The following is a 143763-nucleotide window of genomic DNA, read 5'->3' on the forward strand; positions in this document are numbered from 1 at the left end:
GATCGATTAGGCAATATGATGGTAGGGGTAATAGCACAGACTCTGGAGCCCAGTTTCCTGGGCTTAAATTTTGGCTTTGCTTCTTACTGGCTTTGTGACTCTGTTTCCCTGAGCCTTAATTTCATCATCTGTAAAATGAGGATAATAATAGTACCTACCGCATAAGGTTGTCCTGATGCTTGTACGAATTTTTACATGTGAAGATCTCAGAACAATGCCTGGCACATAGTAGGCCCTCAATAAGTATCACCATTTAAGGCATCCATGTCCATGTCTGTTTTCTCTGAATGTGACTCAGCAGACAGACTGGTCATTTGGAACAGCAGATCTTATTAGGATTACATATGTGTGTCTATGTAGAAATACATACATATATGTATGTATACATATAAAGACAGGGTATCCAGGCTAATGTCCTTCACATTCTGTTTAATTAATGCTTAATTAATGTTCTGTTCTGTATAAATAATGTTTCAAATATGCTATAGTTTTAGATTCATTTGTCATGCTCTTGGGAATATGTTCAGAGCTTAGACCATGTCTTTTTAAGGTAAGTGCCTTTGATACAGGAGACATTTGTAAGCAGGGCTACTTGCTTTTAGAATGAAGCCATTGCTAGTCCTAGGCATCTGTTATTAGCAACTTGAGAGAGGTGTTTTGTCCTTTTCTCTTTTCTTCTTGCTTGTTAGAGCCTGTGTCCCTAACACCTACAGGAGGGCCTGACACAGATGATATACTCAGAAATTGTGTTATTGAAAGAATGATTGAGTAAATTATTGATTAATAAATAAATGACTGGCCCTCACTCAGCCAAAGAGGTCCATTTGTACAATTTTATAATGTCACCAATATCACCAGCCCATTGCTACAAAATAAGGTCACTTACTTTATCGATCAAATTATGGTTGCTTAAGCCTTACCCACTTCATTCTAGAAACTAAGACTTTCTATTTTTAAAAAAAATTATTTATTTTATTTTTGGCTGAGTTGGGTTTTAGTTGTGGCACGCCGGCTCAGTAGTTGTGGCTCACGGGCTTAGTTGCCCCGAGGCATGTGTCATCTTAGTTCCCCGACAAGGGATCGAACCCACATCGCCTGCATTGGAAGGCAGATTCTAAACCACTGGACCACCAGGGAAGTCCCATAAACTAAGACCTTCTGAGCACTGCCCCCTCACCCAGTTATTTCTGTGAATCTCCTAAGGGGTCCTCCCTGTGTCCACATGCCAGTCAGCAGCCTTAGTCCTCACATGGCATCCTCCCCATTCTTCCTGCCCATCCTCCCATGCTCGGGGCCCTTGAAGACTGTCAGGGAAGTATTCCTGCTTGCCAACAGATGCCAACATCCATGCTGGGTGAGCTGACCCAGGATCTTCTCAAAGCTTCCAGTCCTCATGGTGGGGAGGGATAAACTGGGAGATTGGGATTGACATGTACACACTACTATATATAAAATAGATAACTAATAAGAACCTACTGTATAGCACAGGGAACTCTACTCAATACTGTGTACTGACCTATGGGAAAAGAATCTAAAAAAGAGTGGATATATGTATACGTATAACTGATTCACTTTGCTGAACAGCAGAAACTAACATGACTTTGTAAATCAACTATACTTCAATATAAATTAATTTAAAAAAAAGCGTCCGGTTGTCAGAGAACCAGGAGACTCTGGCTCCTGCCCAGCTCTTGCCAAACTTCGCCAGCTGGACTCTGGGGGACAGCTGTTCAGTACAGAGTCCCATGGGTCCTCTGAGGGGCAGTCTCATTGGTTCCTAACTCCCTTGGAGCATAGATGCTCAAACGCAATCTGTAGGGCTGCAAAGGTCACAGATGTTGTGGTGTCTGCCCCACCCTCCCCCACTTGCCTCCTGGTCCACTCTCCTCTCTTCTCCTATCAGAGGGTGGAAACATGCTGGAGGTAAGGATGAGCAGAAGAAATCCTTTCCTCAGGGTATGATGGTCTAGCGTGGGGACCGTCAGCCATCCTCAAATGCCCTCGTGTACAACTAAGAGTAGCGCCTGTCTCCTGAGCTTGTATCAGCAGAAACAAAGCTGGTGGCAGGTGCTTTGCATAGATTAGCTCTTGTCATCCTCATAGCAGTGATTTTTTGCATCCTGTACTGATGAGGAAAGTGAGCCCCAGGGATGCTTGGTGTCTTGTCCCAAGTCACACTTAGGTGGCAGAACCAGGATTCAGACCCAGGGCTGTAAGACTGTAAAAAGCAATGTTTGTTTGTTTGTTGTTTTGTTTTTGTTTTCTCGGCCACACCACGCAGCCTGTGGGATCTTAGTTCCCCAACCAGGGATCGAACCCGTGCCCCCTGCAGTGGGAGCACGGAGTCCCAACTACTGGACTGCCCGGGAATTCCCGAGCACGATGTTATTTCATATAATTAGAAAGTCTGAGCTCAACCACAGGAAAAAAGCACACACTGTTCTACAGACTTCTTGGAGTCACATCGGTTGGTTGTCCATCTATCCTTAGGGCCCAGGAGCGGTAGAGCCCACCCAATCTGTTACCCCTGCCTCCCAGCTCCTTACCTTGAGGTCTAACATTGTGCCTGTCCTAGTGTGACTGGGCAGGCAGTCCCTTGGCCCACACTGTTCCCTAATGCAGTGGCACTTGGCCTGGCCTCACTCCCACTGTCCAGAGGGTCTCCTCCAGTGCCACCACATTTGCTGGTCCCTTGGTGTTAGCCATATCTTCCTCCTCTTTCTCAATATGGCTTGTGCTGGCAACTAGGCACTTTTCCCATGCTTCCCAGTACAAGAGTTGCTCACATGCCCAGTTTCCAAGATTGCCTCTGCTTTGGTTCAAGTTCCTAGGCTTGTCCTGGAGCCCCCATTCCCCACCCCTGGGCCTTGATACTGGCCTGAGCTTCCAACCCAGGGGCCTTCATGTCCCAGAGACAGCATTGGTTCCTGGGCTTTCATGCCTATACCAGGCCTCCCAATTCCTGCCCTCGCTGGGCTGGGCTGGGAGATAATTAATTTTAGCTCCAGATCCCATCCCTCCCCAAGCAGCCCTGCTGAGGCTTGTCCTGCTCATCCAGGCTCTGATAAGCCACACTCGGGGAGACAAGCCCCACAAACGTGTTGCTGTTACAGATGTATGCGTGGCAATTTGGACAAAATTTTGCAGCCTCCCACAGTCGGATCTGGGGGTCGGGGGATTGATCCACCAAAGGAGCCAGGCGGCAGGCTGAGCTTGGCTGTCAGGACAATCGGTCTCTACAAGTCAGCTAGCACTGATGTTAAGCAGGCAGCCAGAGGTCAGCTTGGCTTTTGGTTAACAGATTTTATTTACCATTTACAAAAGGCGTTGACTGCATGCAAGTTGTAAGGATGCTGCATTGCCTATGGAGGGCAAACATGATCCAGCACAGCCCTGTCCTGAAACCTGTACCTGTTTGTTCAGTCTGGGCTCCGGGCTTGTTAGAGCCCAACCCTTAATACAGCTTGGGTTGTGGACTGCAGAAACCCTGGCAAGGAGCCTGCACACCGGCACATCTGAGTAACACCTTCAAACACCAACTCAAAAATCAAGAAAACCACATGTGCATGTAATCTGTTTAAATAAAATCACGGACATATTCTAGAGAGGTTATTAGTGAGCGGAGTGAAACGCAAAGAATTGTTCCATTTCTCTCTCTGGGCACACATTTAGATTTCCTCTTGGCAGATTTCCTTAAAGTCAGACGGAACTTCTTTGCATTAATAGAGGCCTGCATGTCGTCTCTGCTGGGGGCTGGGAGCCCTCAAACCAGGTCCCTGCTGCCAAACTGCTATGTGGCCTCTGGCAATCACTCCTCTAGGGAACTCATTTTCATCATCTTGGCAAAATGGAGCCTTGGCTGGATGTGCTGCCCAGCTCTGGTCCTCTCTGACAATGGCTGTCCTGGGCTGCACAGGGGATGTAGTTGGGGGTGGGGGGTGGGGGGTGGGGAAGGAGGAGACATGGAAGGGAAGCTATGCCATCACCCAGCTCGGGCTGCGGTGGATCAGTGGCAGCGCCCTCACCCAGCACAGTGCCCCCTGGGGGTGCTTGGAAGAATAGCTGAGGGGCTCTCAATACTTTGTGGAAGAGCTGCACCCCAGAGAACTGGGCTGCAGAAAAATACTTTACACTTGTGCTGCTTTGCACTTGGTTAAAGCCCCTGTCGCTACTATTTGTTTTGATCCTCGCCCCAGATCCATGAAGGAGGCAGACTCACTTTCTTCATTTTCCAGATGAGAAAGAGGATGAGCAGGAAGTGCAAGCAGCTTTCCCAAGGTTATAACACGTGAGCAGAAGAGCCGGATAAAAATGGAAGTCTCCCCAGATCTCAGCCCTGCACTGTCTCTTCAAGGACTTCTGGTGGGACAGCTCCTACGGGGACTTGATGCTTTTCCAGATATCTCTAGGGCTACCAGCGTAGCTCCAGCTATTTCTGGGATCAGGGCAGGCCCATGTGGGCAGAGCAGGGGCCCACAGTCCTCCAGGGGCCCGCACCATCCTCCACCTTGCAATGGTTTTTAGGCACAGGCCCACAGTCAGTGCGAGTGTTCAGTGCACCTTTGCCCTCCCCTGCTGCATTTGGTCTCCTACAGCCTGCAAGGTTTGCTGACCCTCAACCTTAGTCAGCATTGAACCTCCTTTTTCTGCTCCTGCATTTAGCTGAAGACTTCAGGATCCAGGTTCTAGTCGACCTTGTCACATGTGGCCAGGGCCCTGCTCCTGGACTGAGAAAGCTGGGGCCCCAGCGGGACCCAAGAGACACTGTGAGGTCTGGGGTTGGTGAATAGAAGACATAGATCTGGCTCCTCGTCAACTCCCAGCCTCTGCAGAACAGGGAGCATTGAAGCTGTGCCGAGGACCTGGGTGATGGGAAAGTATTTGCCAGTTGCATCCATAACCAGAGAAATAAATTCCTTGCCCAAGGCACTGTCCAGAGCCCTGGATATGGGGGTTACACCATTGTACAAAACAGGGGTGACCCTAAGGAGCAGAGCTGGGGAGTATGGCCCAAGCAGCTGGGCAATTGGGTTGGGAGACAGGGACCACAGGACACGATCTAGAAGTAAGCCTTGTTATGCACATTCTTCTTCTCAAACTTTTGCCTGAGCTCAGAGACCAGAGCTGACTGGACGGGTCTTCCCGCAGCCTTGGGTTTTGCCAAGGCCTTGGGTTTTGGTGATGGATGGGGTTGCTGAGGGGCGAGTGAGCCAGAGACTGTAGGCACCATCCAGTGGGCTGGTCCCATGCTGGGTGCCATGCTGGGTGGTGGAGGGGGAGCGGGGGCTTTGGGGGGCGGTGCGCTCCCCAGGCTGTTGTTGTTGCAGTTCTCATTGGGAGGATCCTCTCTGAGCACAAACTTGTCAACGGCCTTGGTCCTTCTGAACTTGAGCCACTCGATGCGGCCGGTGCTGGGTGCGGGGCTGGGCCGCTTGCGGAGCACACGCCGCACCGGCAGGACCTTGTTGGACTTCTTGTTGCGCCAGAAGGTGGCGGTGGAGATGAGGACGGTTATGGCCACAATAATGGCCATGATGCCGGCCAGCACACCCACGGCCTTCATGGGGTTGTCTTTGGTCTGCATCAGGAAGGCAGCCATGGGGTTTCGGGACAGCATCTGGAAGAAAGATGAATTCGGCTGCTCCTGCCTCGTCCCCGGAGGACAGAGCAGGGGCCGTAAGCTCCCTTAGGCCTGATGGTTTTTAAGCTTTCTGGGGTCAGGCATCCCTTGGAGAATCTGATGAGCACTATGGGCTTCATTGCAGAAAAATGCACACAGAGAAAACACAATGCATGCACTCTGCAGAAAAATGCACACAGAGAGAGCTCGATGCATGCACCTCTGCAGAAAAAATGCACACAGAGAAAACACAATGCATGCACCTCTGCAGAAAAATGCACACAGAGAGAGCTCGATGCAAGCACCTCTTCTGGATGAAGAACTCCTGCATTAGCTGCTACTGCTTTCCTTTGATTGGGGGGATTGTGTGTCACGTTTGCCCAAGTGCCTCAGGAACCTCTTAAGTGATGACTTCCTGCCAGACCCTGAGCTAAGAACTACACATAATGATTTTACTTCTGCCTTTCAACACCCATGTGAAGGAGGCATCATTAGTCCCATTTTACAGAAAGGGAGTGGAGGCTTAGCAAAGTCCAAAGTCACACCATTACAAAGTGTTGAGACTAGGATTTCGACCTGATTTCAAAGCCTGTGTATTTGATGGCACAGGTGGTCTTCGAGAGCATTGGGCGGGCGTCTTTGGAGGAAGGTGGTCTCTCTCCCTCTGGCCATGTTGCAGCAAGGCCTGAGCTGGCCCTCTGACCCTCCCCCCCCACCCTCCAGATCAGGGCTCCGTACCCACCTCAGTGTCTACGATGTCTATCTTGAGTAAGGCCGTGGTGCTGAAGGATGGGGAGCCGCGGTCCTTGGCCTGCACCTCTAGGGACCATGTGTGGTCCCCGCTGGCTGTGACGTCGTGCAGGGCATCCAGGGAGCGGATGGAGTTCTTGAGCCGGATCTCCCCCGTGTGCGCATCGATGTCGAACACGTTGGCTGGCTCCGCGTGGGTGATGGAATAGTCCACCAGGTTGTTGGGCTCCTCTGCGTCCTGGTCTGTGGCCTGTGCACAGAGAGGGACAGACAGAGCTGGGCTTCGAGGGCGATACTTGCATACCCTGGCTAAACCAACACGTCATATAGAGCTGGCTGGGCTGAAGGGAGATGGTCCTAATCCTATTTGAGTGAATGGAGCTGGGAGGGGAATTGAATGAGCCAGGGTGGGTCTGTGCTTGGCTCTCTATGTGTGTTGTAGCAATTCATTCTCAGAACAAGTCTAGGCAGTCCGTTTTGTCAAAAAACAAAAGCCTGGAGGCTGAGTGACTTGTCTAAGGATGGAGAGGTAGAAGGAGGGGAGCTGGGATCCAGAGTCAAGTCTGTTGGGTTCCAGGGTTCATGCTTTTTCTGTATCAGGAAGGCAGTGCAGCGGGGAAAGCAGTGCTGTGAAAGCAGGCAGACCAGCTGTGTGAACTCAGGCAAACCAAACGTGCAACCTGCCTGAGCCTTAATTTTTTTTATGTGTAAAGTGGCAAAAATATCTTCTTTCTCAGAGGTTACTTCTGGGTTGAGGTGGGGATGAGGGTATATAAAGTACCTTAAAAACCCTTGCTTAGGGCTTCCCTGGTGGCGCAGTGGTTGAGAATCTGCCTGCCAATGCAGGGAACACGGGTTCGAGCCCTGGTCTGGGAAGATCCCACATGCCGCGGAGCAACTAGGCCCGTGAGCCACAACTACTGAGCCTGTGCGTCTGGAGCCTGTGCTCCGCAACAAGAGAGGCTGCGATAGTGAGAGGCCCGTGCACCGTGATGAAGAGTGGCCCCCGCTTGCCGCAACTAGAGAAAGCCCTCGCACAGAAACGAAGACCCAACACAGCCAAAAATAAATAAATAAACAAATAGATTGTGCATTTAAAAAAAAAAGCAAGAAAACCCTTGCTTATGTCAGGAATCCAATATATTTTAAAAGAAATTCTTATGCTACAGTGCCGCTTGCAGTTGCAGGAACAAGATTTTTAGGGCAGCTCAGCTACCTTCGAAGCCCACCTCAATTTTCACTGGGGTCCCCAGCACCATTGTCTTCTCCTGGACGCTCTTTCCAAACTGGGGGTAGTGGTCATTGACATCCAGCAGCGTGACGAACACCTCGGCTAGGCTGTACCTGCCCTCCATGTCCTCCGCCTTCACATAGAAGTTGTACCTGGCAGTGTCCTCGGCGTCCAGGTTGGCCCAGGGCTGGGTGTAGATGATCCCAGAGGATGGGTGGATCAGGAAGCTGTCGGGCACAGAGAGCGCAGGCGAGGGTGTGCACAAGCACACTCACGTACACGCGTGTACACTCACAGAGGTGCACACGTGCCTGCAGTAAGGAGCCGCCTACAGGCAGGGGCGGTAATGCATCAGGCAGCCTCCCCAAGGCATCCCTCCTGCTCCTCTCCGCATCCTCGAAGTCTGACGCAGGGAAGCAGGACCACCCACCTACTTAGCGGTCTATCAATGTAGAACTTAACCCGAGTCATAGCCCTTCCCTCTCCTCCCACGATCTGCCCCTTCCTAGCCCAGCACTGCTTGCCTGGCCCCCAAGGCCACGAGCCCCAGCTCCAGGCCATAATGCTGTCCCTTCTTCTTGCAGACTCACCTCACCTGGTGGGTCCCCACATCTCTACCTCAGGCTCTCTACAGCTCCCCTCCATTCCTTGCCCCCAGGCTCGCCTCCCCGACCCAGGTCCTGTTCTTCCCGCCTTTAGCACAGATCCTCCTCCACCCTCAGCCTCCCAAATCCCTTGCATGAGGTCCTGTCCGGGATTCTGGATCTACTCACAGGTCTGCCCCGGATCCACAGATGGAGTATTTGACTTCACCCCAGGGACCTGTGTCTGGATCGACGGCCTGGAAGAGAGAAAGCTCCCAGTGGCCCCTGCCCCTTTGTCAGGGCATGTTGGCAGCTCTTGCTTTCAATGGCAAAGCAAGGATTTGGGGGGCTTGCCCAGCTGGGGAGAAACTGATCTGGAGGCATGCTCTGGAGCCCTGCTCTGGAGCCCTAATTTCGCCCCAGGAGATCTCAAGTATTGGAGGAACCAGATCTGGAAGGCCTTATATTTCTCATTATATGTCCTCATTATAGTCCTGTGAGGTGCTGTTATTCCCACTGTATAGAAGAAACTGAGGCTCAGAGAGGGCAGGTAGCTTGTCTAAGAACACAGCCAGTAAGTGTGGGCTTCGCGATTCAAACTGGAGCCCCAGTTTGTCTGACTTCACAAGGCCCCCTTCACCCCCAGTCCCTGGGTCAGCCCCAACCCACTGTGACAGCCAACACGTTGGAGCCCCCTGGGGCATTCTCGGGGATCCTGGCAATGTAGTAGTGGGAGGTGAACTTGGGGACATTGTCATTGGTGTCCAGGAGCTGGATCACGATGTCCGCTGTGGAGCTGAACTTCTCTGGGGTGTTCACTTCGATGGCCAGGAGCTGGGGAAGGAAGGAAAAGGAGGACTTGTCTGGGTGGCAGTTGCTCTGCAGAGAGCCTGCCACTTCCCGTCTCAGTATCATCCCTGCCTTCTCTGCCGTTTTCTCGGCTGCCAGCCAGCTATGCCTGCCCCCACCTGCAGGGGGCACCCCTAAGGCACACATCATTTCCCTCCCCACTACTGCAATGCCCGTGTCCTTACGGTTGCCATTTGCATTGGGACCAATTTCTTTTGCTCCATTGATTTGCATATTCCTTTTTCTTAAACTTCCATTTAAAAAACTATTTTGCTTCATAATATACTTTAATATCTGTTAGAGCAAGTTCCTGCCTCATATTCTTTTTTCCTGAATATCCTGACTATTCAGGTTTATTTCTCCAGATTAAAAACCAGTATAATTGTGTCAAGCCCCCTCCCTCCTCCCCTAAGGAAATTCTGGGTAAGACTTAATTGAGGTGGTGTGATTCTTTATTAACTGATGAGAATTTGCATTTTTAAACAGGGTGTGTCTTTATATTTCTTGCATTCTTTATGTCCTTTTGTTAAATTTGTGCATTTTTTTGTCATTTAGATGCTGCATATTTCCTGTTATGGTAATTCCTAGAAATTTTATCTATTAGTTGTAATTGTAAAAGTGATCTCTTATTCCATTATTCTCATTGCTAGATTTTGTACATAGGAAAACTATTAGATTTTGTGTATTACCTTTATAATCAATCATGTTAGCAACTTTGCTGTGTCTAACAGTTTTTCGATCATTTCTTTTAGATTTTTCTAAGCAAACAATCACATCATCTAAAATAATGATGATAATAATAATGATAATTTTTATCTCTTCCTTTCTAATGTTTGTACCTTTTGTTTCCTTTATCCAGGAATAATGTTATTCTAGGAATAGTGTTAAAGAATAGTGGTGAGAGCCGTTATCCACGTTTTGTTCCTGACTTCATAGAATGCTTTTAGAATTTCACTTTTATCGATTGACTGATTGATTGAAGTATAGTTGATTTACAATGTTGTGTAGAATTTCACTTTTAAGCATGATGCTAGCTATCGGTGTCTATGCATTTGTAATCATAAATAATTAAAACAATTTAAATAATATCAACAAAGTATTTTTCCTTTTTATTAATATAAATTATATATTTATGTATAATATGCATTATTTATATATGTTTATCATTTTAAATAATTACAAGTACAAAGGAGTATATTTTTCATCTGCTGCTAAAGTTTTTAACAGAATAGATGACATATGTCAAATGTGTATGAGAAAGCATCTATCCTGAGGATCAGATAGTTTTCTTCTCTCAATCTATTCACATGGCACATTGTATTGGTAGTTTTTCTTTGGACCCCCCTCCTTGCATTCCTGGGGATAGTCGCAATTTGGAAGCGGGAGCTCAGTGAGGCTGTGGGAGCAGTAGGAGAAGGTTCTTGTATCGTGATTCTTCTTCTCCCTTTCCACCTGCTCCTCAAATCAGCAGGAGGGGCAGAGAAACTGAGAGGAAAGGAGTAGGGCCAGGAGGGGCAGGGTGTGACAAGGGACCCCTTAGGAATGAATCTAGGTGCTGCTGCGACCCCCCCATTCAGGGTAGTGCAAAGCATCACCTACCTTGAAGGTTAACACTTTGAACTTTTCAAAGTCAATGGCGGCTGAGTTCTCTACAATGATCGTGACTTGGGCTTCATTCAGGACCGTCTGGGGGACCACTCGGAAGATGCCCCCGGGTCCCACCAGCCGCAGGTTGAATTTGGCATTGGCTCCCTGGGCAACAGTTTGGAGAAAGGAAACAGGGAAGATGAATGAGAATAGAAACTCATTAGTCGCGCTATGCAAGGAGCCTTCACGTGCCCTTGACCCCAGGAGGTGAGTATTATTACTTCTTTCTATAGGGGAGGTGATCAAGAATCAGAAAGGTTGAGCAGACTATGAAGACTAAGCAAGGAAACAAGCACAGAAAGCCTAGCCCTGAGCCGGGCACAGGAGGCAAAAGGCCACATTTGCGATGTCTGGAGGGTCAGATGCAGAGGTGCTTTTATTTGACTGGCTTTTTCTTTTTAATTGATTGTGAATATCTTTAGGCCAAGCAGCTAGTCTTTGATTATCTACCCTCCCTCCTCTCTCTCTTGGTTACCCACTCTTGCTTCATTCATTTTGTGACTCTCCAGGCCTCTGTGACATCAGCAGGAAAGGCTCATGCAGGTTCAGCTTTGGGACTTGGTCCCATGTGGTTTGCAGGAAGACAGGGTAGAGGGCAGGACCGCATACCTGGTCTGAGTCATTGACAGTGATCTTGAGGCCCCGCAGGATCTCCCCCTGGGGCGGGTGCTCATACATGGACAGCTCAAATCTGTTCTGGGGTCCACTCTCTCCATAGAATGTCGGTGGATGGTTGTTGAGGTTCACGATCCGGATGGTGACAGGGGCCATGGCCTGGGCAGCTGGGGTTCCTGCAGAGCTGACCTCAGTCACCTGGGGTGGGGACAGGTGGCTATGGCTGTGTGGCAGGCTGATTCCAAGATGGCCCCAATGATCCCTGCCTCCTGGTATTCATGCCTTTATGTAATCTCCTCTTTTTCAGTGTGGCCTGGCCTAGTGACCTGCTTCAAACTGAAAGAATATGGCAGAGGTGATGAGATATCACTTAGTGATTAGATTAGGTCATGACTTCTATCTTCTAGCAGACTCTTTTGCTGGCTTGGATGAAGGAAACAGCTGTGCTGAAGAAGCCTGTGTTCCTAGGAACTAATGGTGATGTCTAGCCAACAGCCAGCAAGGAACAGAGGTTCTTAGTCTGACAGCCCACAAGGTACTAAATCCTGCCAATAACCATGTGAACTTGGAAGCTAATCCTTCTCCAGTTGGGCCTTCAGGTGAGAACCCAGTCCTGGCTGAAAATTTGTTGGCAGCTACGTGAGAGACCTTGAAACTGAGGACCCAGCTAAGCTGACCCTGTACTCCTGACTCACAAAAGCTGCAAGATATAAATGTGTGTTGTCTTAAGACACTAAGTTTGTGGTGATATGTTACAACAGTCATAGGAAACTAGTATAGTGCTATTACTAGTCCTGTTTTACAGATGAGGCAAGAGGAGTGAGGCAGTCACCTGGGGTCACACAGCTGGAATAGGAAGAAGGTAGATGTATCTGATTCCTTAGGCAGTGCTCTCTCCACCTCACCGCACTGCCCTCTCCTTGCAGCCAGACGTGGGTTCAAACCCTAGCTTTACCATGTTCTGCACTTGTGTCCACTTGTCCAGGGGGAGGCTGCAGGGAGGGGAGGTGTGGCGATGCAGCAGTGGATGACTAATACAGGCTGCAAAGCCAGGGCCAAGAGTCCACAAGCACCTCAGGGACGGGTGGCAAATACCATATGAGGCCCTGCAAGGGCTTCCTTCCACTTTCCTGTAAGCATGTCTGGTCTTACCTATCCTAAAATTGCCCTCCCTGGCCCCTACTCCACCACACACTAGCTGCTTCCTAACTCTTCTTTGGTAGAAGCTTATGCCCTCTGCCCCCTTTCCTCCCATTCAATGCTCAGCCCGTCCCCAACTCAGATGCTTCACACTGACTTCCATTCTGCAGGTGGCACTGCCCGCTCCCCCTCCCCCTCCTGAGTGTGCTGTCCCCTTGGCTAAAGTGGCTCCACTTTGCAGGTTGGACTTGACCCCTGGTCTCTCCTTCCCTGGCTCCTCTGTCTTCCTCACTCTTATCCTGGTGTGCTCCCGCAGTGGCGTTCTTAGCCGGTGGCTCCTCTCTCCCCCCAGCCCCCCTCTGGGTGGCCTCATGCCCGCCCCTCCTTTCACAGCTACCTGTATGTGGATGCTGTCTGCCCTGAAGTACAAACCTGTACCCTCAAGTTTGGATGTTTCAACTTGAATGTCCCCGAGGCACCAAAATGCCTCATGCCCATCCTACTCAACTTGCCTCCTCACCTGTGTTCCTGATGGCATGGTACCACCCTGGATTCATCCCTTCCTCTCCTTTCCCCCACCCCTCACGGCCCCGTTCTGTGGAGCCTGTCTCCTTCACAGTTTGCCGTTTGTCCATTTTTACCATTCCGCCTCCGCTCATCCCCACGGCCCCTCGGCATCTGTCACCTGGGCTGATGGCTTTGCTTCCCTACCTCTCATCCACTTCCCTCCAAACCCAAGTTGGGACCAGTGCTCTCAAATGCCAGGCTGAGACTGGTGCCAGAATCACCTGGGAGCTCAAAACATGCAGAATCCTGGGTTTCCCCCAGACATACTAAATACCCATCCTCAGGAGTGTGTCCTGGAAATCTTTTTTTCCCAAGCTCTCTGATTTTGGGAATCCCACTGGTCTAGTGAGCAGTCAGAGTGAGCTTTTAACAAGACTCTAATTCTGCTTAAACCTTTCCGTGGCTCTTCCCTGCTCTTGGGCAGGACTAGCTACGTAGTTTGCAGGCCTAGTGAAAAATGAAAATAGGGGGCCCCTTGTTAAAAAATGGTTAAGAATTTCAAGACAGCAAGAGCAGAGCGTTAAGCCCAGCATGGGACCCTTCTAATTGTGGTTCCTGTGTAATCTCACAGGTTGCATGGCCGCAAAGCTGGCCCCGTTGCAGGGAAAATCCATGCCTCGTATTCAAGGCCTTTGCTCCTCCGGCACCACCTGGGGTCCAACTGTCTCTCCTTTACGTGCTGCCTGTGGACTCCTGGCTCCAGTTCCACTTGACTCCTCATTGTCCCCCTGCTGCATCATGTGTTCTCACCTCCAGCCTCAGCTCATTAGGCTTTCCTGGCTTTGCAATGCCTCCGCCTGCCCCACCCTAACCAGTGCTCCCCAACACCAGTCTCCACTTGCTGGGTCCTACCCATGTTCATGGCATCGCTTCTTCCATCCTTCCTTCTCCTGCCTCATCGCAGCTCCCCTCGCCAGGTACTACCTCTTGTAGGTGCTCCTTGAAGCAACATCTAGATCCTTCCTCCCTAGATCCTGCGGGCCTGGGGGATAAGGGGGCAGCCCAGGTCTCATCACCTTTGGAACCTTCCAGGGCCGAAGGGTGGGGAAGGCCAAGCTCGTGGGAGGGTACCTGTACATGCAGCTCATACACCTCTCTCCGGAGCCGGGCAGGGCTCTGGGTGATGGAGATAGCTCCAGACGTCTCATTAATTTCAAAGGCTCCATCAGTGCCTGTCACAGAGGAGAGATGTGCCCTGCAGTTCTGAACAAGGCCACACGGTGGCGCAGGGCGCCATACGTTCCTCACACGTTATCTCATTCAAGTCTCCCCTATTATCATCTGTGTCTTTCCAATGAGGAAACTGAGTCTCAGAGGGGCTAAGTAACTGATCTAAGGTTACACAGTGAGTGCAGAACTGGGACTCAAACTCACTACTTTCTGGTTCCCAGGTGCTCTGGTATTTTGCTTCTTGTGTGTGTGTGTGTGTGTGTGTGTGTGTGTGATGGAAAGAGAAAAGAGAAATAAAGAGGTATAGAGGGAGGGAGATGGGCGGTGGAGAGAAGGAGAGAAAATAATGGAGGGAAGAAAGAAGAAGACTGGAGGAGGAGGAGTAGAGGGAGATGCAAGAAGACAGGAGAGGAGATGGTGTGGTGTGGGCCCTTGGTAGGTGTTTGAAGGATTGCAGCGGTGGAGGGGAGGGAAGGCAGCCAGAGGTCTGCATGCCTGGGGAGAGACGCCTGTGTGTGACAGTGGGCACTTTTGCACGTGTGTGAGCTGCTGGAAGTGTGTACCAGGCATGTCCCAGGGACAGGGTCAGAGGAGGTGATGGTGTCTGAGTGAGAGCACAGAGATGTGTGCATGTCTGGGACCAGGTACGAGGTGTGGTGGTCCCCTGGAGGGGACCAGCTACTGAGGGCTGAAGAGCCCTCCCCAGGGCTGGCTCCTCCTGCCCAGTTGCTGCCCAGTTGTGGAAAGAGCCAGCAGACTTAGGTTCAAACCCAATGGGAACTTGGGATAATTTAGCTTCTTTGAGCCTCAGTTTTCTCACCCATGTACAGGGCTAGTACTAGGGACATGCAAAATCATCACTGCATTTAATTCACTGAATTCAACTGTATGCTCTAGGCCAAAACATTTAAAAGAATGAGAAAAACACATGGCAATTTAAAGAGTATAAGAAATCTTGCCACCCCTTCCCATTAACGAGGTATGCCCAGGAGCGTGTGGGAACATGAATTGGCACCACCTGTGCCGATCTCAGTATCCACCCTCCCCCGCCCCAGCCCCTCCCTGCCCAATGCGTCTCTCCCTGTTGCTGGACATAATGAGAAGCAGGGACCAGAGCAGATGCCCAAGGAGACGTGCTGCCTCCTGCAGGGACCCAGCCACTCTTCTCCATGCATCTTGTGCTTCTGGCCTATAGATGAGGAAACTGGGACCCAGAGAGGTTGAGGATCTCACTCTGGTAACCCAGCGAGTTGTGGCTGCAGCCCAGCAGTGAGCCCCAGACTCACCGTTCACGAGGCTGTAGAGAACATGGTTGGGTTTGCCGCGATCTCCATCCATGGCGATGACCGTCAGGACCTCTGAGCCCTTGGGGGGAACAGGAGCAGCTGCCTGAGGCCGATGGGGGATGCTGGGGCTCTCCCTTCCCCAGATGCTGCCCCACAGCGGGGAGGTGAGGGGAGGTGCCGCCCACACTCAAGAGCCAGGTCTCTGCGTGACCCTATCCTCGCTCTACCGGGAGCTCGTGGCCCCCTGGCCTTCCAGGGCTGGAGGGAGCGCCTGAGCCCCGCTGCTTGCCCCCCACGTGGCTTGGCACATGGGCTGCCCCCCTGGGTACACAGGCCTCCTGCATGGGCCTCGTCTTCACACCTCTTACACTGCCTCTTTCCCCGTACACCACTCTCAGGCCTTGCCTCTACTGCCCACCCTCCAGCCTCACCCCTGTTGCCTCATCCATCTTCGGCCTTCAGAGGTGCCTGAAAGGAGAGGTGGGAGAGGGCCCAGGCAGAGGGGGTCCAATGCAAAGTCCAGGAACTAGGATTTTATCCTGTGGCGCTGGGGGGTCGTTCGAAGGCTTTGGGAAGTTGCCCGACCTGACAAGCACTGCTCGATCCTGGCCTGCCACCCGCTCCTGGTCTCCCTACTCAGGCCCGTCTCCCTGGAGGCCTATCCATCCTCATGGCAGCTTCCTGACTGTCCTCTCCCCCCCCGCCCCGGCACCTCCTTCCCCCTTAGCTCCTCAGCAGGACCGTCTGGGCCTCGCCCTGCTCTGACCTGTGGCCCCCGTGGGAGCAGCCCGGCCTTTCTCTCTCCCCCACTCTGTGCCCTTCTGCACCACTCGGCTGCCAGCATCTGAAAAGGTGACGTCTTAGCTTGGGCCCAGCACATGAGTGGTGCTCAGTAAGTGTTTTCATTGTTTTTTGAAGTTGGGAATAATCAGAATCCGGGGAAGTGAAAATCGATAATGCAATTCCATTCCACGGAGAGTTCTTGAGCCGTGGCCACGGGAGGTCTAGCTGGGGGGCATATAAACACATGGGTTCACCCCAAGGAGGGGCGTGCTCGTGGAGGGGCGTGCCTGGCATAGGAGCAGACATCAACCAAAGATGTCGGCGAAAGCAGTGCCTGGGCTGAGCTGAGAAGGGCAGGAGGCATTAGGCCCATGGGCGCGTGTCCGGCAGAAGGAAAAGGGTGCAGTGGCGAGAGGGCTGGGCTAAGTAGAGGATGGTGCGGGCTCCCGGGTGGAGGGGAGGCCGGCCCCTGGATGCCAGGCCCAGGACTGGAACCTGAGAGGCCAAAACACAAAACACGGGGCTGGCGGGGCTGGGGTGGGGGTGGGGATGAGGGACGGAGACGGCACTGAAGGGGGAGGAAGCTGAGGCAAGCCTTCCAGCTGGGCCCGCGTGTGATGTCCGACAAGGGTTGTGGTGATTCAGCAGCAGACTGTGGGAGAACTACCAGTCTGAGGGGCCCCAGGCTACAGGCTTGGAGGGAGGGAAGCGAAAGGCACCTCACCTCCTGTACGAGGTGGAGGAAAGGGCCACCTAAACCAAATCATCAGCTCTCTTCCCAGCCTCTCTTCTCAGCCCTTTTGAAGGGCTGACATGTGCAGCTGGGCTGGCATAAGCTTGACTGAGTGAAGAAATGCCTGGAAGAGCCTGGGCAACAGGTAGGTGCTCCACACATGAGCAGCTGCTTCTTCCTGGGCCTACTTCCCCATGCAAAACGACCTGTTTGTGGCCTGAGTCTGAGCGGGTCGAGAGCCGGCCTCCACGTGAGCCGAGGAGTGTGACCCCGGGTCGAGCCCAGCCATCCAGCAGGGGGATCCTCAGGCAGGGCAAAGGACAGGGCAGGAGGTGTCCGGAGGTGACACTGGGCTGAGGGGCGCAGACACCCACCGGAAGGGTGTCCTCGTACACATAGCCGTAGTAGGGCATGCCCACGAAGACAGGGGCCATGTCCTGCACGTCCTCCACATTGACTGTGACCGTGGTGGTGGCCGAGAGCGCCACATTGGCCCCTCGCAGCCTCCCTCCGCCATCCTGGGAAAGGGTCGGAGAGGGAAGAGAGGTTGGGCTCTGGAGTTGAGCAGACTCCCATGGAATCTGGCTCCTGTCACTTACTGGCTGCCCTCCTTGATTTCTGTTTGCTTCTGTGTCACCTGGAGATAATTTTGCCCTCAATACAGGTGTTAGGAAAATTAAATGAGATGATGCATGAAGGTCTTCAATCAGTGCCTGGTATGCAGTAGGCGCTCATAAGCGTTCCTTTGGAAAGAGGGTTAGGTTTCTCTCCAGGGAAATCATATCTGATCAGTAGCAGAGGAGGAGGGGGTCAGAGCCAAATTCCCTCTCCCAGCCAGGAGCCAAGCCTCAAACACTCCTGAGGGCCTGCTAAGAGCATGATGTGGACCCGCGCCTGAGCGTCTATAACGGAGCTGTGCGCCCACCAAGCCAGCCCTCATGGAGTGACTGGCAGGCAGGGACCGGCACGAGCCTCCTGGTGCAGACTGAGGGGGATGGCCTGTGGCCAATATGTGACCAGCAGGGACCTCTCTGGAAAAGAAAATGGGGGGCTGAGAGGGACGGCTGGGGTTTCCTGCCCTTGGGAAAGAGCAGCCGCTTTGGCTGAGTACCTGCTGAGCTGCAGATCCCATGTCACACACTTTAGAAGTATGAGGAATTTAGTTAAGTCTTGGCGGGGGGGGCAGATGGGAAAACTGAGGCTCAGAGAGGGTAACTGGTCACACAGAGAGGAAGAGGAGGATGAGCAAGCCCGGGCAGAGAAACAGAGGTGCCCAGAGGCCAGGCTGTGCGGATGTGAGGGCCAGGAGTCTCCAGGCACGGCCACCTGGGCCTACAGAGGAGAGCCAGGCCTGTCAGTCCTGAGGGGGCATACGCCCTCTCCCAGGAGGGAATATGCCCTCTCCGGCTCACAAACACCAGCCTCCCTGGAGAATATGTCCATGTCTGGGCAGGCTCCACTCAATAGAGATTCCGAGCAGCTGCACCCCCCTATCCCCTCCCCCATCGTACCTTCTGCCCCGAGCTGCCCCCCAACTGTAGAACCTAGCTGCTCCAATCCAAGGGCCGCTTCCCCTGACGGAGGCTGAGGAGAGCCCAGATGCTGCCACTCCTCCCTCTCTGTTACCTTGGCAACCACAGCAATGAAGTGGGCCCGGGCCTTCTCGTAGTCCAGGGTGGCCCCAGCCTGGAGGCGCAGGACACCACTGTGGCGGTCCACAGAAAACTTGGTGGAGTGTGGAGTCTGTAAGAGCAAGGGGCAGGCTGGGCCTTGGGGAGGGACCCGGGTGGCCCCAGGATCGCCTGCTCTGCTTCCTGAATGGGGGTCTTCACCGTCCTTCCTTCATCACACGAACTCTGGTCTCAGGGCTGAGGCGCAAAGGGGCCCCCGCTTCCTAGGGCTCTGGGTTTCCCCTCCCTCTCCCTCCCTCTCCCTCAGTCCAACAAAGACGTTCCCTTCCAGCAGGGCCTCAGCTCTTTTCTCGCTCACGGGGCCCAGCTCAGGGCTAAGCTCTGGCCTGGAGTTTCCAGCAGGCAGAAATGTCAGCAGAGTGCTCTAACCTAGAGGAGGTGAGGGCTGAAAGCCATAGTGACAGAGAGAACCTTCAGGATCTTCCAACCCCTCCATTAAGTGACTGTGGGTCAGTCAGCAGCATCTGGGTAGGGGGTTGGGGAGGTCAAGTGGGGACAGGAGACAGTCCTCAATCTGAAGAGGGGTCACTGTGTGTCAGGAGCTGTTGTTAGAGCTTGACACGTATTTAATCCTCACAACTATCCCATGAGGATGTGCTTTCAACTTGCCCATTTTACGCATGAGGAAACTGAGCTGGGAAAGTCATACAATGATTGAAGCCCCATGCGTGGGAAGTGGTGGAATCTTTCCAGAACCCATGGAGCCCAGGGGCTTTCTCCAGAACCTGTGTCTCTAGCCACTGAGCTATACTGCCTTGAAAATGGTGAGAGCAAGTGATTAACCGTGGAGAGCGGAGAAGATGCTGCGGAAATAGCAGCCGTGGGAAGGAGGGCAGTGGGTTCCGGAGGAGCCCAGGGTGAGGCAGGAGGTACGGGGAGGGGTCTCCGCCTTCGACAGGGTGGGATGGATGGACAAGGGTCGGGTGGATGGACAAGGCTCGGGTGAATGGACAAGGGTGGGATGGATGGACAAGGGTCGGGTGGATGGACAAGGGTCGGGTGGATGGACAAGGGTCGGGTGGAGGTGTCACATTCTGAGAGTTGCCCCTTCTGCCTTTGTTCCTATTGACAATTATAGGCCCAGGCAGGTTTCTTCTACTTTGTGTGGGTGCAAAGTGCCCAGGCCATCTTCTGGGGGAGGGGTTGGTGCGGGGAGAGCTGAGGGTCCTGAGACCTGGGGAGAGGGAGGCAGGTCAACTCAGAGGGAGCCAGGATGGGCCAGTCAGGGGAAGATGGCTTCCTCTCAGGCCAGTCTTAGGTCCCCACCTATTCATCCCACGCCTGCATTTACTGAGACCTCTTTGGGTGGGATGCACCACCTGTGACAATCTTTGGGAATAGGTGAGGCACTGACCTAAGGGCTTTAGTGATGGAGATGGGGGCTGTCCACGTGTCCCTGCTAGCCCAGGCCTCTGGTTATTTCCTGTGTGCCCCACCTTACCTTCAGGAAGTAGGTGACACTCCCTCCAGAACCTGTGTCCCTGTCCACTGCATGGACCTTGGCGATACTGCTCCCGGCAGGTGTGTCCTGAGGGGTCACAGCCACAGAAGGTCAGTCCCAGGGGCAGTGACAGATGCTCAGGGAACTGGGGTCTGGGGGCACGGGAAGGTGGAGTCAGGGGAGTGAGGGGTGAAAAAGAGGTGAAAGGTGGTGACTGACCCAGGGAGCATCCAGTAGGAGGAGGGGCCTTGAAGGAGGAGACACACTGGAGTCAGAGCGGGGTCAGGAAAGGGCAGAGGAAAGGAGGAACAAACAGATATCCTCCCCCGAGAACAGCTCCAAATAGACAAAGGCTTTAAATATGAAATGACTGTAAACAGTTAACAAACACAGACATATTCAGTATCACCAGGGATCACACACGTGCAGTTTAGAGCCAGCGCAAATATCTTTCTCCTACTGAATTAGCAGACATTTAAAGCTCCCAGAATCGCCAGTGTCGGCCAGGAACCAGGAGAGAAACCCTTTCGCACATCCTAGGGGAAAGGCAAACAGGTGCCATTCTGGAAAATCAATTCGGCAACACCTCACAGGCATCCATGCTTTGACCCAGCAATTTCAAATCATTCCAATTAGAGAAAGGAACTCTTATGCTCAGAGTTTGTTGTTTGATGTTTCTTATGACGGCAAAAATTTAAAGTATCTTTAATATCCAAACATAAAGGAACAGTTCAGTACATGCTGGAATATGCACTCAAGGAAAGCTATTAAAATCTTAGTTACCGCAACTTTACAATTACTGAGGAAAATTCTTATGTTATAAATTCAGTGAAAAATAGAATACAGAAAACATATGTTTAGTATAGTCACAACTATGTAAAACAAAGAGGAAGCAAGAACCTACGATCATGAAAATGATGAGGAGGAAATACCCCCAAATTTAACATCGTTGCCTCAAGCTGGAGGGATTAAGGGTGGTTTCTGAAACTCTTTTTTTCCCTACTTTTCTGTATAATTCACATTTTCACAATAAGAGTACATTATAGGGAATTCCCTGATGGTCCAGTGGTTAGGACTCCGCATTTTCACTGCAGGGGGCGAGGGTGCAAAAAAAAAAAAAAGTGCATTATAATTCTAATGGAAAATGGTCAATGAACATTCCTTTGGAATAAAAATGTGAGGGGCTGGCAACAGAGGTGGCAGGAGGACACAGAGGGGAGGGGTCTCCAGAGGGTAGTGAGTGACGGAGAGGGCTCTTCACTCCAATGCCTGGTCCCCTTGGCCAGGTCACAGGGCCGCCCAGAGGCCTGGGGCAGGAGTGCATCGACCCTGCCTGGTGGCCCCTTGCTCACCTCGGGAACCTGGACAACGTAGGGCTCCTGGATGAACCTGGGTGCCTCGTCATTGGCATCAGTCACCAGGATAGTGACTTTTTCCGCCACCTGAGAAGAGGCAAAGGGGACAGGTGTTGGAGCATTGAGACCTTCTGGGTGATAAAGGGACAATGGCCTCTAACACCCTAGGTGTATGTCTCTGCCCCCTCTTTCCCCCTCCCTTCCCCTTCCTCCCTCCTTCCTTCCCTCTTTTATTCATTCATGCAGCACATACTGTTAAGGAACTACTTGGTGCCAAGCACTGTGTTCCATGCTGGAGACAGAAGACACAGTCTGATGGTGTGAATTTTGCAGGGTGGAGTGGTGGGCAAAGAGCAACATATAAAAGAACAGTGGTGATATCATTCAGGGCGACAACCACAGCAGGCTGGGCGCTGAGGGCTGGGGCCTGCACCACATGACTCTGGGGGCACCGTGAGCCCCAGCCTAGGCAAAGGCACCAGTTTAGGTGGCTACATCCAGAGCCCCAGAGAAGAGGCATCTGACCCAGCCTGCGGTGGATGACAGCAGGGAGGCCTCACAGAGGTGTGAGAAGTAAGGTCTGCAGCACTTTGTCAGGTAAGAGGGAAAGAGGAGGAAGGTGTGTCAGGAAGAAGCAGCAACACGGGCAAAGGCAGAGTGAAGCACATACGTGGGTTCAGAGAGCATAAGCAGATTTAGGGCTACACGGCTGGTAGCGTGAATGTGGGAGAGAAGGCGGGTGAGGCTGATGGTGCTCTGAATGGCAGTCTGAAGCTTGGATTCCACCCTGAGGGCAGTGGGGGCCAGCCGCTAGTGCTTTCTGAGCTGGGATCTGTGGCCAGGTCTGTGCTGCACAGTGATGGCTCCAGATGTGGACTGAGGTCAGGGAGCCTTGGAGGGAGGGGAGCCCCCAGGATTATCCGGGAAGCAGTGAGGAGGGCTGGGCGAAAGCGGCAGCTGTGGGGAAGGAGGAGAGGGAGGAGGGGTCGGGTGCCCAGGTGTTCAGCTTGGGTGATGGGGCAGAGCCAAGAGCCAGGTGGGAGGAGATGGATGGGCAAGCAGGTTTGAGGAGATACTGCTTGAGGAATGTGGGTGTGCTCTGTCTGAAGTGCAGCTGACAGGTCTTGCTTTCTTCCCTCCCTCTCCCTTCCTTCCCCTCTCTCCTATGAGCATATTGGGGCAGATCTTGCTGGACCTCAGCTTGGGTTTGCTGGGAGCCCTGGCCTGTGTGCTGCCAGGGGCTGGCTGGAGTGTGTACTCACCAGATTCAGGCCGTCGGAAATGCTGATAATGGCTTCAATCTCATCCTCTCTCTGTGAAGCACAAGGACAAAGTGTCCAGGAGTCTGAGGCACCATAGGGACCCCTGGAGGCTGGGTGCATCAGAGGAGGCCTGGGCATTTCAAGGGAGCCCTGGAGCAGGGCGGAGTGGCTGAAAGCTGCCTCTGGCCATGCTTGAGACCTTATTTTGGGGCTTGGCCCATCAGAGGTTCTCATAAACCCAGAGGGTTGAGGTGCCAACTGAAAATGCACCCCTGTTAGAATGAGGAGAGATGCTAACTAGTGTGCTGGAGGACCCAGAAAGAGGTTTTTAATCCATTTAAAAATTTTCCTCTTTTTGCCCCTTCTCTCTCCCTCGACTCTCCATACTCTACAGTTCCTCAGAGGTCCAGGTCTGTGGTGTCTCAAGCCCTCCCCTTGACATGGTGGGTGTCGAGGTTCCCCAGGTCCCGTAGGGTGACAGGGAGGGGAGAACAGTTGCACCTCTTCTGCTGTGTCCCCACAGCTGTTTCTGGGACCCACCCTTTCCTTTCTCTGCGCTGGTGGAGTCTGCCATTGGATCAGAGCTGGCAGCACCCCACGGCTGAGGTCCAGGTACCTGGTCCACCAGCCTGGTGTGGGATCTCACAAGGGAAACATAGCCCATGCCCTGTCACCCGCAGGTTCAGAGGGCACAGAGGGGAGGAGATTTACCAAACTCAGACCCGCTTTCTAAAGCAGTCTTTCCAGCCCTGATCTGCTGGCTGAGTTTTCTGTGATTTATGGGACCTCTCCAAGGATCCTCTCTAGGGCACCTTCCCACCCACAGAGGTCTGTCTTCATGCCTGGCAGGCAATGTTCCTCGCAGGTCCCCATACCTCTCTGTCCAGCTCTTCAATCAGGGTTATGTTTCCAAAATTGGGGTCAACCGAAAAGACGCTTCTAGTGCTGGGGTCAAAGCTGATGTGGTAGGAGATGGGGTCTCCCTCAGGGTCTGTTCCATTCAGGGTGTACACATGAGAGCCTGGAAAGAGACATTTGAGCACTCACAGCTGGACCCGTCCCAGCTGGCTGCTTCCTACTCTTTTTCTTTATTCTTCACGACTATCAGCTGTTAGTATCTGCCACTTTACAGATTGTAATCTAGAATACAGGTTACAGAGGGCTTCAGGGCTGCTGGGTCTAACTCTAGGGTCTCTGCCTGGAAATGACTCTTGTCCCAGGAACCAAGACTGGGGATGGGGGATGAGGGAAAAGGGAGGAGCCTTAAGGTGGAGGGGTGACCCACGTGCAGCACTGTTCCCCATGCTTGGATTATTCAGGGAATTCTGAGCAGGTGCTTCTTTTACACTGCAGTGGTCCTTTTGCCCAGGGTTCCCAGACCAGGTGATGGAGAGGAAGTGTGAATCTCCCTCCTTCTCCTGCTCCAACTCTCCCTGCAGATCCCACTGAGTTCATTGTTCTAGGGCCATTTTAAAGCCTAGAGCCCTGGGGCTCTGGGACGTTAGTACTTTGCTCAAGGTCAAGCAGTGGGTAAAGGCCCCAGTGCTGAGGACTGCCGCCTGCCCCTGGGGCCGGCCCTGTCTCTGGGCTCAGCGGCTGGGTCTCCAGGACTGGCCCAGCTTAGGTCTCCACGGCCGCCGTGCCCTCCTTTCCTGCAACTGCCCCGGGGAATTCAGAGCGCAAACAGGGTGTCCTGGGAGTCACGGGTTCGGTCTCTATGTCCAGGGGAACGTGGGCCGCCCCTCCGGGAGACCTATGTGGGGCGGATGCCAGGGGGTACTCACCCACAGGAGTGTCCTCCGGGAGGCTGAAGAGGGCCATGTTTCCGTTGGTGCTGCCCACCCCGTTGTCGAAAAAGTAGGGGGCGAAGTTGGCCTGGGCTAGGAAGAGAACACGGAACAGAGGACACCCGGACACGCGCAGGGACTGCTCCGCACCGGGTGGTCGCGCGTCTGGCCCACCCGCGGGCAGGCGGGTGCTCCCCTCCCGGAGCCCAGCGCGCCCACCGGGGCCCTCGGCCACCACCTCCCGTGGGCTCCGGCTGGGCTCGGGTTGTCAGGGACACGCACCATCTGGCCGTTTGGAACTCAGGCAGCGGCCAGTCTCAGCCCCATCAATGGGCAGACTAGGAAACCTCGCCCAGAGAGGGGCAGTGCCCTGGCCAAGGTCACACGGGGAGGGGCAACACCCTCCCACAGCCCTCGGGGCAGCTGCCAAACCTCCGACCGTGCTTCTGAAGAAGCGGAGAGCAGCGAGAACCCCCTCTCCCCAGTCCCTGTCCCCGTCCCCCATCCCGAGCCCCACTCTGGAAGTGAACGGTCCAGAACTGTCCCTGGGTCCGCCCCGGGGGCGCCGGCACCCATCCCTCGTCCCTACCGGGGCCCGCGGGGCCTGCGGCCACTCACCCAGGCGGAGGAGCAGCAGCCCCAGGGCCAGGACGGCCCGCAGGCCGCGCCCCATGTCTCCGCGGGCGGGTCTTGTTGCTCCCCGCAGCCGAGGCCGGGCGCCGGAGCACGGAGCGTGCCCTGGGCCCGCGACAAGTGCAGAGCCGGGCGGGGGCGGGGGCGGGGGCGGTGGGGGGCGGCGGCGGGAGGCGGGCGTGGGGCGGGAGCGCTGAATGGTGCGCAGGGCGCTAAGCGGATGACACGGCTCGGATCGGCGCCGCTGGAGCGCTCCCGCCCGCAGCGCAACGAGACCAATTAGTGGGTGCAGAGCTGAGGGGACCCGCTCCCAGCAGCGGGCGGGGGTGGGGGGCGGGAGGGCATTCCTCTGTGCTACCGCGACCTCTGCCCCCAGGTCAGGAGCGCAGGAGCCAAGGGGACCCCAGGGCCGCAGGGCACTGGAAAACTGGGACTTTTTCCAGGTCTGCAAATCCTGGTAGGGCTGGGCTCCACTGGAGTTTTCCCTTCTTATGAACTTCCTCTGTGACTGTCAGGGAGTTTGCCACTCTCTTTGAGCCTGACTGTAAAACAGCGGCAGGGAAAGGGCCCAACCTCAGCGCAGAAGGATTCCTCCCACTAGTCTCTAGGAGAAATGAGGGCGGGGCAGAAAGGGGGTGGGTGGGCTTTGGGAAGGGCATGGCCTTAAAAATCCAAATAGATTCCAGGGATGTGTCCCTGAAGGCTTTGGGGGTGAGATTTGCGGTTGGGAAAGGGGCAGATGGTGAGGGATTATCAGGACCACCTCTCTGAGATCTCAACCCATTCCTGTCCTGCCCCCCAGGCCAGGCTAGCTTTCCCAGAGGGTCCGATGACTAGTCTGGTCACTAGTGGGGGTCCACGTGTGTGCTGGGCAGCAGAGAGGGCCTTCGAGTCCCTAGTAAGGTGGAAGGCAGAGCTTGCCAGGCAGCAGGCTAGTCTCCCTCCCCATCCGCAGTGCCCAGTTGTGACCATGGAGAAGCAGCAGACCCACGCAAGCCTTGCAAGGAAGGGCGAACTGTTTGAAAGCAGATTCAAGCCCCATCATGGGACAGACTTGCTAACAGAGCTGGCCAACACAGGTATGGACTGTCCCAGGAGGGGTGAGCTTCCCATCCCTGGAAGACGTTTAGGCAAGCAAGGCGCTGCTATGGGGGCCCTGGGTGCTGACAGCTGGGAGAAACACTTAAGCTCAGGAGCCTTCCTGGTTGCTGATAAGTTTCCCTGGGCTGGACCTTCACTTTCTTGCTCAGACACCAGCATCTGGTTGAAGAAGCAGCCTGTTCTCCTTATATTCACAGGATGTACAGGGCGGACACTTCAGGCCCGAGCTTGGTCACTCTCAAGGATACCCTTGGGAGGGTGTGGCCACAGACAGAGAAGACCCCTTTGTGTGCTCCCCAGAGAGGCTGGGGTCCCAACATTTCCTCCCCAACGGCGTTCACAGGAGTAGAGCATCCCCCATCCCCCGGGCCAGTCCCCCTCCATCTACTGTTAACAAGAGTTAGGGATTCAGGGCTTCCCTGGTGGCGCAGTGGTTGGGAGTCTGCCTGCCGATGCAGGGGACACGGGTTCGAGCCCTGGTCTGGGAAGATCCCACATGCCACGGAGCAACTGGGCCCGTGAGCCACAATTACTGAGCCTGCGCGTCTGGAGCCTGTGCTCTGCAACAAGAGAGGCCGCGATGGTGAGAGGCCTGCGCACCGCGATGAAGAGTGGTCCCCGCTTGCCGCAACTAGAGAAAGCCCTCGCACAGAAACGAAGACCCAACACAACCATAAATAAAATAAATAAATAAAAGAATGTGAATTTCTTAAAAAAAAAAAAAAAAAGAGTTAGGGATTCAGGCCAAGGAGAAGATGAATGAGTAGTCCTAGAGTGTTTGGCAATTTTCAGGCCCAATTAACCAAAACCCTTCATGTTGAATCCCCTTGGGCTTGGCCCTTTCACTGAAAAGGTGCACTTTATTTATTTTTTGAAAAGGTATAACAGTTATTTTTATTTTATTTTATTTATTGAAATATAGTTGATGTACAATATTACATAAGTTACAGGCGTACAATACAGTGATTCAAAATGTTTAGAGGTTATAGTCCATTTATAGTTATTATAAAATATTAGCTACTTTCCCTGTCTTGTATAATATATCCTTGTAGCTTATTTCATACCTAATAGTTCGTACCTCTTTTTAAAAATTTTTTTTTAATTTTTTGCCAGTTAGCCCTTTATTTTTTTTTACTGTTTTTTTTTAAAAAATTAATTAGTTAATTAATTTATTTTTGGCTGTGTTGGGTCTTCATTTCTGTGCGAGGGCTTTCTCTAGTTGCGGCGAGCGGGGGCCACTCTTCATCGTGGTGCGCGGGCCTCTCACTATCGCGGCCTCTCTTGTTGCGGAGCACAGGCTCCAGACGTGCAGGCTCAGTAGCTGTGCCTCACGGGCCTAGTTGCTCCGCGGCATGTGGGATCTTCCCAGACCAGGGCTCGAACCCGTGTTCCCTGCATTGGCAGGCAGATTCTCAACCACTGCGCCACCAATGAAGCCCCCAGTTTGTACCTCTTAATTCCCTACCCCTACATTGCCCTTCTCCCCTCCCCTCTCCCCACTGGTAACCACTAGTTTGTTCTCCGTATCTGTGAGTCTGCTGGAAAGATGCAGTTTAACTTGCACAGACATTCCTGCATCTTTCGTGTTACAAAATGCTGGGAAAAAGCCAGGGCAAGCATTCCCTATGTTCTACACAGAGGTGAGGAGACTGCGGCTCTCTGTAGAGCACCCAGTGAGCTGGAGGCACAGACAGGGCTTCCTGGGGCAAGTGTCAATGTGCTGAGAAAAGCCAGCTCTCCCTGTGTCCCATCTGCCCATCTCCTCACCAGTGGTTGTGATGCTTTTGACTTCTTTCTCCTCAGTTCACTCAGTCAACAGACTTGTACTGGAGAGGGATAGAGAAGGAGTACCCCACATGCCGTGTGTGTGTGTGTGTGTGTGTGTGTGTGTGTGTGTGTGTGTGTGTGTGGTGTGATTGTCCCTGCTTTCGAAAGGAAGAAGTTAAAGCACAGAAAGGGTAAGTCACTTGCCCAGGCTCACACAGCCCGTGAGGGAAAGAGTCTGGATTCACACCCAGTTTGGCCTGGCTGTAAAAATAGTTGAAACTCTTTCCATGGCAGAGGAAGATGACCGTGAAGCTCCTGAAGCTTCAGCTCCTGAGCCCCTTGCTCACACGTCCTTCCAGAGCCCTAATTTTGTATTTGTAGTTTATATTCTTCTGTCCCTCTTCAATTGTACAGGTTCAGATCTGCTATAGTGACTAGCGGCCTGGTTTGCCTGGGACTGAGGGGATTTCCAGGGATACAGGACTCTTAGCGCTAAAGCCATTAAAGTTTGACTTAAATGGGAATGAGTTAGTCACTCTAGACCGGCCCCTGTCCTCAAACAAAGCACCTGAGAACGTAGGAAAACAGCAGCTCTTTATGGAGGTTCTCACCATGGACCCTGATCTTGACCTTGTGGTGCTGAGGGTCTGGAAACTGCCTCGAGGGCTCAGTTTCTCATAGCTGGGAAGGAAAGTCCCACCTGCCATGAGACATGGGGCTTGGCCCTCACTCAAAGACCCTGGGCAGTCTCAGGCACACCTGTCACCTTATCCTCCACATGCCCATCATCCCTGCATGGTGACAAGCTCCCTCTCCCCTGGGCCTCCTCACCATGGCACCTGCTGTGAAATACCAAATCAGGTCATCTCTAGGTCAGGTTCCGACAGCTCTTCCTCAGGTCGATGTAAAACAGCTGGTCCCGCTGTTAGTAAGTGGGAATTCAAGGGCCAGCTGCCAGACTGGACATGCATGTGTGTTCTAGCCGCATCTGCCAGCATGTCACCCCAGGCTCTTGTGGCCTCTTTGATCATATCTGATCTGAGTGTGCTAACTCGCAGTGCCTTGCCCACATACATGCACGCACATTCACACAACTGCCCGAAAACACACGAGTTCTAGTCCCATTTGCAGACCCATTTGTGCACACCCAGCAGATCGCTCACATCTCCTCATTTAAACACGCATGCCCAGGTCACGTGTGTGCACCTGCACTAGGAGAGGTTGGGCAAGGCGCTCTCTCAGCTCCTTCTGTTGCTGAGCAGCCGATGCCTGCTTTCGGGCTCATGTTCCTAATGACCTTGATCTAGGAGGGGGAAAGGGTTGGTCTCCAGCACCCTGCTACTGCCCCAGCTGTCTGGATTGAGACCGTCTGGCAGACGAAAGTCTGCCCTGGAACTTGGCATCCTGAACTGTTCTGTTCAGTTGCCAAGTTCCAACAAAATGACTGCTCATGACAGGGAAGCCGTGGTCCAGGATGGGATTTGGTACGGAGCATGAAGGCATAGGGTCAGGGGATGTACCTTCTCTGGACACGACTGTGAGGTCCCACCTATCCCAGCCCAGGTGAGGTCCTGAGGACTGTCCTCTACAGGTCTGGGTCAGGTATACCCACCTGGCTGGAATTTGGGAGTCCCTCCCTACAGCAGTGGGCTCTGCGGGGCTGAGGAGTCCTGGACATTATCTACTCTGAAATGTGGCCACCCTCTGTCCCCTTGCTGTGTCCAGGCCAGGTGTAAGGTGGCTGCCTCAGTGTCCTTTGACATGGGGATGGCATTCCTCCTCTTATCTGTCTAAGACCTGACTTGTTCCCCTAACTGAGAGACTCTGCAGGAATCTGGGGCTGCCACCTATTCCCCCAGTCTCCATCTAGCTGGAACTAGTACCCACTTGCTGGGATTCCTGTGTCTTAAGCTGGCTCTTGGTCACTGTGGCATTCACACAGGTGGGCAGAAGCTCCAGACCTGGCGTTGCCTATTTTCACCCTATAGCAGTCTCCTTTGCTATCTCAGCCTGCCAGATGGCTGAGCCTGGGTAGGGGACATTCCCAAGAATGTCTTCTCCTCCAGAAACTAGTATGCTTCTGTCCCCAGACAGAACTGGTCCTTACTTGGGACCTTGACAGGGCCCTTAAAAGAATTTAGTGCTGTAATCTGTCTGCTTTGGTGTCTCCCCCAGAGTGCTTTGAATCATTTAGGGGAGAGACCATATTTCATGCATAGGTTGCTTCAGTATCCACATAGGTCCTGTCCCACAATAGATGCTTGATGAGCAGCTGTTGACTGGCTGAATGATGACTGAATAAATGAATGAATGAAGAGACACCTGACAGTGTCATAAGTCTTGGTTCCTGGTCCTAGTCAACAACTGACCCTCTTCAGGCCTTTGACATGCCCCCTCCCCCTCCATGCATCCATAAATGGATAGGCTGAAGTAGCCAAAGCGTATACACTGAAATGCCTGCTGAGCCAGGCAGGATGTGGAAAAGTGTGAAGTGGCTGAGGGAAAGGCAATAGGGAGTGGTGGGAACTACTGCACACGTATAAGCGTCCATATCTATAGCATATTTAAACATTGAGTTGAACAAGCGAAATGGTGGCATTTTGATGTGGAAAAGGACGTTTTCAGGTCTGACATCTTGTAATTTGATAAATTCCACCCTCTGGTTCATACTTTGCAAATTCTGAGGGGCAGGGCAGTTTGACAGATTAAACAGCAGATGAACCAAAGACCTCTTCCAGTGATGGAGCTGTTGATAACAAGCCTGCCACCTGCCTCTGGACCTGGCCACATGTTACCAGACTGCTTATGAACAGGCAAGGTCCAACCACCACTTGGGAAACCAGACTAGATACCTAGACACACCCATATCCTAGAAGTTTTATGATGCTTCCACTGCAGGGCAAGTGGCTGTGGAGTCAGTTGGAGGGAGTCACACGTGGGGTCCTGCGTGAACATTAACCAGCTGGAACTCTAGACAGTGGTTTACCCTGGACAGTTGGCCCAGAGATAAGCTCAGTGATGAGTCAGCAGGGTGGGTGGGCACACAGGGCTGTAAAATGCATGTGGTTTCCAACAGGAGGTTCTGTGATAGCTGGGGATGGAACTGGTCCCGGAGGACCTAGTCTTTTTTTTTTTTTTTTAATTTTACTTTAATACATACATAATTTTATTGCAAAGATGTGATCAATAAAATGTTTTTCAAACACAAAAAGTATTACATTTGGATAACATTTTATGGGGAAGTGGAACATAAATATAAGTTATAAAAGACAGTGTAGAATTACCGAATGTTAAAGAGCTCATTCATGTAATTTTTTTTTGAATTTTTGAATGTTATTTTATTTATTTTTTATACAGCAGGTTCTTATTAGTTATCTATTTTATACATATTAGTGTATATATGTCAATCCCAATCTCCCAATTCATCACACCACCACCATCCCCACCTGCCACTTTACCCCCTTGGTGTCCGTACGTTTGTTCTCTACATCTGTGTCTCTATTTCTGCCATGCAAACCGGTTCATCTGTACCATTTTTCTAGGTTCCACATATATGCATTAATATACGATATTTGTTTTTCTCTTTCTGACTTACTTCACTCTGTACCTGAGGACCTAGTCTTGAACGGGGGTGGAGAGGGGGAGAGTTCTGGATCCGTTTAGTTTGGTGGAAACAGATCTGGGATGACAGTTCGGCTTCTATTTCAGAGCCAGACATTTCTCATTTCCTCTCCCTAACAGCCCTCTGTGACAGGCAGTCTTGGCCTCATTTTCCAGATGGGGAACCTGAGACTCTGAGAGGTCATCTGACCTCCCTGATGTCATACAGTCAGCCATCACCTGAACCCAAGTCTGTCTGGGAAGGCTGTGCTCTGTCAACTGCACTAGGGGTCCCACCAAGTCAGGGAGTGTGGGCCCCTTCAGTTACCATGGAGACTGCACACCTTCTCTAGTGACACTACTGTAACCTGCCAGTGTGTTTAGATTCTTCAAGGAGTCAATTAAGGCAACAGAAGAATTCCAGTTTTATAACATAAAGTCACTTCCAGATGTCTGGGTTTTCTTTGTATACTCTTAGGGTCCCTGTGAGCCTTGAATAGCCTTATTCGTAAGACTTTCCCTGTCAACACAATACCCTTTGAGGGTTAAGTTCTTCCATCAAGTTTAAAAGCCCGTGTCACAAGTTCTGGAGAGGGCATCCCACAGGTGAGCGTGGGAAGGAGAGTGTTTGGCATTTGGACAGCGTCCGGCTCTGCATGGGCACCTCTGTTTGCTTGGGAATTGGTCTCAGTCTTTCCCTCGCTCCTCAGAGGAAGGACAGATGGGGCAGGGTGGGCGGGCAGGTGCAGGGTCCTCAGCTCCTTTCTGTGCCTCCCACCTTTGGCCTGGGCTGCTCTGAGGGCTGGTGTCCCTGGAAGCCCCTTTGGGTCACTGTCCCTCTGGCCCAAGGCTGGTCTCTCTCTGGCCCTCACCTCCCCCAGGCCAGTGGCTCAGAGCGTCGGGGACTGCATTCCGGCCCCTCAGAGACAGCGTCCTCCCAAGGGCCAGGTTGTGTCTTCCTTTTATTTGTGTACCTTTAATGACTACCCTAGTGCGCCCTCAAAGATGCCGAGGCTTCTGCGGTTGTGCTTTCCTGAGGACAAGGAGGGTTCGGTGGCCGGACACATGGCCTTCGAATTGCTCCTCCTGTTGACTCTTGAGCGCACGTGTTTCGTTTCGTGTGAGTGTTTTCTTTACCTTCTCTTGGGTAGGGTGGGGTGGGGGGGTGGAGCGGAGAGGAGATGGGTGAGGGATGAGGATCTGGAATGGCCAGCTCCCCCACTGCTGGGCGGCGAGGGGTTCACCTTGCAAGAGAGTTCCTGCTGAGAGTCCCACACAGCGCAGGAATGTTCACCGTGGACTTGGCCCCCAGTGCATACAGTTACCGAGCCTCAAGGCTGCTCCCCTGCTGTTCAGAAGCCCCTGGAATCCCTCCCCTCTGTCCCTTCCCTGCTGTTCTGCCTTTGTTCCAGCTCCTTCCATCTCCTCCTGATGGTCCTTCCTACCTGCATTCTCTCCTGCTCACACACAGCTCTGGCTATCCATTGTCCTCAGGATAAGCTCTAAAATCTGAGAACGTTTGGGCGCTCTCATGGCCCCAGACTGAAAACTCCACTTCCCTTTTGTCCCGCGATTTTGCTGTCCAGTTGCTAGATTCTTCTCAAACGCTCAAGTCTTCACCCCTGCTTCCCCCTAACACACACGCACACCCCCATTCTCCCGCTGGAACTCTCCCATAACTCAGTGCAAGCGTCAGCTCTCCTCTTTTCACATCCACTCCTATGCCTGGTCCTCTGTTCTTGCCTCACAAGTGTGTGGAGAAGTGATGATTTCTCAGCCCTCAAGGACCGTATTTGCTCACCTCTGAGCCTCAGAACTAGCACAGTCTGACCATTACCTACCCCAGGAATGGGTGACTGAGTGAGTGAATGAGCTCGCAAATGAAGTTTCTGGAAGGAAGGCAAAGGTCTGTCCTAGAACAAGGTAGGGACTTTGAGCTTGCCCTAGGACCGTTGTCCCCATTGCCCAGGGCCAGGGAAGCTCTGCCTATCAGCCTCGCACCTGGTGGGCCTGGACTTCTCAGACGTGCCTGTGGGGTGACGTGGGGAGGGCCTTCTCACCTTGCCGGGAGAATCAGATTAGAAGGAATTTACTGAGGGATAAGCCTCTTAGACCTGGGCCATCTGTTCCCCCTGAGCCTCCTCTCCGCAGTTCTGTGTTCACTTGGGCATAAACACTCCCCTAGGGTCGGGGGCAGGGAAGGCAGGGGCTTCCCGGAACCAAGCTCCTCTGTGTGCCAGGCCCCTTGTGGGCATTTTACAGCTGTCTACTTGCCGGAGCCTCACGTTAGCCCTCTGAATAGGTCCTGGACTCTCCATCTTACAGACAAGGGAACTGACTTGCCCAGGTCACACGAAAATCCTGGGGAGGACCGGGATTTGAGTCCTGGTGTGTTGCACCAAGACCCTTGCTCTTGTCACTATTCCTCACTCCCCCCTTTTCCTGGTTAGGGCGTGCTGTGAGGAAGGTGTGGCCTGCAGGAGAGACCTCAGGGTGTGGGCTTCCTCTAGTAGAAAGCTGTGGCTCAGGCCCTACCACCAATTTTCTCAAGCAACCCTGTGCCATGCATTTTGTTTATTTATTTACAATTTGTTTCTTTGAACGTTCTTTCCAGCAGATTCACATCGGGAAGTCAGGAAGGGGTTCCTTCAGGAGCCATGGGACGTGGGGCTTAGGTGTATCTCAGGACAGATGAACCTCTGCGTGGCTGGTTGGCTGCTCTTGGGCTCCTGTTACCCTGCACCCTGGCAGGCTGGGAAGTCTCCAGATTTGTAGCTGCCACAGGTCACGGTGGAGTCTTGACTATCAGCGTTCAAGGGGCCAGGTGAAGACTGAGGCCAGGTGGGCTGAACCTGGAACACCATAACTCTGAAGGTTGGTGGCATGATTGAGACCAGGATCTGGAGTTCTGAAACTTTCCCAGGGCCTTTGCTGCCCGACATGAAGCCCTGCAACGTCCCAGCTTGCTGCCATGAAGGTTGAAAGGGGTTAGTGAAGCCCGTTGATGCCTTCCTTGTATGTTTTGTCTCGCTGGATTTTATATCTCTGAAGCCAGCATGAGCCCAGAGGGTTTAAGTTACTTGTCCAGGGCCACACAACAAAACAGGCATTCCAGAACTTTGACCTTTGAATCCATGTTGTGGTTTTCAGAAGATTCTGGTTCTGGCTTTTCTAAAAGGCAGCATGAGCACAGTGCAACATGGCAGGCAAGAAATGTTGTGTCTTTAAGAGAGAAGGCTCAGGTTCATGGGCAGAGGCTTTGTCGTCAGCCCCAACTTTGAGGGGAGCATCCTGGGGGAACCTAAGTCTTCTGGGTGCCTAAGGCACTGAGCATGAGGGTCTCGGCTATATGGAGCCTGTTTTGGGGAGCACTACACCTGTGGGAGTGCCCCAGGCACCACCCAAGAGCGGGGCTTTGGCTTGAACTTGCATGGTCTGCAGCTTCTCACATGGTGTCCTGGGAAGGAGCAGTGGGCAGACGAGACCAGACAAGAGGCAGAGAGGCAGACAGAGTCAAGGCGGGGGAGAGGGGAAAATACAGTTAAGATTAATTTTTAGATACAAAGATTTTTTAAAAAAAATTAAAGCAAGAGTCAGATCTTACCCTCCTTCCTGGAGGCCCAGAGGGGGCTTTTCATTGCAAACATGACCAGCCCAGGCTATTTCTATCCCAGCAGGGAGTAATCTGATTTACAGGCAGAAGATGGAGAGAAGGTAGTTTATCTGTTCAACTGTCTCTGTCAAGAGCAGAGTCCACTAAAGTTGAGGGGTCTGGAAGGCCTGTTTCTGATGGTGATGGTGGGAGGGTTCACCCACACCTACTTGCAGGACCTTGGACCCTCAGGCTGTCTCCTCCCTGTCTCAGGCAATATGTGTCTCATCTTCTGACAAACCAGTCCCATTTATGGGAGGCATAATCCATAAGGAAAAAAAAACCCGCATGCATTAAGCTAGTCTTCCTAGGTCTTTTTTTTTTTTTAAGATTTTTTTGATGTGGACCATTTTTAAAGTCTTTTATTGAATTTGTTACAATATGGCTTCTGTTTTATGTTTTGGTTTTTGGCCACGAGGCATGTGGCTTCTTAGCTCCCTGACCGGGGATCCAACCGGCACCCCCTGCATTGGAAGGCCAAATCTTAACCCCTGGACTGCCAGGGAAGTTCCCATAGTTTTTATTAAAGTAATTTATTTATTTATTTATTTATTTTTGGCTGCCTTGGGTCTTCGTTGCTGCACGCAGGCTTTCTTTAGTTGCTGTGAGCGAGGGCTACTCTTCGTTGCGGTGCACGGGCTTCTTGTTACGGTGGCTTCTCTTGTTGCAGAGCACGGGCTCTAGGCGCACAGTCTTCAGTAATTGTGGCTCGCAGGCTCGGTAGTTGTGGCACACGGGCTTAGTTGCTCTGCGGCATGTGGGATCTTCCTGGACCAGGGCTTGAACCCGTGTCCCCTGCATTGGCAGGCGGATTCTTAACCACTGCGCCACCAGGGAAGCTCTGTAGTTTTATTTATTTATTTATTTATTTATTTATTTATTTAGGCTGCGCTGGGTCTTTACTGTGCACAGGCTTTCTCTAGTTGCAGTGAGTGGGGGCTACTCTTCGTTGCGGTGCGCGGGCTTCTCACTGCGGTGGCTTCTCTTGTTGTGGAGCACGAGCTCTAGGTGTGTAGGCTTCAGTAGTTGTGGCACGAGGGCTCAGTAGTTGTGGCTCGTGGGCTCTAGAGCGCAGGCTCAGTAGTTGTGGCTCACGGACTTAGCTGCTCCACAGCATGTGGGATCTTCCCAGACCAGGGCTCGAACCCGTGTCCCCTGCATTGGCAAGCGGATTCTTAACCACTGAGCCACCAGGGAAGTCCCCATAGTTTTGTTTTTAATAGCACAAAAAAATTCTGGAAACAATCTGAATATCCTATTGTAGAGAAATGGTTAATTAGTAAATGGTACCTCGTGATGATGGAAATGTTTAACAATGATAAAACCCTGTGATTATGAAGACTATATAGCATCACGAAGAAAAATGCTTACAATGCAATGTTAATTTTAAAAATTAAAAAATGAGGTACAATAAAAATAAAAATAAGTAAGCATGTTTGTATTAAAAAAAAGGAAACACAAATGAATGAGGAGGGTTATTAAATTATGGTAATGAAATTCTTCTTTTTCCTGTTCTCGTTTCTGGATTATTACTATATGCAAGGTGGTATGATAGTTAAGAACATAGAATCTGGAGCCAGATTATTTGGATTCAAAGCCCAGCTCTGCCACCTACTTACCCACCCTAGCTGGGTGACCTTCAACAAGTTACTAAACCTCTCTGTGCTTTGGCACCTCATCCGTAAAAATGAGGATAGCAAAAGTATCTAACTCTTAGGATTATTGTGAGGGTTAAATGAGTTAGCACATGTAAGTGCTGCACAGTAATTGCTATATAATCACTAACTATATGAAAAATAAATTTAATTATCATAATTCATCCATAGCTTCATCTCTTAATCATAAATAAGTGCTAATATTGGTGTAATTTTCTCTTTTTCTTCCTATTTGAAAGTGCTTTTGCCTTTCCATAGTGATAACCATAGTAATATACACTGTAAACTACTCCTTTCTATTAATATCATATTGTGAGAGTTTTCCACCGGCATTTTTGATGGAGAACCATGATTTCCTGATCACTGTTTCCCCTCCACCCCCTGTCCCCACCCCAGGCCCCAAGATTCTCTCCTGTGGCTCCTACAATAAATACTGCGGTTAACTGATTGCAAATATGGGTGCAATTCTCCACCCTCCCTTTGCAACGTGACTTTGCAGCTTCTCTCATCATGACAAGGGGTCTATTTCCCTGCTCCTTGAATCTGGCCTGGTGACTTGCTTTGACCAAGAGAATGCAGTGGAGATGAAGGTGGACTAGTTCTGAGGCCTGAAGAGGCCTTAGGTACTTCTACTCACATAGGTGGAACCCTGCAGCCCCAGGTAGACAAGTCTGAGTTTGCCTGTTGGAGGATGAGACACCATGTGGAAGAGAGTCCAGTTGCCCAACTGAGACCATCCTAGCTTCAGACCACCAACCCCCAAACATGTGAGAGAGCCCAGCCAAGCTCAGCAGAAGTGCCTATCCAACCCTTGGAAGAATGAATGAGCCCAGCCAAGACGAGAAGAACCATTCAACTGACCTGTAGACACATGGAAAATGATAACTACTTATTGTTTTGGGCCACTGAAGTTGGAGGTGTTTTGTTATGCAGCCGTGGCTGACAGGTATAATCACAAGGAACAAGACTGCTGATCTGAGCCCCTCTGATTGGTCCACTGGGCAGTATGGGCCGGGCACCCTCTCCACCTCCTCCTTTCCTGCATCCATTGTACTGAGCCCTCGTGTCCACCCTGCTACCACCCAAAGTTGCCAAAATCCTCAAGTCATCACACTCGTGGTCCTCAGTGGGTAACCTTTGTCTCTGCAGTCTGGGCTCCTTTCTGAAGACAGTGGCAACCCCATGGTGGGGAAGAAATCTCTCTGTGTCCCTTTCAGCCCCTGTCTCCCACTATGGGTCAAGTCATTTTGCTGGGCTTCAAAGCAGGGAGGGTGGCACGGAGCTCTCAGGCCTCGGGAAGTCTGTGGGATAGGCAGGCACACTCTCAGACTCGAGGGACCCTCCCACAAGGCCGCCCCAGCCTTCCCCAGGAGCTCCCTCTCACTCACAGCCTCAGAACACATGGATGGAGGGCAGCTTGACAGAGTCCCCAGGGTCACAGAACTTCCCAGCTGGTGGGGTCTAGACAGCTGTCATTCTGACCCCAGCCTAAACCTGAGGCTCCTCAAGTGCTAACAGAATCAACAAATTGAACATTCCTTTTAAAAGTGCTGCCACATAGATTGCTACAAACTTTTCAAATGCTTTATAGAAAGCCCTTTTTTAGTAAATTGGTAAATGTGGTAAATTCAGCAAATTGGCCACTCAGCACATTGATTTTTGACAATGGTTTTGTCAAATTGACCCAGAGTCCTGTGCCTGCCGCTTCCTGTCACCGCCACAGTCCTAGAAGAGCACATAGGTAAAAGCCATGCTCAGGAAAGATGCCTTAGATTGGAGGGTAGGTGATATTGTCCTGCGTGTGTCACAGCTGGTGATGTCAGCTCAGGGACATCCTCCAGGCTGCCCCAGGTTACCTTCTCTTTCGACAGACATGCACAGACACTCCTATGTCAGTGAACTGGGATAGAGAGGCTGAATTCCCAGAGCCTGGCACACCCAGTGTCCCTGCTGTTGATTCCACAGCGTTGAGTGAGCCCCAGGGTCAGCCCTGGAAGACGGCGGTTGGAACCTCCAAGCCTGGGCGAGCTCAGACTTCCTCCACAGCCACGGGAGGGCAAGTTTACGGAGTAGCTGGTGCCAGGCCAATGCCTGGCTTTATAGTCACGACCCCACGGACAATGAGGTAATAGACTCTATGAAAATATAGAGTCCATTATTATACCCTTTCACAGGTGAGGAGACTGAGGCTTAGCAGAGCTGGGGTACCTGCTCAAGGGCACACAGCTAGCCGGTGGTGGAGCTGAGATTCCAACCCAGATGGAGCTTTCCTTCCAGAAAGTATGCAGTCTCCCTTGGGCACGTGCATGTCTTCATAAGCGTGTTGCTGGAAACTTCTCTCTCTGGAGAAGACTGTTGCAGTGGAAGGAGGAAGACAGATCCAAGTTCCTGGCTCTGCCTCGTACTCTTTCTGAGCCTCAGTTTCCCAATCTGTAAAATGGTGACCATGCTTCCCCAGGGCAGTTCCAAGGATTTAAATGAGACCACATGATAGGGACCTAGTAAAAATGTTTTTTGCTCTTCTTGTTCTAAGTTGTTTGCAAATTCCTGCAATGGAATTTAGAAGACATATACACTAAAAGAAATCCAGACTCAGCACAGGAGCCATGCACTCAGGTTATTCTAAAGTCTTGTGTGACTGAAAAAAGAGCTGCCCTTGTGCTGTGCACAAGGAGTTAACCCAGCTGTTTCCTATGAACCGTGTGGGCTTGTCTGTGTGTGTGTGCGCACGCACCATGCATCCTTAACTTCTCTTATGTTTATTGTGATGAAAGAAATTTTCACAGGGAGTTCCCTGGTGGCCTAGTGGTTAGGATTCTGGGCTTTCACTGTCGTGGTCTGGGTTCAATCCCTGACCGGGGGACTGGGATCCCACAAGCTGTGCAGCGTGGCCAACAAAAAATTTTTTTTCACATATTGAGAAATAGCGAAGTCATTCTGGCTTATACATGAGTTAACTTGAATTTTTTTAAAAAATATATTTATTTATTTATTTATGGCTGTGTTGGGTCTTCATTTCTGTGCGAGGGCTTTCTCCAGTTGCGGCGAGCGGGGGCCACTCTTCATCGCGGTGCGCGGGCCTCTCTCTGTCGCGGCCTCTCCTGTTGCGGAGCACAGGCTCCAGACGCGCAGGCTCAGTAGTTGTGGCTCACGGGCCTAGCCGCTGCGCGGCATGTGGGATCTTCCCGGCTCGGGGCACAAACCCGTGTCCTCTGCATTGGCAGGCGGATTCCTAACCACTGCGCCACCAGGGAAGCCCCTTAACTTGAATTTTATGCTAACTAAAATAGCCTGTGTGTGGCCTATCAAACATACATTGTACATCTGCTTTGAATATTAAAAGGGCACATTGATCAGAAGTAAAGAATGCCCATGTTTAAAATATAGATTAAACGCCCCTCTTCCTGGGATGCCAGTGCTGGTACTCCTTTGATTAGAATTCCTTCCCAGGTGCCAAGGTCATACTGAGTCGCTGTGTACATGCTGGTCTGTTCTTTTTTTTTTTTGAAACCTTGAAGAAATGCAACCCTGACTTGTTTAATGTTCTTTGTTCTGACAAGATAAAAAACTGTGCTGAAAACCCTGCTTCTCCACAACGTTTTCTCAGAGTAATCTGGGAGGCGGGCTTCTGCGCCAGTCCTCAGTTTGGCTCAAATCAAACTATTTTCTATTCTTATTATTGATTGTTTATTGATTACCTTCATCGACAAGGGCCTCTGAGCAAGCCCATCCTGGGGAGGGGCTGCAGGGTCTGAGCATACCCTGCCCCTCCCCATGGGGAAAGACTCACACACCTCCTCCTCCAGGCTGGAGCCTCCGGGGAGAGCAGAGCTGCAGTCAGCCAGCCCGGGCCGGGCCTCACACTCGGGTTCAGTGTGTGAGAAGTGGTTATTTTTACCCGGCCCCAGCGGGATGTGAGGCCAGCCTCAAAGGAGGGGCTGTCAGCTTCTCCAGAGAAGTAGCCCGAGGCTGAGCCGTGCAGCCTGCCTCCCTCCCTCTGCTTCACACCCAGGCCCTCGCCCGCCCCCAGCTTGGTGCACAGGACTCTTGGTAGCTGGGAGGGGTATGGGAGCTCGGCTCTGATCACAGGTTCCCTGGGCCACGGCCCCAGAGGAGCCAGCAGGGCTGGGGCCTTCTCAGACTTCTGAGAGGGGGCCTTAGGCTGCAGGGGCGGGGGGTGGGGTGGCAGGCAGGAACCCTGGGTTTGTGTCAGGCCTGGCTGGCTTTTGCCATGGGGACTCTGCCTGGCCCAGGCTCTAGGACCCTCCTACCAAAGGCCAGCAGAGGTCCAGCCGTCCTAACCTTGCACCCCGGGTCAGGCAACTCCCATGTGTCAGCCTGCCCCTGGCCTCGTGCCCCAGTCCGGGAAGCTGGGTGCCTGCAGCCCTCCGCTGGCCCGTCTCCCTCACTCCCCAGTCCCCTCCAGGCCTTGGAGGAGAGGGCAGCCTTGTTCTTCGAGACCTCGCCCTGGCAGGGAGCCTGGATCTGCACCTCTAGCCTGGCGCCTTGGACTGGTGCTGCTTGCCCACAGCTCTGGGACTCCCTGGACCTGTGGGCCCCATCCCCTCTGGTCACCCCGCCTCACGTGCCAGCTCACTCCCGAGGCCAGCCCTGCCTTAGTTCGTAGCTTCCATGACTGCCTCCAGACTCCCCCCGCCTCTGTCTTCAGGCCTCCCTCTTGCCCATCTCCTGCCTGCTCGCCTGCTGCTTCCCCTGCCTGCCCTGTCCCCTCCACACTCCTGGTGCCAGTTCCTTGTCTTTCTTCAGGTGGCACAAATGTCACCTGCTTTGATGCCTCCCACCCAGGGTAAGGGTCTTCCCCATCCCATTTTCTAATTGCATCCTGTTCTTTCCCTTGTGGGAATGTATTCAGTTCAAGGTGATTAATTGTTGACTTTTGGGGGGGGTCAGTTTCCCCCACTAGACGGGAAGCTCAGTGAGGGTGAGATCACGTCTGCTTGTGGCCCTTCCACAAAAGCGCCTGATGTCCCCCAGGCACGGGGGGCAGGGGGTGCATACACGGCCTGTCCCATGGCCTCCCCAGGGCTTCTCCTTACACCTGAGCAGGTGCGTGGTGCTTACCTTTCCGGGTCATCAGGTCAGGACCAGGAACTCGGGGACAGCAGGGCTTGCCTTTCCCGGGCTTGGCAGGATGCCTCGGATGCCTTCTTCCTGAGGGTGGACACAGGGACAGAGACCCTCTCTTAGCGTGCTTGGGGACACCAGGGACTGGGTCTGTGCAGGAGTGACAGGAGGGAACTTCAACTCCCAAGGCGGAGGGCTCAGGAATGTTTATTCAAGGAAACTCAGGATGGGCCAGGCTACAGGAGGGCCCGTGGGAAGAGTGGGCCTTGAGGTGATCTATTTTCCATAGATAAAAAAGTCAGCTTGGGGAGGTACTCTGCCTCCAGAATATGTCTTCCTCATGTCCCTGTCCGAGTAACAGTTCAGCACTGTCACTCAGAAGTGTCTATGCCCTTTGACACAGGAATTCTCTCCCTTTGGTAATCTAAGAAAATAATCCTAAACTTAGGAAATGTTTTAGGTATACACATGCTTTTTACCATATACTTAAAATAGTGCTAAGTTGTGACTCATTTGAATGTCTAAACATTCATAAAATAATTCATCACAGCACATTCACTTGATGGCAAGTTATACCTAAAAATATTAGTTAAATAACACCACTTTGGGGAATCTGCTAGAGATACTCCTAAATGGATAGGAAACTTAATGAGGAAAGGTATTCATCTTCATTGAATTGTCATTAAGGTAACATTGGCAACCTCTAACTTTTCCAACAGAAGAGGTCTGATAAATTGCATTGCTATGGACCGTGTTTATGAGGAGCTCTAATCACTGTTTTCCATGTTGTATATGTGGCAATGTTCACTGCAGAAACTTTAGAAAACAAATACTTTCTATAATCCTACCGTGCAGACAGATAATGGCTGCTGTTGACATTCTGGTATAAATGCTTCCAGATTTCAATCATAAGTATTTTTGGTGACTATAATAATATAGTGATAAATAAAAGAGATACAAGTTTGAACATGCAGAGAGTTTTCAGTTACAAAGATGCTTGTATGCATACCGAAAAGAAATAAACAAAATGTTGAACATGGCCACTCTTGAGTCATGAAACTATGGGTGTTTTCCCCTCCATATTTATTTCTATATCCCCAAACTCCAATAAATGTTAAAATAACCATAATTGCTAAAACAAACAAACAAAAAAAAGTAGGCAGTTTTTAGAGGGTTAGGCAAGAGCAAAAGCTCAAAATATTCAGCTCTCTGAATTGATAAAGACAGAAGAGCTAAATACTCATATCCACGGAGGTGCAAGGGCCGTCTCCCCCAGTTCCAAATGCACACGAACATGCCCCCCACCACGTACTCTCATCGCATCTGTCTGCCACAGGTGTTTCTTGTGCGTGAGATTTGGGGGTGTTCAGACTCAGATGGTCTACTAATTAATTTATTCATTCACTCAACACAGATTGACTGTGGTCCAAGCTTCATGCACGTGTAATAGAGAGGCTCCAGAACTTCCAGCAAGGTAGGACTTTGGTGCACGAAGCAATCTAGCTGGCAGGTTGTGTGTCCGAGTGGTAAGCACACTGCTTTTACTTAGTTTTTGTGTGTGTGTGTCTGGGGAGCTGGGGCTGTGGATGGAGATTGCAGGGGTTTAAAACTCCCGAGCCACCCCCGGTGCTGCCACTGTGGATAGAGGTGCTGTACAGGTTCAGGGGTGACAGCCCGTCTTTCAGGGCCCAGGACTGCCTGTGAGGGCCTGCCCTCCAACATTTCCTGATTCCAATCTTCCCAGACATGGGAATCCCTGTTCAGGGACCAGCACCCTGGGCGGGGGACGGGGAGAGTCCTACCTTCTGCGGAGAAGACGGACAAGCAGAGAAGCAAGATGCAGAGTAGTCTGGCGAGGGCTAGAAACCTCATGGTGGCCGGGTGGGAACCGCACGTCCCGGGGAGGCCGCTGTGCCGCAGAAGTCCTCCCTTGGGGCCACCGGGGACCTTTATAGAGTGGCAGAGAGAGAGGTGTTTCCTGGTGGGCAGGGCACCAGCAGCCTTGGAATTCTCATAAAGGGTAGAGTCAGCCCCTCCCAGGAGGAAAATAAACTCAGCTTTTCGAGAAGTTGACAGCATTTCATGAACTGTAAAACAGAAAGCTATAAATGCCCAGCCCCAGGAAGGAGCTCCCGACAATGGCCTCAGAAAGCTCCTGGCAGGGAAGAGCCACTTCCCAGGGTTGAATATTAACTTTTAGTGTCAGTATTCATTCCATCAAATACATATTTTCCTGTTCATTCCTTAGATGTGGCAGGGAGGCCCATAAAACCCCTTGCAAAGCCTCAGGGAAGAGTCTTGAGCAGTGAATGAAAAATAGGGAACACAGTGCTAGGAATCAGAGGACCTGGGTTTGAGTCCTTGCTCGGCCACATAACCGCAGTGTGTCCTTGAATTTGCCGTTGAATAGCTTTGAATCTGCCTCCCGTCTGTGAAATGGGCACAGCGCTCTCTTTCCCACAAACCTGAACGAGGACATGTTCAGGAGGAGCCACCGGCAACATGGGAGATGCTTGTACGGCTGGAAAAGAGGTAGACCAGCAGCTGCACCTTGATGGGTATTTAAGACGGTGATGAAACAAAAGGACATGTCAGGTACAGAATCAACCTGAGCCAAGATGTGGAGAAAGAGAACATCCTACAACGGCAAGCCTGGGGGAAAGTCGGCTGATGGTGCAGGAGGCTCAGGAGTCACCTTATTCATTGGACACACACCATGGGCTAGGCTGTGTGCCTGGCCCCAGGGACACAGAAGACACTGCCTGGGTGGTCTCAGGGAGCTTCTCTTGGTGGAGGCAGTCATGCAGACACACAGAATTTGCATCTTCCCTTGTGATATTATGTCCATCTTGTCCTTTCCCTTCATAAGTGTGCCCTTCTAACCAAAGAGCTGGTTGCCAGCCTCGAAGGGTAAGTGGGAAGAGGATAGTATCAGGTTCAACACTTTAGAATCAACCTGGTTCCTGGCAGTCAATTCAGAGAGTCCCCACTGCCCGGAATTGGCTCTCTTCTCTTGCTAGAGATTAGAGATTCAGTATAGATCACATGCTCAGACAGCTTGGTGAGCAAATTGTTTGCCAGGGGATATTTTGACAGTCAGCCTGTATGCTTTCATGTGTTCCCAAAAGCCTTAAAACCAATCCACACAAAGAAACTGGTTGGGGCAACTGTGCTTAAGGACCAAATGTCATACTATGTTAGTCACCTGCCCAGCCCCGGCCTGATTCCGTTTCCGGACTGCATTCTGAATCCTGTTCGCTGTGGTGAGCGGGCAGTGGCCATGGCAGAGGGTGTGGTCAGGAAGACCCAAGGGGTCTACCAAGGACAGCTCCAGAGCTGGGGCCCCGGAAACGCTTGCGGGGTGGCCATTGTAGGAAGGAGGGTCGGGAAGAGGATGGGGCTTGTCTTGAAGCTCCATCTGTCAGCCCTCACGCTGTTTTTTCTTAGATTGCTTGTTACAGGTTCCTAAACCCAGCAAACTTTCCCAAAGATGCTTCCTGAGATCACAACCATGACTCACATCAAGGATTATTACCACTATTTTCTGGGGTCATTTAGGGTGTCACCACTGAGTTCTCTGGGCAACAGCATACCTTTGGCTGCCACTTACTCGTTACCTGCTGTAACAGGTCCTCTTTGTATTGGCATGGTTCCTTTTTCCTTTTGGTAAGCCATCATCAGAGGGGAAAAGAACGAGGTACTTGGCAGAGGGGGCAGGGATTGGGCCAGATATTCAAGCTGAACTCTACCTGCTTAGCAGTGGTGCAGAAATTAGGAGCGATTCCCAGGCTAGTGAAGAGAGAGATTCGTTTGGATCCACAGTCAAACAAAGCCAGGACTTGGGTAATTTTCCCAGAACCCTCAGCCACTCAGCCACAGAGTCAGAAATAGATGTTAGGTTCTCAGTACAACTTTTTTTGGGGGCACTGAACAGCTAAGAACAGGAAGAACTTGTGATCTCAAGGGTCTGTTCCTTACACACTCACACATACAACTCACGGATTTGCAGGTGTTCCCAGGACCATGTGTTTAATGGGAAGAGCAGATTCAGATGTCAGAATTCCACCTGCTTTTTAAATGCTTCTAAAAAATTACTGAAGCAATCTATGATGCATTAATTTGAATAACACAGGGTATTAAGTATAAGTTCCATCCAAAACTCCACTCCCCAGAGACAATCCCTGTTCACAGATTTTCACCTGCTTTTTTAACATTTCAAAGGTAACTGTCAACTTCTTACTTTAAAAAAGGAAGAAACACCTCTGGCTCTTTAGAATATTTGAAATCTCATGTTGAGCTGAGAGAGGTGAAAATGAGAAGCATTTTAACAGGAACACCTGTTAGTTTTAAGCACATGCAGTTTGGGTACAAAAATAATCAAAGTTTGAGGCTTTGAGTCATCTCCAAAGATGATTTTAGAACACTTGGCAATCTTCCTGAGAAAAAAGTCTCCAGAGACACACCTAACACACAGGGGAATTTACAAGGAAGAAAAAAATTTTCAAGTCAAATCTGTGATTTCTAAGGTCAATTAGGAAAATGCCTGGAGCCCTTTATGGTTAGAGCATTTTGACCCATGTCCCTCCTTCACTCTTGGCCACCATGCTCTTCTTCAAGGCTGTTTTATGGACCCTGTGATTGATCAGAAATGACTCTCCATCCTTTATTTGCTCAGGAAATTGCAGATCAGTTTATAATAGAGGAGGGGCCAGCATCTGGTGTGATCCTTCAGTTGTCTTCTCATTTAATTCTCCTCCCACCCCAGGGATGCAGGCATTTCATTTCCATCTTACAACAAGGGAAAGGGAAGTTTCCCTTCACCTAAGTATGTTATGGCAACTTCTCACCTGGAATCAGGTGTGTTTGCCTCCAAATCAGAGGTTCTTTCCTGACAGTGGTACCATTAGAGCTCATGAGTAGTTGCAAAGAATCCACAACACTGAAGTTTAGCTTACACACTACCCTCAAATTGTACCAAAACCTGACAGCTTCTTCTATTTTTTACAATTAATCTGAACTTCCTCATAAGCCTCCAACCCACTGGATCTCACCTGCCCCTGGGTGTCCCACTGCTGGGGTCAAGGCTGGTAAATCCAGGGTCTGTTGCCTCCTATTTCACCCTTGCTGGTCCCCTAGGTTCTCAATGATGCTGTGAATCCACCCACTGTTACTCTTGCCTGCCTCCCCACTGGTGTGGGCTACCCTGCCTCACCATGGTGGCTGCCAGCAGGCCTGCAGGCTCCTCCGTGGGCATGTGCCACAATGTGACCTTCTCTTCCACACCACAAAGCCACCTGGGGAGACTAGAAGGCACTGTGTTCTATCCTGCGGCCACTCCATGCTGGTGCTGGAACACCTATGAAGCCACCATCTCTGAGTTCCTGAAGGGAATAGTCCCTTGGCTTTCTGCTCTCTCTCTGGAGTTCCTGGCCTTTTGCCTCCACCCCTTCACATCCACCCCACAGTTTTAGCCTGGAGTAGGGGACTCAGGATGCTTGCTTTCTATTTCTGTCTCCCTTGCTCCCCTACACTCATGAAAAGCACAGGCTCTATAGCCACATGATGCAGGTTCTCAGTAGAACACGTGGCAATCTTTAGCTGTGTGACCCTGGACAAGTTGCTCAACTTCTCTGTTCCTCAGTTTCTCTGCTCCTCAGTAAAACAGTAGCTGAAGTTGGAGAGGAAGAGATCTCTTTGATGAAAGTGAATGCTAAAGCATCGTGCCCTATGAAAAGAAGTTTTTGTTATATTAGGCAGTCAGTTGCCAGCAGTAGGGTGCATAGCTTTCCCTCCCTTTTTCAATAACCTGTCTCCAAGAAATACCAATTTCCCACTTGTGCTCAAGGATGTATGACGCTTCTTTAACGTGGAACGATGATTGTCTTTTCTTGCCACGATTTGGGGCAAAGAAAACATAAACACTGAAATTCAGGTCTAAAGGACTGACAGCAGACCCACCCACTCGTGTGGATTTTGATGGAGAAGGGTGAGAGGACCAGCAAAGCAAGTGCCACTGACTTGGGCAATGGGGAGGAAGGAGGATGCCAAGGTCTCCGGCTTTTGCCAGCGTTCGGAGCTGGAGAACGGCAGGTGGGGTTGGGATGGATCCTGTTTGTCAGTGTCTGTTGCGTGCTTTGCAGGTTTGGCAGCAGGCTTCCCAGAGGAGAGGTGTCCCCTTCCCTTACTCTTGCCCCACGCCTAGAAGCACCAGCACCAAGCGGATGCGCAAGGTGCGGACAGAGTCCTGCCATCCTGGGCTAAACTTCAACCCTGATGTCACTGCAGACACAGCACATCAGGGCTAAAAGGGCCTTGAGGGCTCTGGGTTCAATTCCACTCCGAGGTGAGATGGTGCCAAAGGCCACAGGGTGGAGAGAGTTTCCGCTTTCCCACTAAATTCCTAAAATCTGAAAAGCTTCTTTTAAGGTGTTCAATGTATTTTCTCTCCATATGGACTTAACCTTTCTAACAAACTACTTAGGGGCAGATATAATATACTGAAAAAGATACTGAACTCCCCATTTCCCTTCCAAATGCCCATTTTTTTCTGCCACTCAGAAATAACAAGAGTGAAAATCTTGTCATAATTTCTCCAACTTTTTTTTTCTTTCTTTCTGTTTTTGGCCGTGCCAAACAGCATGAGGGATCTTAGTACCCTGACCAGGGTTCGAACCCGTGCCCCCTGCAGCGGAAATGTGGAGTCCTAACCATGGGACCGCTAAGGAACTCCCCAACTTCTTTTTAAATGCGTCTTCTACTTAAATGAGGTAGGTGACCATGCTTCTTTTGTGAGGCACCCAGTATAAGGGTGACATAATTTGTGAGCACACAAGTAGAGTCCCAAACACATTTGGTTTGCGGGCGGAGAAGGCTGGGTTCTCTGCAAAGTAGGTCCGGATGCTTTCCATGATGCTTTGCGGGGAGGCTGCCCCAGACATGCCCCTTCCCACCAAAGCTGGGAGCCCCCTCCGGCCCCCAGCCTTTCTGTGCTGGTGTGTGTAGGACACCTATGTTCCTGTGGGCACTCAGCATAGTGAAACTGCCCCCTTTCTCTGAACTCCTGTAGTGAGTAGTCTGGATAATGCTTTTGTAGTTTCTCAATAATCACTTCACAATTACCTTGGGTCATTTGTTGCTGTTTCTCACATTTTAGCCACATGGTACCAAATAGAGTGCCTATCTCTTGACCTGATCTCTTAAAAAAAGTGACTTGTAAAGATAAATGCTGTTATGGGGGGAGGAAAAGGGATGGACTGGAAATTTGGGGTTGGTAGATGCAAACTATTACATTTAGAATGGATAAACAACAAGGTCCTAATGTAGAGCACAGGGAATTATATTCAATACCCTGTGATAAACCATAATGGAAAAGCATATAAAAAAAGTGCTGTACACTTTGCTGTACAAAGTGACACATTATAAATCAACTATACAGCAAAAAAAAAAATAATAATAATAATGCTGTTGTGTTCAGGCGCAAAATTCCCCACCAACAGTAAGGGTTTCTGTCTCCAGCATTCCCTGCTCAAAGGTCAGCAGGGCCAACGGCCCTCCCTCACTATGAGATCTCTCCTGGCCACCACCCACTGCCTCTGCCCATCTGATGCTGTCTTCTAGCTGACAAGCTCCCAGCCAGGCTGTGACAGCCGGGCAAAAAGGGTCTCATTCACCCTGGTTTCTCCCCACAGTTGGTGCTAAGAGTTCATTCCCTCAAGGAGTACTGAACTGAACCAACTCGTTAATCCCTTTTATGAACAGCCAGATCATGCCAAACCACGAAATCTTTCTCTCTCAACTTCCACTGGCATTCCTGTTTGGGAGTCATTCTGCATTGCTGGGAAATCAGTCCATTCAACCTGTATGAAGTACGTAACTGGGTGGGGCTAGGTTGTAGAAGATTCTCTCTGAATCGTCAGGTACCAGTTCTTACAGGACAATGAACTATTAGAAATGGAAAACAAATCATTGAAAAATACCATTATTTCTTCAATTCTAAGATGCCACTGATTTAAAGATACGCTGTTTAGTTTTGTGGAAAAAAATCATTAAATGGAACACACATTTCAGAAATGAAGTCTGAAAAATACTGCATCTTAGAACAGGTAGCATGACTAATGAACTAATAAAGACACGACACCCTTCCTAGGAGATCGTCATTTGAACCTCATTTCACCAAGCTCTGCGATGCTAAGTAAAACTACTCTGGGGCACATAGGTGAGCAGTCCACCTGTTCCAAGAACATGGAAGGCTAGCCTGGAAGAATGATGGCCACCTGACACCACACGTACAGGTGATCAGGCAGCTTTTAGAAAGTGCTTAGTGGAAAGCATTTGTTTTAAATATTTAAAACTTTTCTGAATTTGCCCAGTTGTGAGAATGAATGTCAAGTTGGTCCTGCCATAAAATATCAATCCTGTATTTCTGGGTGTAGCCACAGGGACCCCCAAGGCTTCTAACTGTATCCAATGAGGCTGCAACACATCCTCTCAGCTGAAGGTGGAAGGTTGGAGGCCCGTTAGGAGGGCTGATATTCCATTAGGTGAGGAAGCAATACAAGCTATGAGCAAAGCAGAATGGAATGCTGAGGCTGAAGGGAACAGATTGTGCTGGACCTGCCCTCATGCTAACTGGTGGTGGCCCTGTGAGATACCGCTAGAACAGTCCATATAACCCTCTCTCCCCCATCAGACTTTTCACTGATTTCATCTTTGCTACTGGCACAAAATGCTCCTTTTGCTATTTTCAAGTGTTAATACTGAGGGAACTTTCTTCACCTTCCTGAACTGTTTCACAAAAGACAAAGTCCTCAAGATCAGAGCTTTCATATCTTCTCCTGAAAAATGGCTTCCATTTTGACTGCTAGCTAAGTTGAGTACATTTGAGGAGAATTTCATCTTACTGATTACATCGACCTTAAAAAATGGTTTAATCTGTAGCTTCAAGTGGACTGGCCAATACAGAAAAGGAGTTTCTGGTACTCTATACAATACGATCTGGGGAAGTAAAATATAAATGATTACCATCCATTTATCCTTCAACGAGATCAATCCCTTTTGATAAACACTAAAATTCTAATGTTCTAAGTATTTTCAGCTAAACCTCAACCTGCCTATTTAATTTGTCTAGTGCTTTTGATTCTCAAACAGGATTTCAGCCCTATGGCATTCATCACAAACTTCCCAGTATATCTGGTTAGGAGGTTCAACTCTACCACTTTACTCTTCCCAGCCATATGACCTTGTGCAAAGATTGAACCTGTGGGCTTCAGTTTACTCCTCTGCAAAATGGGGACAGCAGTGCTTAGCTCAAAGGAATGTTATAATTATGCAAAGGGCTTAGCACACAACATGCAAACATTTCCGTTCAACATTAGCTATTATCAGCGTATCTGGACCCTCCTACCCTATTCAAATGATCTAGATCTTGGGTATATTCAATTTCAGGGACTTTAATGTGGACACATCCTACACAGATGAACAATTTTAAGGAAAACATGCCTGCTTTTCTTCCCAGATCCTAACATTTTAAAGTGCACAGAAAATACTCAAGGGTCAGGGCTCTAGGCACAGCACACACACCAGTTGTGTGCAGGGAATCAGGCTTCAGGGGAACCTGTTCTTGTCATCTTCCCCCATATCCCTACTCTCTCTCCATATTTCTGCTGTGTAAAATGCCCTACCTTTCTTATGTGCTGTAACTATGTCTACTCTTGAAGATTTCCTCCTCGAACATCTTGTAAACATAACATTGTTCTCTTCTGACACTCATCACAACAGGCTACGGCTGTCTTTACATGAGGTTGCTATGCTTTAGAAGGCAATTTCTATTATTGTCTCCCCTGGGTCCAGTTAGCGTGGTCCAGACGCTATACTCACGTCCTCTGAATGTTCATTAGATACCATTCTAAGCAAACCAAATGGGCCTTTATTATTTTGTGTGATTGTTTTTAACCACATACCTCAGTTATCCTTTAACACTTCAGATGATGTTTCAGAAAATGAGAAATGGATTTTTTTTTTTTTTTTTTTTTTGCCTAAAGCCTATCAATTTGCAGGTCTCCACTCTTCCCTGTGAGTGATGTGAGGGAAAAAACCCCCAGAGGTATGTTAACAGTAGCCAGAGAAATAGTGATTTTTCTTCTGTTATCATTTAAGACCTATTATAACATTTTAATTTATAAATATTCACATTTTATATTGAAAAGTTTTCACTGTCTTAGCAAAATCAGAAGAAGTGCTATAATAAAATGCTGTCATTAAAAAAACAAAAAAAACCAAAAAAAAAACCCCCTTGATTTTCTAGATAAGCCTTTGCCTGATACCACTGTTGAAATTATATCATTTTGTGTTGTGTGTGTATCATCCCAAAATAAGGATATAAACTTTGTGTGCTAAAACGTGACTGACAACAACAGGACCGGTAAGATTTCACTCTAAGATCACACTGTACAGGGGCTAAGGTAGAGAAGGGAAAATACAGAAGTTTCATAGATCTTTCTTAGGAAAAAACCCTTCAAAACCGGCAACAGCAGCTAAAACTTATATAGCGTTTACTAAGTGCCTGCACATTTCACCTTAACCCTATGAGGTAGGTTCTGCTATCATCCTCATTTTACAGATGAGGAAATGGGCACAGAGAGGTTAAGTAATTTGCCAAAGGTCACGTAAGGAATAAGTGGAAGAGCTGGGGTTCAGATAAATGCAGTCTAGCTGTAAGGACCATAGTTATAATCATACCATACTCTATATACTACATCAGTAAGGGAATAAGTTGCTTTCTTGAACAAATCTCCTATTCAATGATATGCATATGGTTCAGCTGGAAAAATCAGACCAATCACCATCTGGCTAGAACCTTTATTATTTCAGAAATATGCCTCCTATGTAACTTGAGGTGGGTAGAATAGTTATTTATGGATTACTGTACTAAATATTTGTCAAAACACCAACTATCTCAATAATCATACACTTATTTCATTCATAAGAACTTCCAAAAATAACTCTTCTGTATAAAAAAACTTATAAATGGCACAAGAGAGTTAAATAATGGCCTATGGAGGACAGAAGGAAAATTCTGCTAGGAGAAACTCTAGTGAAGCATTTTCTCCATTACATTTTGATTGATATAGTTCATGAAAGAAGCCTCGCTTTGCCTTCCTTTTTTTTTAAATAAATTTATTTATTTAATTTATTTATTTTTGGTTGCATTGGGTCTTCGTTGCTGTGCGCGGGCTTTCTCTAGTTGCAGCGAGTGGGGGCCACTCTTCGTCGAGGTGCGCAGGCTTCTCATTGTGGTGGCTTCTCTTGTTGCGGAGCACGGGCTCTAGGCACGTGGGCTCAGTAGTTGTGGCTCACGGGTTCTAGAGCGCAGCCTCAGTAGTTGTGGCACATGGGCTTAGTTGCTCCACGGCATGTGGGATCTTCCCAGACCAGGGCTCGAACCCGTGTCCCCTGCATTGGCAGGCGGATTCCTGACCACTGCGCCACCAGGGAAGCCCTGCCTTCCTTTTTTTTAGTGATTCCTCTGAGAGGGAATGCAAGAAACTAAATCTGAGGGGGAAAACTGCTTTCATAATCTCAAGTGTAAACCACGAATAGGCCTTTCTGATAAAAGTTAAAGCCTGAAGAGATAAGAAAGGCAAGCATGTATTCCTTTAAACATTTCAATTAATTTGCAAAAATATTCAGCAACTATGCACATATTGTTTGTATACTTAAAATGCAACAATTTTCATGCTTCGAATATTTTTTTCCTGAGTGTTTTACGGATATTTTGTTCTACTAGACGATTCAAAAGTAAGACTCACACACACACATGATATATATAACAGGAATTCTCCGCATGATTAGCATTGTGGACTCTCCTAACAGTGTCAAACAATGAGAAGCCAAACATGATCACATCCATATCGTAAGGAGAGCCTGGAGAATCACCTATGTCTTTGTTTTCTGCTCAGTGCTTCTGATAAGTTCAGCAGATGTACAGCCATGACTTGTTTCCAAACATCCAGACTCCCTCACTGGCTCACCACAATTACACGAGTGCTAAGTTCTAAGTATTCACAGAAAGACTGCAGGTGTCGCTTTACTCCTCTCTGGTCCCTTTACCAAACCCCTACATCACTTATGACATTACTTGTTAATATTCTGCAATCCAAAATGAAAAATGCAGGTACACAAGTTTGCTAAATTTCACTTAACCAAATAAATTTAAAAATAGATAAAATACTTAAATTCCTGCAACACAAAACTTGGTTTTCATATTCATTTGAACATCTTAGAATTACTCAAACACAAGAATTGAAAATGTGTGTGCTATTTGGAAGAGAACTATTGAATTTATTCTCCAGAAGAAAAAGCAGACCTGAAGCATCACATTACTGGAACACCTGAAACATGTTGACAAGTTCTTATCTTCTAAACTTCAACGAAAGCTGCTTGCACAAACTATTTAAAGAATATCTGCCCCTAATAAACAAGCCAGATATCTGATGTATTAAGGAAGTCAGAAGCTGAGTCACTTCATTTCTTTCTGTTGCCTCCAGTTGCTAGAATACTGGCAATTCGCATAAATATGTTTAATGTATCCATGTAGATTCCCAGCATCCTAGAAAAGAAATTATGCCTGTTAAATATGATGTAATTCTTGTAACAATGACAACAAATATTTCTTAATGTAGGAGAGAAGAAAGCGCAACACTGATTATTTGTCCCAGGTATATGAAATGAAAATTTTAAAAAAGACGCCAACTAAGGAAGTCCTAGACTAGAAAACTATCAAGATTTTTCTTTTGGCAGATTAATCTTTTAAATGTTAAAGGGCAGTTTTAAAAATCATTATATTCTCTGACACTCTACTATGAGTACAGTATCTTGCTTAAAAAGAAAAAAGAAATGGGTGATAGACAATGAAATAATCAAAACAAAAACCAAAGAAACACCTTCACAAAAATGTGTCAGACACAAGTCTGGTGTTTTAAAATACAACACACTCCCTCAATGCCTCCTCTCATTACCCCCAAAAACCTGCTATAAATCTGTAAGCATTATAGCAATGTTTAAAAAAATCATTACATTAAGTTTTAAAGAAAGAAAAATAAATTACTTTAAAAAATGTGATAGACACCATGAAACTCAAGGAAATTACTTAAATAAAATAACCTACTTTGGTGGAGAGGCCAAGGAAAGGAAAAAGCATTATTATACACAACACTTAACATCAGCTACAGTTGAATATCTCCAAAATGGAATTTTCAATTTTTAGTAAAAAATTAAAAATTGAAGTGTTTCCAATTTTTAATAAAATAGGCTTTTCTATTAAAAATTTCAATTATGTACACTTCCAAAAAATAACACTTGACTAATACATCTTTTCTTCAGTTTTAAAGTCTGTTAAATAAAAATTACACACACACACACACAAAATTAACTGACCAACAAGAGCACTATAAGGCTAATTAACAAAAATAGGTAAAATACTCTGAATCAACTGAATACATACCTAATTATTACACTTAGTTGCAATATAATCAAATGTTCTGTGTACACATAGCTTACTAAGGAAAGAGAACAGACCAAATAATAACAGAAATAAAATAGTAAAATTCAACAAAGTCATTGTTGCAGGTTGAACTCAAAAGATATGTTCAAGTCCTAATCTGTGGTACCTGTGAATGTGACCTTATTTGGGAATAGGGTCTTTGTGATTATAATTAAGATGTGAGCTAAGAAGAGGTAATACTGGAGAAGGGTGAGCCTTAATTCAATATGGCATCATTGTAAGAGACAGAGATACAGGGAGAATATCATATGAGGACAGGAGTAAAGATTAGAGTGATATATCTACAAGCCAAGGAATGCCAAGGATGGTTGGCCATGACAAGAAGCTAGGAGAAAGGCATGGAGTAGATTCTCCCCTAGGGCCCTCAGAAGGTACCAACCCTGATGATACCTTGATTTCACACTTCTGGACTCTGGAACTATGAGAGAATAAATTTCTGTTGTTTTAAATCAGCCAGTTTATATAATTTGTTATAGCAGTCCTTGGAAACTAACACAGTCATAAAACAAAATAGGCCAAAGCAACACAAATGTCCTTATGCAACAAAGAAAAGACATTAAAGGCTACTTACGAATTGATGGGATCATACTTTTGAACTCCATACACTGGTACTACTTCTGCACGCTTGATTACTTTCTGTGTATCATACAGAAGAAACATGCTGAAAAGAACTAATCCACCATAAATTGCCACTGAGTACAGAGTGGCGCCAGCCACAGTGGTAGGTGGAAGAAACATAGATCCTGAAATCAAAATGGGAAAAAAAAGTTTTTCTGGGAAAAAGGATTTTTCTGTAACTGGATTTATAATCAGCATTACTTAGCGTCAAAGCACAGTGGCTTACCTAGTGAGGAAACAAAGACGACACCCAGGCCCACGCCCAGGGGTGCTCCCATGTTCAAAAACTTCTCACTGGGTGCACACATGGCCACAGTGGAGAGGCCTCCCACAACACCAGCTGTGTACCATGCAGCTCTGATGAGAAGAGGCCCCCCTAATATCGTCAGAGGAGCCACCACTGCACCCATCACACCTGGAGAAAGAGCAAGCAGGCAGTTGAATATTTACTAAATAACAACCAAAAGGAAAATGCTTCTTCTAACTAACATGCCATCTGAACATATTATAGCTTATAGTTAAACAATATGATTACAAAAAGTCTTCTCCTTATTTAGGTGACACTATCCCCATAACCTCACAACTAAAGCTTGTACCTATCCAAATTCTAAATCACAACTAACACTATTCCTAGTCAATCAGTCAAAACTCACACAAGTATAAACACTAATCTAGATTTTTAGTAACTATGTCAAATTCAGTATAGTTCATTATTTGGATCTGAGTCTACCAAGAGTCTTTATAACAATATTCACATTTGGAAGAACTGAGATGAAAGGCTTAAAATAAATGAAGGTCAAACCTACTGTGCTGAAAGAGAACACAGTAAAAGGAAAGAATAAGTATATGATGCTAATCTTAAAGTAGGAACTTCAAGGACAGATGCTGCTGTTACCTTGTGTAATAGGGAATGTAATCACAGCTTGTAAAAAGCAATTTTAGTTGTCAGATATTTATAAACATGTCCACCAAAAGTATTGTAACAATAATTTCATTAGCAAAGGTAAATAGAAATCTTTTATTTAAAAAAAATAGATCTTAGATAAGGCATTCTTTCCGTATTGAGTAGAGCAAGCTATACCCTTTTCTTTTTTTTTTTGGCAGTACCATGTGACTTGTGGGATCTTAGTTCCCCAACCAAGGATTGAACCTGGGCCCCCTGCAGTGGAAGCATAGAGTCCTAACCACTAGACAGCCAGGGAATTCTCAACTATACCCTTTTCTTAAACATTAAATGTGCATCGTTGAACTCATGGAATAAGCACAGAGCTACCTTCACACTGAAATTTTAATACCAGTGTGTCTCTTTTGAGACTAACATTTCTAGATCAAGTAATGGGGCATATTTTATCACATGATGATGAAAAATTAAAAAATTTTTTGCTCTAGGAAAGATATTGGATAGAAATTCGTCTGTATGACATTTCTATTAGAATTCCTATCAGTTTTGCAACTAACAGCAAAATTTTAAGAAAAACTTTCAAGGAGATTATTGAGATTTTTTCCAATGATACTGATAAAAATCTTAAATGGCAATAGATGTTTGCTGCTTAAGAACAAATCAATTACAAAACTAGTAAGAATAGCTCAACATTATCATTGTGAATGAAAACTGCCCTTCAGGAAATTAGTACATCCACTGGGGAAAACAAGTATGAAGATTCCTCAAAAAATAAACACAACTATCATATGATCCAGCAATCCCAATTCTGGGTTTATAAGCAAAGGAACTGAAATCAGGATATGAAAACAACCCAAGTGTTTGTCAATGGATGGATGGATAAAGATGCGGTATATATAAACAATGGAATATTATTCATACTCAAAAAAGAATGAAATGTTGCACTTCTTGACAATACAGATGGATCTTGAGGGCATTACGCTAAGTGAAATAAGTTGGACAGAGAAAGACAAATAACGTATGATCTCACTTATACGTGGAATCTAAAAAAGTCAAACAGAGAAACACAGAGCACAGTGGTGGTTACTAGGGGCTGGGGGGAGACGAAAATGCAGAGATACCTGTCAAGGGGTACAAGCTTCCAGTTATGATTAACAAGTTTGAGGACCTAATGTACATCATGATTACAGCTAATAATACCGTATCATAAATGCTGCTAAGAGAGTAGATCTTAAATGTTCTCACCATAAAAAAGATATGGTAAATACGAAATGAAGGTGTTAGCTAATGCTATGGTGTAATCATTTTGTAATATATAAATGTGTCAAATCAACATGCTGTATGCCTTAAACTTATACAATATCATGTATCAGTTATATCTCAATAAAGCAGGGGAAAAACACAGTTAGAAGAGACTAGCTTTCAGCAAGCATTTCTGTAATTCTTGCACAGTATCACTTAGGCCTGATTGAGACCGCAGCTGTGTCCACAAGGTATTAAACATCTGTATGAAAAATGAAAATAGAATGCATTGGGATGTTTATCCTGGGTCAAAAGCTGGCTTTGATGTCTCTTTGACACTGTGAGTGGTTGCCCTTAGGTCATCCACTTTGGATTAAAGGGGTCTGAAACTCAATCATGCCAGTGAATGAAGAATTAGACAGAGAGTTGGACTTTAAGAAATAACATTGGGGGCTTCCCTGGTGGCGCAGTGGTTAAGAATCCACCTGCCAGTGCAGGAGACATGGGTTCGAGCCCTGGTCCGGGAAGATCCCACGTGCCGTGGAGCAACTAAGCCCGTGCGCCACAACTACTGAGCCTGCGCTCTAGAAGCCACAAGCCACAACTACTGAGCCTGTGTGCCACAACTACTGAAGCCCATGTGCCTAGAGCCCATGCTCCGCAACAAGAGAAGCCACTGCAATGAGAAGCCCGCACACCGCAACGAAGAGTAGCCCCCGCTCATCGCAACTAGAGAAAAGCCTGCGCGTAGCAACGAGGACCCAATGCAGCCAAAAATAAATAAATAAATAATAAATTTATGGAAAAAAAAAAAAAAAAAAGAAATAACATTGGGGGGTGTCAGTCTTGACTTTGGCACTTCCTGCTGTATGACCTCACCCAGCCTCAGCTTCCTCATCCATGAACATATGGACAGGCTAACGCCTGCACACACAGCTTCCCAAGATGTTTATGAAGAATAAAGCAAATTTTGAAAACAAATTAAAAAAAAAAAAAGGCATTCATACTGCACAAGAAAGGGTTAACATAGCAGACCTAAGTCTAACTTTACAAAGACCTGTTTGCAAGGTTAGTCCTTGGTTGGCATCTGAGAACTTGGCACTGGAACCATTCTCTAACCTTAGGGTTAGACTATTTATGCAAACAATGAGTTATGCTGAATGCCTGCTTTCCTTCTGGGAGTCTGGATTTTGGTAGTTGCTAGGAGGGTCCCTAAATGATCAGTCCCCAATAAAAACCTTGGGCGCTGAGTCTCTAATGGGCTTCCCTGGGCAGAAACATTGTACATGTTACTGCACAGTTCGCATTCTTGCCATGTGCCCTCAAAGGAAGGAGACAGCACTGAAAGCCTGTGTGTGGATTTCTTCACACTCTATACTTTGCCTGTATCTTTCTCCCTTGCTGATCCTGTTGTGTATCCTTTCACTGTAATAAACCTTAGCTCTGAGTATAACTATATGCTCAGTCCTGTGACTCCATCTAACAAATTGCTGAATGAATGGGTGGTCTTGGGGACTGCCCTCCAACACACATAAAACACCCAGAACTTAAGTAATTTATGTTATAATAATATCAGATAAGAAGAGGTTTTTCTAAGCAACACCTTAGGTTTTCTAAGGTAGAAAGGCTTACTTATTCTAGCTCGAATTAAAACTACGTAGCTACTTTAATTCAACAAGTGGATCTACTATTTATCAGAGATAAAATGACACTGAACCTGTTTATTCAAGGAAACAGTGTCTAAAATGGGAAACAGGTGTAGAACTCTATTTACTGGCCAAGACACTGAATAATCCTTGAATATTTATATGGCACTAAGAGATATTAAATTTTATAGAAAATGCACACACTACGTTTTAAGTAATTTTTTTCTTAAAAGCAGGTTACTGGTATTAGAAGAAAATATTGGGACCATCGCCCTCCCAACCACAAAAGTTCTGTCTTGTAAAGGTCCATGGAAAATATCTATGGTTGAATTACCTAAGACCTAATGGAAGAGAGGCTTGAAAACCAAGGTTGGGAAGTCATGCTCTCTCACATTCACCAAAACAAAGCCAGCACATAAAGAATATAAATGATGTATTTCACACTGGAAATTCATCATACTAGGTACCTGAAAACTAATTTCCATTTACTAACCTACGTTAAAAACATTTCAGTCTGTCTCCCTGGAATTTTCATAGAAATGCTTATAAAATTTGTCTTGTCTTGTGGTAGAGGTCATGCATCTAAAGCATTTTTGTTTCTGCATCTGGTGTTCTTTACTCAACCCAGAGGCAGAATACCCTGGGATACTTGTAATGGAAAATACTTTATGTAAACTTTAAAATATTTCTTTCCATAATTAAGGAAAATATTACATATACCTAAAGGAATATTAATACTGTTCCACAATACCAGGGTTGGACAGCCTCTGTCCTGCCCACAGTAACTTTGTGCCAAGAACTATCTAAATACTGACCCAGCTAACCGCATCACACACAAAAGTGAATTTCCAAAGATCTTTTTGACTGCTTTCTTCTTCCCAAAGCTCCACTGCAAAAACCTCAGCTCCTATTCTTTCACACGTCTTACGTCCTCCTTCTCTGGTAGAGACCCCCAGTTTCTTATTTTTCTAAAGATATACAACAAGAACAATTCTCAAGTGATGTGTATCAGATCTGAAATCCTCCTGGTATTAGACAAAATACATAAAAGGAAATCTCTGCATATACTAGACGGTCACCAGAGGCAAGTGTAATAATGGGGCTGTCTATGGTCTTAGTATCAGAATCATTAACCTTCCAGAGTGGAGATCTGGCAATAATACTACCAGGAATAAGTGCAGAAAACCGTTAAGTGTTTAGCAGACATGAAGCTTAATTAAATTGTGTACATATCATTTACGACTGTGAAGAGCCATCAAAAAAGGCAGTATTTAAGATTGTTTAACAACAATTGTAAAACAGAACATACCAGAATGTAGTAACCAAGCAAGATGCTTTCGGCCTGGGCTCTGGTCATATGATATAGACTGGACTAGCATTCCAGCTCCAATCATGGCTGCAAAGGTTGCACCAATTGTCTGAAAGACACGTATTACTAAGAAAAATTGATCCTTATACAACAACAAAGTAGAAACCCACAGGTTCCAAGTCCAGTTAGTCCCTCCAATAAACCATGTTTAAAAAGATGAAGGATAATAAACAGAATCCTATATTTTTCTAGCACATTAAAAGGCCTTGTGCTTATTTCAGTTTGGTCAAATTAGCAAGAGCACCCCCTACTATCATACATAAAGTTTTCCAGACAACTTTAAGTGAATGAGTAGAGCTTTGGCAGATAACATCATCTTTAAAAAATTTTATTCTTGTTAGACAGAGGTATAACAAAACCCCTTTAAAAATCCCAGAATAATTATTTTAAATTATATTTATTTTGGTATAGCACAAGTAACATTAAAAAAGTTAGTCATGATACACCAATTAGAATATATATATATATATATATATATATATATATATAGCGCACATTGTCTCAAACTCTGTATTTGCTAAATGAAAACATGAAAAAAAGAAGCACACGGAAAAGATGAGAAATAAGATTCTACATTTCTATCCTCCCAATTTTCTGGCTGAATTGGCCCTCATCCCTTTTCTTTGTCTATCTTAGATTTCCATTGTTATACATTTAAATATTGCTTGTGCATAACAAGGAAGAAATGTTTGTAATGAAAGATGATAATCAATCTTCAGGAAATTTAAAGCAGAAATTGCAAACTTGCAGCCCTTGGGCAAGATCAGGCAGCAGATGTTTTGTCTGGCCAACTATTCAAAAAACAATTGAGCGTGAATGCATTTAGTTGGAAGGCTTTCTGTAGATGCCAAAATCCCACGTGACATACCGGGCCTGCCTCACTCATCTGATGGCTAGCCCATGGGCATCTGAATGGTCAACCTCTGAGGTAAAGTACAGGTAAACATAACAGCTGTTTTTGCTGAGAATGTGAAAGCCTTTACTCATAAAACAGAAAAGCACGCTGGGTTCTACTTCACCACCTTCCAATGGAGAAACAATTACTAAAAGCTACTTCATCTATCTCTGTGCAAAGCATTTTCAGGATATTTAACACAATTATATATTTTTCTTTTAAAGTCCTTCATCATCCAGGTTCATTTTTTGCCTTTTACCTTCCCATACTCTACACTCCAGCTACACTGAACTGGTAGGCTGCAAACATGCCCCAGTTTCACACCTCTTTAATTCTGTTTATTGTGCCTAAAAATACCTCCTTCCTATCTGGTTGACATATTCAAGGATTACCTCCTTGCCTGTAAAGTTTTTCTGGTAGGTACCCTGGCTGTAATAAGCAGGGTCAGATGTCTCTACTCTGTTCCAAAAGCACTTGGTACAAACTTTGACATTATCTGTGTGTATGTCTGTCACCTCCCAAAGGCTTCTTCATTTCTGTAGCACCCGTCTGCCTTTCTAAACTATTTTACTTAAGCAGCCCTAAAGGCAGGTGAGGCTGATCTTATGCCCACAAGCAACCGAGAATATGGCCCAAGCACAAAACCTCCTTGAAGTCTTATTTTAGGGGCTAAACTCTTTTGTGTATTTTAATCTTTCATGTTTGCTTTGTTACAAAAGCATTGCTTTAAATTGTTTACCTCTGATTAAAACTGACATACCTGATAAGAATGCAACAAGCTGATTCTGTGCCTTCAATAACCTCTAGGCTAGGAGATTCATGACACCCATCTGAGAAGCAAGACCCTAATACTGAAGTGTCTAAATGGCTACACAACTGCAAATGGTTCTCCTTTTGGAAAGTACAGAATAGTGGAAATATTACAGATTTGAAAGTCACAGGGATTTGGGTTGCCCATGGGAAGAATCAGTGGGAATTTGCTGTGGGAAGTCTGTATTATATAAACTTTCCCATCTCCCCTTCCCTTCCAGTCTCACACTCGTTGCTCTAGTTTGCATTACCATCATTTTAGACCCTGAAAAGGCACAGCTGGTACACCTCCTTCCCGTCTCTTCCACATTAGCTCTTAAAGCTCAAATACAAACCATACTTTTGCTGTTCCAGTATCTGCAATGGCCTCTAAGTGCTTAGGTGCTCTCCTTAGCTCGGCAATCAAACACACCCTTTCTAATTGTGTCTTCTTCACACTCCAGACACTCAAACACTTGAATTTCACTTGAATGGGATTATAAAGTCACTTGTAATGACTACCTCCTCTCCTTTGCCCAAGCTGTTGTTTTTTATAAAACTCGACTACCCTGTCCTCTCCTACTAAAATAAAAAAAAATGCTAGCAAAACAACAAATGCTCAAGAAACTCTCACTGAATATAAAACCTTATATAGGGTCAAGAAAAGTTCAGAATAATAGTGCCAGCACTATTCTACTCCTAGTAGTATAGAGTGCTTGGGTTTTTGTGACAGCTATTCTCCACTGACCTCTAAGATGGATTTTTTTTTTTTTAAACATCTTTATTGGAGTATAATTGCTTTACAATGGTGTGTTAGTTTCTGCTTTATAACAAAGTGAATCAGCTATACATATACATATATCCCCATTACATATATCCCTATATCTCCTCCCTCTTGCGCCTCCCTCTCACCCTCCCTATCCCACCCCTCTAGGTGGTCATAAAGCACAGAGCTGATCTCCCTGTGCTATGCGGCTGCTTCCCACTAGCTAGCTATTTTACATTTGGTAGTGTACGTAAGTCCATGCCACTCTCTCACTTTGTCCTGGCTTACCCTTCCCCCTCCCCGTGTCCTCAAGTCCATTCTCTACGTCTGTGTCTTTATTCCTGTCCAGCCCCTAGGTTCATGACCATTTTGTTTTTTTTTAGATTCCATATATATGTGTTAGCATACAGTATTTGTTTTTCTCTTTCTGACTTACTTCACTCTGTAGGACAGACTCTAGGTCCATCCACCTCACTACAAATAACTCAATTTCGTTTCTTTTTATGGCTGAGTAATATTCCATTGTATATATGTGCCACATAAGATGGATTTTCATCTGCCTTATTTTTTAGTAAATTACTACAAAATAGAGTTGTTTGATATCTGCTGCTAGATAAGTAGAATGTTCCTGTAAGTTTGGGTTCCAACACCTTTGTTGCTACTAAAATACATATTCAACAAGGAATAATAGCTGACTTGCCTAAGAAGGTATTTCCTACTTTGTTTCAGCTGCACTAATAATTCACATATTACTTGAACAAAGATTTGTTTAATATAGTAAGGCATTCTTTCCATTTAATCCCCTCCTCCGATAGTTTTCATTTAATCTTTTGCAATTTAGTGGGAAAGGAAAACAAAAACAAGCTAACTTACCACCCAAGAGCCTCTCATCATGAAGTTCATGAGGGCAGGAGTTCTGCTCACTGCCAGGGCAGACAAAGCTGTTATGCCGATACTTCCTGCTAAGTACATATAGGTGGTATGAATTCTATCCTTCACATACTGAGGCCAAATTCTGTAAGAAACGCAACATGGTTAATTTATAGAATTATGAATGTGAATTTTGGTTGAATCATTTACTAGGTGGGAGATCTTGAGAAATATCACTTTATTGCTCTAAATCGCATTCCATTATCATGGAAATAATGATGCATGTTGGAGTTACCATAAAAAATTAAGTAATATAAAACATATAAGCACTTGGCACATATACAAAACAACACATTTGCTTCTTGCTTAAACACATATAACCTTGGTAAAAGATTTTTATTTATTGTTTGAATAAATATATGCCAAGGAAATAAGAGATTCTATTTTTATTCATGTATATTTCCACAAAGTTGGAACACTGGACACAAAATATTCTAAAAGTGGTGAAAGATAAGGATGAGAAGAAAACTGGAACCTTTAAGGCTCAAATTGTTTGAGAACAATTTACTTACATGGCTTTTTCAATAGCTCCAATCTCATTAGACATTCCCAAGCCATAGTAGCACAAAGCTCCAAGACCAACAGCAGCCCCTCCAGCAATAAACCATCTTCCCATCTGATCAACTGCAGAACACAGGAGGAAATGCAAGTTAATACTGCTGTCTTGACTAAAATGATTAGACTTAATTAATCTTTAAGTTCACTCTAACAAAATTTGCAGAGGCAGTGTATCTGTAGATGTCGGGGTACTTCTGTGATATATGTTATTTTAGTCATAAGAGATGTGTGTTCTTGTGACACTCTTAGAAAATAAAGATGAGAAAAATGTTAACATCACATGTTCTATTTAATATTGTGTCTAAAGTGCTATTAACAAAGATGATGCTTTACATGGAGTCAAGAAAAAATGAACCAAAGAAAAATGTAATTAGTGTTTATGCAGCAGGATCAAGGGAGAGGGTGCTCTTGTTTTTTAGAGTACTGAGAGGAAATAATTCATTAACTCAACTGGATGGAGGTATTCACAAAGAGCATCTTGCTCCCTTTAGTCAAAGTTTGCTCCCTAAAAATGTTACTACACTGTTGCTATGATTCATATAATCTGGTTTCTAGGGCCAACTGACCAACAGAAATGCCCTGAGGGATGCCAACTAGGGCTCTCTCCCATTTTAAAATACAGATGGTCCCCAACTTAAGATTTTTAAAAAACGATATGCATTCAAGTAGAAACTGTACTTTGAATTTTTAATTTTGATCTTTTCCTGGGCTACTGACATGCAGTACGATACTCCCTTGTAATGCTGGGCAGCGGCACCCAGTCAGCCAGTTGATCATGAGGGTAAACAGCCGATACACTTATAACCATTCTGTACTCACTCAACAATTCTATTTTTCACTTTCAGGATTCAATAAATCACAGGAAGAATTCAACACTTAATTATAAAATAGGCTTAGCGTTAGATAATTTTGCCCAACTGTAGGCTAATGTTAAGTATTCTGAACATGTTTAAGGTAGGCTAGGCTAAGCTATGATATTTGGTAAGTTAGGTATATTAAATATATTTTGAACTTCAGAACATCTTCAACTTATGATGGGTTTATCAGGATGTAACTCCATTTTAAGTCAGGGAAGATGGGTATTGACCTTTTGCAAGGTTGTTAAGGAGCAGTAGTGTTCTTTGATTTTGGGTAGATTACCAATCTAGATTCTGAACTTGCAAAGCTGAAATCCAAACTGTGAACCAAACTGACTTCATTAGGGTATTGCTTTCCGAGAGGCCCTAAATGGGCAGCCAATCAAGATGACCCCTCTTGAACAACTAGCTTTTTATTAACATCTATGTTTTGGTGATTTACTCTTGACCTGAAACATATACAAATATTATGTTTGAAGTAAGATTCTACATGACTTCAAATGAACTTCATTAACGATTATAACTTTCAGATCATGGCACATTAACTAATAATCCTTAAAAAAAAATTGTGAAAGTAAAATTTCTTTCTGGAAGAAATATGACTGGGGACCACTGAGCTCAGTGTGAAGTACCAACCTTTTCAGGGTCATCAGATACCTGAGGATGACTGCCCTTCTTCTCACAAAATGCACATATGTACAAGTTTGCATATACTTTAAGGAGGCTGTTCATGGACCTTTTTTTAAAACACGAGTTTACTAAAGGCTGCCACCTACTTTTAAATATTTTTTCCAATGATGGTTCCAAAGCTGCCTCCTTGAGTTCTTGGCTAGTTTTCCCACGTCGAATTCCAATTCTTGTCTTGGTGGCATATTCCTGATACACATGGAAACGAAGACACACACCACCCACACCAAAAGATTGTTAACAACAAAATAAAACAGAGGATCTCATCACCCTAGAAAATTCTGTATAATGTAACTTGGTACTTTCTATGTATGTAAGTCATACATACACTTCACTATGGAAGTATGTTAGCCAATCTAAAAAATTAAATGTAGACCCTACCTGTGCTCTATCTTTGAAGTGATTCACTAATTCATTACAACCTAACTTCTTAGTTCAGGTTTCAGAATTGTTTATTTCATAAACTACAAATTTTATTTATATCTCTAGAATTATCATATTTTAAACACTAACTTTTAAAAGACACGCACTCAATAAGTATTAGCTGCATTTTTTTCATCTGGGAAGTAGGCTCAATCCTTCCTTTGACACAAAGCCAAAGGGAGGGATGACTACTGCCTCTATTTTAGCTCTTTTTCAACAGTGGAACAGTTAATTTAAGAGAAAAAAGTTGTCTCTTTTAGCTTCTGTATATTTCCTTGTCTACCTCACATTTCAAAATTGATACTAATTTGAATGCTAGAGCAGAAATCTACTACAAAAGGAAATGGGTTTCTCTCTAACTTGACAATTTTGTTTTACCATTCTCTAAACAAGAGCTGAAATGACATGTTTAGTAACTTATTAATAAGTTATTGGCCAAATGGTAATATTCTTAAGCTTTTGACAATAGGCTCCACGATCTCTCTGTTGAACCACATAGCTCTCAATCCTTCACAAATTACTCTAAATTCTCTGAATGAGAAACTCCAAGAGCTGTAAGTAAAGGAGAAGTCACAGGAGTTCTTTTTCATATATGATAAGGATGGAACAGAATGATACAACACTAAGAGGGAGAAAGAGCTGATTTGGGACATTTTCAGGGCTGTTTTAGTAAATCACTAATGGTAGAATAGGGAGCTTCACAATCTGTCAAAAAAAAGAGTCCCAGGAGCATACAGAGAGACAAACAATATAAAAATATTCAGATTATCTTTACCCTGCTGGGTGGTAAGAGCCACTGATTTTTCGTGATGGAATTCTTCACAACAGGGGAGGCCTTGGTGAGCGCTGGGTGGAAAACCCTGGAAGGTAGTGTCCGGAGACACACAAGTCTTGCGGCCAGCATGGTGGTGCACCAGGTTTACCAAGCAGATCTGAAATGCTAGTTAGAGACAGAGACAAAAAATCACCCATTAACCAACCCACTGGCTCTCAGAAAGAGCCAATCATCTCTTAGGAGAAAAGATGAAATAAAGTGACCTTTTAAAATGATCATGATGAATACGCTGCTTGTCCCTTGTTAGTTCAAGAAATCCATCCCACAGAACTGGTTTGGGATGGACCACCAAAATGGGTTTAAATCCCAATTGGAACAATAACAAGAGGAATGACTTTTAAGTTATGTGTCCAATACAGAGTGGATTTAATATCTTAAGAGAATTAAGGGGTGTGTGCTGGATTTTATACATGTGGTTTTGGCTTAAGATTTATACCAGCATTCAGTGGGAAGATTTAAAAGAGGGCTAAGAGTAACTTTGAGCAGAGGAAAAATGTCATTCAAGAAGTGATTAACTCTTCAAGGTCATATTACATTGCAAGGCTATAAAACATCAGTGGAAACCAAGCATGCCAAGTATTACTTCCCTTCAAAATATGATATAAAAATATTCAAGGTACTGAAACCACCTGGGATGTATCTTAAAAATGTAGATTCCTAGGTCTAACTACGGTCCTAATGATTTAACCCCTAGGAATAGGACACAGTAATATGTATTTTAACTAGCACCCCAAAAGCTAAGAATACTTGCTTTTAAATACCTGAGTGTCCTTCCAACTCTGCCACGGGATCTGCGAGGGGTGTACAAAACTGACACCTATCCTTTGTAAAAACACCGAATCATTCTAGCACTTTCGTGGCATTACATCATCTCAGCCTAAAGGTGCTGTGTCTCTCAGTCCTCAACACACCTACTGAGGAGCACCAGCTCAGACAGAATGGCCTCCAGAGTGGGAATTTTACTTCTACCACATGCTAGAAGTGGCCCCGTGCGAATGTTTGACCCCTGAGACTCAGGTGCCTTAACTACAAAATGGGTACTATTACCGACCCCGTACGCTTCCGTGTGCATCGATGAGCTCGGGCGCCTGGTCCCCCGAGAAAGTTCAGCTAGATCACAAGACTCGGATGAGAGCCCGGCAGCAAAAACTCCAGCCTCCCAAAGTCAACGCACCACTCTACAGCACACCAGCCGCAGGCACCCCGTTATCTACCACAGCGGCGCCTGGGTGGCCCGAACGCGGGGATGATTCAGCACCTCGCTGCCCAGGGAGAAGCAGGCAGAGAGAGCGGGCCCCTGCCCGCCTACCCCAGGCCCCGAAGTCGCCGTCCCCTCCACCGGATCACCCGCAGGACGGCCCTGACGCACCGCCAGCCCGTGACGCAGCCCGCAGCGCCGCCGCCTCCAGCCCTCCCCACACGCACGCAGCGGCCCAACGGGGCCGGTTGTCAGTAGTACGGTGGATCGCGGTGCCTCACGGCCCGGGGGAGCCTTACCTCAGTCCCTGGTCAACCCAAGCGCGCAGTTCCCCTTCCGGGCCGGCGAGCAACGACCACCAGCTCTCGCGCCCTCCGCTCACCTCTTACTGACTGTGAACGCAGTCTCTTTAGCTCGCTGCGTGACGCAACATCCGGAGAAGCCGCAAACACTACGGACAGCCAATCATGAGCGGAGGCCTAACGGAAGGGCGGGCATAGTAGGAAGGAGGGGTTCCGAGCTGTAGGGGCGGGGCCAGTGGAGGATTGTTGGGAGCCTCGCAGTCAAAGTCCATCGTGGGTGTGGGCAGAGAAGGCATTTCAGCTATTTTAGCTCTGGGTGGAGGAGCTCACCGTTTTTCTCTCAACAGTTTCACTTGCAGTAGTTAAAAAATTATTTTAAAATTGAAAGAGGATAGTGTGAGAATTAAAAATTATTCATTCGTCCCGTTTCTTTCCTCTTGTCAAGAATTTATTGCCAGATAGTGTGCCAAATTGGCAGTTTCAGACCGGAGCCAACGGGTTTCTTGCGGCAGATGTGAAATCTACAAAAGGGTCTGAGTCACACGAGGTCGGAGAGCCGCCTGGCCGGATCTTAGGAGTTCTTTCATTGCTTTGTGACCTCCCCTTGACACATTTTCAAGGTTCAGTGAATACTAGTATAATAGGTTGGTACAACAGGCTCTGCCTCTTACCCAGGGTTGTTTTGAGAACTATTCATATGCACGTAATTTGTAAGTTGAAAAACCATTTCTTGGCTACGTGAGGAAGATTTTCCCCTCCTATCATTCTCATTTACCCGTTTAACAAATCTTTACTGAGGCTCACTTTGTACCAAATTCTGTACTAGGGATACATGCAAATAAAAGACATATTGTACCATTGTTTTGGCAAAACAAACTCCTTGCCCTTATGGCGCTTACTTTCTGTTGGAGACAAGAAAATAGACAAAATGTTTGTTAGTGATAAGTACTAAGAAGAAAAATAAATCTGCGTAAAACCCTAGACGGGCGCTATTTCGATAAGGTGATTAACAACATGTAAAATTCATGAACCTAATCTCCTAAACTATTGTTAATTGTGACTTACGATAATCCTCTAACCATGTAAATCTTGACAAACATAAAGGTTAGCGATAATCCTCTAACCATGTAAATCTTGACAAACATAAAGGTTAGCGTTTTATGTGGGTAATAAAACAGCTTGGCAGCACACAGGCCTTACTCACTCTGAAAATGGCAGGAAAACACTGGAGAAATCTGTCGCTTGAGATAGTGAACAGATCGAGCATGATCAATTTAATCTTACTTTAGATCTTCACCCAATTTGATCAGCTAGCAAATAAGTTCTCTGTTTAGTTCCCTTAGTGCTATTTTTCCCCTAGAGCTTCTGTTACCAGCAAAGAGAAGGCATTCACAACACAGTACCTGAATAAACGAAATACCTTTTTAAATCCAAGTGACTTGCTTCAAGATTATTGATGAAAGTTTATTATCTTCAAAAAAGAAGAAACATTTCTGGTTTCATGTTTTCTTTTCTTACCTATGGGGCTAGTGTTGTTTCCACAGATGCTAAATGTTTTGAGGCAGGAGAGTTACCTTGTCACATCCTTGGGAAGATATGCTTAGTGTGGAGGGAGGAGAGGTTTCATTGACTTTGAAACCAGTTGGGAATTTATTGCAATTGTTTAAGCAAAAAGTGATGAAGGCTGGAATTAAGACAGAGGGACAGAAAAGGGGTGTATGACAGATAAACGACTAAGGAGGAATTTACAGGTTTTAATGACTGATGACTATCACTGATAAGGATGAGGGAGGCACCCAGGATAATCCCTCTGTTCTGAATTGAGTGAAACTGGGTGGATAATTGCACCATTGATTTAGAGATAGATTACAGGAGGAGATACAAATGTGGGGGAAGTAGATAAAACTCAGTATGAAGTGTTAAATTGTAAGTTCTCTGCTTCTAAGACCTTGGAGCATAGGACAGATAAGATAAAAAGTCATGAATCACAAATCCTAATGCTGTATATACACTACAAGTTTTATTAAAGGCTGCTGACTGGTTTCTTATCCTCCACTTGCTGGCTAAGTAGAGAGTGGGTTATAGAGGAGAAAAATCAGACTCAAGGACTAAAAATATTTTAGTTAAAATAAATACCCTCACCCTGTCTTACTGAAACTGAGCAGGATGCTGAAGGGCCCTCCTGGGTGCAAAAGCCTTTCCAGGTCCCTCATTTCTTATTTGCAGGATAAAGGCTTCAGCCTCCTAGATCTTCCCTGAGCTCCAAAGAGCAGATTCAAACAGTTGCCAATCAGGGAAGTGGGGGAATGCAGAAACAAGGGAGGAGCAGTGAAGAAAAAAATAATGCAGCCTTGGGGCAGGTTCCTGGTTCCTTCTCATGGAATATACATAATATCTTTAAGTTCTTCTGCAGGAACAAAATCTCCCACCCATGTGGAGGATGGTAACTTCAGGTTGAGCGCTTGATTCCTGGGGCATCGCCCTGTTGCCTCACCACCACCCAATTAGAAGAAAGTCACACACCCTGCAGCCCTCCCCCCAAATTTTGCCCATTAAAAACTTCTCCCTAAAAACCATTGGGGAGTTCGGGGTTTTTCAGCATAAACCACCCATTCTTGCTTGGCCCTGCAATAAACCTTTCTCTGCTTCAAACAAATTTTGGTTTGTTTGGTCTTACTGTCCATTGGGCACATGAACTTATGTTCAGTAACACTACTAGACTTTTCCATCAGGAGACGTGGTATGGCTGAAAGAGAGTTGAAAAGGGAGTTTGTGACCTTTATTCTCTGCCTTCCCCAACGGGGTCTTATGTGTTCACTGTGTTTCCCAACAAAGGTGCTCTTCTCTGAAAGTTTGGTGACATTTCTGAACACAGGGGACCAACTTCTCAGATAGTGTTTAAGTGGCAGAAAACAAAGCATGTATGAAGGAGTCAAGATCTTCCTCACCCTGTTTTCTCTTGGTCTTAAAGTTTGCCATGTCAGAGAGTCCTAGAATCCCTGAGGCCTGGATAAACCCAAGACTGTAGCTGTGAGCATGGGCCAGCTTGTTTGTACCCTTCAAGACACTGCTCAGTAGTGAAGGGGACACCAGAAATATGCATGGGCAAGACACCCAGATGGGCATCAACAGACCATGGCGTGTTCTGTATGACAGAGCCAGCATCTGACTCTGTCTGGGTGAGAGACAAAACTGTGTCAACCTCAACACTTAAATCCTTCCAGCAACTGAAGGAAAATGAAGCCATGGGTGAGAAGGGGGCTGCTGCCTCCGAGATCTGCTGAAGGCATCTACCCGGGAGCCGGTACATGGAAGTAGAATGGAGGGATAGAAAGCAGGCCACACATTTTTCCTCTTGTTTAACATGGATGTTTCTTCTTCTTTCTTTCTTTCTTTTTTTATAGTAATGCTGCTCTTTATTTATTTGTTAAATTAAACATTTTTTAATATATTTTATTTTATTTGTCTATTTCTTAAAAATTAAAAAAAATTTTTAAAGGTTACTTTCCATTTGCAGCTATTACAAAATACTGGCTATATTCCCCATGTTGTACAATACATCCTTGAGCCTATCTTACCCCAATAGTTTGTACCTCCCACTCTCCTACCCCTATATTGGCCCTCCCCACCCCCACTGGTAACCACTAGTTTGCTCTCTATATCTGTGAGTCAGCTTCTTTTTTGTTATATTCATTAGTTGTATTTTTTAGATTCCACATGTAAGTGATATCATACAGTATTTGTCTTTCTCCATCTGACTTATTTCACTTAGCATAATGCCCGCCACATCCATCTATGTTGCTGCATATGGCAAAATTTCATTATTTTTCATGACTGAGTAGTATTCCTTTGTGTATATTTATATATCACAACTTCTTTATCCATTCATCTGTTGATGGACACTTAGGTCACTTCCTTGGCAATTGTAAGTAATGCTGCTATGAATATGAACAGTGGAGTGCATGTGTCTTTTTGAATTAGTGTTTTTTTTTTTTTTGATACCTACCCAGGAGTGGAATTGCTGGGTCATATGGTAGTTCTATTTTTAGTTTTTCGAGGAAACTCCATACTGTTTTCCACAGTGGCTGAACCAGTTTCCATCCCCACCACAGTGTATGAGGGTTCCCTTTTCTCCACATCCTTGCCAACATCTGTTATTTGTGTGTTTTTTTAAAAATAAATTTATTTTATTTATTTATTTGTTTGTTTATTTTTTTAATTTTTGGCTGTGTTGGGTCTTTGTTGCTGTGCGCAGGCTTTTCTCTAGTTGCAGTGAGGGGGGCTACTCTTCATTGGGGTGTGCGGGCTTCTCATTGTGGTGGCTTCTTTTGTTGCGGAGCACGGGCTCTAGGTGCATGGGCTTCAGTAGTTGTGGCACAGGGGCTCAGTAATTATGGCTCGCGGGCTTAGTTGTTTCACGGCATGTGGGATTTTCCCGGACCAGGGCTCGAACCCATGTCCCCTGCACTGTCAGGCAGATTCTTAACCACTGCACCACCAGGGAAGCCCTTGTGTTCTTTTTAATGATAGCATTCTGACAGGTGTGAGGTGATATCTCTTTATGGTTTTGATCTTGCATTTCCCTGATGAATAGCAACGTTGAGCATCTTTTCAGGTGCCTGTTGGCCATCTGCATTTCCTCTTTGGAAAAATGCCACCGACAGACTTGCTCACCGCAGGGTTGCCACAAACTTTCAATTTGTAAAAAATGCAGTAGCTGCAAAGTGCAATAATATGAGGTATGCCTGGATATATATATATATATATATATATATATATATATATATACACACACACATATATATATATATCTCACAGCTATACATTACATATAGTACATGTGCCAGTATATCTGTGGCATTAAAATTTCACGGGGGAAGGCAATTAGGAAAAAAATGTCTGAAATGGCTCCTTAGGGAAGCAATCATGAAAAATTGGTTGAGAAACTTTGGTCTAGAATCTAGGACTCCTTTGACTCATGGTGGTCCACTCTGGTATCAGACCTGCTCAGCAGAAAAATCTTAGTTTTCCATCTATGATTCTATCAGTGAGATGTTATTTGAGGTAATTTTATGATCTCTTGATAAAAATTCCATATCTGTATTCTTTGTGTTCCAATATATTATTTCTAACTGCTTTGGGACATCTCCATCTAACTTGTCTAAAACCAAGTTATAGCTAAGGGGTGGTCCAGCGGATTGCATGTAATAGATGTACTCCAGTATTCGTTTCTCCCTGAGCCTTCAGATTCCTTTATAGTAGTGCTCTCCAAGTGTAGGGATTAATAGGTCCTAGGTCCTTGTGCCAGTAGCAATGGCATCACCCCTGAGCTTGTTAGAAATGCAAATTCAAGGCCCTCCTCAAACTACTGGATCAGAATTTCTGGGTCTGGGGCCCAGGAAACTGTTTAACCAAATCTACAGGTGATATTTATGCATGTTAAAAATTAAAAATCACTTTTCAACAGTATGCTAGAGAAATTTTGCCATCTCATACTCATAGTATAGGTTATTGTTTAGTCCAAGCTTCAGTTAACCAACTAGAAAGCTATAAAGACACTTCCACAAGCTCACACTAACACATTTAAATCCTGAATGCCAGGGAAGTGCATCCATATTGATAATCAAACCATACATTTTATTTTCTTTAATACCTTTAGAGTCTACTTCCATAAATGCTAACCAGACTCCTGATCATACCAATTGATGAGATCCTATTTCTCCTTGATGTGTAATATGTCTCTCCGAGAACAGGCTTTGTACTTCTTCATCTGGGCTATGCTGAAATTTGACTTGATTTATTTAGATTTACAGGAAAGGAGGGTGTGCTTGTAATAAAGCACAGTCACCCAGATATTTCAGTACTGGGCCGCATGATCAGAAACCCAAAAGTGTGGGGCTCCCATGGATCTTTAAAAAAAAAGCTAACAGTGGTGAAATAGTTTGTTAGCTATTAGAATTATACTGTTTTAGCAATAATACAGAAAGTAGGCCAAAAGAATAGTTTAATAATAGCTAAAGCTTATTGAATTCTACTATGTGCAGACATTACCAGTTTTTGGTCATTTTATATTTATTATATTGTGTACTCTTGTAACATGGCCTCAGAGGCTTGACCCTGCCCTATCCCCTGTTACCTCCCCGCCCCACCCGCCCCAAGAATTTAAATCTCTTGATTGGATTTGACCAAGGATGCTTTTTCAGGTGGTGTGTGGGCGGGTGAAAAGGGCAAACAAATTAAGGATTTTCAAGGGAGGGATTATAATGATGGACCACAGGATGTAGGCTGGGTCAGGATGGATGTGAGAAGGGTGAGAGAAGCTAAAAACCTGCTATAGTTAATGGGCTGGAAGTTTTGGGATTTGTATTATTGCTAGAGTTGGTGATTTCATGAAATGAGGTTGTAGTAAAAACAACTTGGATATTTGAAATTCAGATATTGGAGGAAGTGTGGTTGATGGTAATGGCAAGGTCATGAGTATGACCACGGGATAAGCGACTGAGGTATGGTGGAAGAAAAGATGATTATTAGTGGCAAAGAGCTGAGAGGTCTAGGTGTTGGACAGATCTTCCAATGGATGCTGATACACTGAGAATGGCGACAGGACTAGGGGTGGAAAGGAGGGTGGGTATGTAAGTACAATAATGGCCCCCTAAAAATGCCCATGTTCTAGTCTGTGGACTCTGTGAATATGTTTCCTTACATGGCAAAAGGGACTTTGTATATATTATTAAGTTAAGGATCTTCAGATGGGGAGTTTATCCTGGATTGTGGGGCTAAGGGGCAATTAGTCACAAGAGTCATTGTAAGAGTGAGGCAATAGGATCAGAGTAAGAGAAGGAGATGTAACGATGGAGACAGACATTGGAGTGATACGGGGTTATAGCCCAAGGAATGTGGGCAGCCTCTTGGAACTAGAAAAGGCAGAGAAATAGATTCTCCCCTTCTAGGAGGTAGCGCCTCCAGAAGGGATGCAGCCCTTTCTGAAACCATTTTAGACTCCAGAACTGTAAGGTAATAAATTTGTGTTGTTTTAAGCCAATAAGTTTGAGGTAATTTGTTACAGCAGCCATAGGAAATTAACACAGCAGATGTAAGAGTCATGAATGAATTAGTGAGAGTGATGGTAGTGGTTAGGAGGCGGGGTGGTAAAGGGCAGAATTAAGGAGGTAACACCTGATACATACATTCAAATGTTGCTGGGGTTTTACAAGGAGGAAGAGAACTTACAGGTGATGTATCATGAGTTCCAGGGCTCATGATGGAAGGTTTGGGAAATAGGATCAGATTGGGATGGGTCTAGATCACTATAGGGATATGTTGATGAAGAACGTGGAGATTTTGGGTTTCTGTGGCACCTGGAAAACAAGGAAGAGAGGCAAGAGTCCTGAGGTCTGTTATCTCCAGGTAGTTTCATTTATTTATTCAACATATATTTATTCAGCACCTACTCTGAGGAGGGTCTGTTATGGGCATGAATGGTTTGGTGACCTACGGGAAAGTTAGTGCATCCTTCTGGGGGCTCCTGGTGACTGTTATTTTGAATGCCAGAAATTTGAGTTGCTCTAAAATGTTCCTTTTCCTGTCCTGTGGGCAAAGTGGTATGACAGGCTGGATGGGTTGAGGGGAGATGAGAAAGAAAGAATGTTGATGGCAGTGATGTCTTATTTGGAATAGGAAGCTTGGGACTTTCACTTTCTCTAGTGGCTTGATGGGCTGGAGAAAAGACAAGCCACCTAAAATGAAAGAAGAATCAGACTGGCATCAGATTTCTTATTCACAACATTAAATGCTAGAAGTCAGTGGAGCAATGACTTTAAAGCTCTGAAGAAATAGAACTGAGGACCTGGAATTTTATACTAGGCAAGAATATAAATCAAGTATGAGCGAGGGCTGGACTTTGCTCTGGGATAGATTCCTTGCCTTTCCTCCACTGTGCTCTGTATTGCAGGAGACTTGTTCTGTAGGCTGCGGTTCCCAGGCTCCTCTTTTACTGCCTTCTGGTTGGGTTCAAGCAGTGAGAGAGCACAGGAGGAATGAAGATACCAGGATATAATTCCTCCCAATCCCTCCCACCCCTCCCCCTGCAGTGGAATCTGACCTTTGCTGTGTGTTCTCTCTGGCTCCAGTTTCACCAGGGTTACCTGGCCCAGGGGTGGGATCTGTTGAACACCACCTCTTGCTTTGTCCCTCCAGCCTAAGGATGACTGTGAATGTCCACAGTCTGTAATAATTGGGTTGCCTTTCCCCTTGTTTGGTTTCTTAGTTCTTCCATTATTTATGCAACCAATTTTTTCCGTTAAACTTCCTCTGTTTAAATGCTTTAGTGGCTTTACTTTTCCTGTTAGGAATTTGAGTGATATGGCAAGATAAAAATATTTTTGGGAGTTCATGGAATCAGGAAGTTTATCTCTGGCATAATCCTTCTCAGGAAGTTTTATGATGATATACTCTAGAAAAGCAAGGGAGGAATTCAAGAAAGAGGCTGGATCCACTCCAAGAGAACAAGAGGGAACAGTGGATCCAATTCCAGAGGGCAGTGAAGGAAAATCCCCGATAAGGACTATGCCCCAGGCCTGTAGCACAAACATATCAGCTTGAAATAGGAGTACAGAAGCCTCCAAAAAGAGGCAATTTAAAACCTCCCCCCCAACAAAATAAAATCTATGTAAGACCACAAGCTGTTGTGATCCAAATTTGAAGCAAAGTAAGATATGCAATGATTTTAAACATAATTGATAGACTATAAGAGAACCCATTTCACGTTGACACAAGGATCATTCTTCTCACCACGGCCTAGGGGTTGTGACATTGGACTTGTAAAAAAGGAAATATAATCATAGCATTATATTTGGCTTTGCAGTAAAAAATATTGAGTCATATTCATGTAAATGCTCTTTATTGGTTTTTTTAACTCTTAAAGTCAAACTAAATACAAAGAATAGGAGACCTGGTTATGGTTGCAGCAGAGAATATAAATGTTAACAGCCTTGGTACCATAAAAGTAAAAGTGCAAATGCAGAAGGTCAAGGGAAGAAAGTTGAAAGGAGGTATGAGGAATTAATATTCTCATTTTGCAAAGGGAAGAATGAGCCAACTAAAGTTGATAGAATAAGTAGAGGACCACTGTATAATTTAAAATGATTAAGATAACCAATAGTAGACTTCGAAGCAGTACTGTAATTGTCAAACATTATGAGATGCAGGAGTAGCGTACCGGATTTCAAGAAATACTTCCTCCATTTTCAAATCAAGAAAGAGGCTGTGGGACTTCCCTGGTGGTGCAGTGGTTAAGAATCCGCCTGCCAATGCAGGCGACACGGGTTCGAGCCCTGGTCCGGGAAGATCCCGCGTGCTGCGGAGCAACTAAGTCCGTGCACCACAACTACTGAGCCTGCACTCTAGAGCCCGTGCGCCACTACTGCTGAGCCCGCGCACCACAACAAAGAGTAGCCCCCGCTCGCCGCAACTAGAGAAAGCCCGCGCGAAGCAATGAAGACCCAACGCGGCCAAAAATAAATAAATAAATAAATTTATATATTAAAAAAAGAGGCTGCTTCTGGGGTAGGGGCTGCGGAGCAGGAATGGCGGGTGTGGGGGCAGGCTATGTTTCTTTCCAGCCTCGGTTCTCTTTTATTCTTTAATTTGTGTCCATGAAGTTTTGAAACACTTTGGAGTAAAAGAGAAAAACAGTTATCAGAATTTATCTCTGGGAAGTAAAACTGTATTTTCCCCCTTCTTTTTGCTTTATCCTTTGAGTTATCTATATGAGCATCTATTTACTTTTCCATGAAAGCATTTGTTTACTTTTATAAAAACAAGAGCAAGTATTCCACTTTTCTTCATGCTGTAGAGTTAAGTCCAGACTCTTTATTACCAACAGCCAGTAGCGGGTGGTGGTTCTGGGCATGGTTGAAACCTTACTGGCTATGTGATCTCCAGTCAAGTTATGTGACCTTGCTATATACTTCAGTTTCTTATCTGTGAAATTGAGATATTAAATATAGTACCTACCTCTTGATGACTGTTCTGAGGATGACATGAGTTAATTTATAGAAAGTTTGTGGACTGGAGCCTGACACATTGCAGACACTATGCAAGTGTTTTCTATTTTATTACTTTGCTGTCTAAGTTCTTTATGACCTGGCTCCAGGATATGTCTCTCTCTCTACTTTCTTTCTGAACTGTTTGCTATTCTTCATATATAAATTGTCTTTTCCCACTTTTCCCTTTTGTCCTAATCTCTTCATTTCCAAATCAAACTTTTCTTCAAAGTCCAGCTCACGTACCACTTTTCCACGTAACTTTACGTGATCTTCCAGCTAGAAGTACCTCCGCTCCACATCACAGTTTTTGTCTGTGCCATGAAGAGTTTTATGGCTTTTAATACTTCCTACGCTGTATTCTGTTATTTATGTATATATGCATATATTTTTCCAATTAGGTTGGATGGTCCAAGGACAGAGTGAGTAAGCATTTTATTTTCTAGTACCTGGCAGACAGTAGATGTCTCCAAAATGTTGTTTTGAATGTACAGTGAGTTAGAGAAGAAAAGGACAAACAATGTGATATCTTAGTTAAACTAAAAGGCTCAGTAACGCTTTCCCCCTCTGGTAGAATTGTGCATGTTTCACTTTTCTTTTTCTCTTACAATAGGCTGGGATAAGACTCAGAAGCAGCCTTGATAATAAACCACATTTTCCATTTCTAATAACCCTTTAGTAGCTCAGTGCGGAAGCTCATTAGAGTGAGGTCTCTTTGTTTACTGAACAAAGACCACAGTTTTTCACTAAAATGATGACTCATTCCTTTATGATGTTTGATCCGGTTCAGTTTTTGCAGAAACAGCCTGTTTGCTGTTAGCACAATTTTTTATTTTTGTTTCTATAGGTGGCGCTAGCTGTGTGTGTTAAAGCCACAAACCGGGCTGAAAATTAACCTTGTTTAGAAATAATTGAATGTCCATTTGCTTTTCATTCTTTCTCTCAAGCTTTTTGCTTCTTTGTATGTATTTACTCTTAGAGAATTGCTCTAAGCAATGCTCTGGAGATGCTGCTCTAAGATAGGTCATTAAAACCAGGTCCATTAACATGGGATCACCTTCAGCATCTTTGGGTAGTTCAGGTTTTAAGGAAAGTATTAATAATAAAAAATCTTAAATTATTTATAGTGATTCTGAATCTATTATACTGCAACATTAATTTAAACAAATCATGTACTAATCATGCCTAGCTAAATACAGAATGCTAATTTATTAACATTAATGGAAGTACTCCTAGCATTTCATATTTGATAATACTTCATGCCTAACCTCCCTGCAGCTTTTTTATTATACCTCTAAGTAATAATGCTGACATTTCTTCTTTCAATATTCGTTTTGTATTATGAATGTGAGCATTTGATATTATTATGATGAAGGCAATATTTTATGTTTAAAAAATAATTTACAGCAAGGATTTAAAGGTGAGCATCTTGTGCTTTGGCCCATGAGTCCACGGTCTAAAGAAATCTAGCAGTAAGCTCATTGAGATTGAGTAAATGAGAGTCAGTATTCTCTGCTTCTTTTTGCAAAATGCATTCCTTAGTGTTCTTGAAACACACACACACACACACGTGCATGAACATACATTGTCTATATGTAAGAAGTTGATTATGTTAGCTTAATGAGAGGGGAGAAACATCAGGGAAATCATGGATTCACGGAGAGAAGTGTAGCCAATACACAAGGGGCTCATTGCAGGACGAGGTGAATAACGTTTCTATAAGCAGGGATATCTTCATAGGCCTGCGATCTATACAGTCACATAGGACCCTTGGCTTAGAGAAATCCAGTACTTGGTTTAATGTTCTGCTTTTGCTGTCTTGAAAATGTTCAAAAATCATTAAGAATTTCATCTTGCACTGGACCTCGCAAATCATGTATGCGGTCCTGTCTTTAGGCTTAATAGCTTTCAAGACAGTTGCAGGGCTAGAGTGGAGAATTTGTAATAGATGTCATACCCTATGTGACTATCTTCAAGGCTTTGAGACTGAATGAAATGGAGAATCAATGAGATTCCCTGAAAAGAGCCCCAGCACAGGGTCATTGTCAATGGGCTGTGGAGGAGCCTTCTCTGAAGAGCCTGAGCAAATGGCAGCTGAAAACTCTGCAACTAGCCTTCCTCACCCAGGTTTCAAAACACACACTCGGCATGCTCATGCTGAGAACTTTTTTAAATTAAGGATTTCTGACACTTTTCCAGAAATACTCCTATCACCTCCCATTGCATTCAATTCCTGAATGGATGTCTGAAACACTTCTTTTCTGGTAGGTAGAGCATGTTTCCTGGACATTCCTGCTAAGTAAGACAATAAAAAAAGGCAGAACTAAAAGTCACCTGTATATTTAGCCTAGTGCAGTGGCAACACACCTATAATTGCATTAGCAAATAGGGTGGTTTTGAACTTTGGAATTGAAACTCATAACTACATTGCTGGTATCCTTTTGCAGAGAGAGATGACTTTTATCAGCTGTTCACATGGTTGTGTTCATCAGCAGAAAATAAATGAGTCTGTGCTTAATACAATTTCTCCTTGGAGTGAGCTTGCACTGAAGTTTTAAAAATTAGATCTGGGGAAAAAAATCTGAGCATGCCATGGTTTTCCCTCCTGCTCTGTATTCTAGATGCCTCTCCCTGTACGTTGCACAGGGTTTCAGGGCCTTATCTATTGCAGCTATTTACATTTATATTTAATAAGAGAATCTTCTCTGTTCTAGGCTTTATAATATATATTTCAGCAGGGATTACCATGGACTTGGGAACAGAGTTTTTTTTTTGTTTTGTTTTTTGTTTTTGACTGCACCGTGTGGCTTGTGAGATCTTAGTTCCCCAACCAGGGATCGAACCCACGCCCTCAGCAATGAAAGTGTGGAGTCCTAACCACTGGACCACCAGGGAATTCTTGGGAACAGAGTATCTGAGAACATATTTAGCCTGTTGGGGTTCCTGATCCTTGTCCTCAAAAGAAACTAGAATAATATTTAGATCCAAATCCTTTTTTTAAAAATTAATTCTTGTGAATGCTTCAAAGCTCAGTCTTATTTATTTATTTGTTTGTTTGTTTGTTTGTTTGGCTGAGCCGGGTCTTAATTGTGGCATAGGAGATCTTTGTTGCTGCATGCGGGACTTTTGTTGCCGAGCAGAATCTGTAGTTTCGGCATGCGGGATCTTTTAGTTGCCACATACGAACTCTTAGTTGTGGCATGTGGGATCTAGTTCCCTGACCAGGGATCAAACCCCAGTCCCCTGCATTGGAAAGGCGGAGTCTTAGCCACTGCACCACCAGGGAAGTCCCCAAATCCTTTTTTATGTGGAAGCATTTACGTTCATCATTCATTCATTCTCCATTTACCATTTATTCTTAGTTCTTGATTTAGAAATGAATATGAATTTGAAGCTTCCCTTCCAGAGAAAGGAAGGAATTTGTTAAAAGCTGTGGGTTTATTAGTATCCACTTGAAATATGCAACTTCCTTTGAGGCTAATTTCAAGGAAGGAAGTCATCCTATATTACAGAACTATCAGGTTTCGCATAACAGAGTGGAGCTAAACAGCTTGCACAATTGCCATAAGATTTGAATCATTAAGATAGTGGGGATATAACATTTGCTTGCTGTTGCCAGTGTATGAGTACTCATGAGCCAGTGCCTCTGAGTGGTAGAGTGGGGCTTTTTGTTCAGAAGTCCTTACCGACACACACACTGAGGAATCGTCTGTGAATAATTTTACCACAAAGCAATTCTTCATCTTCCCATTTTTGCAAGCGATCTTGATATTTAATTATATATTTTTAAAAGTTTGCGGTCAGAAAAGGCAACATGGAAAAACTGTCAATTTCAGTTAATTTCAGGTGTAAGATAAAAACACCTGAAATAAAAACTAGGGTTAATATTTTCTTCCTAATTTAGGGTTTCATAAATATAAGATATAATGCTGTTCTTATAGTAAAGTAATTTATTTGCAATTTTTATAGTCTCATTTTAAAAAGTGATTAAAATAATAAAGGAAGGAACTATGGAAATATTTGGGAGGTAACTGGCAGATAAAATCGGTATTTCTATAGAAAAATATGCTAAAAGTTTACTTTTCTTTTCAATAAAAGCACTTAGCAAAGGTACCCAGATCCCTTTGATTTTCTTTGTCCCTTCTTTAGTTCTCTGTGACAAAATCCTAGGTCCAGGAGGAATATTTTGTCATTTGGTTTAATCTTTTCCTAGAAAGGATGCTGTCTAGAGCTGGGACATCCAATGAGCAACCTAGGTTATCCCAGAGACTTGTAAAAAGTAAACACGCCGCAATGAAAACCAAAAACAACAACAAAGCAAACAAAAACTATTGATATACACAACAACATGGATGAATCTTAAAATAATGATGCTGAATGAAAGAGCCAGACCCCTCCAAAAAGAAGAATACAATGACATTTATATAAAACTCTAGAAAATGTGAACTATTCTGAAGTGACAAGAAGCCAGTCAGTGGTTGCCTGGGGAGGGCGGAGGCAGGGAGAGGCAAGAGGAAGGGGTTACAACAAAGGGGCATAAAGAAACTATTGGGGTAACAGATATGTTCTCTATCTTGAGTATGGTGATGGTTTCATGTGCATGTACATATGTCAAAAATTTCCAAGTTGTACACTTTAAATATGTGCAGTTTTTGTACGTCAATTATACTTCAAAATATACACATTTTTTGGTGTTAATTATACCACAAAAAACCCCCAAAACCCTAAACTAAGTGCTCTGCTGATTTAAACATAAGAAAAACAAAGCAACCTATAATCCCAGTGGTCAGAGATAAACACTGTTAATGTAATGGTTAGGTACTTCTAGAACCTTTTCTGTGAATGTAGAGTAATCACTGTTGGTCTATCCATCTATCACTTTCATTGATCTATCTTCCTGTTCCCCCAACATATATGTATCCATAAGGTCATTTTACTACTTTTAGGACAATTGCTGTTTTCATGTACTCTGCTGTCCTCTCCCTTAGAGAAGGGATTGGGTGGGACTGCCCGAATCGTCCCCTCATCCCTTCCCTTCTATGTCTGAGGTGTTTGCCCATGAACGTGAGCCTGCCTGGGAACTGCAGCTCCGCACATCCACATCTACAAATCTACCTCAGGACCTTCGGCGACAGGATAGTAACTCCAACTTCAAAATGTTGGCATCTTCAGACCTGGCACTCTTGAGTTTTGAAAAGTGGTATTTACCTGACTGTGGACAATTTCTAGAGCAGAGTCCGTCACTAGCCTTGGGCGTAGTTGCTGTGATCCTTTCTGCCCAGGCAATTTTACATCTGGTTCCGCTGGCTGGAATTGCAGGGTGTTCCACGGTGCTCTTCAGCACCTCAGGAAGAAAAGCTTTCGACGGTATTGCAGTCCTTTCTGGCCCACGATGATTGCTTGTCTGCTCCTGGGGCTTCTAGTAGCTCTTTTCCTGGTTTGAGTAAGAAGTTTACCCTTCTGCTATTTCAAGCTGCTATTCTTTAAAAAAAAAAAAATGGAGGTTGGTCACCCTGTACTTCTGCAACCAAGAGAGAAAGGAAAAAGAGACAGGGATTGAGAAGTAGAGAATTTCATTTGCTGTCTTCATTTCTTTTATTTCAGAACCCTTCACTTACCTCCGGGCCCATCTGTCTGTTCTCTCTGCTCTCTTTACTAAGGAATTAACTTTTAAAGGAAAGGATTTTGGGACCCAAAAAGTCAATAGGACTCAAAGAATTGTCAACATACACATATCCAGAAGCTAACCAATCTCAATCAACCTCAAATAAGCACGGCTAACACTTGTCTATAAAGAAAAGCTATTTCAACTGTTTGCCAAAACATAGATCTATGAGCCATTTTATTTGCCATCTTCACAGACACCGTGTTATTAAAGTCATTCACCTGCTGGGAATATTTTCAAAAAAATTATTCCCCCATGGGAAATTATAAAAAATTGAGAATGGCACATTTAAACTACTGAATATTAATGCAACCTTTTCTAACTACTCATAAAAAAATCAAATCCCTGTTTGTGAATATATTAAAAAGTTAGACCAGGCTATTTCATATGCAACCAGTAATTTTTTCACTGTGGCATTCATTTTCACTTTAGAATTTAGACAGGATTGTAATGGGACGGATAAAAGCAGAACTATACACTTTGAAATGTGTGTAAGTGTGCACATTTTTCGCTTCATCACAATTGATTGCAGTGTTTGCTTTTGAGGTGAATGAGTTCAGAGTCCTCAATTCCATGTGTGACATATACCATTATAGGGTATTACTCCTCATCAAAAGGTTCAATCACGCAGGTGGTAAAATTAAGTTGATTACCTTGACTTAGCTATGACATGTGATTTGACATAATTTGGCTGTTCCAGTGAATAGATTGGAATTATATTGATTCAGTAAAGACTAGTGGTTTAGGAATTGGGAAACCTGGATTTTAGTCCTATGTCCATTTATAATAAAATTGGGCAGTTATCGGTGGGTCTCGTGTTTTGTGTGTGTGAGTGTATATGAGTGTGTGTATGAGTGTGTGTATTTGTGTGTATGTTTATAAAAAACGGAACAAGGTAAGACATTTAGCGTAGCTGAAACATTGGGTGTGTTATGAGTAGTGGTAGAAGATAGAGGTGTACGAATAGGTCAGATCATAAGAGATATTATATGCCATGCTAAAGAAAATGGATTTTATTTTACAGGTACTAGGGAAACACTCATTTTTTAAACCTTTTAATTTGGAATAATTTTAGACTTACATAAGAGTTGCAAAAATAGTACAAAGTTCCATATGCTGTTTACCCAGCTTCCTGTAATGTCAACAACTTATATATTTATCAAAACTGAGAAATTTTCATTGGTACAATACTAATAACTAAATGATAGACTTTGTTTAGAATTTTTATCAGTTTTCCCATTAATTTTTTTCTTCTGTTCTAAGATCCAATCCAGGATACCACATTGCATTGGGTTGTCATGCCTCTTCAGTATTCTCTTATCTGTGACAGTTTTGCAGACTTTGTCTTTCCTGACCTTCACATGTCTGAAACGTGCTGGTCAGGTGTTTTGTAGCTGTCCCTCAATTTAGGTTTGTCTGAAGTTTCCTCACGATTAGACTGAGGTTATGCTTTTTCTGGCAGGAATACTACAGAAGTGAGTTGCCCTTCTGAGCGCATCATAGCAAGTGGTACTTGATGTTGATATGTTATTATTGGTGATTTCAACCTCATTCATTTGGCTAAGGAGGAGTATGCTAGGTTTATCCACTGTGAAGTTATTTTTTTCCTTTGTGATTATTAAATATTCTGAGAGGACGTTCTTTGACACGATACAAATATCCTGCTTCTCCTTAATTTTCTGCCCACTAATTTTAGCATTTATCCATGGATCTTACCTGGAGCCATTACTATTGTTGTGTTCGAGTGGTCGTTTCCTATTTCCATTATTCCTTCTACACTTAGTAATAGGAATTCTCCTGTAAAGTAGAGTCAGAATTATTTTGAGGAATGATTACTGTGATGCTAATATGTGGATGAGAGATTGGAAGGAAGCAAGACTGTGGGCAGAGAGACTACAAGTTAGGAGACTTGAAATAATGTAGGAGAGATGACAAGAGCATGGACTGAGGCAAGTGCAACGCAGGTAGGTAATTAATATGAGAAGTATTTCAGAGGCAGACTCAAGAGAACATGATGACTTATTAGATGTGAGCAAGAAAGGCAGGCATCAAGTATGGCAAGAGGTTTCTGTCTTGGAGGTAAGGAATAGTGGAGGCATAAGTGATTTTGGAAGAAGAGAGCTAAGAAAAACTCAAGTAGGGACATGCAGCGTGGAGGAACCCCCATGGGACATTCACAGAGGGTTGTGTGATAAGTTGGTCATACAAAAGGCTGGGGCTTAGAAGAGAGGCCTGGCACAGAAATACAGAGCTGCAAGTCATCAGTGGGTGGGTGGGAGCTGGACTCATGGAGATGCATGACCTCGTCCAGGAAAAGTATGTAGAGGCAAGGGAGTCCATAGCAGGCTAAGGATCACCAACATAAAGGCAGGGAGAAGAAAAGGAACTCACACAGACAGAATGAAAATGGGCACCTAGAACAGTAGGAGGAAAACTAACACAGTGGGAAAATGCAGGCCAAGTGAGGAAAAGTCTCATGGAGAGGGGGGAATGTTCACCAGTATCCAGGTTACAGAGAAGTCAGGTAAGAGAAAGACTGAAACAATATGGCAGCTATGAGTTTACATCACCAGAGCAATTTCAGCACAGTGGTGAGGGCAGGCCCTATAGATTCCTAAGGGAAGTGAAGATGGAGAGACGGTGTGTACAGACAACACTTTCAGTGAGTTTGAAGGAGCTGGGAAAGAGATAAGGGTGGCAGGAGGGGAGGGGGACCAATTTAGGAGACTATTATTACATACTCTCCTCTTTTCATACTTGTAAGTTATGGCTGTGAGTATAATATTTATTCTTTATACATTAGCACATGTAATTTCCCTTATTTCTCCGGGTGGTTTATATTAAAATATACACACACACACACACACTATTATCTGGTGACATTCTAGATAATTCATCATTCCATTGAATGACTGTGCTTCACCTGGCTGGCACAGAATCGCCTACAAGCCTTGCATTATTATATCTCAATTCAGTGTGTTTGGATTGAGTATTTGGCCAAGGTTTCCATGTACTCAGTGGACAGGTCAATTTGCTTTGCTTGGCCAGGCTCCTGAGTGCCCCCCTGTCCCCAGCCTTACAAATGCTTCATCATCAGCTGAACAGAGAGCAAGGTGAAAGGAGAAAGGATAGTTCAGCTCAAATCTATCCCCAGGAGGGAAAAAGCAATTCAAAACATATGCCCTGCTCACAGAGGAGCAAAAGCATTATCTTTGTACAACATTACTTCAGCATAGAGGTCAAATTTTCCTCAGTAAACTCAATTACTTCCTTTATTCTATCTGGGAAGAAAATTTTGCCTGTAAAACAGCCTTTGAGCATGAGAAATTAACCCTGGAATATGAATCATTTGAGCTAAAAGTATAAGATATTCTGGAAGCTGAGTTTGGCCTTGTAGCTATTTATTAACATTTATAAGGAACTTCTTTTGATTGTAAAAACAATGTAATAATATTACAGAAAGTTAAGAAACAGAAAAGGGAACCACTGCTAATCTTATTAGCATAGTTACTATTCTTTTTGGGTATTTTTGTGTTTCTTCTCTATGCACTCATATTTTTGCATAATTGCAATCATACGGATTATATATAGTTTTATCACTGGCTTTTTCAGTTGACTCATAAGCATTGTTCTGAGTTGCTAAGTACTCTTTTTTTTTTTTTGATGTGGACCTTTTTTTTTTTTTTAATGTTATTCTTGTCTGCTTACATTCTTTTTATGTATGTATGTATGTATGGCTGTGTTGGGTCTTCGTTTCTGTGCGAGGGCTTTCTCTAGTTGTGGCAAGCAGGGGCCACTCTTCATCGCGGTGCGCGGGCCTCTCACTATCGCGGCCTCCCGCTGCAGAGCACAGGCTCCAGACGCGCAGGCTCAGCAATTGTGGCTCACGGGCCGAGTTGCTCCGCGGCACGCGGGATCCTCCCAGACCAGGGCTCGAACCCGCGTGCCCTGCATTGGCAGGCAGACTCTCAACCACTGCGCCACCAGGGAAGCCCGCTAAGTACTCTTTATAATTATTCTTTTTATTCTTTTTAAATGATTGCATAATATTCCATGGAGTGTATGTGCCATAAGTTAATTAAGCATTCCTCTACTGCAGGACATTTAGTCTGTTTCTAATTTATCATCATCATAAATAAGGCTGTATTAAAAAATATTGTATACCATGGTTTTATCCCTATATTTTGTAGTGTTTTCTTAGGTTGTATTTTCAAGAGTGAGATTGCTGAGTCATAGAGGATGAACATATAAACTCTTCATATTTTCTTCCATATTGCCTTTTAAAAGACTTTACTTATAATGATGTCACCAACTAAGTTTCGCTAAGTAGGTGGGTGGAGGTGTTCAAAAGGCCAGAGCAGGGTCAGGTAGGATGGCTCTCCCATGTGGACAGAGGTGGAAGGGCACTGCAAGTTCCGTCTAGGGATCTGCTGACAACAAAACTTAGTGAAGCTGAAATTCTGCTGTGAACTTCAAACTGGAGGTGGAATTCCAAGTAGGAGGAACAAAAGGACATAGGAAGTAAAAAGGTCAAGGGCTTCCCTAGTGGCGCAGTGGTTGAGAATCTGCCTGCCAATTCAGGGTACATGGGTTCGAGCCCTGGTCCGAGAGGATCCCACATGCCGCGGAGCAACTAAGCCCGGGCGCCACAACTACTGAGCCTGCGCTCTAGAGCCCATGAGCCACAATTACTGAGCCCACGTGCCACAACTACTGAAGCCTGAGCGCCTAGAGCCCTGTGCTCTGCAACAAGAGAAGCCACCACAATGAGAAGCCCGTGCACTGCAACGAAGAGTAGCCCCCGCTCACCACAAGTAGAGAAAGCCCGCATTCAGCAAGGAAGACCCAACGCAGCCAAAAATAAATAAATAAATAAATTTTAAAAAAAAAGGTCAAAAGTCTGAGAGACTTAAAAGATTGAAGACGCAGTGGGGCAGAAAAAGCCAAGGTTTGGGGGGAGGGTAAAGTACAATGCAATTGGAGACCATAGGTTTGAAGCCTGTATTGGTCATGAGCTGTGGGTGTGGCGAACTCACATGGAGTGTTTCAGACACACACAATGACACTGGACTCAGCAATAATTAAAACTCAGTTAGTTTTCACTGTCTGGTAGATACTGTCTTAAGTTTCTCAGGGACGCCCTCATTTCATCTTCATTACAACGTTAACAGGTGCTATTATTGCTCCCATTTTCACGTGAGAATGTCAAGGCTTACAGGTGAGCAGACAGGCGACTGTCCTGAGAAGGCACAGTGGTCGGCTGTCAGGTGATCTGATGGCTTTTCCTCTGCCACACCCTGCTCTCCACTCCGCTGGAGTTTCAAATTTTGTGAACATACTCTGGGTATAAATATACCTCATTCTTCACTCAATTTATATTTCTCTGGTTTCTTGTCATGCTTAATATTTGAATAAGACACTGAATATAAGAATTGGGAAGAGGGATTTCTTCATACTACAGTAATAATCTTTATTTAACCATTTGATATCCCCACCCAGCTGGAAGGACATCAGCTTTGTTTTATTTCACTTTTGTGGTTAATCAACAACTGTTGTTGAATTGTCAAAGGGTTTTCGTAAAAAGCTAGAAGAAAAAATTTGATATGTTAACAGTTGCCTTTACACGGTGAGAAAATGAATAGTTGTTTACACCCTTCACTTTGGCATTTTCTAAATGATATACAATTACTATGGATTTCTTTGAAATTAATAAAAAAAATTATTTATTTTTTAAACATCTTTATTAGAGTATAATTGCTTTACAATGGCGTGTCAGTTTCTGCTTTATAACAAAGTGAATCAGTTATACATATACATATGTCTCCGTATCTCTTCCCTCTTGCATCTCCCTCCCTCCCACCCTCCCTATCCCACCCCTCTAGGTGGTCACAAAGCAAGGAGCTGATCTCTCTGTGCGATGTGGCTGCTTCCCACTAGCTATCTATTTTACATTTGGTAGTGTATATATGTCCATGCCACTCTCTCACTTTGTCCCAGCTTACCCTTCCCCCTGCCCGTATCCTCAAGTCCATTCTCTAGTAGGTCTGCACCTTTATTCCCGTCTTGCCCCTAGGTTCGTCTGACCATTTTCTTTCTTTTTTAGATTCCATATATATGTGTTAGCATACAGTATTTGTTTTTCTCTTTCTGACTTACTTCACTCTGTATGACAGACTCTAGGTCCATCCACCTCACTACAAATAACTCAATTTCGTTTCTTTTTATGGCTGAGTAATATTCCATTGTATATATGTGCCACATCTTCTTTATCCATTCATCTGTTGATGGACACTTAGGCTGCTTCAATGTCCTGGCTATTGTAAATAGAGTTGCAGTGAACATTTTGGTACATGACTCTTTTTGAATTATGGTTTTCTCAGGGTATATGCCCAGTAGTGGGATTGCTGTGTCATATGGTAGTTCTATTTTTAGTTTTTTAAGGAACCTCCATACTGTTCTCCATAGTGGCTGTATCAATTTACATTCCCACCAACAGTGCAAGAGGGTTCCCTTTTGTCCACACCCTCTCCAGCATTTATTGTTTCTAGATTTTTTTGATGATGGCCATTCTGACCGGTGTGAGATGATATCTCACTGTAGTTTTGATTTGCATTTCTCTAATGATTAGTGATGTTGAGCATTCTTTCATGTGTTTGTTGGCAATCTGTATATCTTCTTTGGAGAAATGTCTATTTAGGTCTTCTGCCCATTTTTGGTTTGGGTTGTTTGTTTTTTGATATTGAGCTGCATGAGTTGCTTGTATGTTTTGGAGATGAATCCTTTGTCAGTTGCTTCATTTGCAAATATTTTCTCCCATTCTGAGGGTTGTCTTTTCATCTTGTTTATGGTTTCCTTTGCTGTGCAAAAGCTTTTAATATTCATTAGGTCCCATTTGTTTATTTTTGTTTTTATTTCCATTTCTCTAGGAGTTGGGTCAAAAAGGATCTTGCTGTGATTTACGTCATAGAGTGTTTTGCCTATGTTTTCCTCTAAGAGTTTGATGGTGTCTGGCCTTACATTTAGGTCTAATCAATTTTGAGTTTATTTTTGTGTATGGTGTTAAGGAGTGTTCTAATTTCATTCTTTTACATGTAGCTGTCCAGTTTTCCCAGCACCACTTATTGAAGAGGCTGTCTTTTCTCCACTGTATATTCTTGCCTCCTTTATCAAAGATAAGGTGACCATATGTGCGAGGGTTTATCTCTGGGCTTTCTATCCTGTTTCATTGATCTATATTTCTGTTTTTGTGCCAGTACCATACTGTCTTGATTACTGTAGCTTTGTAGTATAGTCTGAAGTCAGGGAGCCTGATTCCTCCAGCTCTGTTTTCTTTTTCTCAAGATTTCTTTGGCTATTCGGGGTCTTTTGTGTTTCCATACAAATTGTGAAATTTTTTGTTCTAGTTCTGTGAAAAATGCCAGTGGTAGTTTGATAGGGATTGCATTGAATCTGTAGATTGCTTTGGGTAGTAGAGTCATTTTCACAATGTTAATTCTTCCAATCCAGGAATGTGGTATATCTCTCCATCTATTTGTATCATCTTTAATTTCTTTCATCAGTGTCTTATAATTTTCTGCATACAGGTCTTTTGTCTCCTTAGGTAGGTTTATTCCTAGATATTTTATTCTTTTTGTTGCAATGGTAAACGGGAGTGTTTTCTTAATTTCACTTTCAGATTTTTCGTCATTAGTGTATAGGAATGCAAGAGATTTCTGTGCATTAATTTGGTATCCTGCTACTTTACCAAATTCATTGATTAGCTCTAGTAGTTTTCTGGTAGCATCTTTAGGATTCTCTATGTATAGTATCATGTCATCTGCAAATAGTGACAGCTTTACTTCTTCTTTTCTGATTTGGATTCCTTTTATTTCTTTTTCTTCTCTGATTGCTGTGGCTAAAACTTCCAAAACTATGTTGAATAATAGTGGTGAGAGTGGGCAACCTTGTCTTGTTCCTGATCTTGGTGGAAATGGTTTCAGTTTTTCACCACTGAGGACGATGTTGGCTGAGGGTTTGTCATATATGGCCTTTATTATGTTGAGGAAAGTTCCCTGTATGCCTACTTTCTGGAGGGTTTTTATGATAAATGGGTGTTGAATTTTGTCGATAGCTTTCTCTGCATCTATTGAGATGATCATATGGTTTTTCTCCTTCAATTTGTTAATATGGTGTATCATGTTGATTGATTTGCGTATATTGAAGAATCCTTGCATTCCTGGGGTAAACTCCACTTGATCATAGTGTATGATCCTTTTAATGTGCTGTTAGATTCTGTTTGCTAGTATTTTGTTGAGGATTTTTGCATCTATGTTCATCAGTGATATTGGCCTGTAGTTTTCTTTCTTTGTGACATCTTTGTCTGGTTTTGGTATCAGGGTGATGGTGGCCTCGTAGAATGAGTTTGGGAGTGTTCCTCCTTCTGCTATATTTTGGAAGAGTTTGAGAAGGATAGGTGTTATCTCTTCTCTAAATGTTTGATAGAATTCACCTGTGAAGCCATCTGGTCCTGGACTTTTGTTTGCTGGAAGATTTTAAATCACAGTTTCAATTTCAGTGCTTGTGATTGGTCTGTTCATATTTTCTATTTCTTCCTGGTTCAGTCTCGGCAGGTTGTGCATTTCTAAGAATTTTTCCATTTCTTCCAGGTTGTCCATTTTTTTTGGCATATAGTTGTTTGTAGTAATCTCTCATGATCCTTTGTATTTCTGCAGTGTCAGTTGTTACTTCTCCTTTTTCATTTCTAATTCTATTGATTTGAGTCTTCTCCCTTTTTTTCTTGATGAGTCTGGCTAATGGTTTATCAATTTTGTTTATCTTCTCAAAGAACCAGCTTTTAGTTTTATTGATCTTTGCTATCATTTCCTTCATTTCTTTTTCATTTATTTCTGATCTGATCTTTATGATTTCTTTCCTTCTGCTAACTTTGGGGTTTTTTTGTTCTTCTTTCTCTAATTGCTTTAGGGGTAAGGTTAGGTTGTTTATTTGAGATGTTTCTTGTTTCTTAAGGTAGACTTGTAAAGCTATAAACTTCCCTGTTAGAACGGATTTTGCTGCATCCCATAGGTTTTATGTCATTGTGTTTTCATTGTCATTTGTTTCTAGGTATTTTTTGATTTCCTCTTTGATTTCTACAGTGATCTCTTGGTTATTAAGTAGTGTGTTGTTTAGCCTCCATGTGTTTGTATTTCTTACAGATTTTTTCCTGTAATTGATATCTAGTCTCATAGCATTGTGGTCAGAAAAGATACTTGATATGATTTCAATTTTTTAAAATTTACCAAGGCTTGATTTGTGACCCAAGATATGATCTTTCCTGGAGAATGTTCCATGAGCACTTGAGAAGAATGTGTATTCTTTGTTTTTGGATGGAATGTCCTATAAATATCAAGTAAGTCCTTCTTGTTTAATGTATCATTTAAAGCTTGTGTTTCCTTATTTATTTTCATTTTGGATGATCTGTCCATTGGTGAAAGTGGGGTGTTAAAGTCCCCTACTATGACTGTGTTACTGTTGATTTCCCCTTTTATGGCTGTTAGTATTTGCCTTATGTATTGAGGTGCTCCTATGTTGGGTGCGTAAATATTTACAATTGTTATATCTTCTTCTTGGATTGATCCCTTGATCATTATGTAGTGCCCTTCTTTGCCTCTTGTAATAGTCTTTGTTTTAAAGTATATTTTGTCTGATATGAAAATTGCTACTCCAGCTTTCTTTTGATTTCCATTTGCATGGAAAATCTTTTTCCGTCTCCTCACTTTCAGTCTGTATGTGTCCCTAGGTCTGAAGTGGGTCTTTTGTAGACAGCATATATACAGGTCTTGTTTTTGTATCCATTCAGCCAGTCTATGTCTTTTGGTTGGAGCATTTAATCCATTTACATTTAAGGTAATTATCGATATGTATGTTCCTATTACCATTTTCTTAATTGTTTTGGGTTTATTATTGTAGGTCTTATCCTCCTCTTGTATTTCCTGCCTAGAGAAGTTCCTTTAGCTTTTGTTGTAAAGCTGGTTTGGTGGTGCTGAATTCTCTTAGTAAAACAAACAAAGAAACAAAAAAAGGACAGACGGAACTGTAGGACAAATGGTAAAAGCAAAGCTGTACAGAGAAAATCACACACAGAATCATACACATACATACTCACAAAAAGAGAAAAAGGAAACAAATATATCTATCGTTGCTCCCAATGTGCACTCCTCAATTTTGGGATGATTTGTTGTCTATTCAGGTATTCCACAGATGCAGGGTACATCAAGTTGGTTGTGCAGATTTAATCCGCTGCTCCTGAGGCTGCTAGGAGAGATTTCCCTTTCTCCTCTTTGTTTACACAGCTCCCGGGGTTCAGCTTTGGATTTGGACCCGCCTCTGTGTGTAGGTCGCCTGAGGGCATCTGTTCTTCGCTCAGACAGGACAGGGTTAAAGGAGCAGTTGCTTTGGGGGCTCTGGCTCGCTCAGGCCGGGGGGAGGGAGGGGTACGGAATGCGGGGCGAGCCTGCAGTGGCACAGGCCGGCGTGGCGTTGCAACAGCCTGAGGCGCGCCATGCGTTCTCCCGGGGAAGTTGTCCCTTCATCACGGGACCCTGGCAGTGGCGGGCTGCACAGGCTTCCAGGAGGTGAGGTGTGGAGAGTGACCTGTGCTCGCACACAGGCTTCTTGGTGGCGGCAGCAGCAGCCTTAGCGTCTCATGCCCGCCTCTGGGGTCCGCGCTGATCGCCGCGGCTCGCGCCCGTCTCTGGAGTTCATTTAGGCGGCGCTCTGAATCCCCTCTCCTCGCGCACCAGGAAACAAAGAGGCAAGAAAAAGTCTCTTGTCTCTTGGGCAGCTGCAGACTTTTTCCCGGACTCCCTCCCGGCTAGCTGTGGTGCACTAACCCCTTCAGGCTGTGTTTACGCCGCCAAACCCAGTCCTCTCCCTGGGATCCAACCGAAGCCCGAGCCTCAGCTCCCAGCCCCGGCCCGCCCCGGCCGGCGGGTGAGCAGACAAGCCTCTCCGGCTGGTGAGTGCTGCTCGGCGCCGAGCCTCCGGCAGGAGTCTCTCTGCTTTGCCCTCCGCACCCCTGTGGCTGTGCTCTCCTCCGTGGCTCCGAAGCTCCCCCCCTCCACCACCCGCAGTCTCCGCCTGCGAAGGGGCTTCCTAGTGCGTGGAAACCTTTCCTCCTTCACAGCTCCCTCCCACTGGTGCAGGTCCCGTCCCTATTCTTTTGTCTCTGTTGTTTCTTTTGACTTTTGCCCTACCCAGGTACGTGGGGGATTTTCTTGCCTTTTGGGAGGTCTGAGGTCTTCTGCCAGCGTTCAGTAGGTGTTCTGTAGGAGTTGTTCTACATGTAGATGTATTTCTGATGTATTTGTGGGGAGGAAGGTGATCTCCGAGTCTTACTCTTCTGCCATCTTGAAGCTCCACCCCCAATAAAAAATTTTAAAACAAAACAAAAAAGAATTGGGAAGAGAACAATAGGGTCACTTACCAATCTGAAAAAAGTAGCCACAGATAAGGAGGTGAGCATATTCTAAATTGGTATTGAGTCAACACAGAACTAAGTGATGGCATTCAACTTTCAAATTCAAGAATGTTTGCCTAACACCGAAGCTTCCTAGATTATGGCTATTATTTATTGTAAATATTCCATCTTTAGAAATGAAAGGGAACACAGCTAAGGCTTATTATTCCAGTGTGCTGGCCACACTGTACATGGGATCAGACCTCTTCAAACATAACCATTATAGGTAAGAAAAAATTGTCATTGGGGAAGAATGAACTGAGAATGAAATCAGGCTCTTCTACAAAAGGCTGTGGATGTCTTGAGCAGAAACACCACAACCAAGTGTTGCCAAAATTTGGCCTCTGTACATCAGTGCCAGATTAAGTCTCCGTGACAGAGTTTTGGGTGAAGTAGAAATAGCTTTATTGCTTTGTCAGGCAAAGGGAGGCCACAGCGGGTTAATACCCTCAAGACTGTGTGTCCCGCCCAGGAGGGGGTAGTAGGGAGCCTGATGATGTTCAAGGAGCAGGGCGTGATCAGCTGCTGGACATTTTTCTGATTGGTTGGTGGTGAGGTAATTGGGAGTCAGCATCATCAACCTTCTGGCTCCAACAGGCCTGGGGGCTACGTGCTTGTGAGCAGCATACAGTTAACTTCTTCCACCTGGTGGCGGTTTCAGTATCTGCAAAACAGCTCAAAGGCCGTGGCTTAGAATATTATCAATAGTACTCGAGGAAGAACTAAAGGTCCTTGACTTTGTTTAATGGCTAAAGTATTAATATTGTGTCTTGCTTGACTGTTTTCCTTTCTTTCTGCATTTTCTCACTTCTCTGATTAAATTTATTCTTTGACTAAAGTTTTTCTGCAGTCAAAAGGCAGGCGGAGGACATGGGTGGGAGTCTATTCTGGGAAGGCTCATAGGGTCCTGCTCAGTTACACAAGCACCTAAGTTTTCATCTTCTTAGTCCTGTTTTCCAACAAATGTTTTGAGGAAGATGCTTCAGTGGCACGGATGGTCTTCGGTTTTGAAATGACGTATGAATGTATTTTTCTTTCTGTTGAGAACTTTCCTTTATGAAACTATGACGTTTAGGTTAACATTGAAAAGACTTCCAGTTCAGTTTCTACATGTGAAGAGCTTGGAATCTGTCACTCCTATCCTTACAACAAGAAAAAACTGGACAATGTGAAAACCAGTGACTTTTCTTGGCTCTCTTATGGAAATGAGGATGCAGGGAAAACCACCATCCTGAATCTTGGGTAGAGAATGAGCTTGTTAGAGAGAACAAGTGTCGAAAATTAATAAAGAAAATAAAAACAAGTGTCTTAAAAATTATTTTATGAAGGGGGTCCTAGATTGGGGTTCAGGACCACCTGGGCATATCTGGAAGGACTACGGTAACTCCTGGGTGAGAAAGCCACCTAAAGGAAGATGGAACCAAGGAGAAGTTTTGAACAACCCAGAGCCAAGGGGATGTGGTTGGGAGGACTTTGAAGTGTTTGTTATTCCAGTTTGTGTTCAAGTCCTTAATCCTCGGATTTCATAGAAGACATTGGAGTCCCCTGGACAACAGGTGTGTTGTACATAAACTCCTACAAGGATGTTTCTCCAGGACACTAGGGCATGAGCCGCAGAGCTCTGACACTCTTGCAACAGAGCATAAGACAAAGGGAGAGGCACCACTGTGCACTGGTGATATCTCGGGGGTTCAGGAATTCAGCTGCAGTGGGAGAGGGGACATCTGGCAGGAGACAGAGGGACAGCAGTAGCGCTCAGATGGAGCAGACATGTTCATAAATACACCTGAGATATACCTGGGGACTCCAAGAAACACTTCAAGTGCCCGGTAGGGGCATGGCCCAGTGAAAAATGAATTATTTCTGCTAATGTCACACTATTAGCTCCCACAGGCTGTGAAGAGCTGGGCAAAGTCTCACTACAGTTTTGTGTCCTTTCTCATTCTGGTCATTCCTTCAACTAGCCCTTTGGTTGGGCTGCTGAAACATCCAGAACTCATGTGAGAAAATGCTTAGGAAGCAATATTATGTAGGATAGTTTTCTTGGCCCTTTGATTAGATCTGTTTCTCTGCTTGATTTTATTGTAGAAAATATGAATTTCATTAATATCTCCTTGAAGTGGATAACGTGGACCAGCATATTTGTTAGATCCTTTGTGCCATCTAGGTTTTATCCTCCTTGAATAATAGAGTTTGAAATTAGTTGAACTCCACAGTACCCAGGTTCTTAGCTTTTATCTCACACTTTACATGTTTCCCCTAAGAACACTGTATTTGCTTTTCAGGTCTTTGGTTGTGTGCTTTATTTCCTCTATCGGAAGACCCAGGTAAAGTTTAAATTACAGTTAATTGATAGAGGTCAAGGAGGAAGATTGAAAAATTTAATTAGTTTCCCTGCAAAGCAATGTGTATTAACCTGACTTTCCACACTGGAGACTAACATATCTTAACTTAAGGTGCACACGAAGTGTTCTGTTTAAGTATACAGGGTCTGAGTCATCCTCCAAGCTTATTTTCTGTCTAGACAGAGGAGAGAATCAAATCCTTTTTAAATTATAAAATTGTTCTGTGATTAGATACCATGGCTGTCTCCTGAGGCACTCAAGGAACGTAACAAATGGTTAACACCTGTTAACAGTTGATTATTTAGGAGGTATGGGGCAGGTGCTGTTGGTGTTCCGTGCTGCCCAACTTGGCTTCCAGCTACGGTGTGGTGGGAGCTTTCATGCAGACCACCTCCCACCTTACACACTCATGGGTCTCAGCTCTCTGCCTTAGGTCTTTCTCCAAGTGCAAGGAGCTTGCTCAGCCTGTGTGCTTGGGCCTGGAAGTGTGAGATAGGAGTTGGTACTCCCACAGTAACCAACAACCACTGGGGGCAGGAGTTGTTGGATAAATACCTCAACACTGACCTTGGACTCTAAGTTTCATTTCTGTGTGGCTTCCGTAGCAGGACTGAGCAGTAACGAGCTCAATCAGGCAGCCTTTATCGGGTCTCCTTCCCTCTCTGTCCAGCTTCTCTGGACACTCCCAAATGAATTACCTGAGCCCACATCCTTGTCTCAGTTCCTGCTTTTGGAGAACCCAAACTAAGAACTGGTTAGTTTGGAGGGTTAGATAGGCTGATTTTGAACATAGCACGTTGAACATTTCACTAGCACCTGCCTGTGACTATTCATTCAATGAATACCTTTGAGAGCCTCCTGTGTGCTAGGTGAGGATTTTTGGTGTTGAACAAAACAAACAGAACGTCTGCCCTCATGAACCTTCCATATGACTCTTTCAAAATTCACAACAACTGTGTGAGTTAGATGTTATTATTATCCCCATTTCATGTGTAACTAATGTGATTGAGGATTCTCGGCTCTTTGGGGATATAAACATGAGTTTAATTTTTCTAAAAATGCCTAGCTTTTCTCTGTGGAGAGGCATGTCCCCAGATTTCTTCCCAGTTTTATAAATTTTCAGCCACTTTTTCTGATTAAACAATCTCATTCTAGTTTTATGACTCACTCCCATGCACTTTTTAAAAATTGAAGTATAGTTGATTTACAATGCTGTGTTAATTTCTGCTGTACAGCAAAGTGATTCAGTTATACAAATACACATATTCTTTTAAAAGTTCTTTTCCGTTATGGTTTCACAGGGTACTGAATATACTTCCCTGTGCTACCCAGCAGGAGCTTGTTATTTACTCATTCCCATGCACGTTAAACCTTCAACGTCCTAATCAATTCTAAAGTGCCCATTCCTGTTCTTGGGAGGGCTTAAAAAACCCACTTGGAGACTTGCGTGGGGAGTGGTTTGTAGCCTTGGCAAACAACTTAGATGACACTGTCGGAGGGGGCTCGCTGAGAGGACCTGACTGTCGGCTGACCCAGGAGCTGCACGGGGCAATCCAGTCGGAGGCTCTGGCCTCCTGCTCTGTCCTTGGGATGTGAGTTCTGCTTGCCTTCCCTGAGCTGGACGCTGCCTCACGGACACAGCCTTGAGAGAGTCAGTGTTGTTGAGACCATCTGGACGGTATATTAGACTGAACCCAGTTAAAGCCTCTATAGAGAAGTTTCTATAGAAACTTCTAAGATTCTGGCAGGCAGAAACGGAAATCTACTCGTCTCGTGGCCGCCCAGGACAAGCCTCGTGAGTACATTCCCTGGCTTACTAAGCCTGCCACCTTCCAGTCTGGAGTGGTCTGCCTCTTTCTTTGGTCTGTCCCTGCCCTCCGCGTCCAGGGGGCCAGTTTCGAATTTTACCCTGGGAAGCTCCCAAGGTTGGAAACCAACAACTGGGGAGGCAGCCAGGAAGCTGAAGAATGGGTCTTGGGAAAGAGACATCCAGGGGGGAAATCCTGAGTTGGCTATTGGCCTCTGTGTGGAGAGGGGTGGCATGTATGTTAGATGCTTGGGGACCCCGTGAGTACAGGGACACCCAGAAAACGCCGGCTGGCCTAATGCGCCTGTTTGAGGAACTGTGCAGCTCCCTGTGGCACAGGAGAGAAACACGTGGGTGCGCGGTGGGCTAGGCTCTGCTGTGGGCAGGTCGCTGCACACTAAGGTCCAACTAGAGGCTCAGCTCAAATCAGGAAATTGGAAGGAGAGCTGAGGTTAGAGAAGGACGTGCAGGTGTCCGCTACTCTGCTAGCTTGGGGGCTGGCAGACAAAGCAGGGGTGCAGGATAATACGTTGGAGCCCTTAACGTGCCGTTTTGCAAAGCCAGGAGGGCACACGCTTCAGCGGAGGGAACTTATGACAAAGCCTCTTTTTTTGGTCTCTCCTTGCCCTCCATGTACAGAGGGCGGGGGCAGTCTCAGATTTCACTCGAGGAGCTCCCAGGCTTACCAACCAACAAATACAGAGATAAGATTGAACAAAAGGGATTCTAAAGCCTTCCGGTCCAGGGATAGTCCCTTGCAGTGAAGTTTTCTTTTGAGGAGTTTCTGATATTAATTCAAACCAAATATAATGTGTATGTCATTTATACCTTTGCCACTGGGAAAAGGGAGATGGAGAGGAGGGCAGACACAATCATCTTCAACTCATTTATAATCAGCTTAAAATGACATGATCTTTTTAAGGTGGAGTGGCAGATTTTCCTGTTTATTCTACTTTGCTTAGACTGGGAATGGAGAATATCTTGTAATTCCCCAGTCAGCTGTGTTAGGCAGTGGTTGCCTGGAGAGCCCTGTTGGGAAGGAGTCTGAGGCCATAAGCAGGTGTAACAGGAAGGTCATTAATTAGTATCAAATTAATTATTAAAGCCAGTCATGGGTGTAGGAGGGGAGAAAAGCCGCACTTTTAAAATGTGTTTGCCGTCCTTGATCCGGTTTCATGTTACCAAGTTGCACTTACTGGATGAGGCAACCTGAAAGTCTTCCAGAGTTTTTAATTTACTAGGTTTTACAGTTCAGGTCCAGGGCTGCAAACGACAGGAAATTAAGCAGAAAACCAAAATGTGCTGTAGGATATTGGATAGTTCACTGAATCTCCAGGAAGACTGGAGAACCTAGCTCATAAAATTGACAGCAACCAAGACGACCTGGCACGGCCATAGGCAGGTAACCCTGGTGTCACTGGATGCTCACCAGTTCCTCCAGCACACCACTGCTCTGGGACCTTCCCTGCAACACTCTTGGACTTGTTAAAAAGTTTTAAAAACCTTTTTATGAAAAATTTTAAGCATATACAGCAAGAGCAGAGTATAATGAGGCTCCATGCATTCATTCCCAGATTCCCTGATTATTATTGATACAATTCTGTCCATCTTATTTTATCTATCCCCCATTTAAAATTAAAAAAATTTTTTTTGCTGGAATATTTTGAAGCAATTCTAGACATCATAATAAGTCACTTGTAAACACTTTGTGTTTTTCACCAGCTGATAACTTAAAAAAAAACCTTACCCACAGCACTATTACCTGAATTCAAGATGCCTTCTTCCCTATAAACTAAATTTTTGTAGGACTTTGTCATTCATCAGTCCTTTTTATTACTTCCTCAAGGTTCATCATTACATGCCTACACTCCTGTAGCCCGGGAGCTAGGTTGCCCCTTTGTCATCCATGATGGGAGATGGGGCTATACTGCCCAACTATCTTAGAATTACTTCCAAATAACAAGGGTGTACACAGCCTGGGCAGAAAAAATGGCAGATAAGGCATAGTAGAGATTGGAACTGCTCACAAAACCGTCAGATAAGTAGCCATTTGTCAAAATTGCCATTTATATTTCCTAATTGCCTTTGACTTATAGCCTAGCATTCTTCTGTAATTTCATAAATATGCTTTGATAGTCATTGAGTGTTGATTTAAAGTGATGTGGTTTTCACCTGGTTGGAAGGCTATTTTCGTCCTGGGAGGTTTATTAGCAATTACATATGTAAATCTATGCATACTTTCTTTTGACACATTCTCTTGGGAAAAATTACACCAAGAAATTATTAATGTACATGAAAACAACAGTTAAAACTCACAGGGATAATCGAGGCATTGAATATTTTTACATATTTTAAGGCATCCACCAATATCACTTGAGGGTGGCAGTGTTGAGGAAAGAATGTTAAAATAATAATTTTCCCTGTTTAGATGTTTTAAAAATTTGACCAATGAATGTGTTTATATTATACCAGAAGAAGAATTAAGGTTGTGAACTATAGAGTTTCCAGCAGTAAGATGGAGTTAACTGCAGGTTCTTGGCGCTATCTGGTAGGATCCTTACTTAGTGCAAATTTATGATGTTTCCTTGCATGGAAAGTGGGATGCATAATTTTTCTTTATCTCCTTGTTTTGAATCACATATTTGCCATCGTTTGCACTTCCTATTGTCTTTCATTATCTTTCATCTTCATCATCACTAGGGATCATGAATGATAATCACAATCTAATTTCTACCATCAGCTATCACTGGGGACTACAATTATCGAAATAAATAAATTCAACATATATCTATTGATTGGTATTGAAATATCCATTATAGAGATGGAGGACATAGCAAGGTTCTGCATCCTCAAGGGTATCAGGGGAGATGAGATGCAAACCCATAAGATAAAAGTGTCAGAAAAGAGCTAAAGTAAAAAGCTCTTAGAGTTTAGAGAGGGGAAAGATTACGATGACTCTTGCCTGGAGAGATCAAGGAAGGCTTTCTGGAGTATGTGGCATTTGAATCGGAATTTTTTTTTTTTTCCTTCAAAATTAATTAATTAATTTTTGGCTGCATTGGGTCTTCGTTGCTGCGTGGGGGCTTTCTCTAGTTGCGGCGAGCGGGAGCTACTCTTCGTTGTGGTGCGCGGGCTTCTCATTGCGATGGCTTCTCGTGGAGCACAGGGCTCTAGGCATGCGGGCTTCAGTAGTTGTGGCATGTGGGCACAGTAGTTGTGGCACGTGGGCTCAGTAGTTGTGGCACGTGGGCTCTAGAGCACAGGCTCAGTAGTTGTGGTGCACGGACTCAGTTGCTCCGCGGCATGTGGGATCTTCCCGGACCAGGGCTCGAACCCGTGTCCCCCGCTTTGGCAGGCGGATTCTTAACCACTGTGCCACCAGGGAAGCCCTGAATTGGACTTTAAATACTGGCTCCAAGGCATTTAGCGTGGAGGAGGCACATTCAGAAAGTACGGGCAGGCTCTAGGAATTGCCCAGCTTATCTGGGGGGTGTGTGTGTGTGTTCAGTGTTCCTCCAGTTGGATTCTGACTGAAAACAAGACATTTCAGAGTTTATCAGCAAAGTCTTTAAGAGAAAAACGATTCAAAGTTAGTAATAAAAAGTATACAGAGAAATGTCACGGTCACGTAAGCTCCTTCCAGTTGGCAGCACCCTAGTGGGGCTGCAGACCTCCACCGGGCCCCAGCTCCGCGGGGCAGGCAGCCACAGCGGGCACACAGCCCACGTGGGGAGGCGCCCTGGGGACCAGTGCTCCCCGGGTACACCAGCAGGCTTTACCCGTGCTTCTCGGGGTCTTCTTACATATGTCGCCTCCTCGTTGTGACTTCCTGCTCCGCCTTTCACTGGTAGTGTAGCCGAAATTTGGCCTCTGTACCCTGACACCGAATTGAATCTCAGAGACAGACTTTTGGGTGAAGTAGAAAAGAATAGCTTTATTGCTTTTGCCAGGCAAAGGGGGCCACAGTGGGTTAGTGCCCTCAAGACTGTGTGTCCCGCCCAGGAGGTGGTAGTAAGGAGCCTGATCGTGTTCAAGGAGCAGGGCGTGATCAGCTGGTGGACATTTTTCTGATTGGGTTGGTGATGAGGTAATTGGGAGTCAGCATCATCAACCTTCTGGCTCCAACAGGTCTGGGGGCTACGTGCTTGTGAGCAGCATACAGTTAACTTCTTCCACCTGGTGGCAGTTTCAGTATCTGCAAAACAGCTCAAAGGTATTGTCATGTGTATCCCTCGAGGGGGAACCAGGACGCCGCCCCAAGGCTGTACTATTGTTGTTTCTTTTTTTTGACTGCTGCTTCCTTGTCTCCACGCCCCCTCCCTTCTCTGATTAGCATCTCTTTGAACCTGCTCGTTGGAACGCAGGGAAGGTCATGGAAGCTGAATGAAGCCTATTTCTTGCCAAAAAGAAACTCAGGGCACATAAAGACTTTTGTGCCCAGGAGTCCCACAGGGTCCTGCTCTGTTTCAGTAGAGGTAGGCACCAATCCAGAACTGAGTCAGAGAGCTTTGCAGTTGAGTCTTGCTTGTGGTTTTATGCTAAAATCAGCAGAAGCAAGGTCAAGAGGTCAGCATGTGAATACCTTTCCCTGCTGGGGAGTTGAGTGGGCCTGGGTTTGAACATGGGCTCCAGCGTTTAGGATCTGTGTGACTTCAGACGAGTTGCTTTTTCTTTCTGTTTCAGTGTTGTCTCCTCTGTAAAATGGTGGGAGCCATACTATTTTCTTGCAGGGTTCTCCTGTGTGTTAAGTAAGTTAATGGGTATAAAATGTTGGAACAGGCCTGCTGGCTTGTGCTCTCACTGGTGCAACAGTGTGTGGGGAGGAGCCTTGGGGGATGGGGAAGGGGCACTGGCTGACTTGTGGACAGTCTTGCGTGCCAGGCCAGGAGACTGAGGCAAGAACCCTGCTTGTGGCAACATCTGGGCTGGGCCTGGATAAGCGTCTTTATTTCGGAGCTCGAGATTATTTCCAGGGGACTGGGAGTGAACCTAATCCCTTTCTAGGTGCTGCAGGAGAACTGGGTCCCTCTTCCGTGGTTACCAAGGTTTCTGGAGGAGAGCTCTGGCGTGGACCCAATGTCCTGCATAAGCCTGTCACACAACAAAGTGGCATGCGATTGTATCAGAGGAGTGGCTAGTGGGGACATATAAAGGTGACTCCTAAGGACTCATCCCTGTACCAGGAAGTGTCCATTCTAAGGCAGTTCACACACGAGCCACAAGGGATTACAGGATACAAACGCATGTACAGGGAGACAGGCTTGTCAAGCTTCAAAGACGAAGACCGTGAGTAAAGGAGTAAGAAGTGAAAATTCAGGCGACTGTAAATCTTTGAGCCATTTTGTGCATCTTGAAGGCATCGCCTTAGTCAATACAAAAGCCTTACATTGCTGTTCTGAACGAGTTTTGCAGAGCAGAAAATATGAAAAAGTAAGATTACCTCGGAGAAAATCGGTGCCCTGGAACCCGCAGGGCCACCCATCACACTGCAGCTCACTGGCTAGAACGAGCTTGGCCAGGATGAATTAGCCCAGGATGAATTAGCCTCTGCAGCACCTCTGGGCTGAGTCTGAGTGTCCCCGGAAGAAGCCAGCCCTAGGTTCAGCGGAAGGACTAAGATGGGAGTGAAAGTGTGGGAAAGCATTTGAGGCGAGCCTTTGGCGAACATATATTCAAGGGCAGGAGAAAGATCCCCATCAGTTCTGTTCTGGGTGAGCACAAGTCTCCTAGCGCCCCATCTCTTGCCCAGGAACCTCTCATTGAGAAGGTACCCTCTCTGAAGTGTTCTTTATCCAGAGCTGACTCAAAACCATTGAGGGAATGTCAGCTTCTGAATATGTCTTAGAGACCACATTGTCCAGTGGTTGCTATTTTTTTTCCAGGAGAATAATAAAATTTAGAAAATTGATGAGGGCTACTGCATATTTTGCCTTCTTGTTAGGGTGGTACTAGGTGATGGTATCTGTCCAATAATCTTAGCCTAAGAAGCTTTAGTCTAATCCAACCCTCTCAATTACAGAAGGAAAAAAATTGAGTTGCAGAGACAGGGAGCAATTTACCTGCAGGTTCCCAGCTCAGCCTGTAAGTGGCAGAGGTGAGACAGGGACCCAGGTCCTCTTGGGTTTCAATTTTAGTATCATTTCTACTACTCTAACCAGAACAATGTGCTGTGCGTCTTTAATTGTTTACATATTGTAATTGCCTTAATATTATCTTCCCTTTAGCTGTTTAGACAAGCACCAAAGATTATGGGTCTTATTCTGTACAAGCTGGCATCACTTAGGATATTGATATCTTAGAAGGGAAATGGAAGAAGCTAGCAGCTCTGTTTTAAGTTCTTGATATTTCCAAATGTCTCCAGTGATGAGCATTTGTTTGAAGAGAAAAAGCTTAAAATAGGCCAAAGTATCTTCCTTTCCATCAGGAAAATGCCAACAGCTCACAGAATCTTTCTTAGCCTTTCTGACATTTCCCAGAGAACCTTGCAAATTATTTGCAGTGATTTGGAAATAATGAAGGACCTTACACATTTTGTAGTACCGTGTTTCCCCAAATATGTAAACCGTGTTACACTCATCAATAGTATGCGAGATGATTTTAAGTAGTATAAAGTTCGGACCTTTTATTTTACTAGTAGATATAAATAGGTATTTTAATGTATGTAATAAAATATATGATAAAAATATAATTAGTACAACAAACCTATAACATTTTATTGCTTAGAATGGAGCTAATTATAAAAGGAAGTTGTTTTAAAGAAATATGTCAAATAATAGTATAAGTTAGTGTACGTGATGCCCAAATTTGTCAAAAATTGGAACAGTGATATCTGACATTACATACATATCTACAGTTTGGGAACTACTTATTGAGGCCACATGTAACATGTATAAACTGAACAGTTGTAACCGTCCACAAAACTTGAAAGCACATCAGTGGAACCCCCAGTTAATTTATAAGTGTAAATGAGGTTTTTAGTCCCACGAATGGGGGAGAACTTAATCTTGGTCCTTTCACAAATAGAAACTATGATTCAGAGGTTTGCACAGTGCATTCAAGATTTTCTCAATCCCAATGTGGTACCCAGCTGTGGCCCTTATCTTGCTGGCTTCCCCTGAAGAGTCTCCTTTGGTGATTGATTAAGGGTTGGATTAGGGGAGAGCGGGCTTCCTCTTCGTCTCCAGTGTTTCTCTGCCAAGGCCATCTCTACACTGCTTAGTCAGCCCTGCCTGGCACAGGTGGCATCACTCCGCCAGCCTGAGATGCGCTGCAGGTAGTCTCTGCTGCCCGCCTACACTTCCAAGGTGTACAGCAGTTTCCCCTCCCACCTCCATCAGTATACACACACGTGCGTGCACGCACACACACATACACACACACACACATTCACCTCCAGTGAGTGTTCACACACAGACCTCTGAGGCAGGTTCTTTGCTTTTCTGAAAGGACTTTAGAACCTTATAGATCTCTTCTAAGCCAGTTCACTCTGCTGGACCCTGTGTGGGTCTGGAGTTGTCTTAGCCCCTCCTGCCCAGCTGCACCTTTCTGTTAGCTCTCCTCTCCTTTACTCATGCCTTGTGGGTACCAGATGCACCTGTGGAGGTTGCCTCTGAGCCACACTCCCTCTAGTCACACAACGGCAGTCTCCCCTAATGGGTGGGGTGGAGGCACAGGGGATCCACTCACGCTGTCCACACATTTCCTCTCCATCCCTTTCCTCCTTGCTTTAGAGCTCTTCTTTCTTCTACCCTGGCTCCCTAGGTGACCTCATCCAGTCTCATGGCAATTAACGATGAACAGGACAGAAGTGGTACCTGCCCTCATTGAGCTTACATTCCACTGGGGCTAGAAATTCAAAAGGCAAGAGAATTGACAAGTAATATAAAATAATACAAATTATAATAAATTTTTGTAAAAGAAGGGAAGGAGGCTGAGATATAAATAATGCTGCAGTTACTATCTCTTGCTCGAAAGTTTGTTCACTCTTCAGATTATTACAGATTCTTTCTTTCTTTCTTTATGGCTGTGTTGGGTCTTCGTTTCTGTGCGAGGGCTTTCTTTAGTTGCGGCGAGCGGGGGCCACTCTTCATCGCGATGCACGGGCCTCTCATCATTGCGGCCTCTCTTGTTGCGGAGCACAGGCTCCAGATGCGCAGGCTCAGTAATTGTGGCTCACGGGCCCAGTTGCTCCACGGCATGTGGGATCTTCCCAGACCAGGGCTCGAACCCGTGTCCCCTGCATTGGCAGGCAGATTCTCAACCACTGCACCACCAGGGAAGCCTATTACAGATTCTTAAAAGTGGAGTTGTCAGGGAAAAGGTGATCATTTTCCAGCTTCTGGATACATTTTTCAAGGTTTCTTGGGTGGAGATAGTAATTCGGAGAAGTTTAGGATGTTTAGGGGGGGTGTGTCCCTAATATTTTGAGCTAGGAATTAAAGAAGGAAATAGTCATTAAAAAAAATTGTGTATCATTCAGGGTCCAGTCAGGAGACAGTAACCATATAGTAATTTAAACAGGGAAATTTTAATGCAAATGATTAACTATATTAGTGTATTACCTACTAAGGAGAAAGAGAGAGCTATAAAGAACACAGGAATAACAGATAAAAGGAACAGTCACTATCTCTAGGGCTGTGGCAGAGAACCAAGGAAGGAACGAATCTTGAACAGGTTCCCCATCAGGGCAGAAATCTAGATCTAATTAGAGAGGGCATGGCTCTGGCCCACAGAACGGTGAAGTTTGCTGTGGTGCTGCACCTGTAGGATTTGCTGGGAATCTACCCTCTAGGGTACCAGGGAAAGTTGTCCCCAGAGATGTGCCTTGTGCAGAACTTGTTGGGGAGCTACTTGTAAGACTGGTGCTGCTGAAGCTCCTGGGGGTGGGAGGGAGTGTCATGTGAGTGCCTCTAGTGTCCCTGCGATGCCAGCTGCTGCCCCAGAAGAGCAAATGGAGGGGATTCAGGAGGAGAAGCCCCTTTCTCCTCCAGGGTCCCCCCAGCACCCTCTGCCAACAAAGTTTTACATTGTGCCAGTTGATAAGGAAAATATGTTCCAGCATCCCAGGAGGCCAGCAGAGGATGAATTTGGAACTGAGAGGCAAATATACCGATTCCTGTTCTTCTTTGGTGGAAGATCAGTCCTGGGACGTTAATTCACCAGTACATTTGGCCACGTCCTGTAAAAGCCAATCATATTTTTGTGGCTCAAGAAGGCCCTCAATTCATTGGCCTGTGATAAGAAGCACTCAGTTTGTGCTGAATGGTGGGTGCCCTGGGGATATGGGTGTAGCACCCAAAGCATCTGCAGTAGATGTCTTCACACACGGTGTATATTTATGCATCTACTTCCTGTATTGTCTGTGTCCCCACTCTAGAATGTGGGCTTTATGAGGGCAGGAGTTTTGTCAGGTTTATAGACCATAGCCAGAACAATGTGAGGTGCATAGTATAGGCTCAATTCATTTTTGGTGAATTAATGAATGGATTTCCCGCAAATCTCAGGGAGAGGATGTGACTATCAATGACCTTGTTGTGCCTCGAGTACTAGCTCATGGCCTTCAGAGGGTCTCCTTCCCTATTCTTGAGCTGGTAAATATAGACACGTCTAGAGCCGCCCACACCTTCCCGTTCCAAATGACTGAGTGCACGCCAGCATTAAAAGGATCAGGCAGAACACAGTTGCTAATACTTCTGGACAACCAACACAAGGCTTGAGATTGCTCATTTTTCAAGGGTAATTGCAAACCATAGCAGCTGTCCTGGCCCAAGCTCGCTGGGCATATTTCACTGCAAGTGGGAGATGGCTGTGACTATTGCTGACAAGGGGAAGCAAACCCAATGCACACAGCCTTCCTCAAGGGAATTACGCTCAGCTCCTCTCAGCAAAGTATTCTTACCTCCTCAGCTGTGAACGTTCAGGAATCTCTATCCATTAACTCCTTCAGGCACCATCAGCATATTCAATGTGCACTGGTTTTGGCATCAGAGGAACATTTGCACTCCAGGTATTTTATTTACTGTTTTGAGAGAGGTTCTGTATTTCAGGGTAATTTATTTTACTTTCGGATGAAAGTCTCTATCAATTTTGTCTAACATCAAATCATCTTGGACTGTACTAGAAAAGGCCACATTTTAACCTTACCTGATATTTTTATACATCCAGAATATCTTTTTTATGGGATTCAGGGAGGCAGAACCAGAGTCAGGATGTGGGCTTTGGCGTCTAACTAGAGGTCCAGGTAACTCACATGGAGATGAGAACAAATTCCAGATTAAGTTGGTGATAAATTTAGAACAGTGTAGAGTTTATCCCTGAGCCTGCAGTCAGGGCTTTTAAAATGACTGAGGGTATGAATACATGATTCAAAACTAATCTCAGGAACTAACACAAAGTTCAGAAGATTTATCAACGCTAGCTGGATCAATGGGGTTTGAGATGAAATATTATAAATCAAGTGTGAGCCGGTGTTAATCCAAATCCTGCCTCCAGCTTGGAAGGTTATGTGTGAGGTGAGAGAATCACAGGGAAGAAGCCACTGGAGGAAAAGACACTTTTTCAGTGAGGGCGTGCGGTGTTTCAGACTTAGGGCCCTGGCACTCAGGAATCAAGTCTGTAAAAGAACGTCCCCTTGTCCACACTGCAGTGCTGAAGGGTTTTCACTTCACCTTCTTCAGACCTAGATACCAGGGCATGTGGGAAAATAGGGACATGGTACTCTCAGGGCCTGAAGGGCTGAATCTGTCAGTGTGTTGTTTTGGGAAGGCAGCTGGTGAGGTGGCTGAGAGCCTTGGTTTTTCTCACTCACAATACAGGAATGACAACAGTACCGAATCACAAGTTTGTTGGAAAGATTAAATGAGATAGTCCATGTCAAGTATATAGCACTTAGCCAATAGTCAACATTAAAACATACTAGATACGATTATTATTTTCATTATTTTATTTTATTTTTTTTAATTTTTATTTATTTATTTATTTATTTTATGGCTGTGTTGGGTCTTCGTTTCTGTGTGACGGCTTTCTCTAGTTGTGGCAAGCGGGGGCCACTCCTCATCGCGGTGCGCGGGCCTCACTGTCGCGGCCTCTCTTGTTGCGGAGCACAGGCTCCAGACGCGCAGGCTCAGTAGTTGTGGCTCACGGGCCTAGTAGCTCCGTGGCATGTGGGATCTTCCCAGACCAGGGCTCGAACCCGTGTGCCCTGCATTGGCAGGCAGATTCTCAACCACTGCGCCACCAGGGAAGCCCTATTTTCATTATTAATGAATGCACATCATGTGGTTTGAAGTATTACATTCCCCAAAGCTGTATCTTTTCGTTTAAATTTAACTTTTCAGTCCAGAAGCCCCTGGGGTTCCTAGAATATTTTAACAGCATTGAGTACCTGGACTCTGCTAACAAGCCCCCTAGGTTAGGGTCCAACAGTGTCCTTGCTTGAAGAAGATGAGGAACATTTTAGGCAACATGTCAAACAGATTCAATTTTTAAGCAATCAGAAATACACGTTCTTGGACTTCCCTGGTGGCGCAGTGGTTAAGAATCTGCCTGCCAATGCAGGGGACACGGGTTTGAGACCTGGTCCGGGAAGATCCCACATGCCGCAGAGCAACTAAGCCTGTGAGCCACAACTACTGAGCCCGCGTGCCGCAACTACTGAAGCCCGCGCACCTAGAGCCCGTGCTCCACAAGAGAAGCCACCGCAATGAGAAGCCTGTGCACCGCAACAAAGAGTAGCCGCCGCTCGCTGCAACTAGAGAAAACCCGCACGCAGCAACAAAGACCCAACACAGCCAGAAATAAATGAATAAAATAAATAAGTAAACAAATAGTAAAAATAAATTAAAAAAGAAAAAAAGAAATACACGTTCTTGAAAAACGTATTCTTGAGCATATATTGAGAGCAAACTTGCCACAAAGCATGTTAACTTCCAAAACCAGTAAAGGTTCAGTTCAGTTGTGAGTAACAGAAAAACTTAAAATAATGGTGGTATAAAAAGTTTGTTTCTCCTTTACTAAAGGAACCTGGCAGGTTGGGCACCCCTTTGATCATCAGCAACTCAGCCTTCTTTGTTATTACTCTGTCATCCTTAGCATGCTGTCCCATGGTTCAAGATGGCTGCTTAGGCTCCAGCCTTCATGTCCACATGCCAGCCAGCAGAAATGAGGAAAGGACTAACAAGGATAGCCCTTCTCCCTTTCAGGAGTCTTTCCAGAATTCACGCATGATACTTTCACTTAAATTCCATTGTCCAGAGCTTTGTCCTATAGCCACACCTAGCAGCAGCAGAGTCTGGGAATGTAGTCTTTATTTTAGGTGGCCATGAGCTCAGCTAAATATAAGGGATTCATTTACTGGGAACAGGGCGGAATGGATACTGGGGGACAATTAATAGTCTCTGTTACACATCCCTTCCCTTTGTTCTGTAGCAGATCTTGTTAGCTGCATTGGACCACTATATCTGAGGTGTGTTTCTGCCCTTCTTTCATAGAAAGACAATGGATGGGACTCCCCTCTTTTACAAGAACACTTGGAGGGTATTATTGTTTTTATTTTACAGATCAGAAACCTAAAATTTAGAGATGATAAGTACCTTCTTTGAGATTACACAGTAATTGATGGGGACAGGATCTGAGCCCAGGTCAGTCTGACTGACTGTAAAGCCCCGTTCTCCACCTCCCTTCCCCGCAGAAAGCTCCTGCTAGGGGCAGATAGGAAGGCTCACTAGTCACTGGATGGCCTCACAGCCCTAACATCCTCATGTGTGCACCAGGCAAATTGCTCTGGAAATAAAGAATGATGGCTCCCTGGCCTAGCAAATCCTCTAATAGTCTAGTGGCAGGTCAGGTACATGTTGGTCAAATGGGCCAGTCTCAGGGCCTGGAGCTTTTGCCCCAAGAAGGTTCTCCTGGGATGCCTAAGGTGAAAAAAGCATCCCAGAAGTGCTTTTCAAGTATTGATTAAGGGAGCGTTTGGCTTTCATCTTCAAAGAGGCACAGTTGGTTGGTTCATCTTGCAGATTCTAGTTCTCATTCTCTCTCTCTCTCTATCCCTCCTTTATATTTCCTGGATACATTTGTTGCAAGACTGCTATCCCTTCTTTTATTTTCACTGTGAAATGACGGGGAAAGGTCTGAATCAATTTTGGAGAACTTCAGACTACTGAAAACCCAGGGTGTGTTCCATGAAAATGAAACAGAGAAACCGGAAAATCCAAAACACACTCACATTGTAATAGCTGGTAAAAGATCAGGCTTACACACAGAGATAAACGCTTATGGTTGGTTCTTTCTGGAAGCGGTACCTGGGGCACTGCACTGGGCTCTGCAGCAAAAAAGCAGATGACACTGCGGAGGGTTTCCCTAGGGATTTTGGAGATGATTTGCTTACTCAACAATTTCTTTTGTCCAGGACTGCCCACTTAATTCATATATTAGAAATGCCATCGGGCTGCAGGGTACCAAAAGAGAATCACATGATTAAGGGGTAGCGAGCTCTATCAGAAGGAACACAGGCTTTGGAATCAGATAGATCTGGGTTTTTCAGTAGCTGGTTCTATAATTTTCTTGACGTGTGACCCTGCAATAGTCTTTGCATCAGTTTCTTCAGCTATAAGATCGGAGTGAATACATCTGATTTGTAGAGGAGTTTTTTTTTTTTTTTTTTGGCCATGCCACACAGCTTGTGGGATCTTTGTTCCTCGACCAGGGATTGAACCCGGGCCCTTGGCAGTGAGAGCATGGAGTCCTAACCACTGGACTGCGAGGGAATTCCCTGTAGAGGAGATTTTAGAAGATATATCTATATATATCTATAGCTTCTAAATATATGTATATCTCCTAAAATATTTACAAGTGACTTTAGATATAAGGTGTCACAATAGTGGGTCACATAGGACAGAGGTTAATGTGCACACTGATTCTATAGTTGGGGACCCTCATTAGTACCAGTAGGCATTTTATATATCAGCTCTGTATTGCCGTGTAACAAACCACCCAAAATTTAGTGCCTTAAAACATAGGATTCTACAACGTATGGGCAAGGTTCAGTAGGGAAAGCTCACTGTTGCTCCAGGTGGCAGGGAATGGGGTCACTAGGAGCTTGATTGGGCAGAAACAAAATGGCTTTACTTACACATCTAGTACCTCTGGTGCCTCTGTTGTGATGACTAGAACACCTGGGGGCTGGCCACGTGCCTTTCTCCTTCAGTGTGGTCTCTCTAGCAGGGTGGCCACCTTAGCTGGTGACTGAGAGCTCCAGGAGAGCAAAAGAGGAAGCTGCCAGGCTCTTTAGGGCAGGCTCATGCTGTGTTCTGCTGGGTCAAGGAAAATCTCCATCTAGCCCGGATTCAAGGGCAAAGGATATAGACTTCACGTCTCGATGGGAAGAGAAGCAAGAATTTGTAGTCCTCATTTAGCCATGACAACCATGATATAAAATTAATTACTTTTTCCCAGCTCTATCTCGACCACCAGCAGTGAATGTTGGCAAATCCTAAATTAGGAAGATATAATTGCTGCCACCTGCCAGAACAGAAACAGGTGCTGTTAACAGACCCAGAAATATGTCTGGGGCTCTGGGAGCCAGGTGGGGGAACAAAGTGTCTCTCCTGAGCCCTTTTCCAAAAGTGGCACGTTTACAAACATTTTGAATGTAATATGTTAACATAGTGTTTGTTAAGGCTGTGAGGAAAAGAAGCCAGAGGAAGCCATTTAACGGCAGCACCTTGATACATACAGATAATGCACACTAACGGTAAACTTTTTATGTACTTTTCTCCCTTATGAACACTGCAGACCTCTTTCCCCGCCCCCAGCCCCTAGATGAGCATGGACTTCCTTGATATTAGAGCCCACCCTGCCTCTCACAGGGCCAGAGCATCCTGGGGCTGCTGCTGTCAGGTCACGTGTGTGTGTGTGTGTGTGTGTGAATGAGTGTGTATAAGCATGTGACGGTGTGCATACGTATGTAAAAAGGAGTGTTTTGAGTTGTGTGACTGCGTGGATGTGGATGCGGGTGTGAGAGTGTGTGTGGATGCAAGTGTGTGTGGGAGTGTGGAGACAGAGGGCATGGGAGTGGGAGTAAACCCAGAACTGGGCAAAGAAAGAGAGCACGTGGAATCCTGATTCAACATGATGGGATTAGGATCTGTCCGCCCCTTGGAGTATTGCCTGACTCCAAAGCGTGCAGCTCCTTCTCCTCATTGCTGATGGTGACATATCAGAGTCTCTTTAAGTGATTGAAATAAGATGCTGTGATTCCTGCCAGCCCACGATTGGCTGAGTCTGGAGAGCCTGGGGCCAGAGCTGGGGGGAAGGGGAAAACACTGAAGGTGCAGGGATTGGGGATGTCCGGCGTTTGAGCAGGAGGGTTCTGTGAAGCAGGCACCGTGTTCCAGAGCTCACCCTGCTCCCTCTTGATCCTCTTCATCCTGGCTGTGGGCACCCCTGAAGAGGGGAACGTAGTGCAGTGTGAACTGGCATTTTTCCTTTGGTGCTTTTGAGGGTGGTCCCCAGCAGTCCCTGCAGACACTGTTGTGTCCGTCCCAGGCTCAGACACACCCACTACGCCCTCCTATTACCTAACCACCAAACCTCCATGGATCTAGGAGCTGGAAGGAGTAAAGGGTTAAGAATCTTTACGTACCAGTCTTCTTCTTTCTTTCTCTCTTTTTTTTTTCCGAACATTTCAACATCAGGATGAGATTTTTGTCTTTGGAGCTTGGAAAAATAATTTTCCCTCATCTTGTTTCCACTTTTAAATTCTGTATATTTCTGTACGGGTTTCTTAAAGTTGAGGATGATTGATGGGTTTTCAGTGAAGGAAATAACAAAAAAATAACTCACAGAGCACTTTTAAATACATATCTTACTGTGGTACAGGGATATTTGAGAGGTAATTTCATGAATGATTTGTTGGTTAATAATTATTGTTAACATTGATTTGAGTATGTACTTTGTGCCAAGCACTATTCTAAGTACTATATACCTGTTATTCTAACTTACAGATGAGACAGACATGGCCCAGAGATAGTAGGTAACTTTTTGTGATCACACTGATAGTAAGTAGTGTATCAAGCTTCGAACTCAGGCTTGCTGCCACCGTGAGCACCCAAGTTCTGGGTCAGTAGACTCTGCTGTGTCAGCTAAGAGTGTGATCCAAATACTCAGGTGTCAGTGGTCAGGGAGTGCAAATTGACTGTGACATTGACATTCACTTTTCATCGGCTCTTGCGCCTGCCCCTTGACTCCTTTAAGTCCTGTCTTTTTCAACATCAACTACTTTGATTATTTTGGGGAACCCCTCAGGGTGCTTTCTCGTGTCCACAAATTATCTCTAGTTGTTATTCTCTTGCTGGGACAGCAGAAATTAAAATCACTCACTTCCGTTGCATATCCTAATGGCCTAGTTTTAAGTTTAAACATTCACATGGTATAGTGAGGAAGAACTACCATTGCCAAAGTGTGACCACACCCATTTCCTCATTTGAATTCCACGATCACCCTGTTGGGTGGTGGCACGGGTGTTATTATCACCTTCTCCCCACTTTATAAATGAGGAACCTACAACTCAGTGAGGTTATTTGTCTGGAAAACCCTAGTTGGTAAAGAGTGGAGTTAGACTGAACAGAGCTATATCTGATCCCAAATGACCACACACAATGCTTCCTTATTAATCCCTGGTTTTCATGTGTACTTGTCACTATGGCTGTCCATAGCTTTGACACTTATTTTTGTGACAAAAATATGTTATCTGTATGGTAGAAAGAACTAACCCATTGAAACTAAGAAACACTCTTCTAAATAACCCTTGATTCAAAGAGAAAATAAAGTCAATATGACAAAGTACTTACAAATAGAAAGGAGAACAAAATATATGGGATACAGCTAAAGATGTATTGAGAGGAAAATACATTGTTCTTAGATGGTTTCATAACTTAAAGATCAAAACTAAATGAACTAAGTTTTCAATGGAGGAAACTAGAAAAGAATAGCAAAAAAAAGCTAAAAGAAAATAGGAGGCGCCTGATGTGTATGAAATAGAAAAGAAAAATAATAGAAGGGGTTAATAAAACTAAAGCTAGTTAAAAAAAAAAACAAAATAGAAAGCTCCTTGTGAGAGAGAGAGAGAGAGACAGAGACAGAGAGTGAAAGATGATATTAGGAAGTGGCTATAACCAAAGCATAGAAAAATATTTTTAAAAGTGTAAGAGAATGTTATATGCAGCTTTATAGAAATACATTAAAAATACATTAAAATGTATAGAAAATGAACAACTTTCTATGAAAACATGCATCACTAAGTTTGATTCAAGAAGAGACAGAAAACTTGAAGAGACCAATAACATAGGATAAATTGGAAACTTTATTAAAGATCACCATTTAAAAAGGCAACAGGCTCAGGTGGTTTTACCCTTGAAATACATCTGCTTTAAAAAACAAATTGTTTCTTTGTTAACAAAACTCTTCTAGGGAATAGAATAAGAGTTTTATTTTTAGTTTATTTTATAAAGCTAGTACAAGCTAATGCCAAAAGCTTAAAAAAAAACACAAAGCAGAAAACTATAAGCCAATTTCACTTATGAATATAGATGTAAAAATTCCATATAGAGTGCTCAGTTATAAATCAGTTCTAGCAACACATTAAAAGAATAATATATCAAAAATACGTAAGATTTCTTCTATCAATGCAAGGATGGTTCAATATTAAGAAATCTGTTAACGTAATTCATTACACTAACAAACTGTGATTATGTTCTTAATTGCCAGAAAGCCATTTAATAAGATTTTGAACAGCCAATTAAAAAAAAAAAACCAAAATCAAATAAACCAAAAAAACCTAGTATAGGATATAGGCTATTTACTAGAAACTAAGAATAATCGTTACACATGGTGAAATACTTAAGCCTTTGTCCTTAGAATCGTTCCCAGGATGTGTTCGCTTGCTGTTTTTTCTGTCCAGACACAGTGCTTTGGATGTTCTTTACATGCCAGTGACTCACAAATGGAACCTTCAGTTTGGCTTCTCTCTTTAGAACAGATTGATAATAACTGCCTACTCAGAATTTTCATTTGAATGACTTACAAATTTTCTGTGGCCACATTGGAACTCATGATCCCCTCTCCTGCTCTAAGCTGACCTTTCCCTGCTATTTTCTCATTTCAGTAAATGGCACCACTTTGACCAGAGCCCTCTTTGTTCCTCGCCTTTCAATCTCATCTATTAGCAAATTCTGTCTTTTCTACTTTAAAAATGTATCTTACAACTGTCTCCCCTGGAGATTAGGGGACTGGTGAGGAGATAATTAGAACACCCATATTTGCATTGTACAACTTGTTACATGCATAGCTTTTGTAATTTGAGATCTAATAAAGTAAAAGGTAAAAGAAGGGAAAAAATCACTTTGAGTCATGAAAAGTGCTTCTTGTTGCCTTTTAAAGCCACATTTCTGAGAAAGCTTTCTGACTGGAATAATAAATTGTGCATGAAAAACATAGAAACAGAGGAGAGGGCAAGGTCACCACTGAAATGGAAAACTAAGTGACACATGGCTTGAAAACTCTCTGAATCACTGGCATTCTCGTGATCAGGCTGAGTGGAACAAAGAACTCCCCAAACAAAATGCCACAAGGGCAGTTTCCTTCCTTTCTCCTCCTTTCTCCTCCTTTCTCCTCCTTTCTCCTCCTTTCTCCTCCTTTCTCCTCCTTTCTCCTCCTTTCTCCTCCTTTCTCCTCCTTTCTCCTCCTTTCTCCTTTCTCCCTTCTCCCTTCTCCCTTCTCCCTTCTCCCTTCTCCCTTCTCCCTTCTCCCTTCTCCCTTCTCCCTTCTCCCTCTCTCCCCCCATCCCCCCCGCCCCACGCTCCCTGCCCCACCATGATTGGAGAAACTTTGTATCAGCCTATCATCAAGTAAGTGGTTTCAAAAAAGTAACAATATTTCCAATATTGTATTATGAATATGACTCATATTGTATGCCATAAAACTTTTATAACAATTCATTCATTAGTGTATAAGCTAGGCTACCCTGAAGCCATTGTGTCGATCATACTAGGCTACCATCAAGCAATCATATTGCTGCTTCTTATCACTGCTTCTAATTGCTGTTAGCAATGCATGAATCTTTATACCTGCAAATGAATATGAGTTTCTTTTTCACATTATCTTTTCATTTTTGGTGTCTAGTGTTAGTAATATGTATATCACTTGCAGTGTTTTGTATCATATAAGACAATATTTATGTAGGTGCTGACAGACAATTCATCCAGTAAAGAGATGATGTAAAATATTGACAAACATAGTACAGTACTGTAAATGTGTTTTTTCTTCCATATGATTTTCTTAATTACATTTTCTTTTCTCTAGCTTACTTTATTGTAAGAATACAGTATATAATACACATTAATTACAAACTATGTATTAATCGACAATTTATGTTATCAGTAAGGCTTCCAGTCAACAGTAGCCTATTAGTAGTTAAGTTTTTTGGGGAGTCAAAGTTATATGCGGAGTTTTGACTGCACGGGGTATCAGTGCCCGTAACCCTTGCATTGCTCAAGGGTCAACTCGATTTAAAATTAATTTGGATTAGGTTTGATGTCCTAGTGCTCTCCTGTTTTCTGATTTGAATCTCCCTCTCTCTTTCTCTCTCATTTTAATAGCAGAGATTCTTTTATTTACCGGTTTCTTTTAAGTGCTCAAACCAGCCAGATCTGGTGGTGCTAGTGCATCCCCCCCAAACCCACCCCATCCCCTCATCTCCTTCCACTTTTTCTTCTTCTGCCAGGTCTGGACACTCAGAATCAGGACTGGTGATTTCTGCTTGATAGCAGTGTGATTTCTTCATCTAATGACTCCTGTTCTTGAAAGCTTCATGGTATTTTTACCCAGTACGATTTCTGTTTGAAATTCCCATAGAGCAGAGTCCCCCAGGCCTGAGGCCTGAGGACCAGGCAGGTCACACAGCCCAGAGAATACCATGTTGCCTTCACAAAGGGTTTCCACAACACTGGGCTTCCAGGTGGGCAGGTTAAGAGCCTGAATAAGGTTTGGTTTACAGGGAAGCCAGCATGAATAATTGAAGACACCTGCCTTGTCAAGCTCCCCCGGTAGCACAAGAAAACTCAATTAGCTATAGTCTTGCCTGGAGTGCATCTTACATGCGCTGTCATGGTCTCTGGAGACCCACACTCACAGAAACTGCCATTCAACAATGTTAAATATGGGGAAAAATCTGCCAGTGGGATGGTGAGGGGGACCATATCAGAATTTCATTCACTATTTACTTCAGCAAGACATTTCTCAACTTCCACAGGTTATAGCAAAACCTGAATTGTGATAGTTTTTGTGTTTTCTCTGAGAAGTCAGTGGTTTTCATAATTGCGTGAAAAATGGTGAAGTTGCTTCTTAATAGGTATCAACTGGCATTTCAGGGATCTCCAAGGATTGTAGCTGTATCTTTCTAGCTTTGAGCTAATCCGATAGCTCTGTATTCCGGAAAAGACTCAACAGTGCCTGGGGATGTGAGGTGTCTCGCCCAATATCAGCTGGGCAAGGAACTGCAAAGGAGGTATATCAGTTAAAGTCCAATTAGGAGATAGAAACCAAACAGTAATGTGAACAAGGAAGTTTCCTATAAAGAATTATTATTTACAGGAACTTTACTAAGGGGGGTAGAAAAGAACTCTAAAATATACGCTAGGGCTCTGAGAGAGTACCCAAGGAAGAACTAACTTGGGAGGGGAGACCTTCCACATTCCTGGGACTCAGAGCTCATTGCAGAGGATGTGCTTATAGCCCATTGAATGGGAGAGAAGTTCACCAGGTTGCCTGGGCCAGCATTGGTCTGTAACTGATGCTGGAGCTATGGGCTGAGGCTGGTAAGCTGGAAATACTCACGCTAGGGAGCCAACAGTCCTAGACTGACTGGAAACTACCTGCGGGGATGCTGATGAATTTCCTGGGAAGCTACCTATGGAGGGGTGTTGCTGAACTCACTGCTAGGAAACCAGCTGGGGCGTGGAACTCACTGGGAATCCATTTGCTGCGCAGGAGTGCAGCTGAAGTCTCCTTCAGAACTTCCTGGGGAGCTGCGCATGGAGGATGTTGCTGAACTTCCTGCATAGAAGCTAGCTGGATCACCCTAGAACTCACTGGGATTCCATCTGCAGAGGTGCCACTTACATTTGCTAGGGGAGAGCTTGGTGTCCTGCACACCAGCCCAGCACTGCAAGAGCAAGAAGCAACCAGGAGGAAAGGATGCTCTTATCCCAGTGTTCCTACAGCGCCCTCTACTGACAAAGGTTAATATCGTGCTGTAGGCAGGGGAGAAATATTCCAGCATCCCACATAGGGCAACCATTTGGAGCTGAGAGGCAGTAAATGATAGCACAGGGGACACTGAGACTTAGTTCTTTTACCTTCTAGTGAGCTCACCCTTTTACTACATTATGTGGCATACCCTTAATGATCGTTGTTTTTCTCCTTTATTTATTTGTACACCAAGAGACAACAATTATGGTAGAGTATTGGTGTAGATACTGATAAACAAAAAGGGATCTAGAACTTATTCTAAATTTTATTACATTCTCTGATCTGAATACTTAGAACAATGATCAAAATTTAGCACCAGAGGAAATTCCCTGGTGGTCCATTGCTTAGGACTCTGCACTTTCACTGCTGAGGGCGCAGGTTCAATTCCTGGTCAGGGAACTAAGACCCCACAAGCTGCGTGGCATGGCCAAAAAAAAAAAAAAAGGAAAAAAAAATTAGCCCCAGACACTTGGGCTCAGTTCTGCACTGCCAAAGAAATACTAGGAGAATTGAGACAATTAAATAGGAAATTCAGCCCCATTTTTTTTCAACATCACAGTCAAAGCAAAGTGAGGGCTTTCAGGGGAGAATATCTAGTGAATTTGTAGAGACCTTTACTGTCCAATAGAGTAGCACTAGCCACATGTGGCTTTTGAGCACTTGATACATGGCTAGTGCAATCAAGGAACTAAATTTCTAATTCAATTAATGAATTATAATTATTTATTTAAATTAAAAATTTCAGAGTGATATTTAATTCAGGTATTGAAAAACTTTTTAGTTTGTTTAGAACAACTTTAAGGAATGTGTGGGAGGTTTTATGGGCCAAGCTTGGAGGAGGCGTACTTCACTTTTGCTCCCAATCCATTGGCTAGAACTCAGTCACTTTTTCACAAGGAAAACTGTGACCCTGAGGAAAAGGGAGCCCCTTTGGTGGATGACTAGCCAGGGTCTGTCTCCTGAGGTTTAGATAGAATTAAACCCACCTGGGGTGCCAGAGGAGGGCCCTGTGTGGTTTAGATCAACCAGCTTATCTCATCTCTTTGGACATCACGGTTAGTTCAGAGTTGAGGAAGTGATCCAAGCTGATCCAATAGGAGTGAACCTCAGGACTTTGGCAAAGAATGCTAGAACACAGACTCTATCCACTGGGGTGACGATAGGTGGTTCAGAGCTGCTATGCCCATGAGGAGAGAGCCTGGACTGTTGAAAGATGTGGTCAGGAGCCTGTTCAGAGGAAGCAGAGCCAGTCTGGCTGCTGTCATGTGAGGTCTACATCCAGACTGTTTGAAGCCGGGTTGTATAATTATGTGACCCAATACATTCTCTTTTAACCTCAGCCAGTCTGTTGCTTGTAACCAAAAAAATTCTAACTACTCCAAGTGGTGTTCCGCGGTACCTGGGTTCTTTTGTTTTTAAACCAAGACCTATTCAAGCTACCTCAGGAAAATGGAGGCGAATTATAAAGCTATGCATGGAGCCAAAGTAGAATCTGGCAAGGAACAACTCTAGGAACAAGCTGCTCTCTCTAACCTTTCAGTGTTCTCACGGTCTCACACATTCTTATATCTCTGCGTCACTGTGGGCATCTGCTCTGTAATTCATAACTTTGATTTGCACTCTGCCATTGTATCGGGGGAATCAGATGTCCACTGTGCATGGTCTGTTTTATATCTCTTATCCTGGCATCCCTTCTGGTTGAGCATTTGTCCTGAATTTTTCATTTTTAATGAAATGTTCTCAATAAATAACAATAAAATAAGCCTGGGTGGATTTGGCAGAGCTTTATTTTATACTTTCAGCTTTACCATGGTCTTGTCTGATAAAACATGAGATTCCAGTGCAATGAAGTAAATATCATTTTAAGCCATGGTTAAACCTGAAAGAAGTCCTCGATAATCTTCCTCTTTTCCAGACCTCTTAGATGTGATATAACTAACACACTCTTTCTTTTTTTATTTTTTATTTTTAAAATTTTTTCGTTTTTTTGGCCATGCCATGCAGCATGTGGGATCTTAGTTCCCTGACCAGGGATTGAACCTGGTTTTAACCACTGGACCACCAGGGAAGTCCCAACAGCCCTTTTTCAAGGACAGTATGTAGGGTGTCCACCGATAAAATAAAGAATGTGCTTTCCTAGGGGCAGCTACAGCTAACCCTCTGGCCTGGCTGGCTATAGGAGAAGTATTCCAGCACTGCCTCTGCCAGCCATTTGTTCTATCAGCTGGTTGTGCTGTGGCCTGAGCCTGTGAGATACACAAAGTTGTCATCAGGCCTTTGAGATATTTAGGAAATTATAGGTGAGATCTGTGAACTTAGTGCAGAAAATAGAGGCTGAGTAGTCCTGGCATAAAGCCCATCAATGACATTCTGAATGTTCCTACTATGGTGGTTTTGTAACCTATTGTGTGGAATAAATCTATAATTCTATTTTTGGTAACACCTTCATAATTTGCAGTAATTATAACTGCATAATTTTAATATTTTTTCATATCCTCTTTCATTCTCAAAAGTATCTCAGTTTGGGTGGTAAATTATGTGGTCACCCCTATTGCGAATACTTTTTATATCAGTTTTTTAGTTCCAGCTCTCTCTGTTAATTGGCTCATTCCCTCCCTCTGTCTCTCTGTCTCACTGTTGCTCTGTCTCTCTCTCTCTGTCTCTCTTTAAGCTAAGATTCCCGAGACAATCTCTTTGGTCCAACTTGTGGGAATGCCGGATTGTTTGTCATTGGTTACTAGTGAATTGGCTACTCTTGAACCAAGTGCTCTCACTAGGTCCAATCAGCTGTGGTGGGATTGCATGGTGTGGAGATGTCATGTGATAGAAAACATGTTTGTCCACAGAATAGTCAGTTTTACTTAAAAGTGAATACGGACATGGTAATAAATTCAAATTCCTATGTAAAAGCACTTAAAAAGAACTGCCAAATCTTATACCAGAGTGAAGAATTGATACTTGAGAGCCGAAGCACTGATTACTAATGTCACTTAATAGAATTAATAGAATCACAGTACACACCATTGTAAAGCAATTATACTCCAATAAAGATGTTAAAAAAAAAAAAAAAGAATCACAGTTGTGTCCCCATCATCTGTGAAAGTGCTGGATCCATATAATAGTTATTCAATAAATATATATATTAAATATATGGATAAATGGTAAATCAATTTCAGGTGTTGGGCTCAGAAACAAGAAAATGCTCTCTACTCTGGAGGAACTTGGACCAATTTTTCATCACATGTTGTTGCTCCATTGAATAGGGATTCTATGGAATATGGCGGCAGGTGGAGAGTCAACCATGATGGAATCAGGGTAGCTGTGATCCATATCTTGTCTTCTCTCTCAGATTTCCTAGAAATCTGAAAACAGTAAAAAAAAAAAAAAAAAAAAAGTCTGTTAAGAGCACCCTATAACCTAATAATAAAGCCTAAACTCCTTCTTTGATAAAAGAGAAGACTCTCCATGATCTTGTCCATGCCCCTCTTTGTAGCCCACTGTACCACATTCTTTCTGTTGGCCTTCCTCTAGGCAAGCCATACCTAACTACACATGTTACCTGAGAACTGGATTTGCCTCTTGGTGTGTGTTGAGCCAAAAGTTACAACCAAGCCAAAGGTTGGGAGAAAGAAGGATTTTTTAAAAAAAAATTTTATTGAAGTGTAGTTGATTTACAATGTTGTGTTAATTTTTTCTGTACAGCAAAGTGATTCAGCTATATATATACATATATATATGTTTTCCATTATGGTTTATCACAGGATATTGAATATAGTTCCCTATGCTATACAGTAGGACCTTGTTGTTTATCCATCCTATATATAATAGTTTGCCTCTGCTAATCCCAAACTCCCAGTCCTTCCCTTCCCTACCCGTACCCCCCTTGGCGACCACAAGTCTGTTCCCTATGTCTGTGAGTCTGTTTCTGTTTCCTAGATATGTTCATTTGTGTCGTATTTTAGATTCCACATATAAGTGATATCATACGGTATTTGTCTTTCTCTTTCTGACTTACTTCGCTTAGTATGATAATCTCTAGGTCTGTGCATGTTGCTGCAAATGGCATTATTTTATTCTTTTTTATGACCGAATAATATTTCATTGTATATAGGTACCACATCTACAGGAGAAAGAAGGATTTATTACTTGCAGCAAGTAAGGAGAACACTGAGGATCTTTCCCAAAGCAGTGTCTCTCTGAACAATGGAATTGGGGAAGGTTTTTTTTTCTTTTTTTTGAATATTTGAATTTCATTTTATCTATTTTTTATACAGCAGGTTCTTATTCGTTATCTATTTTATACACATCAGTGTATACATGTCAATCCCAATCTCCCAGTTCATCCCACCACCACCACCGCCCCGCCACTTTCCCCCCTTGGTGTCCATACGTTTGTTCTCTACATCTGTGTCTCTATTTCTGCAAAATTGGAGAAGTTTTAAGGCAAGGGTACCTGCATATTCATGAAGGGGCTTGGGCAGTTGTCAGAGTCCTAGCTTTAGTTGACTGAAGTCAGGAGGGTCAGAAAAGGTCAGCATCATCATCTCTTAGGTTCCAGTTGATCTGGTGGTTGAGGGCTTCCAGCTGATCTTTACCGTTGAAAGAGAACTGGGAGTCTTTATAACTGATATTATCTTTTCTACTGTTACTTCTCTTGCCTCATAACAGGCAATGTTTCTGCATTCTTTGGTTCCCTTAAGATCATTAGTTACTGAGATCTCTTCAAGGAGAAGCATTGTGGCCAGGCTTAGGTCACAAAATGGCTTAGGCCAGAAATGGCTTCTCTTATGTCAAGAAGGTCTTGCCTGGTTCTCTTTCTCCGGAGACCCCCTCCCCTATCTGCTTACACGCACAGTCCCCCAGACAAGCCGGGGTTTTCCATGCCCCTGTGCTATTTCCTCTGACTGGAGAGTCTTTTTCTTCCTACTTGGTGAGCTCATATTCCATTTTTGATGCTCACCTCTTATTATTGGTTTACTATTGTTGTGTAACAAGTGGCCCCAGACTTAGGAGCTTAGAACAACACACATGTACTATTTCATAGCTTCCATCAGTCAGTAGTGTGGGAATGGCTTAGCCGAGTCCTCTCATCAAGATCTCAAAGACTTCCATCAGGTGTTGGCTGGGTGCTGTTCCTTTCTGAAGCCCAGGGTTCTTTCCCCAGCATGAAGTTATTGGCAGAATTTAATTTTTGTGGTCGTAGCACTGAAGTTCCTGTTTCCTTGCTAGCGGTCAGCCGGGGCCCACTCTCAGATCCCAGAGGCTCCCACGGTTCCTGGTCACGTAGCCCCCTCACAACATGGGGGCTTACATATTCAAGGCCAGCAGGAGTCTTTCTCACTACAGTCTGCTATGATGGATTCTTATATAACGTAACACAATCGGAGGAGGAGTTACTGGGTAGAAACATGTCACTGAATCCACACACACTCAAGGGGCGGGGAATATGCCTGGGTATAACTTATTGGGAGTTACTTTGGGGTGTCTGTTGCAGTCCATCGTCCAGCCTCCAAAGATTCATATCCTCCCATACACAAATACATTCATTCCATCCCAAAGGCTCTAAAAGTCTTCCCATTCCATCTTCTCTCTGAATTGTTCCCTCCACTTCTTCAGCAGAATTGGATTTCCTTGCACCTGTGCTTCTGTCTTATTTCACTCATGCTGCTGTTACAAGGTAACCTGCAAAGGCTTAGGTCTCCTTGGGCGATCCATAGGGTCAACTTGATTATGTCATCAATTCCTTCTAAATACAATTAAGTAGTGAAAGGCATTGATGGCTCACAGAGGAGGCTTTGTGAGGGGAGGCTTATATTTCACCTTGCACAGCAAAAGTTATCCCTCCGTCACCTTTTAATATCTTGGCTTCTTTCTAATGTCTTAACCCAGGGAAACTGCCCTGGGTGCTGCTCTTCCTCCCTCATTCCTCTCCCATTGCCAGTGTCTCTCTTCTATCTTCCAGCTCTAGCCCGCTCTTGGCCACATGTATTCTAGTCTTTTCTCTACATCTCAATCCTCCCTTCCAGATCTCTTTATCACTTTTTTTAATGTTTCCATTTAGCCTTCTCCTCTTTTATAGCTTACATGCCCACTTTTCACCCTAGCTCAACAAAATCAAAGGTTCTTCTCAGTATTCACTGTCTTTAGAAATCAGGGATTATAAGTACTTACCTAATAATTATTTCCCCTGTCCTAATAGCACCCATCAGGTCTTCCTCCCGTACTGCCATATAGTACTTCATTCATTCATGGTTGAGTAAATTAATGAGCATCAAGATAATTTATCTAGACAATTCAAACTACCCCGAAGTCTCCACTTTGGTTTTGCTTGCTTTATCTTTGGCCTGAATTTACACAGTGCCTCGGTTGGCATTCCTGTACATCTTGGAACCATAGAATCTGCTTGGGAAGGACTTGCAGGATGACCTAGCTTAGTATTAATTCCAGCGCTTCAATCCCCTCTGATGCATCCTTATTTGGTAGTCTTCTGCTGTAGACAAGTCATCACTTCCCTCCCACAGTGGGCTCACTGGTTGTTTTCAGCTTTGAGGGGTGCCTACTGAAGAGAGCATTCACTAAAAGGGCTTAGGGCAGGGCATGTGAAAATATGGGGTGGGTCACTGTGGTCGAAAATAATACTGTTCACAAATATCCCAGTTCTCCCCTCCCCCCAGATACATGGTAGGATGGGGCTTCTTCACCCCCTTTGAATGTAGGTGTGATCATATGACTTGCTTTGGTCAATGAGATGTGAGTGGGAGTGACGTCTGTCACTTCCTGCAGCAGCTTGAGCAGCCACGTTCCCTTCTGGCTACGGTGGTTGTGAAGCACACGGGGAGAGGAATCCTGTACCAGCCTGGGTGCTAAAGTGACCCAAGCTTCCCCTGCCCCTGCCCTGCTTTAGATGTATGGTGTGAGTGAGAAATAAATATTTGCTGTGTTAACCCCTGAGTTTGGGTGTTATTGCTGCAGCTTAGTCTGACCGATACAGTCACTGATATTCAGGTTTGCCAGGGTGAATACATGTCAAACCATCCTCAAAGTAATTTGATAGACTCACATTTTCGAATCTTCTGAGGCATATACAGAAGATGCTGGATGGGATACTTTGGCTGACTGGAGAGCCTCTGCTGACAGGAAATAAATTTGGTTTTGGCTCTCCTTTTGTCTCTCTTTTTTTTTTGGTGATCTTTTTCTAGGATGCAGTGGCTCTAAAGAGCCAGTGGATGTAAATCCTGGACATAGAAAGAGTTTGGAAACAGCAGAGGAGAGCACTGAATTGCTGCTCCCTAACGCTGAAATGATTTGCTCACTTTCTGGAGAGATTCAATTTCCCTTCAAGGGCACAGTCTCAATTCTTCTTCTCTCACTACTCTCTTACCCCTTCTCTCTAAGTCACAAAAGTTGCATTTGGAGACACTTCATTCAGCTCGGATAAGCATCATGTATTAAATGATGTATTCTTCCCCATCAAGAAAGCCCATTATCAATGTCTTTAGTCTACTTGTTTGTATTTGAGCACTGGGTGGGAGTCTTATGATCCATGGGGTCCACTGAGTCTTGCATGTGAACAAGAGCAGAGGCAATACTGAAGTTGATAGAAGGGATGATGGGGAAATGAGCCCCCAAGGCTTCTGTCCTACCCCCTCGCAGGATCCGAAGGGCCAGAGGAAGGATGGCAATTACTCTCTTTGGCTATCCAATTGTCTGTCTTTGGAAAATGATAGGATGAAGAGAGGAAGTCACAAATAATAACTTTCCTACTGCCCAGGTATAAAGAGCTGTTTATGATCCCTGCTGTCTTTTAGATTTGGATTTTATTTTTTCTCTGTACTAAAGATTAAACCTTAGTGGAGGTTGCTAGTGGAAGAAGGGGATGCTACAAAAAACAAAATACTTGCAGACATCTGCAAACAACCGTATATTTGTCCCCTTCATAGGAATCTCCTGGAGAGACTGTACACATATCCATATGGAATTGCTGTGTTATAGACTTTTAGAGCTGCCTTTTTAAAAAAATCATTTTTCAAATCTTCCTTAATACAATTCATTCATCCATTCCTTTAAGAAATGTATGTTGAATTCCTGTTATGTGTTAAGTACAGTGCTAGAACTTTGGAAATAATGATGAGTAAGTTGGTCGTAGCTCCTACAAGATTTTTTTACCAGTTAATGGGAGATCATAGACAGTAAACTAGGTGCTTTCACTGTGAGTTTCACAAATGCAGTGGTAGACGTGTGCACAGAATGCTATGGGAAAATAATAGGAGGGACACCCAACCCAGACAGATATATGGTCAAGGAAAGATTCCTGGAGCAAGTGGCTTCTCAAGTGAACTTTGATGAAGTAGGAGTTGTGTGAACAAGAGGAGGGAGGAAGTGTGCAAAGGTCTGGAGCTAAGTGGTAATGTGGTCAATTTGGAGACCAGCAAATCATTTGCATGGGTAGAGTTAGCGTTCAAGATGGAGAGGGTATGGGGTGTGAGGTAGGAAGGGGTTATGTTAGGTTTGAGGGATCTTTTACATCCAAATGAAGATGTAGAGTAAACTTACACATACATATACACGTATGAGTATATATGTATATATACCAGTGTGTATATATCTGTGTATCTGTATCTATATGCATATGGAGTTTAGGGAGAGTTCTAGGGATATACATGCAATCATCTCATCGATGTTTAAAACCATGAATCTGGATAAGATCACATAGGGACTGAGTGTAGATAGAGAAAAGGAGAGGTCCAAAGATGGGGACCTGGGGCACTTAAAGATTAAGAGGTAAAGATGACAGAGATTCTTATTTCCAGTAAGTGAGCTTGGCTATTCTGACTAACCCTTCTACTGAAAACAGTACAAAATGCTAGATAAGGTATGAAAAAAAAATCACCCTCACCAATTTAAGAACATTGAAGACCTGAAAAGATAGTCTAAATTCTGTGAGAAAGTCTGAAGTTAAAATGATAAATGGATTATTGGAATGCCAAAATCTGCAGGGCTTTTGTTGTTGCTACAAACTTGGGCTTCGGTTAAGTGGCCTAAAGATCAAAAGAGGCAGATGTCCAGGGTCCACCTCAGGTGAGATGTCTTAAAGGAGTCTTTTCCCATATTAAGCTGAGATTCCCAAGGGTTAAATCTAAGGTAAGGATAAAGTATAACCAAACCAAACTGCCTCCCTGTCATCCAATGACAGGGGACTGTGGAGAAGTCTGTTTTTCTACCAAAGAGAGTAGGAAACAAAAACAAAAAGATAAAGAAAAAAACCTCATTCATCCCTGAGAAGTTGTGACAACAGATTGACCTTTGTGTAGATGTGTTTCGTGTGTATACACACACCTTGGGTGGGCCAGTCCACCTTAAGCTGTGAGGCTGGCTGGAAGTGATCCTCTCCCCGAGGGACCTGCAAGAAGCAAATTAAATGCATCTCTGGAGAAGACCACATTCATCTGAGACCTCAGACACTTTATAAAAAATTGCTCAAAGGCAGTGTCCCACACACAAAGCAAGCTCACAAAGAAATAAGGCAATGTAAGTGAGAACCAGCCAAAAAAAATAAAAAATAAAAAAATAAAAAAAAAAGCAGAAATAGACTACAAATAATTCAGGTAATTACCAGGCACGGATTCTAAAACAAGTATCCTTCCTAGTTTAAAGAAGTAAATGACAACCTTAAAAATATTAACAGAGAATAGGAATCTATAAAAATGACAGAGAAGATTTTCAAAAGAGCTACATAGAACTTCCAAAACTGAAAAGTTCAATAATTAACATTAAAAATTCAGTGGAGATCTTCGGCCAGATTAGACTCATCAAACAATCGGTGAATTACCATATATATTAGAAGAAATTAACCATAATATAACATAGAGAGAGGGAAAAAGCAGGTAGAATTTAACTGTGCATGCTGTAATTTCTAGAGTAATCACTGTGATGAACTGAATGTTTGTGTCCTCCCCTACTAAGTTCGTACGTTGAAGCCCTGACCCCCTGAAGATGGGCCTATCAGAAGTAATTAGAGTTAGATTAGGTCATGAGACTGGGGCCCTCATGATGGGATCAGTCGCCTTTAAAAAGAGACCTCTCTCTCTCTCTCTCCACATGCATCTACATGCACCCAGGAAAGGTCATGTGAGGACACAGTGAGAAGGCAGCCGTATGCAATCCCAAAAGAGAGCTCTCCCTAGACAACAATCCTGCCAGCACCTTGATCTTGGACTTCCCAGCTTCCAGAAATATGAGAAGTAAATTTCTGTTGTTTAAGCCAACCAGTCTTTTTCTGGTATTTTGTTATGGCAGCCTGAGCAGACTAAGACAATCACTAAAGAAATAGAAAGGGTATAATCTCTAAGCTCATAGAAGGTGTAAAGGAATAAAATAAAAATATTGTCAATCCATATGAATGCAAGAAAGGAGAGAAAAGGAAGCATAAAATTGATGGAACAAATACAATGTGAAAAATATGATGGTAGATCCAAACTCCATAGCATTAGTAGTTACATTAAAAGTAAATGTACTGAATGTTCAAGTTAAAATACAAAGATTATCAGGCTGGATCTTAAAATTCCATCTAACCTCATATCATGTTTATAAGAGATATATCTAAAATATAAGGATTTAGAAAATTTAAAAGTCAAAAAGATAGAAATAATAAAAAGAAAGTTGGTATAACTAAATTATTAGGTAAAATGGACTTCAATGCTAAAAGTGTTACTAGAGGCAATGAGAATCACTGCAAAATAATATGAGGTTTACTTCACCAACATGATATGAAAATTTAAATTCCTTATGATTCTAATAATATAGTCTCACAATGTATAAAGCAGAAGTTGATGGACCTACAAGTAGAATAGAAAAATACACAATCATGGTAGGAGGTTTAAACGTGCCTCTCTTAGGAGAGAAGTTGTTCTCATTAAAAGTATTGGCGCTTTTGCAGGAGAGGGAGAGGTTTTCGTTAGGAAGTGATGGGAAGGGCTTCTGGAGTTCCAGAATGTTCTATATCTTGGTCTAGGTGGTGATCACACAGTCATAGACTTTACAACTATTTATTGAACTGAGCATATAGGCTTTGCTTACTTTTCTGCATGTATATTACATGTCATTAAAGAAACATTAAACAAACAAATGAAAATAACAGATGAGCAATTTGCATAAGAATTGAGAAAATGTGAAGGGTGTGGTAGGAGGAAAACCTAAAGAAATGGTCCAGGGACTTCCCTGGTGGCGCAGTGGTTAGGAATCCTCCTGCCAATGCAGGGGATACGGGTTCGAGCCCTGGTCCAGGAAGATCCCACATGTCATGGAGCAACTAAGCCCATGAACCTAGAGCCCGTGCTCTGCAACAAGAGAAGCCACCGCAATGAGAAGCCCATGCACCACAACGAAGAGTAGCCCCTGTTCGCCGCAACTAGAGAAAGCCCGCGCGCAGCAACCAAGACCCAATGTAGTCAAAAATAAATAAAATAAAAAAAAAATTAAAAGAAATGGTGTCTTGGCAGGTAAGTACAGGAAATATGTCAAGGAAGATGAACGAAGAACTGTGTCACATGCTGTTGACAAGTCACTTAACACAAAGACTGAGTACTGACATCTGGATTCAACAGTATGGATGCCATTAGAAACTTAGACACGAATTGCTTTAGTAGAGCAGTAGGGGCAAAACCTGATTGGAGTGGGTTGAGAAGAGATAGGAGGAGAAAAATCAGAGATAGCCATTGTATTAGTTTGCCAGGGCTGCCATAACAAAGTACGACAAACAGTGACTGAAACAACAGAAATGTATTGTCTCACAGTTTTGGAGGCTAGAAGTCTGTGATCAAGAGGTCAGCAAGGTTGGTTTCTTCTGTAGCCTGTGAGGGAGAATCTGTTTCTTGCCTCTCTCCTACATCTGGGGTTTGCTGACAATCTTCGGCATTCCTCGGCTTCTGTGGCATCACCCTGATCTCTGCCTTCATCTTCACATGGCATTTTCCCTATGTGCGTGCTTCTGTGTCTGAATGTCCCCTTTTTATAAGGACACCAGTCATTGGATGAGGAGCCCACTCTACTCCAGTATGACTTCATCTTGTTGCATCTGCAAAGACCCTATTTCCAAATAAGGTTTATTCTGAGGTAGTGAGGGTTAAAATGTCAACATATGAGTTTTAGGGGGACAGAATTCAACCTATACCAGCAAGTATAGGCTAGCCTTAAATGGGACAAAGAAATGGAGTCTGCTAGAAGATGTAGAATGAAAATTTGTTTTAAAGGATGGGCTAATGAAGAGCACGTTTGTATGTTGGTTTGAATGACGCAGTAGAAAAGGGAAGAGTTGGTGATTCATGATTGAGAGGAACAATTACTTGAGAGATGTCCTTGAATGGGTAAAAGGATATAGGATCCATTGAGTAAGTAGAAGTGTGGACCTGAGAGAAGAGTGATGGCACTGTATCTATAGTAACAGTGGGAAGGCAGATAGACAGGTACAGATGGTGTGGGTTGGTTAACATGGCAGTGGGATGGTGTGGAAGGTCTTTGGTTTGCTTTTGTTTGTCAGGGAATGGAAGCAAGACCATCAGCTGGTAGGAGGGGAAGGAGGTGGTGGATGGTTCCTAAGGGAGGAGAAGGTATGAAATGATCTTATAGGATAATTAGGTAAAGAAATGTAGTAGGATTGCTGGGGCACACTAAGGGCTGGTTTTAGATTATAGCTGTGATAAAGTACAATTAGTCGGTTTGCTTGTGGCTGGTCTCTAGCCGTGGTTAACTGCGTGGGTGCAGGTCAGAGTAGGCGCAGAGTTGGATTTAACTCGGGACTATTTTGCCAGGTGAATATCGCAGAATGAGAGAGGCGAAGGAGTTGAGGGAATTTGCAAGTGAGTGATTGAATCCAAGCTGGGTAAGGAAGAAAGCAAGGACAGAGAGAGAGGTGGTGGGATCTGGCTAGGACTGTTGTGTATGCTGGGATTTCCTCTTTTCTCCTGCCTATGGTAGTGGGGAAGCTGGGGAAGAGTGGCCTTGCCTGGAAAATGCAGGATCAGAATAAATATTTTTCCTTTTTCTATTAGTTTACTAAGGCTGCCATAAGAAAATACCATAGACTAGGCAGCTTAAACAAGAGAAATTTATTTTCTCAAGGTTCTGGAGGCTCGAAGTCCAAGATCAAGGTATCAGCAGAATTGTTTTTTTCTGTTTTCTCTCTCCTTAGCTAGTAGATGGCCCTCTTCTTGCTGCGTCTTCACATGGTCTTCCCTCGGCCTGTGCATATCTGTGTCCTAATCTCCTCTTCGTGTAAGGACACCAGTCATATTGAATCAGGGCCCACCCGTATGCCCTCATTTTATCCTAATTACCTCTTCAGAGGCTCTATCTCTGAATACAGTCACATTCTGAGGTATTGGGGTTAGGACTGCAGTACTTAAGTATGAATGAATTTTGGGGGACCATATTTTCAGCCCCCAATACCTTTTCATTCTGGAATAAATACACAGCATCCTAGGAGACTATTTTGAGGTCATTACTATTATTACTCCCTGTTGGAGATGAAGAAGCTGAGACCCAGAATTGTTCAGCCTTGCTTAAGGTCACACGACCAGGGCAGATTCTGGAACTCACTCTAAAGCATCAAACCATTATGTCCTGCCCAGACCTACACCAGTGCCTGGACCACAGTGGAGTTAACATGAGTTCACAAGTGCCTGGTTTTGATTCCAAGTCATTTCTGTCTATTGTCCAAAATGAAATCTTCTGAAAACAGAAAATAAAGTTTATCGCTACTGAGGAAAGATAGAGGACTCCAACATTTATTGATTATCAATACTTCATGGACTTAAAAAAAACTCAACATCATTATGATATGAGTGTTCTTATTCCTGTTTTTACAGAAGAGGATATCAAGGTTCAGAGGAATTGAGAAGCTGTTGAATGTCACAGAGATAATAAGAGGCAGGGCTTGTGATTTAAAACCCATACAGGGGCTTCTCTGGTGGCGCAGTCGTTAAGAATCTGCCTGCCAATGTAGGGGACACGGGTTCGAGCCCTGGGCCGGGAAGATCCCACATGCTGCAGAGCGGCTGGGCGCGTGTGCCACAACTGCTGAGCCTGCGCTCTAGAGCCCGTGAGCCACAACTACTGAGCTCACGTGCCACAACTACTGAAGCCCACACACCTGGAACCCATGCTCCGCAACACCGCAATGAGAAGCCCTTGCACCGCAATGAAGAGTAGCCTCCGCTCACCACAACTAGAGAAAGCCTGCACGCAGCAACGAAGACCCAACACAGGCAAAAATAAATAAAAATTAAAAAAAACCCCAAACCTGTAAGACCAGTGGGGGAAATCTGAATATGGACCATAAACCACAGATTAGAAACAAAAAACAAAAAAACCCCATACAGTTTCCAGTATACCAACCAATGACATTATACGTATATATTCTGTTTGCTCCAGAGTAGTTGTGTTCAGATTGCAGGTAGCACAGAGAGGTCCTGTGAATATTAAGAAGAGTCAAGATGATAATTGGATAATTCAATTCCAAAATAGAATTTTTATACAGACTTTGGGATAAATGCACAGCTTCTCAACATGGTGACTTTGAAGGAGATGGGACTCATTTGAATCTTTTAACATTTTATCTCCTAAAAGAAAAACATTTTTGTGGCTTCAGTTTAAGTACTTCTGTTTATATTACTGTAAGCAGATCACTGTGTTTTGAAAGGTCAGTCCTTTCAAAAGGCTTCCATTACCACTTAGCAATTAGTTCAGTGCTTTATATGTGCAAAATAAAATGTATTAATGTATTTTATTTTTAAATGAGTATTTTTATAAAGCGTCTTCCTTTTTTTGTTCCCTCTAAAGAAATTCTCAAAGTCTGTTTTATTAGACTCAGAAAGCCCTTCTCATTCTCTTCCCAAATCATCCAATTTCAAGCTGGCAGGCATGGGGAAGTCTTTGCCATACTGGTGAATCGCAAAAGGACAAATTTATTTGTTTTGATTTTTAGAGACATCCAAGGGGGAAAGGGAAGTGAATGTTTGTTATGTATTACAGTCCTGACTCTAAATGTGGTTTCTGACTTTAGCGTCCTGTCTTTGCTGTCTGTACCTTCACGTTTCAGCACTCCTCCAAGGGAGACTCTGGGCTCCTGGAGTTATCTGTCCATCAAAGCAGAAGTCAGTTCCTGGAGGCTGAGCCTGAGCTCAGGCGTGTCCAGGAGATGTCTCTATCTAGGCCCTACTAGTGGCAATGCTCTCATTCTACTACAGGCAGTTGTGTCAATACAGCAGGTACCTTGGACAGCGAAATACTACTCTTAGCTGCACTGCCCTTAGTCTGGGAAGTTGAATCTTTGAGGCTGTGCATCACTCTAGGTGGGATTGGGCTTCACAAGACGTTGGGCCCCGTTGATGGTGCAGGAGGCTGCACAGCACAGCATAGGCACAGGGTCCACCGGATGACCATTCAACTCTTCCTCCAACTTTCTAGTTTCCCAGACTCTTTGTCCCTATTGGAACATTTAATCTACTGCCTTTAAAAAACTTTATTGAGGTAAAAAAAAAAATCGTGTACGATAAATGCATCCATTTAAAGTGTACAATCTTTGACAAATGTATATACCCATGAAATGAGCACAGCAATCAATATACAGAACATTTTCATCACCCCCAAATGCTTCCCCACGCTGCTTTGTAGTTAGTCACCTTCCTCCACTTCTAATCCCAGAAAACCTCTAATCTTTTTTTATTTTGTTATTATACATTAGGTGGCATTTTCTAGAAATTTATATAAATACAGTCATCCAGCAGGCATTCTTTTGTGTCTGACTTTTTCCCGTGGAATAATGATTTTGAGATTAAGTCTACCATTTTATTTTTTGTTTATCCCTTCTATTTTTTGTTTTTTTGTTCCCCCTTCCCTCCTGTCTTTGGATTATTTAAATATGTTTTTCAGAATTCTATTTGAATTTATCTAGTAACTTTAAGCTCTATCTCTTTGCATTATTTTTTAGTGGCATCTTTAGGGATTAGACTATACATCTGGGAAAGTTGTCAGTTTATTGCTTCTCAGTTCCAAATCCATTCCCCTCAACCTTTTTTTTTTTTTTTGGTCCTGCTTTATGATACTGGAGCTGGAACTTGCACGTATTTCTCCCTTGATAGCTGGTGCAATATTAGGCTTTGCCAATAGAGGGCACTGGAGGGCTGCAAGTGTATGGCCGAGGAGAGGGTTGCTTTTCCTGGTTCTTGGGTTCTTTTTCCTTCTATGGCATGGCTGCCAGCATATTAGCACTGGGAAGGTCCAGGGGGTGCTCACTCTCCAGAGAGTTTCTACCACCCAGGAAGCCTCTTCTGCTGACAAGATCAGGCCCACCAGTACCCCAGCAGGCCAAGTCCTGTACACCAAGTCCAGCCTGCTTTTTTTTTTTTTTTTTTTTTAAACTATAGTTGATTTACAATATTGTGTTAGTTTCAGATATACAGCTTCAGATTCTTTTCCATTATAATCTGTTATGAGATATTGAATGTAGTTCCCTGTGCTGTACAGTAAATTCTTGTTGTTTACCTATTTTATATATAGTCATGTGTATATGTTAATCCCAAACTCCTAATTTATCCCTTCCCCTTGCCTTTCCCCTTTGGTAACCATAAGCTTGTTTTCTGTATTTGTGAGTCTATTTCTGTTTTGTAAATAAGTTGATTTGTATTATTTTTTTTAGATCCCACATATAAGTGATATCATATGATATTTGTCTTTCTCTACCTCACTTATTTCACTTAGTATGATAATCTCTAGGTCCCTTCATGTTGCTCCAAATAGCAGTATTTCATTCTTTTTTATGTCTGACTAATATTCCATTGTTTGTGTGTGTGTGTGTGTGTCGCTCTCACAGATCTTTTACATCCATTCATCTGTTGATGGGCATTTAGGTTGCTTGCATGTCATGGCTATTGTGAATAGTCAGCCTGTTTTTACCTTTTGTGAAACTATTTAACAGGCTGTTCCAAAGGCCAACTCTGTCTCATATATGGTGGTGAATTTCTTTGCCTCTGGAAGGCTGCATGTTCCTGTGGTGGCCACAACCTCTCCAATTAGGTCTTTTAAAATTTTTAAAAATATTTATTTATTTGGTTGCACAGGGTCTTAGTTGCAGCAGGCAGGCTCCTTAGTTGCAGTAGACAGGCTCCTTAGTTGTGGCTTGAGGACTCCTTAGTTGGGGCTCACTGGTTCCTTAGTTGTGGCACACGGGCTCATTAGTTGTGGCATGCAAACCCCTTAGCTGTGGCATGCACGTGGGATCTGATTCCCTGACCAGGGATCAAACCCCGGCCCCCTGTATTGAGAACGCAGAGTCTTAACTGCTGTGCCACCAGGGAAGTCCCTCCAATGAGGTCTTAATCTCAGCCTTGAGAGGAAGCAGGGCCCTTCCAAACTTGTAGTTCCTCCCTTGTATAATTTCTCTCAGCTCTAGCGGTAGTAGCTGTGTCCTGTATTTGCTATTTCTTAAAGTCCACTTTTACACCTTGAAATAGTTAACCGCATTTTACTAATTAAAATTGTTTTCTATTACATTTGCTCTGTTCAAACAACTGGTATGGTTTCTGTCTCCTGACTAGATCCTGATTGATAAAATATCCTTAGCTACTTAGAATTAATGTTCTAACATTTACTACAGAATGTAGAAACCCTGCAAACATAGAAGTCCATTTCCCAGCCTCCTGCCTTTAAGCTATAATTGTCACATGCATGGCTTCTACCTACTTTATAAACCCAACAAGGCAATGTCATATTTACTTAACAGAAATTATATGGAAAATAATAGCCTTTTACATTTACTTAGATATTTACTATTTAGAGTCTCTTTGTTCTTCTCCAAATATCTAAATATCCCCCGGTATCATTTCTCATAAGCCTGAATAACTTTCTTTTGCATTTCTTACAGTGTAGGCGTGTTTGTGTCAGATTCTCTTAGTTTTACGTTATTTATATATGTCTTCATGTTGCTTTCATTCCTGAAAGATGTTTTTGTTGGATATAGAACTCTGAGTTGACACAGTCTTCTGTCTTCCATGGTTTTTGATGAGAAATTTGCAGTCATTTGAATCATTTACCTCTCTGAAGTTGATATGTTGATTTCCTTCAGCTGCTTTCAAGAATTTTATTCTTAATCTTTGGTTTTCAGCAGTTTTAATATAATGTGCTTAAGCATAGTCTTCTTTGTATTTGTGCCATTAGGCATTGCTGAACTTTTTTTTTTTCATTGCTGAACTTCTTAAATCTCCAAATTTATGTCTTCCACCAAATTTGTAAGGGCTACCAGCCAAACTTCAAAGCAAGCCAGAGTCCTTGGCCTCTCTCCATGTGGAGGTGGGGCAAAAGAATGGTGGGGATGCCAGAATAGATGTCAAATATTATTTCTTAAGTATTTTTTTCTGCTCCATTCCCTCTATCCTTTCTTTCCTGAGGTATATTATACTGTTTGAGATTTTCTCAAAAGTCCCTAGGCTCCTTTAATTTTTTTTTTTGGTCAATCATTTATTTCTCTATTCATCAAATTGGATTTCTTTCTTTCTTTCTTTCTCTTTCTTTCTTTCTTTCTTTCTTTCTTTCTTTTCTTTTCTTTTCTTTTCTTTTCTTTCTCTCTCTTTTTCTCTCTTTCTCTCTTTCTCTTCTCTCTCTCTCTCTCTCTCCCCCTCCCCCCCACCCCCCAGGTCACTGACTCCTTTGTCATATCCATTCTGATATTAAGCCCATCCACTAAGTTTGTAATTTTCAAATGTTATATTCTTCATTTCTAAAGTTTCCATTCAACTCTTTTTATGTTTTCTATTCAGCTAAGATTTCTTTCATTGTGAGGGTATTTTCCTTTACCTCACTGATCATAGTTATAATGGCTGAGCTGCAGCTCAAATTTCAGTTCAATTTCCCACCCCTCCCCTTCCCCACCTTTTTTTTTTTTTTTTTTTAAAGCTGGGATGTTTGCAGCCTGCCCTGCCATTTGTGATTCAGGAGTCAGCCAGAGAATGGGGCAGAGCTTACACATGACACTGGGCTCCCCTTCTTTGGTTCTCTTCTTTCTGGAGTGCCCCCTCCTGTGGCAGCCCTAGGCTCTTTTTTCCTCTGGACAGAGAGATGACAGGTTCCCCTCAGAAGCGACTTCATGCCTTGCTGTGACCACAGCTCACCCCTGGACCAAAGCCATAAAGATGGGGAATTTACCTGGTGTCAATCCCTTCTTCCAAATTTCAGCTCCCCTGCAAATTCTGCCAGCCTTTGTTCACTCCACAGAAGATTCAGGTAGTATTTTATTAGTGTGCCCAGAATTTCTATTTGTTGTTTTCAAGAGGGTCAGTCTGCTGGGAAAATTCCCTCACCTTACCAGCAGTAGGACTCCCTTGCCCACTGCTTTTTATTACCTGCGTAGTGGGTATGAATCTCAGTCCACAAACCCGGGTGTATGAGAACTTGAGTTCTATAATTTAACTTTATTTCTATTTGGAGCCCCCATTTTCAGATCTTTCAGGGCTTTGTTTTCCTTCTTCCTGTTTTTTTCCCCAGTTCCAGGGTCATATGACAGAATACAGACATTGGTCCCAACAGGTCATTGTGCAGCTATCTTTTCCCCTGTGTATGTGGTCCCATCAAATCACTTGGCTTTCTGATGCTCCTAACCACGCAGGTGAGGTTCCCTCAGTTCCTGGATGTTTGGACAAATGAGCCACCCCTTCCCCTCTATGGTCATCCAGTTCCGTGGTGGCACTGTTGGAGTGGAAATGCGGGCCCCTCTTCTCCCAGGACCCCTAAACCTTTGTCTTCCTTTAGTTCTTTTCTCCTTTTCTCCGAGCAAAAGACGAATCTTGGTCTAGTCTAGGACAGATTTTTCCTTTAAGTTTTTTCAAGACACACTATTTTTTTTTTTCATGTAATGTCTGAGGTTCTCTGAGGAACTTCAGAGCCAGAAAGACATATGAGCTACTTCTGTTTCCACCCTGCCAAACATCTCACATGAGGCTATGCGCTCAGAACTAACCAAGGGATTGCATAAAGGACATTTGGGCAGCCAGGGAGGGAGAAAATATTGTAGGAAGAAATCCCATAGCTTGATACCTCCAAATAGTACTCAGACAGGGACAATATCTTATTTGTTTCTGATTCCCCAGCCTGTGTTTCAATGTAGGGCACATGGTGATTTCTCAGTAAATGTTTATTAAATCAATGAGCTAATTTGTTGTATAATATTGGGCAAGTCTCATGACTTCTAACCTCTGTTCTCTGAACTATAAAATGAGGATAATGATACTGACATCACAACGTTGTTGTAGGATTAAAGGAGATTATGCATTCTTTGTGAAGAGTTCTCTAATTGTAATGTCTTATTACTGTTATTATAAATGTTCATTGAGCTGAGATAGTGCTTGGCATCTTTTCCCAAACTCTGGGTGGTTCCAAGCAAATCTAGTCAACTGGAAACATGTTTTTTATCTTTCTACCAGAGAAGCTGTATAATTTCAGTGTATTTTGTTTGTACTCCAAATTATTTATCCTCCCGATGACAGTTTTCATGTCAGTTTGCTCGATGATTTCTAGATAAGGAGAATCGATTTTGGATTAGATTCTACCCAGCAAGGAGTAACAAGTACAGTACTGAGAAAATGATGGTAATATTATAGCTCATCTTAAAGGCATGCTTTGGCTATTTTCATATTTTAATTAGAATTTAGACTGAGTTCTAATCACATGACATGTTAAGGTATGCTTTAAATGTTCCTTTTAAGTGTTAATAGAAAATGCTTTCCAGACTGCCTGACGAAGTAAAGATTGAATGAGATATTTCTCTTGTTGAACCCTCTGTAAATAAGCCAAGTGTTTAATAAGAATTTATAGTTTTTGATGGCATCTGTGTGAAAAGGACATCACCCATGTCTAAAGAAACCCAGCATTAGGAAGGACTGGCTGGTACTCAATGACCTGGTGTCTTCCAAAGAGCTCATAAGACATGGCAGATTGCACATATGCTTCTTTCAAAGTTGTAGGGACAGCTGGACAACAACATGGCCGACACATCCACCCTGGACAAATCTTGGGGTTCAACCATGGAGCAAGCCTAAGGCCAGGATTTGAGAGATGGAATGATGTGCACGTGAATTCTGTGTCGGGTCTGTAGAAAGGGACATATAGTGTGAGGGGTATTAGTTAAACTTTATGGTGATGATGGTTAACAATACTGTATTATATCAATATATTTGAAAGTTGTTAAGAGAGTGGATCTTAAATGGTTATTCTGTGAGGAGATAAGATGTTAACTAACCTTAGTGTGGTAAACATTTTGCAGTATATGCTTATATCAAATCATCACCTGTGCACCTTAAACTTGCATGTATGTCAATAGTATCTCAACAAAGCTGGGTGAAAAAAACAAGCCCCAGGTCCCAAACATCTCTCCCTGTGGAGGTGAGGCAAAAGATTGGTGAGAATGCCAGTAGGAGGTGATGTCATTGTCGGGAGGTCCATCTGCAGGCCTTCACATCTGAATCCAGAGGACAA

General features: G+C 44.5%; 3 protein-coding genes across 3 annotated transcripts; all 3 read right to left on the minus strand.

The window, feature by feature from the left end:
* Positions 1-5059: 5059 nt before the first annotated feature.
* Positions 5060-25184, minus strand: CDHR1 (cadherin related family member 1). The gene is made up of 17 exons (XM_059900202.1): positions 25130-25184; positions 24509-24604; positions 23600-23745; positions 22725-22775; positions 21460-21549; positions 20108-20194; positions 18602-18718; positions 17350-17493; positions 15460-15538; positions 14075-14175; positions 11291-11494; positions 10634-10786; positions 8855-9019; positions 8375-8442; positions 7600-7828; positions 6363-6620; positions 5060-5617 (listed from the first exon to the last, which is right to left on the minus strand). Exons 1-17 carry the CDS (start codon positions 25182-25184, stop codon positions 5060-5062), a joined length of 2601 nt encoding a protein of 866 aa, XP_059756185.1.
* Positions 25185-34180: 8996 nt separating this feature from the next.
* On the minus strand, positions 34181-43911 carry GPR15LG (G protein-coupled receptor 15 ligand). Its single transcript, XM_059900398.1, has 3 exons — positions 43807-43911; positions 42002-42091; positions 34181-35069 (listed from the first exon to the last, which is right to left on the minus strand). Exons 1-3 carry the CDS (start codon positions 43874-43876, stop codon positions 34984-34986), a joined length of 246 nt encoding a protein of 81 aa, XP_059756381.1. The 5' UTR covers positions 43877-43911; the 3' UTR covers positions 34181-34983.
* A 9251-nt stretch (positions 43912-53162) lies between these two features.
* Positions 53163-69710, minus strand: GHITM (growth hormone inducible transmembrane protein). Its single transcript, XM_059900124.1, has 9 exons — positions 69579-69710; positions 68022-68186; positions 66913-67012; positions 65234-65345; positions 64665-64806; positions 61282-61390; positions 56410-56598; positions 56137-56308; positions 53163-54611 (listed from the first exon to the last, which is right to left on the minus strand). Exons 2-9 carry the CDS (start codon positions 68148-68150, stop codon positions 54527-54529), a joined length of 1038 nt encoding a protein of 345 aa, XP_059756107.1. The 5' UTR covers positions 68151-68186; positions 69579-69710; the 3' UTR covers positions 53163-54526.
* Positions 69711-143763: the final 74053 nt, after the last annotated feature.

This window comes from Balaenoptera ricei, chromosome 16, assembly GCF_028023285.1.
Source record: "Balaenoptera ricei isolate mBalRic1 chromosome 16, mBalRic1.hap2, whole genome shotgun sequence".
NCBI lineage: Eukaryota > Metazoa > Chordata > Mammalia > Artiodactyla > Balaenopteridae > Balaenoptera > Balaenoptera ricei.

Excerpts from the sequence above, each read along its gene's own strand:
- CDHR1 (XM_059900202.1), bottom strand. The coding sequence starts at position 25,184 with ATGGGGCGCGGCCTGCGGGCCGTCCTGGCCCTGGGGCTGCTGCTCCTC. Across the intron at positions 21,550-22,724 it reads TTTCCGACGGCCTGAATCTG|GTGGCGGAAAAAGTCACTAT; the intron begins GTGAGTACACAC and ends GCCTCTTCTCAG. Across the intron at positions 15,539-17,349 it reads TGTACGAGGACACCCTTCCG|GGCTCAGAGGTCCTGACGGT; the intron begins GTGGGTGTCTGC and ends GTTCCCCCCAAG.
- GPR15LG (XM_059900398.1), bottom strand. The coding sequence starts at position 43,876 with ATGAGGTTTCTAGCCCTCGCCAGACTACTCTGCATCTTGCTTCTCTGC. Across the intron at positions 42,092-43,806 it reads GTCCGTCTTCTCCGCAGAAG|GAAGAAGGCATCCGAGGCAT; the intron begins GTAGGACTCTCC and ends GTCCACCCTCAG. Across the intron at positions 35,070-42,001 it reads TGACCTGATGACCCGGAAAG|GACACCATGTGAGAAGCTGC; the intron begins GTAAGCACCACG and ends GCTCCTTCCCAG.
- GHITM (XM_059900124.1), bottom strand. The coding sequence starts at position 68,150 with ATGCTGGCCGCAAGACTTGTGTGTCTCCGGACACTACCTTCCAGGGTT. Across the intron at positions 61,391-64,664 it reads TGATGAGAGGCTCTTGGGTG|ACAATTGGTGCAACCTTTGC; the intron begins GTAAGTTAGCTT and ends CGTGTCTTTCAG. Across the intron at positions 56,309-56,409 it reads CGTCTTTGTTTCCTCACTAG|GATCTATGTTTCTTCCACCT; the intron begins GTAAGCCACTGT and ends TTTTGATTTCAG.